The sequence below is a fragment of the Adiantum capillus-veneris genome, chromosome 19 (assembly GCF_014529385.1).
Source record: "Adiantum capillus-veneris isolate H3 chromosome 19, ASM1452938v2, whole genome shotgun sequence".
Classification (NCBI taxonomy): domain Eukaryota; kingdom Viridiplantae; phylum Streptophyta; class Polypodiopsida; order Polypodiales; family Pteridaceae; genus Adiantum; species Adiantum capillus-veneris.
The window spans coordinates 132,526,836-132,671,014 of NC_140949.1; the positions used below are offsets into that span (position 1 = coordinate 132,526,836).

The 144,179-nt window shown below is 43.4% G+C and overlaps 2 protein-coding genes across 3 annotated transcripts; one reads left to right on the forward strand and one right to left on the reverse strand.

Moving 5' to 3' along the window:
• The first annotated feature begins 39,157 nt into the window (after positions 1-39,157).
• MTR4 (RNA helicase, ATP-dependent, SK12/DOB1 protein) lies at positions 39,158-104,773 on the forward strand. Of its 2 annotated transcripts, none has more exons than XM_086491284.1 (14): positions 39,158-39,496; positions 39,792-39,992; positions 97,291-97,509; positions 98,856-99,185; positions 99,591-99,695; positions 100,003-100,113; positions 100,186-100,436; positions 101,486-101,624; positions 101,808-102,105; positions 102,198-102,352; positions 102,435-102,581; positions 102,875-103,107; positions 103,192-103,456; positions 103,766-104,773. In XM_086491284.1, exons 1-14 carry the CDS (start codon positions 39,242-39,244, stop codon positions 104,042-104,044), a joined length of 2,988 nt encoding a protein of 995 aa, XP_086347410.1. In that variant the 5' UTR covers positions 39,158-39,241; the 3' UTR covers positions 104,045-104,773. The 2 variants fall into 2 exon arrangements, with proteins under 2 accessions (XP_086347410.1, XP_086347411.1); XM_086491285.1 differs by having other exon boundaries at positions 101,501-101,624.
• Positions 92,319-95,336, reverse strand: LOC147434893 (uncharacterized). The gene is made up of 2 exons (XM_086490669.1): positions 93,960-95,336; positions 92,319-92,843 (listed from the first exon to the last, which is right to left on the reverse strand). The coding sequence occupies exons 1-2, from the start codon at positions 95,334-95,336 to the stop codon at positions 92,319-92,321; spliced, it is 1,902 nt and encodes a 633-aa protein (XP_086346795.1).
• Positions 104,774-144,179: the final 39,406 nt, after the last annotated feature.

Consider the following 144,179-nt stretch of genomic DNA (forward strand, 5'->3'; position numbering starts at 1 on the left):
GAGACAAAAAATGAGGATTGCAAGAGAAAGATTGGAACCTATCCAAACCCAACGGTGGAAATTGAACGAGTCCAACAACTGAGGGGTTTGGTGGAAGAAACTCAACGAACATTAGAACCTGAACCCAAACATATCCAGATGTCGGACATAGTGTTTCCCACACAAGTTCAACCTCACAAGAACTACAGGCTGTTAGCTATACCCAGTATCATTCGGGAAGAGAGTGAGGGTAGGACATCTGAAAGTGGACACACACCTTTCCTACTAGAGAGAATGTTTGGTGAGGGAATGCCCGACCCCCTTGAGGAAGTGGAGATTCCATCTTCACCATTCTCTTGTCAGGGTCCTACGTCCCACAAGATGCCATTAAATGTTGCCAAATTGCTGGATTTCTTGTCTTTAGAAGTTAGAACCACCATCATGTCCAAACTATATAAAGACCCCGAGCTAGTCTCAGCTCTTCGAGCCTTCCTCAATGGAGAATTACAGGCCGGATTACCACAGTTTGCACATATGAACAAACCTGACTCGGTAATGAATGATGAGGAACATTTAGCACCACCATCTGACCTAGCGGGACATGAATCTGTAATTGAAGTACCCGTTAACAAGTTGGGGCAATACTTTGAAGGTGATGAATCTAATGCTACTCTGCCAATCACTACTAAAGGATTAATTATAAAGGGAGTCCTTGACGGTGGTGCGGGAGTCAGCATGGTGACAAAGAGTTGTTGGGAGTCTATGGGGCGACCTCACCTTGAAGCCACAAGTGTAGTGGTAAAAATGGCTAATGGATCTATTGTTACGCCTATTGGAATGCTAAAGGATCTCATAATCAATGTCTTGGGACACAAGGTAAGGCAAACTTTCATTGTTATGGATTTTTCCAAGCATCCTATGTCATTTGAGATGATCTTAGGGCGTCCATTCATGAGGGAAGCAAAAATGGTGCATGACTGGCCCAAAAACCACGTCTACTTACAGTTCCAAGACTCTGTCATTCGAGTTGATCTTTTAAGTGGTCGAACGCATCCTCTAGGAAATAAATTCATCATTGATAATCGATCAGACACAACAATTCACTCAGCTCCATTACAGTATTGTTACACGTGTAACAAAGACACGGATATTGGGGAGAACTCTCCTTATATGGATATCCTACCCGGAATGGCTGAGTCAGACAATGTCGATTGGGTACACCTAGCGGCAACTATAGATACATGGGGAGCTAGAGGAACAACCTGGGTAACACCAGATGGGGAAGAGATACCACACATTGCACCAGTAAACATGTTAGGTGTAGCGCATGTAACATCATATGATAAGAAAGAGGCACACCTACCTGAGAGTGAAACCGATGATTCCTCAAAGGCTTCAGGCCAATACACATCAGAAACAGAATCTCAGGGAGAAATGGATTCAGAACCTGAGGAAACATCCAGTGAGCCAAGTATAGAAACTGAACACTCAAGGTCTAGTACGACCATCTATGGTAATTTATATGAGAGTGAAGAAGATACAAGCGAAGACCTATCAAGCGAGTCGAGTTCAAACATTTGCCAAAATCAAAACCTTAACAAGAAACAAAGGTCATATAAGAGACGACGATATCGAGCAAATGTGAGAGCTAGGATAAACAAGGAAAGATCTACTGCACAATGGCTTAGCTATCTAGGGGCATGTGATGCTCATCGAAAGCTAGTAGACAATTGGGGTAAACATCTCCAGAGTGTCATGTGGTGCAGCCCGCGACCCATTGACCTCGCTCAATTGGAGGTTACAGAGCCGAAATTGAGTCGAACTATAAGAAGACGTCAAAACCGAGAGTTAGCACAACAACAAAAGGAGGCAGAACTAAAAGAAAGGTCTCCGTCAGGAAAAGAGCCTGCTGACTTACATACGGCTCCTGAACATTTTAAATCTTATACCACAGGGGAGCGAAAGGTTGTGTATGCCAAAGCCCAACGAATACCTACCAGTGGAAGCAATGGAATCTATGATGGTCCAACGGTAGTTAAAGAGATAGAATTAGGAGAACCAGGTGAGGAGTCTAAACCAGTCTTTATTGCTCAAGACCTTACCGAAACTGAAGAGGCTGTACTTAAGGAGCTCCTCAAGGAATACAAGGATATCTTTGCTTGGACATATCATGACATGAAGGGCGTTCCACCTTCTGTGGTGCAACATACAATTCCCATGATCAACACTGCTAAACCCGTCCAGCAACGACCCTATCCAATGAATCCTAAGTACGCCAAAATTGTACAAGAGGAGATTGAAAAACTTATCCAATGTGGATTCATATACCCTATTGAGCACTCAGAATGGGTTTCTCCAATAGTCATTGTGCCAAAAAAGAATGGGAAACTAAGAGTGTGTGTGGACCTCAAGAAAGTTAATGCAGCCACTAGGAGAGATCATTATCCCTTGCCATATTCAGAACATGTGCTTGAAAGAGTTGCGGGCAAGGAAGCTTATAGCTTTTTAGATGGGTACTCTAGTTACAATCAAATCACAATTGCATTAGAGGACCAAGCTAAAACTGCTTTTATCACAGAGTTTGGAGTGTTTGCATTTCATGTTATGGCTTTTGGCTTAACGAATGCCCCTGCTACATTCCAACGATTAATAAACACTGCGTTTAAAGAATTTCTAAGGGAGTTTTGTGAAGCTTTCCTAGACGATCTTTGTGTTTATTCTTCTTGGGGGAAGCATTTGTTATATCTACGAAAAATATTTGAAAGGTGCAGATTTTATCGCATCTCATTGAACCCTTTCAAATGCCAATTTTGGGTTAAGCATGGAGTCATTCTAGGGCATATAGTGTCCAAGAACGGGATATCCATAGATGAGAGTAAGATTAAAGCCATTGCCGATTTGCCACCACCTACGAACTATAAAGGAGTTCAAAGATTTATGGGCCATGTTGGTTATTATCGAAGATTTATTTTAAACTTTGCCGAGATAGCGCGTCCATTGTACAAGCTTCTTATCGAGTTTCACTGGACGGAAGAATGTCATCAATCTTATGAGTTATTAAAGAAGGCCCTAACAAGTGCTCCAATCCTGCGAACACCTGATTGGAATGTACCTTTTCATGTGCATATTGATGCATCAAATTTTGCTATTGGGTGTGTTCTAACTCAACCAGGAGAACATAAATTGGACTACCCTTTTAGCTTTGCAAGTCGCCAATTAAATGATGCCGAGATGAACTACACTACTACAGAGCGCGAAGGTCTAGCTATGATTTACGCAGTAAAGAAATTTCGCTATTACCTTCTTGCTACCAAGTTTGTGTTTTATGTTGATCATCAAGCATTGCTATATTTGGTAAACAAGCCGTGTTCCACAGGTCGAATTACACGATGGTTGTTAATTCTTCTTGAGTTTGACTTCACCGTTGTTGTGAGGCCTGGGAGGAAACATGTCATGGCGGATCATTTATCTCGTATCCCTAATGGCGAAGCTCCTACGGGGGTTGATGATGAATTGCTTGATACTCCTTTGTTCATTGTTGAGACAATGCCTGAATGGAGTGAAAAGATTGTTAACTTCTTAGTTAATGGTTTTCCACCCAAAGAACTGCAAAAAGATATAGCTCGAAAATTAATCAAGGAATGCGAACCCTATTGCTTACTGGCTGGAACTCTCTATAAGAGAGGAAAAGATGATGTTCTTAGACGCTGTGCCCGCGAGGATGAGTATTTATATATTCTACAAGAGGCACACATGGGCATAGCTGGTGGTCACTTTTCAGGAAACTTGACTGCCCGAAAGATCTTACAGTCAGGCTATTGGTGGCCGACTCTGTTTAAGGATGCATCACTTTTTGCAAAGGGATGTGATGAATACCAATGCTTCAAGAAGCCACAAAGAAGTGATAGGATGCCTCTACATCCCATCAAGGTAACCCAACCATTTGAAAAGTGGGGCTTAGACTTTGTAGGACCGATTAGTCCGGCTGCACGTAACACGCAATCACGATATATCATTGTGGCTACAGACTATGTAACCAAATGGGCTGAAGCAAAAGCAACATGGAAGGCGGATGCAAAAACAACAGCTAAGTTCCTCTTTGAGAACATTATCACACGTTTTGGATGCCCCTTTGAACTTGTGAGTGACAATGGAACTCATTTTATAAATGAAGTAATAAAAGAACTCACATCAAACTTCATGATATCTCACCACAAGTCTACACCCTATTATCCCCAAGCAAATGGCCAAGCTGAGAGTACCAACAAAACTCTCATCTCCATTTTGACAAAGACAGTCGAGGCTCATCACACTGATTGGGACCTAAAGCTTACATCAGCTTTATGGGCTTATCGTACTGCGTATAAAGTTGCTATTAATTGCACACCGTTTAAGATGGTGTATGGCCAAGAAGCAGTTATGCCATGGGAGTTTGTCATTCCTAGTCTTCGAGTAGCTTCTCAAGAAGGTTGGGATGGTAACCCCTTAGTGGAGCGATTATATATCCTCGAAAGGCTAGATGAAGAAAGGCTATTAGCTGTGCAAAATGCTCTAGTGGAGAAGGATAGGAGAAAGAAGTGGTTTGATAGCCATTTAAAGGATAAAGACATCAAGGTTGGTGATAAAGTTCTTATGTACGGGGTACGTAATGAAAAGAAGAAATTGAAATATGCTGGTAAGGGACCATATCGAGTGTGTGAAATTACCCCGCAAGGTACCATTCATGTGGAGACTCTAGATGGAGTTGAAACCATTGGATTCCTTAATGGGAGTAAATTCAAAAGATATTATGATCCTCTAAGCCAGGAAGAGTTGCAAGCCATCCATCAAAAGAAGGCTGCCAAGGAACAAGCAGAGCTTTAAAAAATCCAAGCAAGAGTTGAGGCTCGAGAACGACAACAACGTCTTAGACGCCAACGAGAGGCTAATCTGGGAATCACGCAAGCATTTTTCGAGGACACAGATGACGACTCGTTAGAATCTGAGCCACCCCTATGATACCCAATTGAGCTAAATAGCCCCTATGGGAAAGTACTATACAATGCCTTATTAGATAGGGAGCTAAACACAATTTGTTATCCTATGGAGTTTGGTGTCAATTAGGCAAACCGACCCTATCCCCGAGTACGATGCAAGTCAAGGGCATTAATAAAAAGAAAACTGCTATTCTTGGAGTCCTTCAGACCCCTGTTGTCTATGACAATGGAAGCATACTGCAGAGGTTTCTAGTAATGCCCGCGGGAGCTATGGAAGGCAACGTAAACCTGGGATGCACGTGGATGTTGGCAACCAAATGCACTATTGATTGGGATACTGGTAGTGTCACGACGCGACCACCGACTCTTACCCCTATCATTCAAGCAAAGTCACCTACGTTGCAAACTCTAGCAAAGTTGAAGGATAACCAACATTCACAAGCCAAGGTGGTTAACTCGTCTTTGCCAGCTACCCATGAACCTAGCACTTCAACACTTGTAGTTGCAGCAAGCAGTAATATTGCAAGTACTCAACCTGCACAACCTAAGAGTACATATCAATGGGTCCCGAAGGCCTTACTTCCAACTACCTCAACCCTCCCATCCATTCCAAGAAAAAAATTCCTGGGAAAACCAAGAGCGCGCCCTAGGAGAGTCAAGACAAATTGCGATGGATTCCAAAACAACTATTAGAAGCCCAAGGCTACTATGATGGAAATGAGCAAATTTGGGTACCTAAACGTAAAATGTGTCCTTCCCTATCGACAACAAACCCATATGAGTCAAACAGTGTAACGCTAAAGCCAATGGCAGACCGTGGGAAGGGAAAGATCACAGAATGCTACACACCTAGTCCAGCGCTAGTTTGGGCTCCAAGGCAAAACCAATTTATTCCACCTAGCTCAGGAAGGGGGGAGTTCCATGAAGCTTCTAGCTCCTCATGTAATACATCCATAGAGATAAAAGCTTCTACACAACCTCCATCTATAGTAATGGACCTCCATGAAGCTACAAAAAAATCCACACCTCCCAGTGTTCAAGAATCACCTGATGAACCACTTCAAGTTCGATCCTGGGAGAGTACCTTACCACCCTTGCAACTTGACGGGGCACCTAGGGTAATAGAAAACTACTAGCAAAAATCCTCACCTATTACCAACTGGAACAATTGGTTTCAAAGGGTGACGACATCATTTCAAATGGTATGATCTACCCAAGGAAGGGGGGAGTGTTTGTGGACATCCATCATTCAATTGCTTCCCTCTCAACCTTTCTCCCTGACCTCTTAATCTCCGATCTTAGGGAATGTATATATAAAGCCTTATACTCACAAAAACAAGATAAAAAAGTAAAAGAGCAAGAGCCATAACACAAATCATAAAAACAAATTATGCACAAGAACACAACCCTTGTAATATTTGCACTCTAACCATCATCTATTTGCGTGTACAGATATGGCTAGTACGCTAGAGTCATCCACTCCTGCCTTGGGTGAGAGGTACCCTCGTTACTTTTCACAAATATTTCACATGGTCTTTCCAGTGCTTGCATGTGAATGGGATTTGATAGGTACGCTAGCATGTGAGAGGAATTATGAGGAGTTAGAATGGCTGATACGTCTCTTGACCACGTCTGATCCATACTTAGTAGAGAGCGTTTCTCCCATTGCACAAGCCTACCCTTTTGACCAAGATGACTATAGGCGTCTAGTGACCTTCTTAATAAACATGGGCACCTATGATGAGGAAGAAAATTTACACGACTACACGGATGGCACATATGGTCTCATGGATGATGACTTTGTTTATCTCAACGACGAGGATAGGGGTTTAGCCTTAGGGTTTCCCCCCAACCTCTACAATATCCTATTCCCTTGACTCTCTAGGGGGAGTGCAAATAATTAGGTTAGGTTTCCTTATGTTTTTTGTTGTGTTCAATAAGTGTTAGTACCTTTTTCCACTAATGTGCCTCTGGAGGTATTCCTTTTGTTTCCTAGTGGGTACAGGAGCGTGTTGCTATTAGTAGGATTTGGACCTTCATGGAATCTTTATCTCGACTCACTCTTCAAATCAAGCGCGACCATCGACACAAACAGGTGTTTCTTGTCCATTAGCATTGCCCCTTATCTTTTTTGCATCTATGATTGTCTGCTTTAATTGTGATTGGTAGCCTAATATTCACCGCATTTGCTTAGTATCAAACATTTAATTCAATGTAATTTTTTGTCATAATCAATTGTCTAGGTTTAAAAATCAAGCAGTCCGACTAAGCTAGTTTAACCAAGTTAGGTATTAGAAATCTTCTCTTAATACCATGGGGAATGCCTTCCTAATAATTAATGGTTACTTAGGTTCTTAATCCGATTTAGGCAGCATTGTGTGAAATGTACTAGGGCTTTCTAGTGGGCTTGACCCTATTGACCTTTAGCTTAAGTATTATAAAGGGAGTTTACTAGTGTGATGAGCCTGGGGAGGTGTATCAGTGTTATATGACCCCCCAAAGTTACAAAATTAAAATGTTGAAAATGAACAAACAAAAAATCAAAGTGCCACACTGTAAAATCTTAAGCTGGAAGAGAAATCTCAGCTTGCTTTGGTACTTCACTCACATGTATTGCCTATGGTACTAGAGTCCTAGAAGTTCCCAGTATGGGCGCTTTTACTTGAAAAGCAAAAAACCCAAGGCATACAAAATAAGCACACACATCAAAATTGAATCACTGTGAAAAGACTTTGGGGGGTCAAAGAAAAAGTAATCAGTCAGGCGATGATTTCATGAGAAATTCCTTTTATGGTAGCTTAACTACAAGGTCTTCTAGATATAGCCTCTAGTCAGCCCTCGAACATGAATACTTGGCTCTCGCGATTAAACAACTTAATTGACCACAGAAAATTAAGAAGCTTACCCATGGTATTAATATTCGATCTCTAGTGCCTTTCGACTGGCAAATTAGCGACCCCAGACTTGTTTAATTTTTTACCTTTACATCTGTTTATGCATTTAATTACATTGCAATTTAATGTTCATTGCTGACAAATTGTTTGAAATTCTTTTACCAATCAATTTGTCTACCTAAAACTGCATATGCTTTTTAATCACTTATGAGAATGCAATTACCGTGCCAATGTTGTTTGATTTTGCAGTGACTGAAGAAGGCTAAGGACATTCATCTCATGCTCTTCCACCTCGACGAACGAGCTTCAACTCAATAGCTTCCGAGGACGGAATCTACATCAGGAAGGGGGGCATGTTAACCCTCACGGCTCACGGACACCCTATCACCTACGACGGATGTGTATTATGTATTTGGTAGAGTCAGGTACCGGGCTTGTCGGACCAATAGGAAAAGGGTAAGAGTGATCGCCGATGAGAGGCGCACTCTAACTGGGACATTCAAGGGATTAGTTGGCTAAGCATGGGCACCCAAGTGTGAATGGGGTGAGCTCATATAAAAGCCAACTAAAGCTAAAATTCACTCATTCTCTCATTTGTGCAATAGAAGAGTGCTCTTGCTCCATCTCCATCTCCATCTCCATCTTCTTCTTCTTCACCTCCTTGTGTGTGTGTGTGTGTGTGTGTGTGTGTGTGTGTGTGTGTGTGTGTGTGTGTGTGTGTGTGTGTGTGTATGTGAGAGAGAGAGAGTGCGATCGAGCATTGCGGCGGCACGACAGCGGTGAAGCGGTTGAGCGCGACGTAGCGGCGTCTTCTTCTTCTTCGCGGCGAGGAATCCTCCACGGCAAGAGCATAGAACGGTGAGTGACACACCATTGCCCTCTTTTGAGCTTACTAGTTAAGCTAGTTGTGTGCTTGGAGCCGTCTATGGCTCGCACACGGTGTAACGGCAAGTCCCTTGCTTCGACAGTGCGGCAAGGAGCGCACATTTTTGGCGTCGAGTGCGGCAAGGAGCGCACACATTCCCCAGCAACGGCACCAAAAATGTGCGCGTATGTCGCACGTGTCAATGCAAGGGACTTGTCGATACACTGTGTGGGAGCCACAAATGGCTCCAAGCACACAACTAGCCTAAACTAGTAAGCTCAAAGATGGCGATGGTGTGTCACTCACCGCTCTATGCTTGCTGGAGGATTTCTCACCGCGAAGAAGAAGGAGCCACCGCTGCGCCGTGCTCAACCGTTTCGCCGCCACCGTGTCATCATTGCAATGATCGATCGCACTCTCTCTCTCTCTCTCATGCATACACACACACACACACACAAGGAGATGAAGAAGAAGAAGATAGAGATGGAGCAAGAGCACTCTTCAATTGCACAAATGAGAGAATGAGTGGATTTTAGGTTTAGTTGACTTTTATATGAGCTCGCCCCATTCACACTTGGGTGCCCATGCTTAGCCAACTAATCCCCTGAATGTTCCAGTTAGAGTGCGCCTCTCATCGTACCCTTTTCCTATTGGACCAACAAGCCCGGTACCTGACTCTACCAAATAAATAATACGGCGTCTCTCTTAGGTGATAGGAATGTGCATGAGGGTTAACAACACCAGTCACGTTTAATCGTCTATGGAGAAACAATTTAGACCCTACCGCTGTTGGGGTATAAAGGCCAATGTGGTCGCCCAGGTAAGTGGGCAGGCCGCCAGGTATGTACACATATTCTTTTGTAAAAACCTAATAAGAACTCACTATGCTCTACACATTACAGTAGAGCGAGTTCACCATATCGTCGTGCTCTTCTTCTCGCACTCTCTCTCGCGTCGCACTTTCGCTCGTACTCCTTCAACTGGTATCAGAGCTCAGATCGAGGCTCGGGGCAGCACTCAAGGAGGCTAGAGTCACCATCTCAGATTGGAGTGAAATTCGATAGGCAAAGACACGGCCCCAAATCTTGTGGGAGAGCTCGTACGGCTTGGTGTGCTCAGAATTTCATTCTGAGGTCATCTCGGTCACCGTTCGGCTTCAACAAAGATCTACGCAGGCCATTTTCGACTACGTGGTCTCGACGGGTGCAGATCCGACTCTGCAAATTTGGGGTTTTCGGCCTGCGACTGCAGGTGCTGAGGATATCGACACTCCCAGAGTGTTGATTTGTGGTTGTCTACACATCGAAGGACAGCTCACAGTTCTTGGAGGCGTGTCACATACGACACGGGCGCATCTACACACAGACCGTAGGCGACATCCACTAGTTCATCAGGTAGCTTGTGTTTGCTGCTTGATATTCCAGATTTCATCATGACATTGCAGGTACTTCCACATGGGATGTATTGTCAGAGATGATGTATGTCTGTTGAGGGTTTGCTGGCTGTGAGTCACGCAGCAAACAACCGCCGCAGCGGTTACAACATACAGTGGGAAATTTGTGGATGTATGACTTTGTGGGAAGTCTATGTACTGTCAGATTTACTGCAGCCTTTGTTGAGGGTCGAGTGAGGTTTTATTGAGTTGGGGGATTCTCGAATGTTGAGATCCTTTCGGTGATACAGGTCTTGGAGCGATCCCTCGAGCACCCTTAGATAGGCAGCTAGGATGTATTGACTGTGAGTTAGACAGTTGGGATTGCATCTTTGCTTTACTGCCGTTGAGGCATTGTCGCTGTCTATGCTTACAGGACAGTGACAGGATGTCAAAGACAGTACAGGTGCAGGACAGGTTTACCCGTAGCTTACAGTGTCAGAGAGACAGTGTTTTTTGAGCTGTTTTTTGGTCTGTTTTTTAGTACACCAGATCCATTTTACAAAGGAGACTCTGCCGAAATTTATGCAGAATCTGAAGCTTTCTTGGTTCATTTGACAGGTTGATATTGGTTCAGAGGTCAGTTTACAGGGGAAACTCTGCCGAATTTTTCCCAGAAAAGTAAACTACTGTGAAGCGTAGCTATGGCTGGATCACAGGATACTGCTCTTTCCAATATCAAGAAGCTGGATGGAACCAATTTCCCATTGTGGAAGAAGCAGATTTGGCACGTGTTGGTACAAAAGAAGCAGATAAAACCTATAAAGCTCAAGGGGATAAAACCAGAAGATATGGCTGAAGATGAATGGAGCGAAATGGATGAATTGGCACTTTCTACCATTATGCTGACTTTGGCAGAAAGCGTTTACTTCAATGTAGCAGACGAGATGTCGGCTTATCAAGCATGGTTAAAGCTGAGTGATCTTTATGAGAAGCAGAGTGCAGCTTCACAGGTATACTGGCTTAAGAAGCTTGTTGACTTGAAGATGAAAGAAGGGACACCTATGTCCAATCATCTGAATGAATTCAACACAATCTATAGTCAGTTGTCAGCTCAAGGTGTCAAGTTTGATGAACCTGTTAGAGCTATGTTCCTGTTGATCACATTGCCAGAAATTTGCGACACTTTTTGCACAGCTTTGAGTAATTCTGCACCTCCAGATGGTTTGAACATAGCAGGAGTAGAAGGAAGTCTGCTTACTGAAGAAACCAATAGAAAGACAATGGACAAAGGCAAAGGAACAACCTTAGTTGTCAGGGGAAGGACCAAAGAAAAGTACAAAGGTGGAAAGAGGAATCAGTCTCGTAGCAAGTCCCGCAGTGCTAAAGGCAAGAGTGACATAGAATGCTACCATTGTGGCAAGAAGGGTCACATGAAAAGAGACTGCAGAGAATGGAAAGCAGAAAAAGGCAAAGAGAAAGCTGAAGACCATGGTGAGAAGAACAAGTCCTCAGTGAAGATGCAAGAAATAAATGTGACAAACACTGTTGCAGAGGATGACAGTCTAGTGTACGGAGACATCTACTTCTTGAAGAATACAATGGACTCAGCTCTTCTTACAGCATCTGATGGAAATGCACTGAGTGACTGGATTATAGACTCAGGGGCATCACTTCATGTGTCTCCAAACAAGGAGTGGTTTATTTCTTATGTGACCACTAAAGATCATGTTCGGCTAGGCAATGGGCAGACATGTGAGATCTTAGGTGTTGGAGATGTTGAATTGAAGTTTCAGAATGGCTCTTCTTTCACGCTGAAGAATGTGAGACATGTTCCCGCAATTACAAAGAGCTTGATCAGCACAGGTTTACTTGATGATGCTGGCTACGTCACCATTTTTGGACAGAACATGTGGAAGATATCCAAGGGTTCTATGACAGTAGCACATGGAGTAAAGTCTGGAGGACTTTACATGATTTATGTATCAAATGTCTCTAAAAATGTAATCAATGTAACCGAGCAGCCGAACGTTTCTTTGTGGCATAGCCGGTTAGGACATATGTCCAAGAAGGGAATGGAAATCTTGTCTCATTCTGGTTATTTGCCTGGCTTTTCATTTAATGATTTTGAATTCTGTGAACATTGTCTGTATGGTAAGCAAACACAGCAGCCACATAAGCATAGAAGCAGTAGAAGAGATACACAGTTGGCACTTGTTCATAGTGATTTGTGTGGACCTATGCCTAACCTATCTCTAGGGGGAGCTTCTTACTTTATGACATTTATAGATGATTACTCGAGAAAAGTATGGGTTTACTTTCTCAAGCACAAGGATGAAGCGTTTAGTGTTTTCAAATTGTTTGTGACACTTGTGGAGAATCAGAGTGGCAAGAAGCTTAAATGCTTACGCACTGACAATGGTGGAGAGTATGTTTCAAAGGCCTTTCAGGACTTTTGTGAGTCAAAAGGTATAAAACGTGAACTTACTGCTCCTTACAATCCTCCTCAAAATGGTGTTGCTGAGAGGATGAATAGGACCATACAAGACAAGGTGAGAAGTATGTTGTCTAATGCACAGCTGCCAAATGGGTTTTGGACTGAAGCTGTATCAACAGCTCTTCGTCTTGTAAATAGATCTCCTAGCAAGGTTTTGCAGAAGGATTCAGTGCCAGAGATGGAATGGTCAGGCAAAATGCCCTCATACAAGCATCTCAGAGTCTTTGGCTGTGAGGCATATACTCACGTTCCAAAGGAATTTAGGAACAAACTTGAGCCAAAGAGTAGAAAGTGCATCTTTCTAGGCTATGGTAATTCTGGTGAGATGGGGTACAGACTTTGGGATCTCGAATCCAGAAAGGTTGTCCGCAGCAATGATGTTCACTTTAATGAATCCAAATATCATTTTAAACCAGAGAGGGTTGAGGAGATTAGAAGAGTTGTCTTCCAAGAAGATGGACCTGCACGTGCAAGACAAAATGTCAGGGCTCAAGAGGAGCAAGGACAGGATAGAGTGGAACCACAGGTTGTGGCTGAGCCTGAGCCACCTATTGTGCGTAGATCTGGAAGTGTCACGCGACCTCCTGATAGGTTTGTTCCATCTATGAATTATGTCATGTTGATTGATTGCAATGAGCCTTCATGTTACAAGGAAGTAGTGCAAATGAAGGACTCCGGGAATTGGCAATTGGCCATGCAGTCAGAGATGACAGCTATCCATAAAAACCAGACATGGAAGCTAGTTAAATTACCACGGGGCAAAAAGGCTCTACCCTGTAAATGGGTTTACAGGTATAAGATCACCGCTCATGATAGTCAGCCAAAGTACAAAGCAAGGCTTGTTGCCAAGGGCTGTAAGCAAGAACAGGGCATTGACTTTGAGGAAGTCTTCTCTCCGGTGGTCAAGATAACTACATTGAGATGCTTTCTTGCATTGGTTGCCATATTAGATTTGGTGTTGCACCAAATGGATGTCAAGACAGCGTTCTTGCACTGTGATTTAGATGTGGAAATTTACATGCAACAGCTAGAAGGGTTTGTTGAGAAAGGCAAGGAAGATTGGGTATGCCAGTTGTTAAAGAGTCTTTATGGCTTAAAACAATCACCGAGGGCATGGTACCATAAATTCCACAAGTTTATGCTTTCTCAAGGCTACAAACATAGTGAGTTCGATCAATGTCTATATACAAAGAAGGCTAAGGATGGTAGTTGGCTGATCCTTATTTTGTATGTGGATGACATGTTGATTGCTGGCAAGCACTTGGAAGAAATTTCAGCTTTGAAGTCAAAGATGGCAAAATCGTTTGACATGAAAGACATGGGTGAGGCAAGTCATATACTTGGTATGCGCATTGAGAGAGACAAATCAAAGAAGTTGATTTGGTTATCTCAAACAGAGTATGTTGACAAGGTTTTGCAACGTTTCAATATGGAGAAGGGAAAGGCACTGAGTGTTCCATTGCCACCATATGTGAAACTTAGCAAACAAGATTGTCCTGTGTCTGAGGAAGAACAGGCTGAAATGGATAAGATTCCATATGCGTCTGCAGTGGGTAGTTTGATGTATGTAATGATTGCTACTCGCCCAGACATTGCATTTGCGGTGGGAGTAGTAAGTCGATACATGTCAAACCCAGGCAAGAAACATTGGGAGGCGGTGAAAGGAATATTGAGATACCGCAAAGCTACAAAGAGTATGCGTATATGCTATGGGAGTCAGGAGCTAAGTGTAAAGGGTTTTACAAACTCAGATTATGCAAGTGACATAGACAACCGAAGGTCTACGTCAGGGTATGTCTTTACATTGGCTGGTGGAGCAGTATCATGGCGTTCTAGATTACAAGATTGTGTTACTCAGTCTACTACAGAGGCTGAATATGTTGCAGCATCAGAGGCATGCAAAGAATCAATTTGGCTTAATCGACTAGTAACAGATTTGGGAATCAAAGAAGAGATGCATGTGTTATATTGTGATAGTCAAAGTGCTATACAATTGGCTCGCAATCCAGTTTATCACTCAAAGACAAAGCATGTGGATGTGAAGTATCATTTCATCAGGGAAATGCTCGAGGATAAGCAACTTCAGCTTGTCAAAGTTCACACCATAGAAAATCCTGTTGATCTACTTACAAAAGGACTTCCCTCAGAGAGCTTTGCGCATTTTCGCAAGCAGTTAGGTGTAGGGTAGTACATCACTTCTCTACATCTCTTGTATATTAGCTTGTATAGTAGCTTCTCTCACACTTAAAGTACCACATTGGACTTTAAGTGGGAGGTTGTTGGGGTATAAAGCCCAATGTGGTCGCCCAGGTAAGTGGGCGGGCCGCCAGGTATGTACACATATTCTTTTGTAAAAACCTAATAAGAACTCACTATGCTCTACACATTACAGTAGAGCGAGTTCACCATATCGTCGTGCTCTTCTTCTCGCACTCTCCCTCGCGTCGCACTTCCGCTCGTACTCCTTCAACCGCAAACTTATTGATGATATAATCATCTGCTCCAAGTCTTTGGAGGAACATAAGCAGCATCTCCAAGTGATTTTTCAAGCATCGAGGGAGAACATGCATTTTTTCAACCAAAAGAAAAGCGAATTTTTCCTTCAAGAGATTCAATACTTAGGTCATATTATCTCTCAAGATGGTATCCGTATGGATCCATTGAAGTTAGAGGTAATAAAAGCATGGCCTAATCTAAGGAATGTACATGAGCGAAGAATATTTATTGGTATGTGTGCATACTATAGACGCTTCATAGCAAAATTTTCTCAGATAGGAGGACCATTACATGAAATAACAAAGAAGAACGTTAAGTATTCATGGAGTGCTAAAGAGCAAAAAGATTTTGAGAAGCTCAAAGAGAAGCTTACCTCTCAACCAGTCCTCATGCTTCCGGATCTCTCAAAGCCATTTGAGGTCCAATGTGATGCTTGTGGTGATTGCCTTGGAGCAGTCTTGCTTCAAGAAGGGCATGCCATAGCATATGAGATCTAAAGGCTCAAAAGAGATGAATGTGTCTTAGGCATTTATGAGAAAGAGCTTTTAGTTTTTCTACATGCCCTAGACACATGGAAGCATTATTTATTGGGGACTCCATTTATTCTACAAACCGACCACCAAAGTCTCAAGTATTTCATGACGCAAACGAGGCTTTCCGACAAACAAATGAGGTGGGGAAATTTTCTTTCGCAATTTAATTTCCATATTGCTCACATTGCTAGTGAGCACAATCAAGTGGCTGATGCAATTTCACGGTGACCAAAAGTTAATGCGGTGTCTATAGCTACTCACAATGATCTATCTTCTATGATAGATGAGTATGCTGCTGACCCTGACTTCAGAGACATAATGTCAGCCCTTACTTTGGGGAAGAAAGAGGAACCATTCACCTTGCAGGATGGTTATCTTCTCCACGGCAATAGGCTATGTGCTACCCATTCCCTTCGTAAGAAATTTATGTATGAATCCCATGCTCCTCCCTATTCGGGGCATAGAGGAATTCAACCTACTCTCCAAGGAGTAGAAACATACTTCTATTGGCCTACCATGAAAGTGGACATACAAGAGTATGTTTCAAAATGTGAAGTATGCAAAAAAACCAAGTATGAAAGAGGGAAGCAACCTGTATTACTCGAGCCATTGCCTATCCCAAATTCACCATGGGAGAGTATATCCATGGATTTTATCTTTGGATTACCTAAGTCTATCCATGGGAATACGGGAATATGGACAATAGCCGACAGGTTTAGCAAGCAAGTACACTTCATTCCTGTCAAAAAGACTATTAAGGCACACGAAATGGCAACTCTCTTCATATCACAGATTTTCAAACACCATGGATTGCCAACATCCATCATGTCAGATAGAGATCCTAGGATGACCAGTAATTTCTCGAAAGGTCTCTTTGCAAATCTAGGCACAAGATTCAATTTCTCTTCAGCCTATCACCCATAAACGGATGGCCAAAGTGCGATAGCCAATCTTACGGTACTCGATCTACTAAAGACTTATGTTACAGAAGTAGATCAACGCTCACAATGGGAAAAGTACTTACCTCTTGTAGAGTATGCCTACAATTATATTGTACATACTTCTATGGGAAAAGCACCTTTTGAGATCATCGAGGGAAGACCGAAAAGTCCCTTGCTACTTAAAGTACACTACGAGTGAAAGTGTTTGGATAGTTTATGATAGTTTCAAAAATAAGAATCATAAAGTCTTTGTTGAAAAAGCACGACAAGCACCTCAGGCACCTTAAGCTTGGGCCGCGTTCCCACCTCAAGCACAACCCTAGCTTACCTAAGGTCAAAGGACTTTTAACACTAACTATTGGAGGTCTTCAATGAAGCTAATCCTAAGGTCTTTAAGCTCCGTTGGTTAGCCTTGCTATTTGACATACCATCTCTCATTTGGGCCCCTTTACCATTGGTCCCGTGTTGAGATAGATCTATAAGCACATGTCTATATCCTAACCCTTGTTCCCATTTATTCTCCCACATTAAATGATCAGTTTAATATGAGAAAATCATTTGGGTTGGTTAGATATTAGATTTAATGACATTTCCTCTCTCTTGAAATCATAGTCGTCCTCGACTATGAGGTAGAAGAGATAAAGCCTTAGTCATTAGTCAATCTTGCTTAGCGGGTAGAGGATCCCTTTTTACCCTACGACATCTTTCCAAGATGGATGACTAATCCATTTGCTGCTTGGGAGACATAGCTGTTGCAAGCATGTCTGCTCTTTAGTCCATTTCATTCTCCCAAGTAAAGTGACAAATTCTACCTAGTGTTTGAGAGACGTCGTCATCACAAACATGATTCTAAGCATGCATACTATTTATATTTGTGCACAATAAAAAGAGAACTAGTATTATTAGACAAAAACATTGGTCATTTAAAAGAAATTTGTACATGTGCCTACTCCCCGCCTACTCTAATGTAGCATTGTAAGCAGTGGCAAGGTTCATACTATCCTTAAGTTGTATTCCTTGCATCCATCTAGCATCATTAAAAGGATAATTTTTGAACTTAATAAGATACCGTCATATAATCTTACCATATTGTAGTACCTTGTCTTCATGCCGAAGGATAACTTTGGGTTGTAGCACCTCTTCTTGGTCTTCAATAATTGGTTCACTTGGTAGCTCTCCTTTGTAGAGCTTAAGTAGGCTCACATGAAAAGCATTGTGTATGAGCCAATGGTTGTTACCATATACATGTGGTAGTGATGTGTGTGAACAACTAGGACCGTCGGGGCATTTTTTCCCTCTTTAGGAGGTTTTTCCCCCCGTGCATTGTATATATGCCATCACTCTAGGGCTATCTATCTTTCCATTGCATACTAAGTAACACACTCTCTATTGTGTGCCTTGAGCTTCCTTCGTCTTCTCCAAGCTGTGTGTGTCTCTCTGCAACCCTAATTCCAACAATTGGTATCAGAGCAGGTTGCGTCCTCCGGGGCTTAGTCGCCAGCTGCTCCAACACACGCCTGCTCACTTTCTCCAATTTTAGTGAGCTTTGGCAAGCATTCGTAGGTCTAACAAAAATTTCGGGTGAGCTCGAAGAGCATAGTCTGCTCAGATTTTTTATTCGAACTCATTTCGGCCTCCGTTTCCACTACAGGCAGGTTTGCACAGGCAATTTTGTCATTTTGTGCAGAAATTCTGTCAGTTTCCTTTTTTGCATAACATGTGCCTTATAGTCTTCTACGGTTTGTGCTATATAGCACATGTTGTTCCCATTCCGTTTCTCCTATTTTCGGGTAGTTTTCACATCAGGTGCATCATTTACCATGGCTGACAACAACAACATAGATGTGTTCAAGATGTTTGCTGCTAAGGACAGGTTGGATGGGGATAACTACCCTATGTGGGCTTATATGATGCAACATGTTCTTGTGTCAAAGGGCGTCTGGAACATTGTGCAGGGCATTGATGTACGTCTTGGTTCTGAGGATGTAGGCGATGTTGAGGATGTTGTAGGTCTTGCTGCAAGGATTGCAGCTGTTAGAGTTGTTTTGCCCACGGCAGAACAAGCTCATTGGGATGTTAAGGATGCGCAGGCTCATGCATTGATTGCGTTGTCTATGAAGCGCACCATTGTTCCTCACATCCGTTCAACAAAATCTGCAAAACAGGCTTGGGATATTCTAGCAGGTCTTTATGCAAGCCGCAATTGTTACGAGACTGGGCACCCTCCTGTTGTAGTGGTTAGCTGCAATTGGGATAGCTGGCGTAATGGCTAATTATGTGCTGTCTATTTATTTTACTAATTGAGTTGATGATGATTTTGTAGAGTGGAATGCGGGGAGTTGATGAAGAGGCGACGGCAATTACTCTTGGCCATTTTATATTTGCACAGTATCTTAGAATATCATTTCAATAAGCCACTATGGCTCTGTAAATAGTTGTAGTGGGAACTCCCCTTATGAGTCATGCAAGAACTAATGAGCTTCACTCATTTACAAAAGTGAAGTGGTTGTAAAAGAGGGGCCTCAATTTTTGGCACCTTAAACTCAAAAATAATATATTAAATACCAACTCCACAAGAGAGGTGCCGTGGAGTTTGGGGCTAGATTTAGGCCTTTATCTTGCAGATTCTCTTCTCTACTCTCTTAGGCTATGGTTATTTTGTTGTGTTCTCTCTAATCTAGTCTCCATCCCTTACACATCTCTACACTCTCTTACAAGCATGTCTATGTCAATTCTATGTTTACTGTGTGTGTGTGTGTGTGTGTGTGTGTGTGTGTGTCATAGTCTAGGTGTGAGTGTGTGTGCTTGGAAATTGGAAGAAGAGGTGGACAGGTTGATGGTGATGCTTGGGAGCTTTTGTTGAATAGTTTAAGCGGTCGATCCCCCCCTCTTCTCACAACAGTGGTATCAGAGCGAAGGTTCCGTTTACTTGGAGTAATTATGCGAACAAGAAGACTCCATTTCGTCAATCAAGAAGCTATGGTTGCAAAAGCCGAGGTACATTTTAGAAATTTGGGTGCAAATTCTCATTAAGGAATTGTAGACTTCGAGCAAGGATAAAGGAAAATCTATATCGACCACAATTCAAAAACCGGCGAAGCTTTGAAATCGGCAAAGCTTTGAAATATTGCCACGAAGACTCGAAGATTGAAGGAAAGCAAGAAGCGGCAAAGAAGAGAAGAGAAAATTTTACAGGTATTCGAGAGGATTCCAAGAGCTTTTAATCTGGGCAATTTCAAGGATTTTGATGGCACTAAAGATGCTAGCACGGTTCTAGCATGGGTTAGTCAACTAGATTACTATTTTCATGATGAAGACTTTCCCGAGCGTGAAATGGTAAAATGTGCATCAAATCATCTCACTAGCAGCGCTGCATTGTGGTGGAACGCCACCAAACAACATGGAAGAAGACCACACATCGGGCATGCATTTAAAAAAGTGTTTTTATCCCAATTTTTGCCCACACAGTACAAAGCTAAAGCACGACGTCAATGGGATTTAATTCGACAGGGTAGAAATGAAGATGTACATGGTTACACTGACCGTTTTTGGAATTGTTTAATTCAATTGCAAGCTATTGAACATGTTAGTCGTAGGAAATTGAAGCGAAAGTACATATCAGGCTTGGCACTACAAATTAGTGTTGAGGTAGATATGTTCGAACCAAATTCTCTGTCAAAGGCTATTAATTTGGCTCTCAATGCAGAAAAGAAGAAAGGTGGACATTCCTCTCACACAGATCAACCTGCTAACACTAACCGCAACAAGAGACCTCCTTTCTCTACTAACTTTGACAGAAACAAACACCAAAGCCGTACTTTTTTCAAAATACGTAGATTCGACAATTCTCCTACAACTGCTCAACCTCATACGAGCAACAACAACAACAACACCCAGCAACGAGGAAACCAAAATTCTTTCAGCCAACGTTCTCCTCCAAATTCTAATGGTAACAAAAAGGAGAAGTGTTTTAAATGCTTTCAATATGGTCACTATGCAGATAAGTGCCCAAATGGTCATGCTAAGGGCAATGGTCAATCCAATGACCATTCCAATGGAGTCAAGAAATTCAAGTCAAAAACCCTTCAACAACAACCGCCCCAACGGAGCTACTCTTAACCTCACCGAAGATGCTACACCCGACGACAATGAAGTGGAAGCTAACTACGATGAGGGATATGATCCTGATTATGATTACGATGACAACCCATCCTCAGGTACTCCTATATCTCTTCATACTTTGTTTAAAGTGCAAGGCACTGTTAAGGGTGAAAATGTCACCATCCTGCTAGATGATGGTAGTAGCCATGATTTCATTTCCACACGATTGCACAGAAACTATCACTCTCTGAAATCTCATCAACTCACAAGGTCAAAACTGTTTTTAATAATCAACGTTTTAATTGTAAAACTCAAGTCACTGTTGAAGTTTGCATTGGTGAATTCACACAAGCACGCACATTTTTGGTAGCGGTCTTGATATGATTTTGGGAATGCCATTTCGTCATGAATTTGACCCGTTGATTAATTATAAAACACGTACAATGTCTCTCACTCATAATAATAAAAATTTCTCCATCCAAGCAACACTGGCACATCAAAAATTTCCACTCCTCTCTCACACTCAAGCCAAACGAGCAATTCGAAAACAAGGGAAAACATATTTAGTATTGGTAAATCAGATTTCTGCTGAAACTGAAACTTCACGTAACTCCACACACGATGAATTTCTCTCACAATTTAAAGATTGTTTCATGCATGATCTTCCACCTAGAATTCCACCATCACACCCAGAAGACCACAAAATTGACATTATACCGGGTAGTGAACCTCCTTATAGAGCACCTTATCGTGTAAATCCAACCGCACACAGGGAGATACAAACTCAAATTATTGATTTACTTGACCGAGGCCTAATCCGACCTAGTAGTTCACCATACGAAGCTCCAATACTTCTTGTCAAGAAGAAAAATGGAACCTTTCGTATGTGTATCGACTACAGGGCTTTAAACAAGATCACCATTAAGAATAGATTTCCTATTCCTAGAGTGGATGATCTATTAGACAAACTGAAAGGGGCAAACATCTTTAGCAAAATTGACCTCAAATCAGGGTACCATCAAGTTAAAATGTTTGAACATGATGTCTACAAAACTGCTTTTAGAACACAAACTGGACACTATGAATTCCTTGTCATGCCATTTGGTTTTACAAATGCACCAGCCACCTTCACACGCATGATGAATAGAATTTTCCTTGACCATCAAGATTTTGTGATTGTATTTTTTGATGACATTTTGGTATTCAGTAAATCTGAAGAAGATCATAAACAACATTTAACACGTGTATTTGATCTGCTTGCACAAAATCAATTGTATTTGAATCCTGAAAAGAGTTCATTTTTCCAATCTGAAATTGAATATTTGGGACACATTGTATCAGGTAAGGGAATACATGTCGATCCAAAGAAAATTGAAGCCATTCAATCATGGCCAAGACCCAAAACCTGGAATGAGCTACGATCTTTTATTGGTCTTTGTAGCTATTACAGGAAATTTGTTCGTAATTTTGCTTACAAATCACATTATTTGACTCTCCTGTTGAAGCAAAACACGCCTTATGAATGGACTGATTTGCAAGAAAGCTCATTTAATGCACTTAAACATGCTTTGACTAATGCACCTGTATTGCAATTACCTGATTTTGAAAGACCATTCTTTGTGGTAGTCACTGATGCAAGTGGAAAAGGTATTGGTGCAATCCTTATGCAAGATAACCATCCAATTGCTTTCGAAAGTCGTAAATTCAAACCGTCTGAAGCAAAGTTCGGTACTTATGATAAAGAATTGACTGTTGTGGTACATGTATTGAAAATTTGGAAACACTGTGTAATGGGTACTGACTTGATCATTAAAACTGACCAACAAAGTATCAAATATTTACTTTCTCAGCCCTTAATAGATGATAGACATATTAAGTGGGCCGCTTTTATTCAAAATTTTCAGCCAAACATTCAATACCAACTTGGTAAAGAAAACGTTGTAGCTGATGCTTTGAGTAGAAGACCCTCACTTAATCATCTATCAACCATTACGGAAACTTCATTTGACACTATGCATGACACTTATGCACATGATGATAACTTCAAAACGACATGGTTGCACATGCTTGATAATTATGTACACACATTCCTCGAATACACTATTCAAGAAAACTTCCTTTATTTCAAACAAAAATTGTGTGTGACTAAACCTTTCCGTACATTAATTATTGAAGAATTGCACAAACCACCTTATGTTGGACATAGAGGATTTGCTGCAAATTTTCAAAATTTATGTCGTGATTTCTATTGGCCTACTATAAGAATGGATGTTAAACAGTATGTTTCAACTTGTTTGATTTGTCAAAAAATCAAAGCATCTACAGGTAAGAAATTGGGACTTTTACACCCTCTCCCCATTCCTGAAAGACCTTGGGAACATATTTCAATGGATTTTGTTACTGGTTTCCCACTCACAATGCACAAACATGACATGATATGGACTATTATCGACCGTTTCTCTAAACAAGCATATTTCATTCCTTGTAAGAAACACTCACATCACATCAAGCTGCACTTTTGTTTCTTAATACTGTTTTCCCACATCATGGTTTGCCTAAGTGATTATTTCTTATCGAGATTCAAAATTTTGTAGTGCTTTTTGGACTACTGTGTTTGAAAATCTTGGCACTACACTTGAATTCACTTCTGCATTTCATCCTGAATCTAATGGTCAAACCGAAGTCACCAACCGCACTATTATTGACTTGTTAAAGGCTTATGTTTCTTCTCAACCTAAGAAATGGGATGATTACTTACATATTTTGCAATTTGCATACAACAACACCGCTTACACTGCCATCGGTAAGTCTCCATTTGAAATTGTATATGGTCACTCTCTTCCTACTCCTGATTTCATTACTGAGTTTCATGATATTTATGCAAGTGTGCATTCTTCCATTAGACACTCCCAAGAACTTTACACCAAACATGCTAACAAGCACCGCAAGGCACACCAATTCAAAGAAGGTGATCATGTTTTACTTCGCATCGAAAAACGAAGGATCAAAAGTGTTAATACCAATGTCTTTGTTAAGCTTGCTCCTCGTTTTTATGGACCTTTCAAAATTTCAACTGTCATTAATGATGTTTCTTTCCGTTTAGAACTACCTGCACATTGGCACATTCACAATGCCTTTCACATTAATCTTTTACGCCCATTCCGAGGACCCCTACCTACACACCACATTTATGAAGACCCACCTTCACTTGTAGACCAAGAAGAGCAACTCATCCCTGATAAAATAGTTGATCATGAGACCACCACTACACGCACTGGAATGGTTTATAACCGTCACCTTTTGACTTTCAAGGGCCACCCTAGAGAGGATGCCAAATGGATGCCTGAAAAGTTTTTTCGCAACTGTCCCGACCTTCTTCACACTTTCCATCACTCAGCCTCCTATTGTAGTGGTTAGCTACAATTGGGATAGCTGGCATAATGGTTAATTATGTGCTGTCTATTTATTTTACTAATTGAGTTGATGATGATTTTGTAGAGTGGAATGCGGGTTGTTGATGAAGAGGCGACGGCAATTACTCTTGGCCATTTTATATTTGCACAATATCTTAGAATATCATTTCAATAAGCCACTATGGCTCTGTAAATAGTTGTAGTGGGAACTCCCCTTATGGGTCATGCAAGAACTAATGAGCTTCACTCATTTACAAAAGTGAAGTGGTTGTAAAAGAGGGGCCACAATTTTTGGCACCTTAAACTCAAAAATAATATATTAAATACCAACTCCACAAGAGAGGTTCCGTGGAGTTTGGGGTTAGATTTAGGCATTTCTCTTGCAGATTCTCTTCTCTACTCTCTTAGGCTATGGTTATTTTGTTGTGTACTCTCTAATCTAATCTCCATCCCTTACACATCTCTTACAAGCATGTTCATGTCAATTCTATGTTTACTCTGTGTGTGTGTGTGTGTGTGTGTGTGTGTGTGTGTGTGTGTGTGTGTGTTATAGTCTAGGTGTGAGTGTGTGTGCTTGGAAATTGGAAGAAGAGGTGGACAGGTTGATGGTGATGCTTGGGAGCTTTTGTTGAATAGTTTAAGCGGTCGATTCCCCCCTCTTCTCACAACAGCAATGAGGCTAAAATTGCTTTGCTGCGTAAAGAGCTGGAGTCGAAGATTATGCATGAGGAAGATGATATGGACACTTTCCTTGCTAGTGTCAAGGATATCAATGAACAACTTATTTCTGCAGGTGAAGTTAGTTCAGACAGTTCCCTTGTGCACACTATTCTTGATGCCTTACCAGATTCTTACTAGACTTTTGCTAGTACTTGGAGACTTATGACCCAAGGAAATCCAAAAGTTGTCAAGTTTGATGCATTATGCACATTGCTGTTGCAAGAGTCACTTTCCAGGAAAAACAGGACTAGACAGCATGCAGTTGAACATGCTTTTATTGCTTCTCAAAGAAAGGGTGGTAATACAGCAATGCAGCCACTTCTTATGGTTCTGCTGCGAGTGGAAAAATTCTGTTCCTAATGCTTCTGCTAGCAGCAATTCATCTGGAAATTCTGGTGATAAGGGCAAAAAGAAGATGCGTTGCCATTATTGTAAAGCCAATGATCACTTGATCAAGTCATGTCCTAAGTTGAAGGTCAAAGAGGCTAAGAAGAAAGAGGTGGTTCCACTGCAAATGCCGGTTCCACTACAAATGCAGTCATTGTTGAGTCTTCTGTGAGAGGAGACTGTGTTGCTGATGTTGATGCAGAATGGGCTTTTAGCGCAGAGTGCACTTACAATCCTGCTGTCCATGATGCATGCTTGTCAGTTTGCTACAGATTCACATGTGTGGTATTTCGACAGTGGTGCTACAAAGCACATTACCTCACATCGTGAATTGTTTACCTCTCTCGAGTCTGTCCCTCATGGGAATTCAGTCACTTGTGCCAACAACGCCTCTTATCCAGTTCAGGGAGTTGGAAAGATTGTGCTCACTGCTGCTAATGGCAGCTCCTTCACACTTGTTGATGCACTTTATGTACCTGGGATCAAGAAGAATCTCTTGTCTATATCCGCACTTGCTAAACTTGGACTTGTAGTCAAATTTGTGGATGACAGATGTACAGTTTATGATCTCAGTTTTGGTGATGAAATTGTTGCATCTGGGCTTTTGTGCCGTGGGCTATATAAGCTCACTTTGTATGACAAGTGTGGATAAAATTTTGCAAATGATGTTACAGATTCAAGGGCTATTTCAGATGCAAAACTTTGGCATGCACGTTTTGGTCATCTGAATTTTGCCAGTTTGCTGCGTTTGCAGAAATCTGATATGGTTGCTTCTTTGCCGCCTCTTGAAGCACCTGTCAAACATGTTTGTGAAGGCTGTATTTTAGGTAAGATGCAGTGTTCTAAATTTCCAAAGGATGGTTAAGTTCTTCGTGACTTTCATTGATGATTACTCCAGGCATGCATGGGTATTTCCGCTTAAAGCGAAGTCCGAAGTTTTTATGTGCTTCAAACAATTTCTGGCTATGGCTGAAAATGTCTCGAAATGTACTATGGGCACCCTCTGTTCCGATCGAGGGGGGGAGTATATCTCTCATGAATTTAATGCATTTCTGGCTAGTCGTGGGATAAAATACCAATGTACAGTGCCTTATACACCTCAGCAAAATGGTGTTGCTGAGAGGAAAAACAGGTCACTGACGGAAATGGCACGATGTATGGTCAAAAGTCAAGCTTTGCCGCATTCTTTTTGGCTTGAGGTCATCATGTGTGCCACTTATGTACTTAACAGGTATCCTACGAAAGCTTTGCAGTCTATTACTCCATATGAAGCATGGCATGATAGAAAGCCTTCTATTGAGCACATGCGTGTTTTTGGCTATTTGGCATATGCTTTGGTGCCACAAGTGCAGCGAAGAAAATTGAATGATAAGGCTGTCAAATGTATTTTTGTTGGTTATAGTGCTGAAAGCAAAGGTTACAGGTTGTATCATCCACAAACAAAAGGTATTCTGGTTTCTCGGGATGTAGTGTTTGTGGGAGATTCTGTTCAGCCCTTGCTGTCATGTACTAGAGATAGTAATGTAAGCTCACAGGACATTTATGACACTTTGTTGCCGCTTTTCAGTGGTGGAAATACGAATGTCAGTACCGATGAGGCAAATGTACAGCCTATGGGGGTTTCTGAAAATGTTTTAGATAAGCCTATTACTGATGCAGATGTACATGATGTACTTGATGAGGAAAGGGCTGAAAATTAGCAGGCTAGAGGTGTGTCAAAATGGCTGGTGCACACTTTGCGTGATAGTAAATTGGATACACCTTTGTGTGCATGTACATATAGAGGAGTTGAAGCAAAAAGAGGTCTAGAGTGAAGGGGACCTACAGTGTGTACAACAAAATCATTGCGATGTGACACAAAAGGAATCTTAAAGGTGTACAAAAGGAAAAGGTAGCCAAGTGATGTGGTTGGTTTTTGGATGAGGCCTAGGGTGGTCAAAATGTGGATGGCAATGTGGAAAGTGAAGTAACACAAAGACTCTTGGATATGGAGGTGGCTGTACACATTGGGGAAGATGATGGTCTAGAACCATAGGATCCCTCTCTTGTGCCACATCCATGGAGGGACCACTATGGCTTCGTCCTCAATCTTATCGAAGATGAGGCGAGCTCCTTCAATTAAACTACGACACAAAATTAAAGAAACTAGTACTTGACCATTGTAATATACATATCACACGCGTGTATATCATTAGCTGTACCGAACCCTTTTCTGCAGTGAACTGGACCATTCCCTATTAAGTAATCGTGGCACACTAGCCTCATGACTAATTGACACCCCACTTGTCAGGTGGGATCAATGGTCCCAAAGAGGCGTCGTGGGCAAGATCGGCGAGAGGTGCACCGTTTGATTTGGGATCAAACCACGTGATCCCATTTAAAAGCAAATTGCAAGTAAATTCCATGTGATCCCAAAGTGAACACTAAAGGAACCCGTAAATCTCAAAGTGAACATCAAGTGAATGTGTGAACACATTGTGAGCATGTGTCTTCTATGTGAACATCAAGTGAACCCAGGGATCTCCGATGAACTTCATGTAACCCAAATGTGATCACAAGTGAACTCCCCCTGCCATTTTTTCTCATATGAATCTTAGTTCTTGCAACCATTTCAACTAGAGCGTGATTGCTTAATGGTAAGATACATGGCTGTGAATGAGGTGTTGTGGGTTCACAACGAGGGCATTTTTTATTTCCCTTAAAATATTGACAGTCAACATCGATCGGAGATTGCACACCATGGATCCCACTTAAAAAAGAAGGGTGTCAACGATTAGTCCTGTGGGCAAACTAGTTTGAAAATCATGCAAGTAAGTAATACCCATTTCTACAAATATTTTTGAGTGAAATAAAGAGAAATTCCACTCAAAACGTAGGGCCCTACAACAATCAAAGAGAGAAATAGAGTGAGAGATAGAGGGGAGAAAGAGAGTGAGTCATGGCGAAAGATAGAGAGAGTGAGTTGCTACCTGTGTGTGTGTGTGTGTGTGTGCATGTTAACCCTCACGGCACACGGACACCCATCACCTACGATGGACGCGTATTATGTATTTGGTAGAGTCAGGTACCAGGCTTGTCGGACCAATAGGGAAAGGTAGAGTGATCGCCGATGAGAGGCGCACTTTAACTTGGACATTCAAGGGATTAGTTGGTTAAGCATGGGCGCCCAAGTGTGAATGGGGTGAGCTCCTATAAAAGCCAACTAAACCTAATTTTTACTCATTCTCTCATTTGTGCAATTGAAGAGTGCTCTTGCTCCATCTCCATCTTCTTCTTCTTCTTCACCTCCTTGTGTGTGTGTGTGTGAGAGAGAGAGAGAGGGAGAGTGTGTGTGCGATCGAGCATTGCGAAGGCACGACGGCGGCGAAGCGGTTGAGCGCGGCACGACTGCAGCTTCTTCTTCATCGCGGCGAGGAATCCACCACGAAGGCGAGCGTAGAGCGGTGAGTGACACACCCTTTGTTTTCTTGAGCTTGCTAGTTTAGGCTTGTTGTGTGCTTGGAGCCGTTTGTGGCTCGCATACGGTGTATTGGCAAGTCCCTTGCTTCGACAGTGCGGCAAGGAGCGCACATTTTTGGCGCCGCTGCCGGGGATATGCCCTACACTAAGCTCGGTTAGCACTTTACGCTTCCTTGTGGTGCAATTTCTATCATAGGAAAGGCAGGGAAGGGGTGTGTGGAGATTTCTGTTTTTTGCGTTTTCTACATTTGCTGTCAAGTTTCAATTTCTGCTATTGTCTGCGTTTTTCAATTTCTGCAATTTCAAGTTCGGCGTTTTCAATTTCTGTCAAGTTCTGCAATTTCCGCGTTTTTTCTGCATTTTCTGCATTTCCAGCAATTTCTGTGTATTTTCTGCATTTTTTTGCGGTTTTCCTGCATTTTCTGCATTTTTTTGCGTTTTTCTGTCAGTTTTCTGCAATTTCTGCAATTTCTGCTTTTTTGCGTTTTTCTGCATTTTTTTAATTGCTGCGTTTTTCTGCGTCAAAAAAAAAAAAATGAAAAAAAAAAGTTCAAAAGAAAAAATATTATTTTGGAAAAAAAAAATAAAATTTTAAAAGGAAAAATTTCGGAAATTAAAAACGCGAGAATAAAAAACGTGTCTCTTAAAACGGACGGGTTGGTTTGTATAAAAGATAGATCGGGATCATTTTCCCAAGCCCAAGCCCAAGCCCAAGCCCAAGCCCAAGCCCAGGCCTCAGTCCTCAGTCTTATGATATATACTAGACTCACTCTTATATATATACCCTACTCCCTCAAGAGAGAATGAGAGCATGTGGGACAAGTCCTCCACTCTCCTCCTTTCTCTTCCCACTTGCACCCTTAGACTTTCTAGTTTGGGCCTAGTTCCCTACTGGAAATTGACAGTTTTAGGGATTCCGAGGGCATAGAGTGACCAAACGGAGGGCTGTAAAGCACGGCACGACCCTCTGACCGATACGCTCGTTTTGAGCTATCACACGGCCCATTCCACGACACGCTCTAAAAAATCTAGCAAAAAAACAAACAAAAAACACGCTAAAAACTAGTCACAAGGCCTCCTAGAGCAGCTTTTTGACACCTTAGGGTATCAAAAGCACATGCACTTACGCTCTGGGCGGGTGCTAGAACACGAGCATATTGAGGGTGCCTCTGTTCATACGGACACCCATTACCCATCCACGATAAGCTCTAGACCCTCAGCGAGGATACAAGGTAGCACCACCCAAGACCCTAAACTAGCCGCTAGTGATTCCTCCTCCGACTCAGAAATCATGGAAGCATACCCTACCCAAAACACTGTGAGAGAAGGCCATGCACCTCCCGAAGCTCCACAGCCTAGTACTAGTATGTTTAGCCGTTTCATGGAAACATTAGGTAGAGCTACTCGCTCGGAACCTGATGCAAATGGAGCACACGAAGAGGATGGGTTGGACTCTGACACACCTCTACGATACCCCATTGAGTTAAATAGTGCCTATGGAAAAGTGCTATATAACGCCTTATTGGACACGGGTGCTAAATACAATCTGCTATCCTATGGGGTGTGGTGTCAGTTAGGGAAGCCACCTCTATCTGAGAGTATTATCCAAGTCAAGGGTGTCAACAAGAAAAAAACTGCGGTTTTTGGAATCTGGCACACTTCTGTCAGTTATGACAATGGGGTGGTAGCTCAAGACTTTTTGGTCATGCCTACTGGAACTATGGAGGGTAATATAAACCTAGGCCGCACGTGGATGATAGCCACCAAATGCACTATTGATTGGGGGACTGGGGGTGTTACAACGCAAAAACCAACTCTTAGCCCTACCACTCAAACCATAGTCCCTGAGATATTGCCCAAGGAAATAAAACCCAAGACATTGCATGTCCAGGAGGTTGAACCATACGTCCCCATAGCCCAACTCTCTAGAGCTTCAACTAATGTAGTTGAAAGAAAGCTTGAGACACACAAGAACCATCCTAATATAACAGAGAAAACATACAATTGGGTCCCTAAAACCTCTGTAGTGAGCATGGTTGATGCAAAAAAAACGGAAACCTAGTAAGAACCGTACCACTCGCTCCAAGAAAAGTAAGAAAATGTTGCGATGGATCCCTAAACGACTATTGGAAGCCCAAGGATACTATGAAGGAAATGATCAAATCTGGGTGCCCAAACGTAAAGTGTACTCTTACCTGTCACCTGGCCCATGTAAACCCAATCCTGTGGCTCCAAAACAAATTGAAAATCGCGGAAAGGAAAAAATCATGGAATGTTACACACCCGTTCTAGAGCTAGTTTGGGTACCAAAGAAAGAACGATTTGTTCCACCTAGCTCAGGAACAGGGAAATCAAATGACGCTTCTTGCTCTTCATGTAGTTCCTATATGCAAATAGAAGCTTCGACACAACCTCCACCTACCACTGTACATATCCATCCAAGCACGAAAGAGTTTGCACCTTCCGGGGTAAGTTCACCACCTACAACAACGTTGCAAATAAAATCCTGGGAGAGTACCTTACCACCCTTACAACTTGACGAGGCACCTAGGGTAATTGAAAACTACTGGCAAAAATCCTCACCTATTACCAACTGGAACAATTGGTTTCAAAGGGTGACACGCTCATTTCAAACGGTATGATCTACCCAAGGAAGGGGGGAGTGTTTGTGGACATCCATCATTCACTTGCTTCCCTCTCAACCTTTTTCCCTGACCTCTTAATCTCCGATCTTAGGGAATGTATATATATAGCCTTATACTCACAAAAAAAACAAAAATAGTAAAGAGCAAGAGCGCCTAGCAATGAGAGAGCACCCTATCAGATCTTACATATAAGTCCAAATTCACCGTGTCAAGTCAAGCAACACACAAAAACAACTCTTATGTTTTAAAGGCCTAACCAAATCTATCTGTCTTGTCAGAAATGGCTACTTCACCAGAGGCATGCACTTCTATTTTTGATGAAAGGTACCCCTTGTCTTTTCAACAAGTGTTCTACGTATGCTACCCTATACTTTCTTGCGAATGGGATTTGATAGAGAGCCTTGCATGTGAGAGAAATTTTGAGGAGTTAGAATGGCTGATACGTCTATGGCTAACTAGTGATCCCTACCCAGTGGCGAATGTGTCTCCAATGGCACATGCTTATTCTTTTGCACAAGATGAGTATCCACGCATCACGAGGTTCTTGATTAGCATGCTTGCACAAGAGGATGATGAAGAGGAACTAATAGAGACCGAGGAAGACTATGGCCTCACGGACAACGATTTTATTTATCTAGATGATGAGGATAGAGGCCTAGCCTTAGGGTGGCCACCCGGTTTATATAATATCCTCTTTCCTTGATTCTAAAAGGGGTGACAGATAGGTAGGTTAGGGGTCTAGATTGTGTTTTGAGTTTGTTTTTAGGAGTTTTAATTTTTCCCACTGATGTGCCTCCTGGAGGTATTCCTTTTGTTTCCTAGTGTGTACAGGAGCGTGTTGCTATTGATAGGATTTGGACCTTCATGGAACCTTTCTCTCGTTCACACTTCAAATCAAGCGCGACCATCAACACAAACAGGTGTTTCTTGTCCATTAGCATTGCCCTTATCTTTTTTGCATCCATGTTTGTCTGCTTTGATTGTCATTGGTAGCATACTATTCAGCGCATTGGCTTAGTATCCAACATTTAATTCAATGCAATCTTTTGTCATAATCACTTGTTTAGGTGTAAAAATCAAGCAGTCCGACTAAGCTAGTTTGACCAAGCTAGGTATTAGAAATCTTCTCTTAATACCATGGGGAATGCCTTCCTAATAAACAATGGTTACTTAGGTTCTTAATCCGATTTAGGCAACATTGTATGAAATGTACTAGGGCTTTCTAGTGGGCTTAACCCTATCGACCTTTAGCTTAAGTATTATAAAGGGAGTTTACTAATGTGATGAGCCTGGGGAGGGTAACAGTGTTATATGACCCCCCAAAGTTACAAAATTAAAATGATGAAAATGAACAAGTAAAAAATCAAAGTGCCACAATGTAAAATTTTAAGCTGGAAGAGAAATCTCAGCTTGATTTGGTACTTCACTCACATGTATTGCCTATGGTACTAGAGCCCTAGAGGTTCCTAGTGTGGGCGCTTTTCCTTGAAAAGCAAAAAACCCAAGGCATACAAAATAAGCACACACATCATAATTGAATCACTGTGAAAAGACCTTGGGGGGTCAAAGAAAAAGTAATCAGCCAGGCGATGATTTCATGAGAAATTCCTTTTATGGTAGCTTAACTACAAAGTTTTCTAGATATAGCCTCTAGTCAGCCCTTGAACATGAATACTTGGCTCTCGCGATTAAACAACTTAATTGACCACAGAAAGTTAAGAAGCTTACCCATGGTATTAATATTCGATCTCTAGTGCTTTTCGACCGTCAAATTAGCGACCCCAGACTTGTTTAATTTTTTACCTTTACATCTGTTTATGCATTTGATTACATTGCAATTTAATGTTCATTGCTAACAAATTGTTTGAAATTCTTTTACCAATCAATGTGTCTACCTAAAACTGCATATGCTTTTTAAGAGAATGCAATTACTGTGCCAATGTTGTTTGATTTTGCAGTGACTGAAGAAGGCTAAGGACATTCATCTCAAATGCTCTTCCACCTCGACGAACCAGCTTCAACTCAATAGCTTCCGAGGACGGAATCTACATCAGGAAGGGGGGCATGTTAACCCTCACGGCACACGGACACCCATCACCTACGATGGACGCGTATTATGTATTTGGTAGAGTCAGGTACCGGGCTTGTCGGACCAATAGGGAAAGGTAGAGTGATCGCCGATGAGAGGCGCACTTTAACTTGGACATTCAAGGGATTAGTTGGTTAAGCATGGGCGCCCAAGTGTGAATGGGGTGAGCTCCTATAAAAGCCAACTAAACCTAATTTTTACTCATTCTCTCATTTGTGCAATTGAAGAGTGCTCTTGCTCCATCTCCATCTTCTTCTTCTTCTTCACCTCCTTGTGTGTGTGTGTGTGAGAGAGAGAGAGAGGGAGAGTGTGTGTGCGATCGAGCATTGCGAAGGCACGACGGCGGCGAAGCGGTTGAGCGCGGCACGACTGCAGCTTCTTCTTCATCGCGGCGAGGAATCCACCACGAAGGCGAGCGTAGAGCGGTGAGTGACACACCCTTTGTTTTCTTGAGCTTGCTAGTTTAGGCTTGTTGTGTGCTTGGAGCCGTTTGTGGCTCGCATACGGTGTATTGGCAAGTCCCTTGCTTCGACAGTGCGGCAAGGAGCGCACAGTGCATTGTTATGCAAGGAGGATAGCTCTTAATAGACCTCTCTCTCTCTCTCTCTCTCTCTCTCTCTCTCTCTCTCTGCGACAACATCATAGGTGCTCCTTTGTTGTGGAGCAACACTAACAAAAGAAGGTCCATGTGACGGAGAGGGCAAGCAGAGAGGTGATTAGGAGGGAAAGCTGGACGGCAGAGGGCAGAGCGTAGCTAGCAGCGGTGGCGAAAGTTGGTTTTTTTTTGGGGGGGGGGGGGGGGGGGGGCGTTCTCTTGGGTAATTGGGGGTTTTAATTATTTTTAGATTTAGAGCCATTACATATATAATGGCTGTAATGGCTTGGATGATAATAAAATACATTAATTAGGTACCAAAAAAAAAAGTAAAGGTCCTTCCCCCTCTGCACCCTGCCTACACCGTCCTCTCCTCTGCACCCTGTTTGTGCCGTCCTCCCCCTTTGCACAATAGCCCTCGCTTTGCCATCACAGTCAGAGAGAGGTGCCTCCCTCTCGTTCCCATAACACTGCCCTCGCAGATACACCTGCTTCGTTCTTCCCCTCGGTCCCACCACACACACACACACATAGAGAGAGAGAGAGAGAGAGAGAGAGAGAGAGAGAGAGAGAGAGAGAGAGAGAGAGAGAGAGAGAGAGAGAGAGAGAGAGAGAGAGAGAGAGAGAGCCACATTCCTTCAAGGAGAGAGAGAGAGAGAGAGAGAGAGAGAGAGAGCAACTTCCAGAACAAGAGAGACAGAGAAAGCCCTCGCTAGCGTCTATTAATGTGTGTGTGTGTGTGTGTGTGTGAGAGAGAGAGAGAGAGAGAGAGAGAGAGAGGCGGGTCCAGAATAGAAAACGAGAGAGAAAAGAGGCAGACTTAACACTCTTAGCCTCCAATCGAGAGAGAGAGAGAGAGATGAGAATCTCGGATGAAATTTCCTATTTACTTGGTGAGCCAAAGGCCCTTTTCCTCCTATGTGATCGCACAAGCTACCGCGTGTCAGCTTTTCCCGCTAGCAAAAAGCTAAAAAAACCCGCTTAATAATTAAAATGCCTCAAGTATAGCACGTACACTACAATGTCGCAACTTCTCTAGAAGCAGTTCGCAGACAAATTAGACGTGCAACACAATCAGCTCGGATAGGCAATTCCAGTTCGCAATAGGTTTGGTGACTCGACTCCAGATTATGCCAACTGATCATCGATTGAAATCTGATATCTTCTGTTTCAGTAGCACTAGAATAGACCTCTTCCATGGCTTGATCGCACCATATATTTGATCTTTGAGAGTGCTCACCACGTCGGCAAGCATCCGAAGTACCTTCCAGGTTGATGGTTTGCAAACTATAACAAGTACCCAGGGTTTGCAAGGTCTTCGGCACTCCTTTCGAATTCTGCCCGATTTGCTGTTGCAATATGGTGCGCCAACGCAAAAAAGAACTGGTGTGAATCTTGAGAATTAGGCATGATGACCTACTGCATATCATTGCCATGAACATTGAAGGATGGCCGAGGGCACATGGTTGTTGAATCGACATGAGCTATACTTGGAGCGACATAATGCCGGCCGTAACTAGTTGCGCCTGCAGAAACGAGTTGATTAAGGTAGTTGAAGCTGGACATACTGTTCAGCTGGCCACTGGGTCTTGCTGCACACAAAAAGCTACTATGATCTCTACGAGGGAAGGCCCTGGTAGGCTTATAATTAGGTATCGAGGCTTCACTGCAAAAGAAGGCCGATTCCAATATGCCCATGGGGCAAACAATGACATTGTCTTGTTTTTCCTTGTGAGTGATTTTTAGGGTTTTTGGGTTATCTATGGCTTGTGAAAGATGGAACCGTTTCTTAGTCAACAACAATAAGTTGTGTTGAGAATGTGGGGCAAGTACAGTTTTGAACTAAGCTACAAAGACCATTGACACCACAGTAGGAAGGGAACTTACAGTAAGCATCATAGAAGACCCTGAAAAGCTGACGATCAAAGAGCAAGCCAGTGGAATCGGAGAGGCAGAAAGTGTCGAGGTCGCCTATTGGAAATACACGGAGGAAGACAACACCATTGCCTTCTTGAAGGCATTCTGGTGTGACATTGCTCTCTTGCTCCAAGGTAAGCCTGAGCCATCTTGTTTGTAGATGACGCTGGTGCAGTTAATGCATTTAGAATATAGAGAGCTGGCAATTGAAATCGTTACTTCTGATGTAGTTAAGGGTATAAAATTCAGAAGCCCAATTGCTGTTGTAGAGGCTGGAAGTAGTTGTATGGTTTGTGTGCAGGTGCTAGCCCGGTACAAGCACATATGTTGGCTCATCAAAGCTCTACCATTGTCATGAACACCACGGGAAATCTGTACATCCTCGGCACCAAGTTGAACTGAACGTAGCACTTGTCACTCAAGAGCTCTCTCTCTCTCTCTCTCTCTCTCTCTCTCTCTCTCTCTCTCTCGTCTTCTCCTCTTCGTGATTCTCCTCTTCTTTATGAAGATCGTGGAGACCAAGCTGAGATGAGAGAGCACGAGCACTCACTTGCAGATGACCATTTCTTACGATGAGGCAGCTAATAATTAGTAGTGACTAATAGATCCATTATATTATGATGGGTCGACAGTTGTATAACGTGGTGATTAAATCAGGACAACACTTACACAGTCAAATTGTCCAGATTGGCCGCCATCTAATGGGCAATTGGCATCCCCTGTTTAGGGTGGGTTCACATGATCCGTCGGTACAAGTTCGTGCTTTGAAAGCTTTTTCCTTCACTAGTTTAGACGGAGGTGGAGATAAAGCTCACAGAACTGCCTCAACAAATCAGGTTGTCTCAACAAATCAGGTTGCAACAACCAAAAACACGATCTTCGCACTTCACACTGAAAAGGGTATGGTAGTAGAAACTGTTCCAAGGCGGGCGGGGGGCGGGCACTAGCTCTGGCAACAAAGTTGATTGGTAAAGCTTAGTATGCATCTCCTCGTATGTTCACCCTTGCATGATTCTCGCCCTTAATTCCACTTATAGTTTCTGGATAGCACATGGTAGTGAATTCGATGTGCATGCAATAGAGTGAATATGGTTCCTTCTGCTATGGGGACATCGAACTCAAGACGCCCATTATCATGGACAATTAGAAAGGAGGATACATAACGCAGGCTAGTCAACATGGAGGCAAAAAAGACAAAATTGCTTACGGAAGTAGCTTACAACACACACACACACACACACACACACACACAGAGAGAGAAAGCGAGAAGCTAATATTGATCAAAGGACATAGAACATAAAGTTACATCTGCTTCTCTTTAAGCTTAATCAATATCCTACATCTTCTGTATTTGTCTTAATGTGTGTTTTGTGTATGGCAGGGAGGACATATATTCACAACATTGGACATTGTGATTGCAAGCGCGTCTCCAACTCGACCACACTACAAGGTCCGTTATTTGCATCCAATTTCCCATGCGCATGCGTTTGCTTGGCGCAACACATAAACGCTACGGGGCAGGGCACGGCTTCTGTTTCTTATAATGTTTTGGAGAGACCACAGTGCCAGCTCTCCACCATACTTTTGTATGGCACCTCTGCATGACGTGCACTATATATTTTGTACTTTCAGTTTGTGAGGTTTCATTATAAGACGATATGTTTAACTATTCACATTGCTTTTTTGTAGCTTGACTCAAATATTAGCCTATAGATTGGACAATTGAAAAGCACAAGTACAACATTGCAGGTCAGTAAAGCACCTCATTTCTTGTTGCAGTTCATTGATGCACTTGACTTTGTATCCTCCCATGAACACAATAAAAATTTTAAAATGTGCGTGCTTTTCTTTAAAACTCAACTAACTCTCTTAAAAATCACCCCTATAATCTCTATTAATTGACGCCACTTAACTGTCTCTAACCAAAAATATAATAATATTTCTAAATGTATTTCCTCTCAGGCAATGTCGTCGTTGTCGAGTTAGTCACAATCTTGTTTCTGTTAGTGCTAGATGGTAAATATCAACTTTCATATGTCCTGTTATATTCTATAGTTGTTATATCGCAAGGCCCACCAAGCAAGACTAGTTCACAATTGATTCAACACTGGCCTGACCGAGTTCTGTGCGTAGAGATATTGGCCCCAAAGACTGGCGCCCCTTTCGATATTTCTTTATGTATTAATATGTGTTCAAAGTACAAGAGTGCGGGCAGGCGTTCACACTCAGACTCTGTCTAGATGCTCTGAGTTGTGAGGCCCTGCCTGCTTATTTAAAGAATACAAAGGGATGCTAAAAGCAGAGCCCCGAAAAGCTGAAAATCAGAAACCCCCAAAAGCTTCAAGTTAAAAGCTCCTCGAAAAATAAAGCAAGAGACTCTTTCTCTCTCATTCTTGCTTAATGTAAAATAAAGCAGCTTTTAAAGATTGCGTGAGATTTCCAAAAAGCATGCCCAAAAAGCAAATCTGCCGCAATTTAGTCTTCGCAATTTTCGTTGGCGTCCGTATAACCTGCCACGTGGCAGCTCCGCGATCTTCGCCGAAATTTACGAGACCCTATCCGTACAACAGTGCCACATCAGCAATCAACTGAATTTTGGGTGTAGGCAGCAGAAAGCGTGTATGTGTGTTGTGGGCATGCCACGTCACAGTTTGTGACACTTCGTGTTGTCACAAGACCTTCCAACTCTCTCATGCGTTGACGTAGCAAATCCCACATTTCTTTCTCCTCTTTTGCTGCAGTTCCTTTGTTGTGTGTGGGGATGATGTTAGCCGCCTTTGTGACCATCGACACCCGATATCTTTCCAAATCCCTACAGGCACCTACAGAAAGAGGCTGAGAGCAAGAGTTACACTCACGATGCTCGTGCCACAGTCTGGAGTCTGGCTCGTTCTAAATTTTGGGTGAGCACTGAGTCACCCATTTCCCATTAGGTTAAGTTAGAACTTAGCAATAGCCATTGGCCCATTTCCCATTAGAATTTAGAAAATTACCAAATTATGAATGGCTTAACCACAGACCCGGATCCCCCTCATCTACTTTTAATTCCTGTTAATATGTAAAATGCAAATATCTCCACTCCTACCATTGGTGGGCCTTGACCTTAGTTAAACTCCACGAAGGGCTTTCCTAAGGGTTGCCCTTCTAATGACAAAAGAGTGGGATTAGGATCCTTCCATGAGGATGGGCAGATTTTTCCTTCTCCCTTAAAAACACCGGCGTTGCCTCAAAGTGGCCTTCATACGAAGGGCTCGAGAGTCAAAGAAGGGAAGAAGGGCTTCAGGGTAATGTAAATGCAGGTCGGCATGTTTTAGAAGGGCGCTTTTAAAGATTTATTACATGCGAAGCCTTGAAGGGCACTAATGCGAATGGCGGTAACTAGCAACAGCTCGCTTGCCAACAAAGAGCAGAGCAGCAGCGGTAAGAGCTCTATGGACGTCGACAGCTCAGAATACACTTGCCTTCACGAAGTGTCGTACCCACCAGAATATTACCCTGCATCTCCTGCACGGCGCTCTTCTTCTTCCTCCTGCAAGCCCGCTAAGGAGTACCCCTTCACTCTCGACCCCTTCCAGCAGGAGGCCATTCGCTGCCTTGAGTCCGGTGAATCCGTTTTGGTACTTCCTCGCGACTAAATTTTGTGCTTCCTCTTCGATTGCGAGAAGCTCTAGACAAAAGGAAAAGAGGAGCTTTTTGATGTAGTATGGATGGGTCGTACACATCCGATGACAGCACAGAGCCTGCTTGAATGTTCATGCTTTCGCAAGAGATTCATAATATTTTTCTCACTGGCCCTTGTTTGCACAATCAAGCATGCATTTGTCGAATATCAGAGCATGCTTATTTTTTGCTTTTCAACAAGTGTAGACTCGTCACTTTTAGCTCTTTTGATGTTTGTGCTTGTGCCTACAGGTGTCGGCTCATACATCAGCTGGCAAAACTGTCGTAGCGGAGTACGCCATTGCTTTATCACTGCGAGACAACCAGCGCGTGATTTATACCTCACCGATAAAGGCATTGAGCAATCAAAAGTTTCGAGAGTTGTCGGAAGAATTCTCTGATGTGGGACTGATGACTGGGGATGTTACAATCTCGGAGAATGCTTCGTGTTTGGTATGTGTCTTGTTTTATCCCATTTACATGTATCTTTTATTCTTGTATTGCCGTTATGTTTTTCCCCTCAGCTTTTCATCCACCTACATATCAGGAGGGTTCTTTTGACATTTGATGTATCTTGATATCTGGCTAATGACCGTATCCTGTAATGCCTTTTTTGTTGCTCTTATGTAATACAATGGGACAGGTAGACTTTTTTTTAGAGAGAGAGAGAGAGAGAGAGAGAGAGAGAGAGAGAGAGAGAGAGAGAGAGAGAGAGAGAGAGAGAGAGAGAGAGAGAGAGAGAGAGAGAGAGAGAGAGAGAGAGATGAAATGTTGTATTAACGTCTTCAAAAGGCCAGAGTGACCTATGAGACCAAACTGATACAAAAGTGGTGAATCTGTTACAATGTCTGAAAAGTGTGAAAGTGTGAAAATAAATGCGAAAAACTAAATACAGATAAACTTCTTAGGAGCATTCTAGGTGTCTGGCTAGAATGCTTCTAATCCTTTGTTGTAGTCTCCTCCGGTGAAGTGTGCTTCTGCATCTCGGTCGTGGTCGTCTCGATTTCCTAAGCTCGATCGCCCTGTCAATGAGGGTGCCTTTGGTATGAATGTGGGTACTCCTTTGTGCTCGCTGCTGGCCTCTTGCTTCTCCTTCCATTCCTGCTTCTCTCGATCCGAAGAAATCTGTGATCTGCCTCTGAGGCTGTAGTGCTCTTTGTCTTCTCATTAGATTATCCCTGTGCCGATGTAGTTCCAGTAGGTACAGGCCTAAGCACCTTTGATCTTGGTATTGCATGACTCTATCTAGAGGTCCAAAGCCTTCTTTAAATAGGCAATGGAAACGCCCACGTATCTCATAGTATACGGTGCAATGACATATGTAATGTAATTCTGTCTCCGGCTCCATTCCGCACAACTTGCAAATTCTGCTCTCAGGTGGGATTCCCCTAAATCTACCAAATTCAATTTCTAGCTGGTGTGAGGATGTACGAATCTGACCAATAGCACATCTCAAACCATGAGACAGGTGGGTATCCATGTAGCTTGGGCGAATCACAAAACCATCTTCAGATAGCTGTAGGAAGTTTTCTTTGTAGTCGGCCATCTTCGTGCCCAATTCTTGTGTAGGGTCTACCCATGTCCTCTTGGTGTCCAACCGTATAAGATCGTGGCGGATGATTTTATTAATCTCCGTTAGTGTGATTGCCAGTGATGGAGCCTCAAGAGAGTATGGAAAGGGGGGTAATCTTTCCATACTGAACCCATGTCTCTGAAACCACGAGGACAATTGCGCATACCAGCATGATGTATCTCCTTTCATTGCTAATTGTCGAGAGGATTCGAGGGCCAATCTAGTATATCGGCAATTATTTGTATCCCACAAACCATGTATAAAGGACACTGCTCTGGTAAGAGCTTCAATTCTATCGGAGGGGGCAGCTAGTTCCGCTCGAGTAATCGCGTGTGGTACGGAGGCCTTGGCTCTAATCATTTGGGAAATCATAGATACCGAAGGTCTCTCCATTGACTTCCAATTATCCTGATCCACAGATGGTCCCCAAATTTGGACCCCATAAAGCATAGCCGAAGCCACCACAGTATCAAAGAGCCAAAGTTTTGTTCGTGGTTCCTGAAACTGCACTTGTGAACACATCCTCTCCAACCCTCCCAAGGCCGCAGAGGCTCTGGACAATCTAGCATCCGCTGCTTTCTTAAGAGTAAACTTCGGTCCTGTAAATACCACACCAAGGTATGTGTATGCATCTATGTACTCTACTGTATCCTGGCCATAAGCAAATGTAGGTGCCGATCTCCTGACCCACTGTGGTGTGGTGTTAAACACCATAACTTTGGTTTTACCCAAGTTTACCGACAGTCCGCTGTCTTCCGCGAATTTATGTAATACATCTAACTGCCTCTGCATTCCATCTGGTGATTCTGCTATCAATACAATATCATCTGCATACAACAACAAAGGGATCCATGACCCTGCAAGTTGAGCACCTCTGTCACCCTCTCTATCAATGTAATCTGATACCTCATCTATATACATACCAAATAAAGTAGGGGACAGTGGGCATCCCTGCTTTACTCCAACAGTGGAATGAACAATGTCGGAATCCCCTTCTGGAGTACATACATAACCAGTTACTGACCCGTATAAGGCCATGATCCCCCATATAACCTCTTTGGGGACCCCTAACTCTTGCATTCTGCGCATCAATCTGGCCCTTGGTACTGTATCAAAAGCTTTCCGAAAATCCACAAAGCAACAATACATCCTCCTCCCGCTTGCTCTTCCTTCCTCAATAATGGCTCTGAGCGTAAGAATATGATCCAAAGTGGAATAACCCCTCCTGAATTCAGCTTGTCTTGTTGCCCTTATGCCCTCATTCTCTGCCCATCTACTCAATTTTTGTTCCAGAATGGATGCGTACAGTCGGGTCAATGTGTGACCCACCATAATGGTACGGTAGTTCCCGGGTATCATAGGATCCCCTGACTTGAAAATAGGTACGATAGTAGATAATTTCCAAGATTCAGGTAATCCTTCACACATGACCTGATTAAACAGACGAGCAAGGACTTCTGAAAGTAGATCCCTTGCATGGATTAGATGTTCTGCTACTAAACCCTCATGATCATATGCTCTTCTTGTTTTCATCTTATCAATGGCTTTTTCCACCATTTCCGTAGTAAAGAAAGTACTAGTAGCAGGGCATGGCTCTAGCGGATCTGGTAATGGAGGGTGTCCAGATACCGTATATAATGATGTTACATATTGACCCCAAATCTCAGGAGAAGTAATTGTCGGAGGCGATGAGTGCTCGTGAAATAAACGCCAGGCCTCATGTGAGTCCTGACTCAAGAAGAGCTCATGTGAGTCCTGACTCAAGAAGAGCTGATATAAATCCTTCTCCAGCTTGGCTAAAAATGCCCTTTTCTTGCGACGTACTATACGCTGAAGAGCAATCCGAGACTGCTTATATGTGATGATCGCAAATGTAAGTTCTTTCTGGTGCTGGGTTCTCGTCTCTTTGCATTCCTCGTCGTACCAACTGTTTTGAGGCATGTTCCCAGATCCTCTCTTCTGATCAAGCTGAGTATGTGGATATGCCTCTTGTGCTGCTTCATGTAGTATCTCTGTTAGCTGAGAAGTAATCTCCTCTACAATATATACTGGCTCAGCTGCCCACATCCTATTATAGATCTTTTCCACATAGACTGAGTCAGTCTCTGGCGTGAAAGTATATCTTGTGTGTGTCTTCTTCCTTTGTACTTGAGAGGCATTGTATTGGAAGGAGATTGATAAGGTCAAGAGAGCATGATCTACTGCAATCCCAACCGGTCTGGGTCCCACCTTAAAGTCCTCGATACTAGAAATAAAGCTTGGTGAAGTCATGACATAATCCACTGTACTGGCCCCATGCCTGTGCGGGAAGCATGTGAATCCCCCAGATAAAGGGAAATTCTCTAGACCATTAAGTATGGCCAAACCATGTGTAGTTGCCATCTCCATGAGATGTCTCCCATATTTAGTGTGTTCTTTATCCTGTGAGTTTCTAGTAAGCCCCTCCTGTGATAGATCCACTTCTCTGAGCATTTCCTCGGAAGTATCATAGAATACTGCTTGAGAGTTGGCCGTTCGAGCATTAAAGTCTCCTAAGAGAACGATGTCTCCATCTCTAGAGAACTCCCATATGTCATTATTCAATATGGAGAAAGGGGACTGTCCTTTAGGTGAGGAGTAGACCGATGTGCTTGGAGGGAAGTAGCATATAGCGATATATAGAAATCTACCTGTCTCGGCTCTCATTCTCACCCACATATACCTTGCTTGTTCATCTTTCCTGATAACCTGTAGTAGTGGTTTCAGCTCCTCCTTAAATAAGACTGCTACTCCTCTTGAACCCCGGCTACCTCGTAGAGATCTCGTCTGGTCGACCAGCTGTTTCCCATAAATACCCCTTCACATGTGGCATAAGTTGTCCCGGTATCTGGTGTGTCTCTGATTAGAAAACTATGTCTTTGTCCCTAAAGCTGTCTTCAAAGGCACCTACATCTAGCCTATATGATCCATTACAATTCCACGCCGCTATCCGGAGCGTCGCCCCATAGGTCTCGCACCGTCATGATGAGCGCTTTTCCATAATATTACTTTCCCTCCTCTATAAAAGGCGGTATGGGAGGAACTTTCTTGCCACCTTCAACTATCTCACAAGGTGCCTTGCCAGCTGATGAATGCACTGTATTATTGTATGCATACTCCACCAATGGCAAATACTGCTTCCACTTTCCTTTATGCTTTGACACATAGCACTTCAGCAGATCTAACACAGTAGAATTTGCCTCTTCTGACTGCCCATCTGTTTGAGGATGAAATGACGAAGAGAATTTGAGCGTTGTGTCCATATTCAAACAAGCCTCTTCAGAACAAACTTGTCATGTGTGGATCACGATCGCTAACAATCGATTGTGGCATGCCATGATACTTGAAAATATTGCTCATAAACAAGCGTGCCATCTGATCTGGCTTTATCTTCTTCCTGACAGGAATAAAATGAGCCTGCTTGCTGAATTTGCAAATGATGGTCCAAATACCATCGTTTCCTGTCTGTGTTCTCGGAAGATCAAAGATAAAATCCATAGCAATACTTTCCCATGGTTTATCTGGAATAGGTAGTGGTTGCAATAACCCTGGTGCCTTTTGCCTGTCAAACTTGACCTTCTGGCATATTAGGCATTCTCGCACAAAGGCATCCACATCTCTTCTCAATGTAGGCCAATAGAAGAATGTCTCAACCGCTTTAACTGTAGCATCGATACCACGATGCCCTGCATATGGTGGGGCATGACTCTCTTCCATAACTTTGCGTCGCAATGGCTTTGGGACACACAATCTGCCATGCATCATCATGAACCCATCTTTGAGAAGATAGTGTTCATGACGTTGTCCATCCATTAGCTGCTTGAAGACCCTTGCAAAATCTTCATCATTTGCATACTGTTCCCTCATATCATCAAGCTCATGATGATAAGGAATTGACACAGTTGAAATTTGTGGCTTCCTTGACAAGGCATCAGCCACAACGTTCTTCTTGCCTTCCACATGCACAATCTGAAAATGGAACATGGACAAGATATTTGCCCATCTCATATGCTTCTCAGATAACTTTGCCTGTGTCAAGAAGTATCGCAAGGTCTGATGATCCGTTTGGACAACGAAATCTGCACCTAGCAGGTAGTGTTTCCAACTTAAGAGCGCATGAATCACGGCCTGCAGTTCTTTTTCATAGACTTGCATAGTCTTTTCTGGCCCTTGCAAGATTCTACTCTCATAGGCTACTACCCTGCCATCTTGCATTAGCACTGCACCAATGCTACTACCACATGCGTCACACTAGACCACAAATGACTTCCCAAGATCTGGCAACACAATGACTGGATCTGAAGTTATCTTTTCCTTTAAGAGATTAAAAGCTGAAATCTCTTTGTGTCCATCTAAAGGTGACTGCCTTCTTTTGAAGAGCATGTAAAGGTGAAGCAATCTCAGCGAAATTTCGGATAAACCTTCTGTAATAGGAGCATAGTCCCAAGAAGCTTCGGACATCGTGCACCGTCTTCAAATCCGGCCATGACTTGATTGCTTCAACTTTAGCAGGATCCATTCTGACACCATCCTTTGAGACAATGTGTCTTAGAAAGTGAATCTCTTCCAGGAAAAATTCACTTTTCTTTGCAGTGATGAGCAACCTATGGCTGCGTAGCTCTTTGAACACAATGGCCAAGTGATGCCTATGCTCCTCTTCATTCTTTGAGTTGACTATCATGTCGTCAAAGAATGTACCAACAAACTGCTTGTGTGGACGGAAAATTCTGTCCATCATCCTATTGAACGTACCAGGAGCATTTGTGAGACCAAAGGGCATCACTAAAAATTCATAAAGGCCAAACGTCGTTCTAAAAGCAGTCTTGTGCACATCCTCTGATCTAATGCGGATCTGATGGTACCCACTCTTTAGATCTATCCTGCTAAACATAGCTGCTCCTTCTAATTTGTCCAAAATATCATCAATTCTAGGTATAGGGAACCTATTCTTGATGGTATTCTTGTTCAGTGCTCGGTAGTTGATGCACATACGCCATGAGCCATCCTTTTTCTACACCAACAACACTGGAGAACAGAATGGAGATGAACTGGGCTGAATCAGCCCCTTTTCTAACAGCTCCTGTACTTGGCTCATTATCTCTTTCTGCTGAGCCGCACTGACCCTGTACGGAGGCTTATTTGGTGGGCTACTGCCTGGCACCAAATCTATCGCATGGTCCTCGGGTCTCTCTGGCGGTAATTGAGACGGTAATGAATCGGAAAAACAGTCACTATACTGTTGTAAAAACATTGACCTTTCTTTGTCTAACACAGATAAATTTGATTCATCACAATCTGACACTTCACGTGCAAAAACCAAGTACGCAGAAAGATGCTTTTTCATTACAGAAGTAATAGCAGAAGCTGATACAGTGGGAATAGACTCCCCTTTAAGCTTTACATCTAGAATGTGAGTCTTTCCTTGCTCTGTACAGTGATCTTTTTGTTGTAGGCATCCATGATTCCCTGTACACGAAACAACCAAGGAATACCTAGCAACACATCACATCCGTCCAGTGGTATGATGTAAAATTCTTCAGCATCTACATAGGACTGGATATGTAGGCGCAACTTTTCGATGATGGGTGTCACAGCCTCTGTATGGCCAGGACATGCCAAACCTGCCTCTGCTGTGTACCCCATATCTTCAGGTCTGATTCCCAACTTTGAAGCCAATTCTGGGGAAATGAAGTTGGCTTTGGCACCTGGATCAAAGAAGATAAGCACTGTTTGATCCCTAACCTTTCCCCATTCTCTGCAAAGCTCACTTGCATCTGATTTTGGCTTGTCGCCCACCATATCTGGCACTAGACCAGCCATGGGCCTCTTTCCTTTCCTGTCCTCCTTGTCTTCAGAATCAGCTTGCCTTTTCTTTTGAGGACAATTGTAAGCAATGTGGCCAGGCTGCTCATAGATAAAGCATTTGTTCTCTGACCTCATGACCTTCTTTTGCTCTTCCGACTTGCGAGGAAAACGTCTTTTCCATTTCTTTGCTGGTCCCTTTTTTGATTCAGCCGTAGCTTTGCGTTTCCCTGCGTTGGCTGGCTCCTGAGTCCCTTTAGGAACCTTATTGGGAACGTACTTCTTCGTTGAATTTTTCTTGGCTGATCCTTCCTTGACGCCAGTATTAAATTCACAATCTTCTCCCTTGAGCAAACCATTGCCAGTGTTTGCTACCTCGATGAGCTGCGTCAAAGTAGTGACTTTGGTCTTCGTGTAGTACTTTCTCAATCCTTTGGGTAGGCCACAACAATATTTTTCAATCTGTTCTGTCAATGGCACAAACCTATAGGAAGTTACTGGAAGTAGAGCTTTCTAAAACTTCTGATTGTAGTCATCCAGATTCTTGCAAGTGGCAGCATTAAGCTGGTGCCATTCTGTCATGACATCTGCTTCAAAGTCATCAGATAACCATGCTGCTACAAAAATCTGCTTGAAGTAAATCCATGTGGACGGAGCTTGCCCTTGAAGCAATAAAGTTGTCCACCATTGTCCTGCATTCCCTGTCAAGAAAGTGGCTGCCTTGCGGACCTTTGAAGCCTCTGTAAAGTTTCCCCATGCATAGGCCTTGTCAAACTGTTGGAGGAATGAGAGAGCCTTCTTCCTGTCATCAAACCCTGTAAAGGCCGTGAATGCCACACCTTTGCCACCTTCTTTGTACGGAGCTGGCTTCTCCAGCGGTGCTAAGTTGTCATATGGAAGTGACTGAAACATGGGAACACTGTTAGGGTTCATCTGTGTTCCTTGGCCGCTATTAAGTTGACCTGGAAATGCCATATTTGGCTGTTGATTTGTAATTCCAGCCATACCAAAATTGCATGTGGCATCCCAAATTGGCCCTGAGTGCTTTGAAACCCTGGTTGCATACCCATGACACTATACATGGGGTTAGACATCATTGTTTGAGCACCCCCGAACACTGTTCCTGGTGCGTAAAATTGATTTCCAGGTGCATGACCAGCCATGCTTTGGAATACCGATCCACCTCCAAAATAGCCAGGATGTAGTGAAGGTGGTGGGAAGACTTGTTGCATAGCCTGTAGGTTGCTTCTCTGCCCATTAGAACCAGCTATAGGCTGTTGAAAGGTGGCTGGCTGAACTGGTACAGCTTGAAAGACTGGCATTTCAGCCACCTGTTCTTGCAACTTAGGCACAGGTTGTGGAGATTGCATGTTCTCCCTCAAGTGTACAGGTGTTTCCATTGACCCTGCAGTATGAATCACCGGTGCTTGAGCCTTAACAGGCTTTTGAATATGATCCAGTGACCCAACTTGCTGAGACGGAAGAGGAGGTTGCAGAAAGGCTAAAAACCTCGGGTTCTGCATTACTTGTGTGAACATAGCCACAGCAGTAGCCAACTGGGTCCTGAATATATCATCATCCGTCTGTGGTGGTCTTGAAGACTCACCCACTTCATGTGTCTGTTGACCCTACGAAGAGGAAACCTCTTCAGTCACATCATCTGGTCTGTCAGCCATAATTGCAATTTCTTGTGTCTGGTCTATATGATCCCGTGTGTCTTCAAGCCCAAACAGACCAAGGCTTACTTCTATAGGAAAAAGTGATTTAATCCCTCTGCGGCGATGGAACCATGAAACCGGCCTGTACTTTCAAAAAGGGTGGTAGACCTTAGACTTAAACCTTATTTGCTTTCACCCATTTAATTTGTCGCCCACTTTACCTGTACTTTCAAGACACAACAAAAGGGGAAAGGGATACAGGGTGCTAGATTGCACCTGTATGAGAAGACCTACACCAGATTGGCCCCTAAATAGGTGCCCCTTTCGGTATTTCTTTATTCTTTAATAGAGGGAATAAAAGTTGTGGTTCCCTACAAGCTGCCCCACACAATCTTGGCTGAATTTCAACTGTTCTAGCCTGATTTCGGCAGCATAACTGTACTAGGACCCTTCATAGTCAGTATTCCCACGCATTGGATGACTTTCCCGACGCATACGGGCACTTTGCAAAACCTGGCGAGAATCTGCAGCACGCTGAATTCTCTGTTTTCTGCCCCGAAAATGCGCCAGATCACCTGTACAGCGGTCCCCTTGCGTCCCCGAACTTCCTGGGGGTATTAGGGTCCGTTTAGGGCCAAAACCCTAAACCTGCAAAAATACACAGCAGGTTGTAATTCACTGTTTCGGGCTCCGTTTTGTGTGCCGGTCGCATCTGTAGCAAGTCCTTGAGCTCCCGCACCTGTAGGGCTACTTGCCCTTTGACCGGACGAGATTTCGCACGTGAAACCTCCCGAATCACCTGTACTTGCGGAGGATTAGCCGCTAGCTAATCCAGTACTTGTGCAAGAGGCTCTTGCCTCGGCAATCGCGCATGAACCCACACAACTGTACATTGGTCAATTGAAAAGCCCACTAGAGGGGCATAACATACTGCCATAGAGGGGAGAGAGGGTAGTGCGTAGCGTGCAGGGCATCACTCCTGGCACCGCACTGTACATAAGAGGGAAAGGAAGCACTCCATAGCTCTCAACCTATGATAGAAACTGAAAATGAGCCTCCCTTCTCCTAAAATCAGCGTCACTTCTTCCTGCATGAGGAAAGTGCATAGAAATGTGCCACTTGGCACATTTACAGGCTATTTTCCGTTTCGGGGTTGCCGCCTAAAAATCTCCCGACTGGTTGCCGAGTTGACTTCACGGCAGAGTAATAAAATGTTTCCCTAGTCATTCCGGAGGTAATGACGTGAACACATTTTCATGTCCCAAAATAGCAGTTCCCTAAATTTTAGGAGATGCTGCCATTGTATCTTTCTAGGTCATTTGACCCTCTTTGTACAGTGCAACCACACCAAGAACTGAAATGTAGCCTCTGTAGCAAAGGATTCCACTTTGGCTAGTCAATGATCCCACTTTGGCTAACCATAGTCCTTGTCCAACCTTAGTGCTCTCTTGCCCTCGGGCCTGGACTCCCTCTGAACAGTTCCACACTACCTATGCAATGGAGGGCAGTTAGATTTCCAAAGGGGTGTTTCCAAAAAGTGAAAGTGAATAAATAATAAGAAAGAAATCAACGAAAAGGATAGATAGTAGTCACATGCTGGTGACAGGGAGTGAATTATTGATAGTGCTCAAGATGAGTGCTCCGAATTGTGCTCAAGGGTTAAAAATAATAAGTGAAAAATATCAAAAATAGGGAAAATAGGTCTATGCAGTGTAAAAATGCTCCTGATGGGTTCTGATGGAAATCTGATGATCATGCTGTGTGCAACCAGAGGATATGCATCTACTCTAAGTGTCCGGACATGCACGGTCTGCGAACAGACTCACAAAAGTGCTAGATGACTTCCTAATCTAACTGAACTGAACCCATGTCGTGAAGTAGCTTGTCCACGTACACATAGGGTTAGATGTGCAGGTGACATCCCCTTCTTTTCAAAGTGAGGTACTGGTACCGAACTGTATGGCGTCGAGGGAGATCGCCAACAGCGTCTGTAATCTTGGAAAGGACTCTTCGCCGGCCCACTCTGATGCATGGGTCTTGCGATACTTGAACTTCATAAAGGTCTACAACGCTCGCTTCTTTGGGCCGCGCCGAAAGCGAGACAAAGTCATCTGTGGCTCCTTCAATGCTTCAACTTCGTCTGTAGTCATGTGTCTACCTTCTTCAAGAATCTTCGAGGCTGAAAATTCTTGAAACCACTTGCAACACAAAAACATGAACATACCCATTACATGTAAAGTGACTAGAAAAATTCTAGTCTTCCTAAAAGACTGTGCATGCAATGTAGATGAACATATAGACGGAGTGCCAAACCTTCATCAAACACACGCAAACAATGGAACCGACACTTGTCTTTCTGATCTAAATCAATCAACTGTGGCAAATCGCAATGGAAATGCTGATGCTTGATGCTCAATCCTTCTTGTGCTCTTTGGGATACCGTGTCATGCCAAGGAAGAGACATGGAATGTGAATTCCTTGAATGCAAACATTTCATCTTTTCATGAATCATCCGAATACATCCGTGCTTATTCATGAGTGAATCGTGCTCATCGTACAATATGTCATGCCTTTGAAAAGGGATCACATAAGGACGGTGACTAAAATACAGGAAAGCATCACGAATGAAACACTCGAACAGTGCGTGCTGACTAATCATCCGTAACACATAATACTTCCTGTGAGGGTTCTTTGGACCTAGGCTCGAGAGCCAATATCGGTTCTTCGTGATCGATCGAATCTGTAATGAGGTTAGCTTCACTAGAGAAAGTATCAACTAACACATCATCCTTGTGAACAATCACATCATCTTTCTGCAAATCATCATGCCTGTGAGAAATCACATCTTGATCATGCAAATCATCATGCTTATCCTTATCATTCAAATCATCATGCAATTCTTCATTTGTGTCATGCTTTGGAGAAGAAGAGACGTAGATAGTCTCCCTCTCCTGATTCTGTTCAAACTGTGCGTGCACAATAGAAAAGAGTGGCAAGAACTCTTTCATGTGTTGGTCGCTCTTTTCTTTTCTTGCTTTGTTCTCGCGATCAAATTCTAATTGTCTTGCTTTGTTCTCGCGATCAAATTCTGCTCGTCTTTCTTTGGCTTCCAAGCATGCTTGCTCATACTTACGCTCGATGGTTGCCAATCTTTCTTCACGTTCACGAGCTATGGCTGCCATTCGTTCTTCGTATGTACGCTCTATGGCTGCCATTCCTTCGTCGTTTTCTAGCTCCCTGTCCATTATCATCTTGTCGAAAGCCTCCATAGGAGTTAGTGCAATCCTTGGCGTAGATGGGGAAGGGGGAGGGTTGGAAAAACCTCCTGGTGGGGGTCTTCTTCACCACTCCTATGCTCACCAGCTTCATGCGAAGTATCCATTCTGCTTCGGGTGATGACCATCCACTGAAGTCTTGGGTTCTGAAGTTTACGAGGAAACTTGGGTTCTTGTGGGTCTTGGGTTCTTGAGGTTCTTGAGGGTCTTGAGGTTCTGGAGTCTTGAGGTTCTTGAGGGTCTTGAGGTTCTTCTTTAGCTTGCAATCTGTGTTAGAGAAGGATCTTCTCTTCACCTAGGCTCTACTCTTTTCCGCGGGCGCACCCTTTGGCGGCCTTGCGCTCACACCAAGGTTTCTTTTTCCCCACCTCACGTCGATTGGCCGGCCGCTAAGTGCACGGTCCACTCTCAATGAGTGAAAAGAGGCACAAGGGGAGGTTGGACAAGCCCTTCTTTCTTGGGTTTCTTGTCACTCTTCAAAAACACGATTAGGAATCGACACGCCCAAGAGGACTTGAGTTACGTGCGACCGCAACAAGCAAAAAAAATTTCTGTGGTTCCTTCCTTGAGTGATACGGAACACTGCCAAAGCTCTGATACCAATGTAAGGTGCTGCGGAAGTGAATGTTGAACTTTGCTCAAGATGAGTGCTCCTGTCACGTGACACATCCAACCCTATGTGTGCATGGACAAGCTACAACATGATCAGGGTTCAGTTCAGTCAAGTCAGTCTAGAATAGGGAGTGATCTGGCACTTTTGTGAGTCTGTTCGCAGACCGTGCATGACCAGTCACTTCACTTAGATTAGATGCATATCCTCCGGTTGCACACAACATGATCATCAGTATTCCCATCAGAATCCATCAGAATCCATTAGGGGAATTTTCTAGTGCATTTAACCTATTTTCCCTATTTTTGACATTTTTCACTTATTATTTTCAGTGACTTTTGTTGGAAAGTAGATAGCGCAATTTTGCTAAGTTTGTATACAAGCAAACCAAAGCTAGGGCTTTCTGGCAGAAGAGGCAGCAAGAGCATTGCTCAACATGCAACTTCTCAGCAAGATCAATCCCTAGCAAGGCCTAGCGTTTTTGCCTCAGAGCAGCTACACTAGCGTTTTTGCATCAGTAGACCAGCCCTGACGTTTTGTTCAACAAATCAGCCCGGCGTCATCACGACACAGCAAATCCCCTAGCGTTAGCAGTTTCCATAGTAGGAAGACAGTTTTCAGCCTAGCGTTTTTGGAGCAGCATAGACACTCAAGCGTTTTTGCAGTTCCGGCGTGACAAGACCATCAGGAACCCCAGCGTTTTCAGTTTTCAGCATTCAGTACCCGCAGTAGAACCCCCAAACCTCGCAGATTTCACCTTCCCGCAGCTGTTCCTCGCCGCACGGTGAGATCCATCGAAGTTTGCAGTTTCAGCCCAGAAAACGCAGATTTCAGCATCTGCGTTTTCAGCGCGTTGTCGTCGCACAGTCGCCATCGACATCGTCCCCGACATAGAGTCAGAATTCAGCAGATAAAGATTTGCAGATTTCAGCCCTTAGCATTTTCAGTTTTCAGCCCGTCTCGTCGTCGTCCTCATCGTCGGCAAGTCCAAGCATTGTAGAGATTTGTGCAATCATAAGTAGACCGCTCTCGCCATAGAGAGTGGGGCCTTCGGAGGAGGGTTTTACGTCTTTGGCGTCGTATTCTCTTCTCTATCTCTCAGTTTGCAGGAGGGTTTTACAACGTCTCTGGTGTCGTATTCTCTTCTCTATCTCTCAGTCTCATGCACTTTCATTCACAGTGTCTATTCACTTTGTTTGTGTCCATTGCACTCTCTCACTAAAGGAACGGAAGGCTCTCCCTTCCATAAGTAAAAGGAATCCTTGAGCACAGTTCGGAGCACTCATCTTGAGCAAAGTTCAACATTCATTTCCGTTGCACCTTATAGCTCCGAACCGTGCTCAAGGTTCCTTTTACTTAGGGAAGGGAGAGCCTTCCGTTCATTTAGTGAGAGAGTGCAATGGACACAAACAAAGTGGATGAACACTGTGAATGAAAGTGCATGAGACTGAGAGATAGAGAGAGAAGAATACGACACCAGAATGTTGTCAAAACCCTCCTCCGAAGGCCCCACTCTCTATGGCGAGAGCGGTCTACTATTGATTGCACAAATCTCTACAATGCTTGGACTTGCCGACGATGTCGACGACTATGAGGACGACGACTAGACGGGTTGAAATCTGAAAAAGCTAAGGCTGAAATCTGCAAATCTTTATCTGCTGAAGTCTGACTCTATGTCGGTGACGATGTCGATGGCGACGATACGACGACGACGCACTGAAAACGCAGATTCTGAAATCTGCGTTTTCAGGGCTGAATCTGCAAACTGCGCGGATACTGACCATGCGGCGAGGATCTGCTGCGGGAAGGTGAGATCTCCGAGGTTCGGGGCTTCTACTGTGATGTTTGATTGCTGAAAACTGAAAACGTTGGTCTACTTGTTGGTTCTGTCACAAAGATCTGCAAAAACGTTGGTTGGTCTTGCTGACCCAAAAACGCTAGGCTGAATTCTGTGCTTGCGGTGGAAATCTGCTAACGCTAGGTCTGATCTGCTGTCATGCTGTGGAATCTGCTAACGCTAGGGGTGATCTGCTGCGTCTTGTTGTCACTGGGCCGATCTGCTGTGCAAAACGCTGAAGTATTTGCAATGTCGAAAAACGCTAGGCTTGGTCCGTGGCTGAAAACGCTAGGTTTACCGCCGGTGGGGGGTCTTGTTGAGAAGGTGCACGTTGAATAAGTTGTTCCTGCCGCCTCTTCTGCCAGAATCTACTAGCGCTAGGGTTTTCGTATGTTCTTGGCTAGTCAAATTGCCCTACCCAGTTTCCAACAAAAGTCACTTAAAAATATTAAGTGAAAAATGTTAAAAATAGGGAAAATAGGTCTATGCAGTGTAAAAATGCTCCTGATGGGTTCTGATGGAAATTTGATGATCATGCTGTGTGCAACTAGAGGATATGTTTCTGCTCTAAGTGTCCGGACACGCAAGGTCTGCGAAGAGACTCACAAAAGTGTCAGATCACTTCCTAATCTAACTGAATTGAATCCATGTCATGAAGTAGCTTGTCCACGTACACGTAGGGTTAGATGTGCACGTGACATTTACACACTCAAAAATCTCATCCAACGATTGACTTTCAGCATTGGCATCATGCAATGACTGACCAAGCGAGTCAAAAGTGACTGGAACGGACGGCCAAATGCTACCTCATACGGAGTTCTACCAATGGGAGAGGAATAAGAGTCGTTCAAAATTAATGGGAGATAGAGCTCCCAATGAGACTGTCGATCATGCACATATGACTTTAAAACATCAAAAGCCAACTGATTGTAAATTTCTGTTTGACCATCTAACTGTGGATGAAAAGCGGATGAAAAATTTAACTTTGTGCCAAAATTTTCAAAGAGAGCTCGCCAAAAATTTGACGTGAACTTTCTGAAATGATTGGTTTTGGCAAACCACATAGGGGATACTAATGCTTAATGAACAACCCTGCTACATCTTGTGCAGTGACTGTGGCCTTACAGGGAATCAACATGCAAAATTTGCTGAAACGGTCAACAATTGTCAAACATTGAGTGTTCCTTGAATTCAAACTAGGTGGAAGGCTAGTCACAAAATCCATAGAAATGTTTTGAAATGGCCCATTGGGATTAGGCAACGGTAGCAAGAGGCCTTGTTGCTTATTGAGGAGCTTTACTTTTTGACAAATGGTGCATTGTGTGACATAATGAAACACATCTTTTCGCACTTTAGGCCAATAAAAAAATCTTTCTATTTTTTCCAAAGTGGTGTTCATTTCCTTGTGCCCACCCGTGAGAGAGTCATGAGCATCGTGCAATATGGTTGTCCTGAGAGAGGGTAACACACATAGACGGTGACGAAAATACAACAAACCTTCACGAATGAGATAGTTGCTGGGCCCTTGGGAAGGAAGAGCCTGAAACCATTGCTTACCAAACTCGGAATTTGCATACTGATTCTTCATGTTGTCGAAAGAGACACCCTGAATAGAAACTGTGGATCTTGACTCAAGAGCCAGGATCTGTCCTTTGTGACTCAATGTATTTGCAATGAGGTTAGCTTTACCAGGCACATACTCAGTCAAACCACCAAATTGCTCAAAAAATTGTGATGTCACAAGACCATAGTTGCCAAGAAACACGTTTCTTCACTCATGAAACGTATGAAACGTTTCTTCACTCATGAAACGTACGAAACGTTTCAGAAACGTTTCTGTATGAGTTTGGACGTTTCAAAGGTAAAGTCAAGGTTTGTAAGTTTTCGCACGTCAGACTGTAGCATTGATATTTTTATCGTTTAAAAAAGTTCTGTATTTTGTTTTGCGTGGCTCAGTTTGTTGTGTTTTGTTTTGCGTGGCCCAGTTTGTTGTATTCTGTTTGTTGTATCTCAGCTTATACCACTTAAAGTTACGTACATTTCTTTAGTTTGCATGAAACTTCTGTTTTGGCGTTTCTTTCTTGGACGAAACCGTTTCAAAACTTTTGAAACTCGTTTCAAACGAAACGTTTCGAAACTCCGTGGCAACTATGCACAAGACAGGCACCACGTGCCAATAGAAAAGAACAGACTGAACAGACATTTAGCACTTCAATAACACTTGAACTAAAAGAGAGACACGACAGGCGACACGGAGTGGCAGAATTCCACCCAGAGAGTATTGGTCGCAAACCTTGGCACCCCTTTCGGTGTTTCTTTATATTGCATCAACACAGTACAAGCCGGTAGTCCAGACTCTGCACCTTCTCCATAAGCATGCCGGAGAATGAGCCCTAGCCTCGTATTTAAAGGCCCTTGGCCTGAAAAGCAGTTACAATGAAAAGCCTTCAAACTCAAAAGCATTTGGTCGAAAAGCAATGCCTGAAAAGCTGTCAGCGTAAATCACGGAATTCCGTACAATTGCCAAGTTAGCAGTGTCAGCGCAGAACGCAAAAATCTGCACAGTGCCACGTCATCATGTCAGTGAAAAATCCGGAGCGTCCGTACAAGTCTGCCATGTCATCAACCGGCTGCGCAAGCCTTCGTGTGTGTGTGTGTATGTATGGGTCTTGCTTTATTTTAATTCCTTTATGCCTCTTGGGTCCCATCGGATGGGGTCCCATAAGTTGGTAGGACTTCTTCTTCTGTTGTTGCTTGCTCTTCTTAGGGTTTAGGCCCCTCGGCCGTGATCTGCAAGTTGGCTCCATTCTTCAGAGCTTGACACGTCAACAGTTTGTGACATGTGACCACCGTGCTTGGTGATCACTCCAATGTGCACTAGGCATAGATTGGAGCCACCTGAGGGCTTGATGATCTGTCGAACTGTGAACCCTCTACCATAAAGAAAATGCTTTCAATGCTTGAGAGAGTGAATAACAAACATAAGTTCTTTGTCATAAGCTGAATAATTCTTTTCGGCATTATTTAACTTCCGACTGAGAAATGCAACTGGACGGCCATGCTGCTGAAGCATAGCAACTATGGCGACATTGCTCGCATCCGTCCATACTTCAAAGGGGTCGTTCCAAGTGGCAAGGTTGAGACACGACACAACGCTTCTGTCACCGCAACCTTGAGAGCCGAGAAAGCCTCAACGACTGCTTCAGGCAAAGCAACGCATTGTCGGTGAGTTTTCACTCCTTTCAAAACATCTGTCGTGGGTATGCGGGCAAGTCTCAATTACGAACCTGTTCTACCTTTGCGAGATCAAGCTTGACACATTTTGCAGAAATGATATAACCCAGATAAGTAACTTCAGTGAGAAAAAACTCAGACTTCTTAGTTGAATGTACAACTGACACTTATCCAAATGGGCTAAAACCTTCTCTACATCCTTTTCATGTTGTTCCCACGATGCAGAGAAAATGAGAATATTATCAAGAAAGATAAACACACACACGTCAATCATATCTCTAAAACGGCCTACCATGAGACGAATGTACCCACGACACTTGTCAATCCAAAAGGCATAACCACATACTCCCATTGCCCACGCTCTGTGCGAAAGGCGGTCTTGTAGATATCGCCTTTGAATACCCTTACATGATGGTATCCAATTTTGAGATCAACCTTGCTCAAAACCTTTGCCCCATTGAGCCTATCGAGGATATACTCAATGCGAGGCGTTGGAAACTTGTTTTTGACGGTCATCTTGTTCAAAGCCCTATAATCAGTACACAAACAAGACGAACCATCCTTCTTGCGGACAAATAAAATAGGAGCAGCAAAAGGACTTACACTAGGGCGTATGAATCCTCTGGCCACTAACTTCGTGAGTTGCCGCTCTAATTCTTCTTCTTGGGTTTTGTTCAAACGGTAGGGAGCCTTACTGACTGGCTGTGCCCCCTCTGTGAGTTTGATGCGATGGTTCTCCAGCCACTCGAGAGGGAGACGGGGTGGAAGATCATCCTGCAAAAAGAGGTTCTTATACTTGGTAAACAAACGTGAATACCTTTCTGGAGCCTTGAGGATCTGAGTGACTGGAGAGGCATAAATGAATGCCGCTTGTGCTTCTCTTCGTAATTCGCGCTTTGCTTGCACATGTGAAATGAGAGGTAAAGAATATAGACCCTCCTCCCTACGAATGATCACGGGAGGGTCACTTTTGGCATTTAGAGTGAGCGTATTGTCTGCCCAATCAATGAGAGGGTTATGCTTACGAAACCATCTAATGCCCAAAATCATGTCACATCCTGAGAGAGGAGACACAACAAATTTTATACGGAAGGAAGCTTGCTGAACAATGAAGAACACGTCAAGGCACTCTTATGTAATGAGAGAGTCGATACCGAGAGCGAAGCTTGACACCTCGAGAGAAGTTGTCTGGCTAACCTCTCGGCGGGCTCTTTCTACAAGAGAGTCACCAATCACATTATGCATTTTGCTTGAATCAAACAATATGACAAAACGTTGACCCTTCACATGACCATAATATCTAAAGAGAGACTCATCAATGTGTGTGTCAGAGACATGTGGAGGATCAGATTGGTTCACTAAAGTTCTTGTGGTAGCTGTTGGTGCTTTGGGTTCTTTAGGTGGTGCTGTTTTAGGACATGCCTTCTTTATATGACCCTGACGTGACATTGATAACATCGACCTTCCTTTGCATAAATGATTTGTTCTTCTGGTGTTATGATCCTCCTATAATTCTTTGTGGAGCTTTTTCATATGGGGTTAGCTTAGGTTTAGCAGGTGTTTTAGCTTTCCCCTTAGATTCATTTTGAGAGTTCTTTTTCGAAGGAGGAGAGGAATATGGGCTATTACGTTCATACCGTTGTATGGGTTCTGAGGAGTCTGAGAGGTAATGTGAGAAGACTTGTTCTCCTTAGGCTTTCCTTTGTTGTGCTTCATCTCCTGCGCGAGAGCAATCGCTACCCCCTTGTTGAGATCTATTGGGTGGAAGATTTCGACATCGAACTTGATGTACTCGTCCAACCCGAAAGGAATGCCTCTTAGCGCTCATCATCCGATTTGCGTAATTGGGTGCCGAGTTGCAAAACACGGTTAGAGAAAGACATAACTGGCATACCATTTTGCTTGAGATTGCGTCAATCTTCTTTCAACAGCGCTAAGTACTGAGGTGGCATAAACCACGCCTTGAGCTCGTCTTGGAAGTCGGCCCAATTGAAAGAAAGGGGCACGCCTTCCTTGGCTTCCTCTAGGTGCGCGGCCAACTGTGCCTCTTGCCATGCGTGATACCAATTAATGGCATCATCGGCAAGATACATGGCTGACGTCAAAACTTTGCTATTCCCTATTTCTTAGTTGTTGCAAAGTAAGCATTAAATTGGTGCAACCAAGAATGAATACCATTAGCATCCATCTTACTGTCATACTTACTGAACGTCAACTTCTCAGTGATTGGGCTGTTAGAATCTGCATCTCTACTTGTGCTACTTGATGAATTGCCATCGTCCTTGAGTGGCTCGGACTTCGAGGTGAGTACTTGTAGGACCAACTCTTGCATGCGTTGGTCTCTCTGTGCCTCTCGCTCTAATTCCATAGCCGCTCGCTTTTCTTCGGCCGCTATGCGTAGAGCTTCACGCGCTTGCTCACGCTCAAGCTCCATAGTTGCCTATCTGTCTTTTGCTGCTAGGCGTTGAGCTTCCCACGCTTGCTCGCGCTCAAGCTCCATAGCTGCCTTTCTTTCTTCGGCCGCTATGCGTTGACTTCGCGCGCTTGCTCGCGCTCAAGCTCCATAGCTGCTCTTCGTTCTCCACGGTCGCGATCCATGGCGGCGCGTTGTGCCTCTTGTTGTAGCATCATGTCCATCATCGACTTGACCAAAGCCTCCATAGGATTTGGTGCAATCCGTGGTGTAGATGGGGATGGGGGAGGATTGGGGAACAATCCTCCTGGTGTAGAAACTTCTTCTTCTCCGACTCTACTCTCATCACATTCATGCAAAGTATCCATTCCGCTTCGGGTGATGACCATACATTGAGATTTTTGGTACTTGGGTTCTTGAGGTTTTTGGGTTCTTAGCTTGCAATTGGTGTTTGAGAAGGCTTTTCTCTTACGCGAGCTCGACTCTTCCCTGCGGGCTTACCCCTAGGTGGCCTTGCGCTCACACCAAAGTTGCTTTTTCCCACCTCACGTCGATTGGCCGGCCGCTAAGTGCACGGTCCGCTCTCAATGAGTGAAAAGAGGAACAAGGGGAGGCTGGACAAGCCCTTTTTTCTTGGGTTACTTACCACTCTTCAAAAACATAATTAGGAATCGACAAATGCCCGAGTGGACTTGGGTTACGTGCGACTGCAGCAAGAATTTTTTTTTCTGTGGTTCTTTTCTTGAGTGATATAGAACACTGCCAAAGAGCTCTGATACCAATGTAAGGCGCAGCGGAAGTGAATTGTTGATAGTGCTCAGGATGAGTGCTTCGAACTGTGCTCAAGGTTCCTTTTACTTACGGAAGGGAGAGCCTTCCGTTCTTAGAGAGAGAGTGCAAGTGCAATGATCACAAACAAAGTGAACGCTACTGTGAATGAAAGTGCTGAGAGAGAGAGAGAGAGAGAGAGAGAGAGAGAGAGAGAGAGAGAGAGAGAGAGAGAGAGAGAGAGAGAGAGAGAGAGAGAGAGAGAGAGACGACACTAGACGGTTCTTAAACCGTCCTCCAAGGGTCCCCCTTTCTATGGCGAGAGAGGTCTATGCTATAGATTTCTCAAATCTGGTACAACGGTTTGATGCAATGGTCTTGATGCTACGATGCTAGATGAGGCTAAGTCGATGACGATGCCGCCTCTGAGGATGATGAGGTGCCGACGACGATGCCATGGCTTAAACTGAAGGGGAATAAAGGTGCGGGCTGATCCGACCCGAATCTGCAACTGCCGGGCTGATCCGGTACGGCTAGCTCCGAGACTTAAGGGCTGAAATCTGAGAGTCAAAGCTGCTGCTGTCCTGTTGGAAATGCTGATGATGGTCTGCTGAAAACGCTGATGATTTCTTGCTGAAAGCGCTCGTGATGTCTTGTTGAAAACGTTGGTGATGTGTTGCTGAGGAGGGAACGCTAGAGTGCCTGTTGCATCTGGTGCCTGTGCTCTCTTCAGTTCTCCTGCCTTTTCCATGCGCTAGGCCCATGCCTATATAGCTCTCCAATGGTGGGTCGATCAATTCCCTTCAGCCCACAATTTGGTTTATTGTCAATAAGTGCAAAAGTCACTTATTCAATTATAAGAGGTGGTTCACATGCTGTTAAAAATGGATGCTCATGTGGTGGGTTATGCACATGCTGGGTACTGGGTAATCATGCTAATGATCATGGTTGTGCAATCAGAGGACATGCAATTACTCTTAAGTGCCTGGACATGCACGGCGTGCGCACAGGCTCACAAGGGTGCCAGAACACCTCCTAGGCTAACCTGGACCCTAGACCTGAGATAGCTTGTCCACATGCACATAGGGTTAGTTGTGCACGTGACACGAAGATCCCCCAAATCATCTATGTGGGCACCCCAATGTCTGTAGTCTGCATATAAGTTTGGCTCTCGGCACTGTATCAAAAAGCTTTGCGGAAATCCACAAAGCTATAGTAGATCCTCCTGCCATGGTGTCTATGTCATAAGACGGGCACCACGTGCCAATAGAAAAGAACAGACTGAACAGACTTTTAACACTTCAATAACAGTTGAATTGAAAGAGAGAGATGACACGCGACACGAAGTGGCGGAATTCCACCCCAGAGAGTATTGGCCCCAAACCTTGGCGCCCCTTTCGGTATTTCTTTATATTGCATCAACACAGTACAAGTCGGTACTCCAGACTCTGCACCTTCTTCAGGAAGCATGCCAGAGAATGAGCCCTAACCTCATATTTAAAGGCCCTTGGCCTGAAAAGCAGTTATAGTAAAAAGCCTTTAAAACTCAAAAGCTTCTGGTCCAAAAGCAAAGCCAAAAAGTTGCCGCTTTTCGTAAATCGCATTGGTGTCCGTACAGCAGGCCACATGTCAGTCCGCCACGTCAGCAAATCAGGGTTAGGGTTAGGGTTTTTGATTTTAGGGTTTTGGGATTAGGGTTTTTGATTTTAGGGTTAGGTTTTCAGCAAATTAGGGTTTTGGGTAGAATTAGGGTTTTTGATTTTAGGGTTAGGGTTTGAACAAAATTAGGGTTTCAGACAGAATTAGGGTTTTTGATTTTAGGGTTAGGGTTTCAACAGAATTAGGATTTTGACACGTCAGCAGTTTGTTACATCTCCCCTTCTTGAAAGTGAGTGATCGTCCGTGATTATAGCATATCTGCAAAACAACTCAAGTTAGCTCAAAAATTTCTGAGGGTCATTCCGAGGGACATTCCAAGGGACACTCAGTTTGCTCTTTTTATTAAGGAGTTAGCTTCTCCTCTCCGCTGTTTTGATCAAGGAGTTAGCTTCTCCTATCGTCCTGATCGGAACTCTTGATATTCTGGCGTAGTAAATTAGCCATCACACCCAGACCGTACTGATCTTCCAAGGGTATCTTGATGCACTAAAATTACATACCCAGGCAATCTCATCCAATTAGGAATATTCAGTAATTGGCACATCACAATGCAACACAAATGCTTACATATGCATGTTACAAGACACAACAAATAGCGCCGTTGAGCACTCCCTCGAGACAAACGGTCTGTGGTATGAAGCTACTCAACGACTACCTCGTCACTCCCCCCGCAAATAACCTAAAAAGGTCCGGGCCATGAGCTTAGAGGACTGTGCAACCAAACGCTCCCCAGACCGCAGTCTGCGTTGCTTGGAGGTTCAAGCATACAACCAAACGCTCCCTAGGCATTGGCCTGCGTCGTTCGGAGGTTTTCTAGCATACAACGGAACGCTCCCCAAGCATCGGCCTGCGTTGTTCCGAAGTTTTCAAACATACAACGAAACGCTCCCTAGGCATCGGCCTGCGTCTTTCCGAGGTTCAAACAATACCAAAACAATATTTCTCACTTCTCCACCCGGGAGTAAAATCACCATCATTGAAACCAGTATCAAACCAGAGTCAAACAATTCAAATTGGCACCAAAACAGGTTCAAAACAGATACCATCCATTTCAAACAAATCCCAAACAGGATCACCAAACAAGATCAAACAGAACTCAAACTTAAAAACAATCTCGACATCAGTTGAGCTCGAAAAGTCGACTGACTTTCCATCTTGAAACCTGCACCAAAAGTTAGGGTTAGGTTCCTTCCATGAGGTCGTAGCCGAGCACAACATGGTCCATTAGCTCTTCGATAGACAGTGCTTCTTTGGCGGCGATGGTAGTCCAATCACACCGAACCTCCAAGGTCATTTGCTCGTGAAGAGACATCTACTGAGAGATGTCGAGAAATTTCAAGCTATAATTTGCTAGGGTTCCCATGGCAAGCATTTCAGGATACCCCACTTTGCCAGAAGTTGCACTCCGAAGGAAGATGTCAGAAACCATACAACTTCGGACAAAAATTTTCTTGAAAGCTTGCCAAGTCCTTGAAAGTGTGTGGCTTGGTAGCTATAGACATCAACATCTGCATGGCACTGCTTATGAGAAAAACAGTGACTCGAAACAAATCTGGATCCTTCCCTTTTAAGTGATCTTTATGGCTTATGGCTTGTAAGACATGAGCGCTGAAGACGGGAGGGCGCCCGATGCGCGATGAAGTAAGGGTGGGAGTGCCTAATGAGTCCGGGTCGGAAGGCGAAGATACCTCGAATAAGCTCTGTCTGCTCTTTTGTAGGACCGGTATGCTTTCAGAAAGCACACGCCTGATGCTTTGATTCCATTATCACAAGGCGGGCACCACGTGCCAATAGAAAAGAACAGACTGAACAGAGTTTTAGCACTTCAATAACAGTTGAATTGAAACAGAGAGACGACACGCGGCACGGAGTGGCGGAATTCCACCTGAGAGAGTATTGGCCCCAAACGTTGGCGCCCCTTTCGGGATTTCTTTATATTGCATCAACATAGTACAAGCCGGTACTCCAGACTCTGCACCTTCTCCAGGAAGCATGCCAGAGAATGAGCCCTAACCTCATATTTAAAGGCCCTTGGCCTGAAAAGCAGTTACAATAAAAAGCCTTTAAAACTCAAAAGCTTTTGGTCCAAAAGTTGGTGTCCGTACAGTAGGCCACATGTCAGCCCGCCACGATAGCAAATCAGGGTTAGGGTTAGGGTTAGGGTTTTTGATTTTAGGGTTAGGGTTTTGGGCAGAATTAGGGTTTTTGATTTTAAGGTTAGGGTTTTGGGCAGAATTAGGGTTTTTGATTTTAGGGTTAGGGTTTCAGCAAAATTAGGGTTTTGGGCAGAAGTAGGCTTCCTGATTTTAGGGTTAGGGTTTCAGCAGAATTAGGGTTTCTGATTTTAGGGTTAGGGTTTCAGCAGAATTAGGGTTTTGATATGTCAACAGTTTGTTACAGTCTAGACTCTACCCTTCTCAATCATAGCTCTGAGTGTCAAAATCTGGTCGAGAGTGGAGAAGCCTCTCCTAAATTATGCTTGCCCTGATGCTCGTGCCCTCTCTCTCGACCCATTTACTCAGTTCCCTCTCAAGAATAGATGCATACAGCCTAGCCAAATGTGTGACCAACCCTTGGATCTCCTGATTTGAAAATAGGTACAATCGTGGACACCTCATACATGGCTCGATTAAACATCATAGCCTTTGCAAGCATATCTTTGGCATGGATGAAGTGCTCTAAGAGAGAGAGAGAGAGAGAGAGAGAGAGAGAGAGAGAGAGAGAGGGGAAATGAAATGATATAATAACATCTTCAAAAGGCCAAAATGACCTATGAGACCAATCTGTTACGTACTGGTGAATCTGATACCACGTCTGATTACAAAAAAAGATACTAAATTGAATTTATATATATATATATATATATATATATATATATATATATATATATATATATATATATATATATATATATAAATAAAGAAAGAAAGAAAGGGAGGAAGGGAGGAGGGATGGAAGGATGAAATGAAATGAAATGTTATATTAATGTCTTCAAAAGGCCAAAATGACCTATGAGACCAAAAAGTTACAACGCGGTAAATGTGATACAATGTCTGAGTACCAAAAAGTACCAAAAATAAATCCTAAACTGCTAGATGCAAGCTAAGCAGCTAGTTGGAATTGTGTAGGATATGTGAGAGAGAGAGAGAGAGAGAGAGAGAGAGAGAGAGAGAGAGAGAGAGAGAGAGAGAGAGAGAGAGAGAGAGAGAGAGAGAGAGAGAGAGAGAGAGAGAGAGAGAGAGAGACGAAATGAAATGATATATTAACGTCTTTTAAAGGCCAAAATGACCTATGAGACCAATCTGTTCCATACTAGTGAATCTGATACCATGTCTGAGTTAAAAAAAAGAGATACTAAATTGAATCTAGAAGTGTTACTAGCTGGAGCCCGGAACTGTGTGGGGTATGTGTGAGCACCGATAAAATGAGTGCCCAATACAAGAGAGAGATAATGGGTGATGAATCCATCCTCATCTGTACTCTAGATGTCGAGATAGTATGGCTTGAATCCTTTGTTGTAGTCTTCGTCGATCCTGTGAAGCTCCTCTCCTCAATCGTGGGCGTCTCGATCTCCCGTGCTTGAATGCTCGGTCAATGAGAGTACCGCGGGTGTGAGTATGAGCTGAGCTTTGCAATGGTGGCTGCTCCTCTATCTGTCTAGTGTTTGGTGTGAGGAAATCAGTATTTGTCTCTGGGATTGCCTCTCTCTAGATCTCCTCAGTAAACTATCTTTGTGTCTGTGTAACTCAAGTAGATATAGTCCAAGACATCTCTGGTCCTGATAGCTCATGACTCTTGAGAAGGTTCGAAGCCTTCTCTGAGTAGAGAGTGGAAGCGACCCTGTATCTTGTAATACACTGTGCAGTGACATATATAATGCATCTCCGTCTCTGGCTCTGTATGGCATAGGCGGCATATCCTGTTAGCTGCTAGTATCCCTCTGAATCTACCTGTCTCAATCTCAAGCTGGTGTGAAGATGTCCGTATGTTACCAATGGCACACCGTAACCCATGAGATAGATGTGTATCCATGTTAGATTTACACCACTCTGCTGCTTTCACACAGGTTAAGGCTGGCCACCCATAACATAGGTTGTACCTTGTCTGACCACCCGAGTCTGGGGCCGATCACCCACTTGAGTTGGGCGCCCACCTTGGGCACTCATACATATGGGCCAGGAGGGGTACACATTTCATTATCATTAGGTCATAGTGTATTGGGTCTTTTGCTCATGGTAGTTATGGGGGGCTGATCGCCCCCTCTTCCACCATACCTTGCGTTTTTCTCTCTCTCTCTCTCTCTCTCTCTCCCGCTTCTGCACACGCACTCTCACATGGTATTAGCAGCTTCAGGCTCTCTCCTCTCTCACGCTTCCGCACACACACACTCACATGGTATTAGTCGCCAACAAGTGAAGACCATTGCGATCTCAGCAACCAAGGCTAGGGCTAGCAATTCTGCACAATTTCGTCACGGGAATACTGCAAATTGCCTAGCGTTTTCAGAAACCATCAGTGTTTTTACACCTCAGCCTTGCGTTTTTACATCTACAGACATGGATCTGCTGCTCTCTCTCTTGGCACCCCCTGCTTGCAAAGAAACGCACCCAAGAAGGACCAGATCAGCCTTGCGTTTTTCAAGGCAAAACCTGCATTTTTTGGGACAGTTTGCGTTTTCAGCAAACGCTAAGCCATCTTGCACACACGGGAGCAGCCAAAAACTCCACGGGAGATTTTTCTACCGCTTGGCACCATCGGATACTCTCCCCACGCTTAGGTACCTACATGAGATGGGCATTTTTTGGCATCTTTTACTTGCTGTTTTTCTCTGTTTTCAGCCCTCTGACGGCTGAGAACTGCGAGAACCCCCTCCTTTGAACCTCTGCGACACTCCCGTACCGATCGGTGGTGTATGGCACGCTGATATCTCTGTTACAACAGCGTTTTCAGCACCCTTTGCAGCGTTTTTTGGGCGGGCAGCAGGCTGACTTTTTGCCTATTGTGTGGTCGATCACTCCATTGCTCGTCAGGACACCATCCGGTGGTTGTTTGAGCGGTTATCTTGGACTGCTACAGCATTGGAGATGGTACCTTCTTTGGTGACTTGAGATCTTATCCATCGATCCTTGGGAGATCCATTCATTCCAGCCATCATTCGGCGGTTGCACACTCCAGAGGGGGTGGTGACTTGTGTTTGCTATGGACACACCTATGCACTCATCAGAGGAGTTCACACGAGATATGGCCATGCGGTGCTGATCTCCTGATCCACTGTGGTGTAGTGTTAAACACCATAACCTTGGTTTTACCAAGGTTCACAGACAATCCACTATCCTACGCAAAGTTTTGTGATGCATCCAAATGTCGTTGCATACCCTCCGGTGAGTTAGAGATTAGCACAATATCATCAGCATATAACAACAATGGAATCCATGTCCTTGCCAGCTGGGCACCTCTGTCACCCTCTCTGTCAATGTAGTTAGAAACTTCTATCTATATATATACCAAATAGAGAAGGAGACAATGGTCATCTTTGTTACACTCCAATAGTGGAGTGAACTAAATCAGATATCCCTTTTGGAGTGCGTACATGTCCCACCACTAATCTGTAGAGATCCATGATCCCCCAAATCAACTCAATGGGCACTCCCATCTCTCGTAGTCTATGCATCAATATGGCTCTGGGCACCATGTCAAATGCTTTGCGAAAATCCACAAAGCTACAATATATCCGTCTCCCATGTGCCCTACCCTCCTCAATGATGGCTTTGAGTGTCAGAATATGGTCAAGTGGAGAAGCCTCTCCTAAAACCGGCTTGTCGCGTTGCCCGTATGTCCTCTCTCTCTGTCCATTTACTCAACTGCTGCTCAAGGATAGATGCATACAACCGTGCCAATGTGTGTCCATTCATAATAGTACGGTAGTTTCCTGGCTCCGTAGGATCACTTGCCTTGAAGATAGGCACAATAGTAGACAATCTCCAAGTCTCAGGTTGACCTTCGCACACGACACGATTGAATAGAATTGCAAGAACCTTTGCAAGCTAGCATGTATAAAGTGCTCTGCTACTAGACCATCGTGGTCATATGCCATCCTGGTCCTCATCCTGTCAATGGCCGTTTTTACGTGTCTGTCCAAGGACTGTATATAGGGATGTTGCATACTGACCCCACACCTCAAGAGAAGTAATCACTGGGGGAGGGGAGTGCTCATGAAAGAAACGCCATGCCTTTCCTGAGCCTACTCTCAAGAACAACTGGTATAAATCTTGTTCCATTTGAGCTAGGAATTCTCGTTTCTTCCATTGCACAAGGTGCCTGAAGGCTATCCGAGCATAGTAACAGGGAATGGCCGTTTTCAGGTCTCTGTTCCCCGTTCCCATTCCAAGTTCCCGTTCCGAATCCCCGTTCCGTGTTTCAAACATGAGTACCCGTAACAGGGAATGGCATTTTGTTTCGCGATCCCGTTCCACGTTCCCGTTTCGGTTTCCCGTTCCTAGTAACTATGTATCCGAGACTGTCTATGATTGATGACCCCTAGGAGAAGATCCCTCTAAAGCTGTGCTCTCGTCTCTCTACACTCCTCGTCATACCAACTGTTCTGAATCATGGTCCCAGAACGGCGTCTTTGATTAGGCTGAGTGTGTGGGTAAGCCTCTGCTGCTGCATCATGCAATGTCTCAGTTAGTAAAGTATCTCCTTCACCGAGAGTCTTGGCCTGGCTGTTGTACATAGACAACTATAGATCTCCTCTGTATAAACACAGTCAGTCTCTTGTGTAAATGTATAGCGCCTCCCTCCTGACACCTTGGCTGTACTGTACTGAAAGGAGACGAAAAGTACTGTTCTGTATTGAAAGGAGACGGAAAGTATCAAGGGAGCATTATCCATTGCTACACCCACTGGTCTTAGTCCTACTGTGAAATGCTAAATGCAGGGGACGAAGCTCGGATGTGCCATGACATAGTCTAGTTTTGTTGGCCCCATGCCTGTGTGGAAAGCATGTGAAACCGGCCGCTCTAGGAAAACGTTGTAGGCCATTAAGTATAGCCAGACCATGTGTAGTTTCCATCTCCGTGAGATGTCTCCCATACTCTGTCTGCTCTCTGAGAGAGAGAGAGAGAGAGAGAGAGAGAGAGAGAGAGAGAGAGAGAGAGAGAGAGAGAGAGAGAGAGAGAGAGAGAGAGAGAGAGAGAGAGAGAGATAAATGAATGGAATGAAAAGAAATGTTATATTAACGTCTTCAAAAGGCCAAAGTGACCTATGAGACCAGAAAGTTACAATGTGTGTGTGTGAGAGAGAGAGAGAGAGAGAGAGAGAGAGAGAGAGAGAGAGAGAGAGAGAGAGAGAGAGAGAGAGAGAGAGAGAGAGAGAGAGAGAGAGAGAGAGAGATGAATGAATGGAATGAAATGAAATGTTAAATTAACGTCTACAAAAGGCCAAAGTGACCTATGAGACCAGAAAGTTACAATGTGGTGGATCTGATACAAAGTCAAGAGTAACAAGATGACAAAATGACAAAATAAAATACTATGGAATCCTAGATTGCTGGGTGTGGACTAAGCAGCTAAAACTGCTAGCTGGGATAGCTAGATCACAGGAGATCCAGCATCGGTCTTCGCTGGCGGATCTCTTCAACCTCCTCCATTGTCAGTAGTCTGATCGGGCGTCGTGCATGTCGAGCCAAAGTGACTCGGATCCTCTGATGCAACCTTTGCCGATGCTGTGTAGTCCTCCGCAGTCGTGGGCGTTGGATCTCCCTAGCTCAGTCACTCGGTCGATCAATATGCCTCTGGTGTAAAGCGACGAGCTCTGCTATGGTAGTAACTCCTTCGGGTGTCTAGTGGAAGCTCTAAAGAAGTCTATGATCTGTCTCTGAGACTGGCTAGTCTTTCCTCTCATCAAGCTCTCTCTGTGTCTGCGCAGCTCGAGCAAAAACAAACCGAGGCATCTCTGATCCTCGTACGGCATGACTCTAGAGAATGGTCCAAAGCCCTCTCTGAACAAGCAATGGAAGCGGCCTCGTATCTCGTAGTAGACGGGGCAGTGGCATGTGTAGTGCAACTTTGTCTCAGGCTCGATGTCACACAGGGGGCATGTCCTGGCCTCTGCTGGTACTCCGCTGTATCTCCCAGTCTCGATCCGCAGTTGGTGTGAAGATGTGCGTATCTGGCCAATAGCACATCGTATCCCATGAGATAGGTGAGTGTTCATGTATTTGGGCCTCGTCACAAAACCATCCTCCGTAAGGTGGAGGAGATGCTCTCTGTAGAAAGCCATCTTCGTGCCTAGCTCCTATACTGGCTGTATCCATGTCCTCTTGGTGTCTAGCTGAGTGAAGTCCTGGCGAATGAGCCTGGTGACCTCGAACTGTGTAAGAGTCAGAGAGGGCGCATCCAGTGAGTATTGGAAAGGAGGCAATCTGTCTATGCTGAACCCATGCGCTCGAAACCATGACGTCATCTCCCCATACCAGCATGTTGTATCTCCTTGCATGGCTAACTGTCGAGAGGACTCAAGTGCAAGGTGTGCATATCTGTCTTAGGGAAGTTCCCACATGCGGTGTATGAAGGAGACAGATCTGGTGAGCGCCTCAACCACCAGTGGGGGGGCAGCTAGCTCTGCTCGTATAATAGCACGTGGTATTGAAGCCTTGGCCCTAATGAGCCGCGAGATCATAGAGACCAGAGGCTTCTCCATGTCCCCCCATCCATCACTGCGGCCTGTCCTCCCGTGATGGTCCAGTGAAGGTCCCCAAATCTCAGCTCCATAGAGCAATACAGAAGCCACCAAAGTGTCAAAGAGCTAGAGCTTCGTTCGAGGCTCCTGAAACTGAACCTGTGAACACATCCTTTCCAATTTACCCAATGCTGCATGGGCTTTGGTCAATCTAGTCTCTGCTGCCCTCCTCAATGAAAATGCTGGCCCACTAAAAACCACTCCAAGGTAAGTGTAAGCATTTGTATACTCCACCTTCTCTTGACCGTATGTGAACGTGAAATCTAGGCACAAACCCACAAGGACTATCTTACAATCTAGGCACAAACCTGCAAGGACTGTCTTGCAATCTGGGAAAAATCCAGCAAGATATGTGCACCCATATGCATTGCTTTAGCGTTCATGAGTTGGCACTAGTGAAGTAGCTGTGATAAGGCAAAAAAATTCACAACGGAGGATGTGCCACCAGATTTTCCATGCTCTAGACAAGGTTAGAATATTTTAATTAAGTATTGCATGCATTGCATAGATGATACATCTCAAATGGGACTAAACCCATTGGAAACTACAATATATGTTTTCATACTTTTCTTTTGTAGGAAAGGATTGTTTGAAAAAAAGAATGTTTGGTTGTAAGAAAGAACTATTTTCTTAGTAGGAAAACTCTCAAGCCTTCTTCATTTACAATTCTATACTGATATAATAAACAATCCCTATGATATCCAAGGAGGAAGGCTTAGAGGAGTGAACGCGGGCGCTGACCTCCTGATCCACTGTGGGGTTGTATTAAATACCATGACCTTGGTTTTACCAATGTTGACGGACAAACCACTTTCTTGGGCAAACCTATGCAAAGCATCCAGGTGACGTTGCATCCCCTCCGGAGAGTCAGAGATCAAAACAATATCATCAACATAAATAGTGGAATCCATGTCCCTGCCAGCTATTCACCTCTATCACCATCTCTCTCAATGTAGTCAGAAACCTCATCTACATACATGCCAAATAGAGTAGGAGAGAGCGGGCAGCGTTGCTTCACCCCAATAGTGGAGTAAACCGGTGTGGATAGACCCTTTGGGGTGCGTACATGCCCCACTACTGACCTGTATAATGCCATGACCGCCCAAATGAGCTCTGTGGGTACTCCCATCTGCTGTAATCTGCGCATCAATCTAGCTCTGGGCACTGTGTCAAATGCTTTATGGAAATCCACAAAGCTGCAATAGATCCGTCTCCCACGCGATCTGCCCTCCTCAATGATGGCTCTGAGTGTCAAGATATGGTCAAGGGTAGAAAAACCCCTCCTGAAACCTGCCTGCCCGGCTGCGCGCATCCCCTCCCTCTCTGCCCATCTACTCAGCTGTTGCTCAAGAATAGATGCGTACAACCGTGCCAATGTGTGCCCAATCATGATAGTGCGATGGTTCCGAGGCTCCATAGGGTCTCCCGACTTGAAGATAGGTACAATAGTAGATAGGCTCCAGGTATTAGGTAAGCCCTCACACATGGCACGGTTAAACATAACTGCTAGAAGCTCTGCTAGTAAATCTCTGGCATGCATGAAATGCTCAGCCACTAAGCCATCATTATCATATGCTCTCCCAGTCCTCATGTTGTCAATGGCCTTCCTCACCATCTCAACGGTGAAAAAAACATGTGTGTGGGCATGGATCGGGGGGGTCGGGAAGGGGGGGCTGCTCAGGAACTGTGTACAAAGATGATGCATACTGGCCCCAAGCCTCTGTAGAAGTGATGGCAGGGGGGGGGGGGGGGAGTGCTCATGAAAGAGCCTCCACGCCTCACGTGAGTCCTGACTCAAGAATAGCTGGTATAGATCCTGCTCTAGGCGAGCCAAAAATGCCCTCTTCTTCCTCCGCACTAGGCGTCGGAAGTCAATCTGTGAACTGCCTATGAGTGATGTCCCCCAAAAGCACCTCCCTTTGAAGTCTAGCTCTAGTGTCCCGGCATTCCTCATCATACCAACTGTTCTAGGGCATGCTCCCCGAACGGCGTCTCTGCTCAGGTTGGGTATGTGGGTATGCCTTTGCTGCTGCATCATGTAGTGTCTGTGTCAGTATAGTAGTAAGCTCCTCCAGAGGTCGCCCTGGCTCCTCTGTGCACAGGCGTCTGTAGATCCCTTCTATGTATACAAAGTTTGTCTCCCACGTGAAGGTGTAGCGAGTAGGGGCTGCTGCCCGTAGCCTGTGTGCTACACTAAACTGAAAACAAATGGTCAGCGATACAAGAGCATGATCCACTGCCACACCAACAGGTCTGTGTCCAACCGTGAGGTCCTGGATACTAGAGACGAGGCTCGGTTGTGCCATGACATAGTCCAATGTGTTGGCTCCATGTCTTTGTGGGAAGCATGTGAAGCCTCCCGAAGCAGGAAACCTCTATAGGCCATTCAAGATGGCCAGTCCATGTGCGGTGCCCATGTCTATCAGGTGTCGCCCATACTCAGTATATTCCGCATCGTGTGATAGTCTGGACAGGCCCGTCTCTACAACATCTAGCTCTCTCAGCGTCTCCTCTGAAGTATCATAAAACACTGTCTGGTGATGGGTAGTCCTAGCATTGAAGTCCCCTAGAATGATGATGTCACCATAGCTAGAGAACTCCCATATGTCATCATCCAAAATAGAAAAGAGGGACTGTCCTCTGGGTGATGCATAGACCGACGTACTCGGGGGAAAGTAGCAAATAGCAATGTAGAGATATCTGCCTGTCTCTGCTTTCAATCTCACCCACATGTACCTAGCCTGCTCATCCCTACGGGCTATATGTACCAATGGCTGCAAATCCTCTTGAAATAACACTGCCACTCCCCCCGAGCCCTGTCCTCTGTGCACTGAGCGTGTTTCCTGTCTGTAAGTGTTTCCTGTCTGTAAGCTCTCCCCCATCTGTATCCGCTGATGTGGGGCATGGATTGCCCAGGGGCCTGGTGTGTCTCAGAGTTTCCAGTAAAGCTATCCTCAAAAGCACCCACACCAAGACGCATGGATCCATTACAGTTCCGGGCCACTTTGAGTGTGATCCCATAAGTCTCGCACCGTCATGTGGAGCGTCGCTCCAGTATTACTACTCTTCCATCTCGGTAAAAGGTAATCTTGCCTTTTCCCCTTGCCGCTCTAATCTCCGGCATTACTTCCTGCATATGAGCGATCTGCGAGAGGGTAAGATCATCCCCCACAGAGAGAGAGAGAGAGAGAGAGAGAGAGAGAGAGAGAGAGAGAGAGAGAGAGAGAGAGAGAGAGAGAGAGAGAGAGAGAGAGAGAGAGAGAGAGAGAGAGAGAGAGAGAGAGAGAGAGAGAGAGAGAGATGAAATGAAATATTAACGTCTTCAAAAGGCTAGAATGACCTATGAGACCAAACTGATACAAAATTGGTGAATTTGTTACAATGTTTGGGTACCTTAGTACTAAAGTACTAAGTGTGAAAATAGATGTAAATAACTGTGAAAAAACTAAATACAAAGTATTAAATAAACTTCTTAGGAGAATTCTGGGTGTCTGGTTAGAATGCTTCTAATCCTTTGTTGTAGTCTCCTCCGGTGAAGTGTGCTTCTGCATCTCGGTCGTGGTTGTCTCGATTTCCTAAGCTCAATCGCCCTGTCAATGAGGGTGCCTTTGGTATAAATGTGGGTACTCCTTTGTGTTGGCTGCTGGCCTCTTGCTTTTCCTTCCACTCCTGCTTCTCTCGATCCAAAGAAATCTGTGATCTGCCTCTGAGGCTGTAGTGCTCTTTGTCTTCTCATTAGATTATCCCTGTGTCAATGTAGTTCCAGCAGGTACAAGCCTAAGCATCTTTGATCTTGGTATTGCACGACTCTATCTAGAGGTCCAAAGCCTTCTTTAAATAGGCAATGGAAACGCCCACGTATCTCATAGTATACGGTGCAATGGCATATGTAGTGTAATTCTGTCTCAGGCTCCATTCCACATAACTTGCAAATTCTGCTCTCAAGTGGGATTCCCCTGAATCTACCAAATTCGATTTCCAGCTGATGTGAGGATGTACGAATCTGACCAATAGCACATCTCAAACCATGAGATAGGTGGGTATCCATGTAGCTTGGGCGAATCACAAATCCATCATCAGATAGCTGTAGGAAGTTTTCTTTGTAGTCGGCCATCTTCGTGCCCAATTCTTGTGTAGGGTCTACCCATGTCCTCTTAGTATCTAATTGTATAAGATCCTGACGGATGATTTTATTAATGTCCGTTCGTGTAATTGCGAGTGATGGAGCCACAAGAGAGTATTGGAAGGGGGGTAATCTTTCCATACTGAACCCGTGTCTTTGAAACCACGAGGACAGTTCGCATACCAGCATGATTATCCCCATTCATTGCTAATTGTCGAGAAGATTCAAGGGCCAGTCTAGTATGTCGGCAATTATTTGTATCCCACAAACCATGTATAAAGGACACTGATCTGGTAAGAGCTTCAATTTCTATCGGAGGGGCAGCTAGTTTTGCTCGGGTAATCGCGTGTGGTACGGAGGCCTTGGCTCTAATCATGCGGGAAATCATAGATACCAAAGGTCTCTCCATTGACTTCCAATTATCCTGATCCACAGATGGTCCCCAAATTTGGACCCCATAAAGCATAGCCGAAGCCACCACAGTATCAAAGAGCCAAAGTTTTGTTCGTGGTTCCTGAAACTGCACTTGTGAACACATCCTCTCCAACCCTCCCAAGGCCGGAGAGGCTCTGGCCAATCTAGCATCCGCCGCTTTCTTAAGAGTAAACTTCGGTCCTGTAAATACCACACCAAGGTATGTGTATGCATCTGTGTACTCTACTGTATCCTGGCCATATGCAAATGTGGGTGCCGATCTCCTAACCCACTGCGGTGTGGTGTTAAACACCATAACTTTGGTTTTACCCAAGTTTACCGACAGTCCACTGTCCTCTCCGAATTTATGTAATGCATCTAGCTGCCTCTGCATTCCCTCTGGTGATTCTGCTATCAATACAATATCATCTGCATACAACAACAAAGGGATCCATGACCCTGCAAGTTGAGCACCTCTGTCACCCTCTCTATCAATGTAATCTGATACCTCATCTATGTACATACCAAATAAAGTAGGGGACAGTGGGCATCCCTGCTTTACTCCAACGGTGGAATGAACAATGTCGGAATCCCCTTTTGGAGTACGTACATAACCAGTTACTCACCCGTATATGGCCATGATCCCCCAAATAATCTCTTTGGGGACCCCTAAATCTTGCATCCTGCGCATCAATTTGGCCCTTGGTACTGTATCAAAAGCTTTCCGAAAATCCACAAAGCAACAGTACATCCTTCTCCCGCTTGCTCTTCCTTCCTCAATAATGGCTCTGAGCGTAAGAATATGATCTAAAGTGGAATAACCCCTCCTGAATCCAGCTTGTTCTGTTGCTCATATGCCGTCATTCTCTGCCCATCTACTCAGTTTTTGTTCAAGAATGGATGCGTACAGTCGGGTTAATGTGTGACCTACCATAATGGTACGGTAGTTCCCGGGTATCATACGATGTCCTGACTTGAAAATAGGTACGATAGTAGATAACTTCCAAGATTCAGGTAATCCCTCACACATGACCCGATTAAACAGACGAGCAAGGATTTCTGAAAGTAGATCCCTGGCATGGATCAGATGTTCTGCTACTAAACCATCATGATCATGTGCTCTTCTTGTCTTCATCTTATCAATGGCTTTTTTCACCATTTCCGTAGTAAAGAAAGTACTAGTAGCAGGGCATGGCTCTAGCGGATCTGGTAATGGAGGCTGTCCAGATACCATATATAATGATGTTACATAATGTCCGCAAGTCTCAGGAGAAGTATTCGTCGGAGGCGGTGAGTGCTCGTGAAATAAACGCCAGGCCTCATGTGAGTCCTGACTCAAGAAGAGCTGTTATAAATCCTTCTCCAGTTTGGCTAAAAATGCCCTTTTCTTGCGACGTACTATACGCCAAAGAGCAATCCCAGATTGCTTATATGTGATGATCCCAAGTGCCAGCTCTTTCTGGACCTGGGTTCTCGTCTCTCTGCATTCCTCGTCATACCAACTGTTTTGAGGCATGTTCTGAGATCCTCTCTTCTGATCAGGTTGAGTGTCACAAAGTGATGACGTGGCAGACAGCAGAAACCCTAATTTCTGCCAGAAACCCTAAAATTCCTGCAAACCCTAATTTCTGCCAGAAACCCTAATTTCCGAAAATCGCGGAGGCGGTTTATTATTATTATTATTATTATTTTTTGGGGAAATTTTGAGCGACGCAAATCTCAGCTTTTCGCTTTGATTTGGGAGAAAGGAAGAGAAAAAGAGAACTTGCTTTTTATTGACTCTCATTGAGAGAGAGAGAGAATCTGCTTTTGTTTTCAAGCTTTTGGGGCTCTGCTTTTGGGCATCCCTTGTAACCTTTAAATAAGTGGTGAGGGCTTCACTTCTCAGAGCATCTGGACGCAGAGTTTGAGAGTGAAACCCTAACCGCTCTCTTGTACTTTGTTGATTGATTAATACAAAAAGAAATACTGAAAGGGGCGCCAGTGTTTAGGGCCAATATCTCTAGGCACGGAACTCCGCCGGGCCAGTGCAAATCTATTGTGATCTGTGAATTGTTTTGAAGTGGTTATTTGGTGCTGTCGCGGTTGATTCTTGATTTGGAGTGTCCAAGTCTGTTACAATGGTATCAGAGCACGGCCGATTTCTCTTCTACGGGAAATCCGATCCCCGATTTTTTTTTTCCGCGGCACCTATGGCTTTAGGCAATGCTCAGTCGACTCCCTCTGCATCTGGAGATGCGGGCTGGGATCACAACGAAGATTTTGGCAGAGAGTATGGCCCGCCTCGGTCTACACAAACGGAGCAAAGAGAGATGGAACGTCGTCAATTGATTGGCGATGCAACAAAGATGATGCTCAATTTTGCCAAGGACCCGAAGATGGCAAAATATATGAACCAGACCTCTTTGGAAGAGGTATAGATGGAGTGGCAAAGAACCACAACACCACTCCCGAAACCCGCTCTCAAGAAATCTTCTGCCTCCAAGAAATATACGAAGAAGGAACTGGAGAACGTGGTTGATGCATGGATTGCTCAGCTTTTCGACGTGCAAAAGAAAGGCAAAAAGCACGGGAGAAAGCAGAAGAAAGGCACCGACTTCCCGGGATATTTGGGTCGTCGGTCGGCATTTGACAAGGCAAAGAAACAGAAGAAGCGTGTTCGATTTGAAGGAGTACCCAGTTCTTCTTCTTCTTCTTCTTCTGACAGTTCTTCTAGCTCTTCAGATTCGAGCGAAGAAGACAGAAAAGGTAAAAAGCGAAGCAAGAAACAAAGCTTCGGAAAGGGCAAGAAGAAGGCTACATCTCGCCCAGAGACCGACAGTTCAACTGAGGACTCGTCTACAGACAACTCAGATTCCGATGACGGAAAGTTTTATGCAAACAAGAAGAATTTTTACAAAGCCAACCAGAATGACTTTCTCGAAGATAAAAGCAAGAAAGTCCGAGAGTTTAAGGAAGGTGGCCACTCGATCAAGTTTGATACTTTTCAGGATACTCAGATGCTTCGAAGGCTTTGTCATTTATACAGCAGTTTGACATCACTTTCGCGGGAGGACGCTATTCAGAGCACTCCAAGATTCGGAGAGCTACCTCTTACCTTAAGGGGAATGCTCGTACTTGGTGGTCCACGCTTCTTTTAAACAAGACTGCGCCAGTTAAATGATTGAAATTTAAGAAGCTTTTTATTTCTTCTTGGTTGACGCAAGAATATGAACGAGATGTACGAGCTGCTTGGAAACATCTTCGGATGACCAAGAAAGATACAATCAATGCTTGTTGTGAAAGATTCTGGAGCTCCTTTCTACCCGCCTCTTCATTCAAGAAGATCTCATTCAGAGAACAGATTGAGCGGTTTACCTTGGGTCTACCTACAGAGATCCGAGACCACTGCTTGGAACAGAAGTCAGCTTCTATTCAGGAGTTGATGAGTCATGCGAAGTGGGGCTTTGCAATTCACTATGGCAGTCCGACCTACCCCACAGATGAGGCCATGACACAACGAGCCGAACAGACTCATGGGAATGAAAGTAGAAAGAAAAAGAGCAACCCAGAGAAAAAAAAAAGCACGACCCAAGCTTACTCCTGAGGAGAGAGCTCGCTTCATCAGAGAAGGGAAGTGCTTTGGATGCGGGGAACATGGACATATCTCCGCGAAGTGTCCTAAAAGGCACAGAAAGAACAGAATGATAAAGACGACGACAGGTCTGAGAGTTCGAGAGCAGCTGAGGAATGTGGCAGAAAAGGCAGATAGAAAAGCAGAACTGGTACAACATGGCGTGGGACCTGTACCGAATCTAATGAATGAAAGTACAAACTTTGCCGCTTTTATGGCAAAGTGAAGGATGAGGAAGCTCTTTTGAAGGAGCCAAGGCCAACTTCTTTTCACTTGGAATTGGCGGCTCGATTTGGAATTACGCCCGACAAACTGACGCCACAGGCGGAGGTAGTTCGAGTGGCACCCGGATGGGATGTTGCCATTACACCGAGCATTGGCAAACTTTCTTTGCAATGACAGGGGTGTTCAGGCCACGCGAGTGACGTTCTACTCAGGAATCCTTGGTATCACAAGAACTACGCCGTGGTTGACTATCGGGCCGAGAAAGCGACTTTGATAAATGAAGGGCTTAGAGATTGTACTTGATGAACTTCAGTTTTCTTACTCATTCTTTTGGAAGAGAATTGAACGTTGGATAAAGGTTAAATATGTTTTGACCCGATCAAAAGAACGCCAAGAGGGCCTGAAGATCAAACCATTGATCTAATACCTGGAAGCACGCCACGGAATCGGCCACCTTATCTTGTGAGCCGAGTACAGAATGAAAAGATTATGAGCCCAGTGAAAGACCTCTTGGAAAAGGGTCTTGTCCAGCCTAGTACTTCACCGTATTGCTCTCGAGTGTTGTTGGTTTTGAAGAAAGAGGGATCTTGGAGAATGTGCATCGATTATAGCATTCTCAACGAAATCACCATCAAGAACAGATTTTCGATTCCTAGGATCAATGATATACTCGACAGGTTACAGGGATCCTCGTGCTTTAGCAGGATTGACTTGAAGAGTGGATATTTTCAGATCAGGATAGCGCCAGGAGATGTCTACAAGACAGCTTTTCGGACGACTTTTGGGTTATTTGAGTTTCTGGTGATGCCTTTTGGCTTAACCAATGCTCCTGCGATATTTAACCGGATGATGGACAACATTTCTTTTTTTTTTCGAGAGTACAGGCTATTTGTTGGCACTTTCTTTGACGACATCATTGTTTTCTCCAAGAATGAGGCAGAACACAGAGATCATCTGCTTCAAGTCTTTCAGGCATTACGAGATCACACGTGAGTGATTAATGCAAAGAAAAGTGAATTTTTCCTACCAAAGATACACTTTTTGGGACACATTGTGTCAGGAGCAGCAGGAGTGCAAATGGACCCGGCCAAGATAGAGACTATCCGTGATTGGCCCGATTTGAGGAATGTCCATGAAGTTAGAAGCTTCTTGGGACTATGTTCGTACTATAGGCGGTTCATACGAAAGTTTGCAAAGGTTGCTTCCCCTTTGCCTACCTTGACACAAAAAGGAGTACCTTTTTTCGTGGGGACCCACAGAGGTGACTGCCTTTCGGACATTGAAAGAGAAATTGACTACGTGACCTATTTTGACTTTGCCGGACTTGCAGAAGTCATTTGAAGTATATTGTGATGCTTGTGGTCGTAGTCTGGGTGCGGTCTTGATGCAAGAAGGCCATGTCATAGCTTACGAGAGCCGTTTGTTCTCTAGGCCGGAGATGACAGCACAAATCTATGGGAAAGAGCTTTTGGCGGTTATCCATGCTCTTACTCAGTGGCGGCATTACCTACTCGGAGCAGATTTTACTGTCTTTAGAGACCATCAGAGTTTGCACTACTTCTTGTCACAGAAACAGCTTTCGGAAAAGCAGATGCGGTGGGTGAACATCTTGTCACAGTTCCACTTCGAGATTGTCCATGTGCAGGGACAGAAGAATGTGGTGGTAGATGCTTTGTCTCGAAAACCGTTGGTTCTGGCTATTTCCGCGATACATCATAGGAGCTTCGAGGATATGGTCGATCAGTATGCCACAAATACAGATTTTGCAGATATTTTCACACGGATACGGGATGGGGAGACAGTAGCTGGATACTCACTTCGGGAAGGCTACTTGATGAAAAAGACTATGTTGTGCGTTACACAGCCGTTGAGGGAAAAGGTTATGACTGAATGGCACTGTCCACCTTTTACGGGTCACCGCGGCATTGCTACCACCATGAAAGGGGTAGAGAGATATTTCTTTTGGCGGAGACTCAAGAAGGATGTGGAAGAGTTTGTGCGCAGTTGCTTGGTATGCCAGAGGTCAAGTTTGACAGGCATAAGGCAAAGGGATTGTTACAGCCTTTACCCATACCCACCCACCCCTGGGAAAGTATTGAAATGGATTTCATTTTTGATCTCCCGAGAATACAGAATGATCACGATGATTTTCCGATTACATGGCACGCCTGAGACGATTGTCTCCGACAGAGACTCCAGATTTATGAGTTTGTTTTGGAAGGCAATTTGGGAGAACATTGGCACGCGGTTGCAGTTCTCGTCATCGTTCCACTTGCAGACTGACGGGCAATCTGAGATTGCCAATTCAGTGATTTTAGATTTATTGAAGTCTTGTATCTCGCATCAAAAGACTCAATGGGAAAAGAACTTACCTTTGGTGGAATTTGCCTACAATAACACGATACACTCTTCGACGGGGAAGACGCCATGTGAGATTGTTGAAAGTGTTGCGAAGGTTCCATCCTTCGTGAGCACGAAAGATTAGAAATTTGAAGCGGATGAATATTCGCGAGACTTGGATACGGCTTTTGCCAAGGTTCGCGAGACTTTGCAGAAGTCTTAAGAACGACAGAAAAAGGCAGCGGATCGCCATCTTCGCGACTGGAAACTGAAGGAGGATGATTGGGTGCTCTTACTTTTGAGAAGGCACGCCTAAGAAAGAAAAAGGGAAAGGAGAGGCTTTTTCCAAAGCTTAGTATGTGATACTACGGACCTTTCCAGATCACTGACAAGATAAATGATGTCTCCTTCCGATTGAAACTGCCAGATACTTGGAGGATTCACAATGCATTGCATGTGAGTCTCTTGAAACCTGTTAAGGGTGATGTGCCTGATGATGGGGAGCCTGATGAGCAACCCAAAGTGGAAGAAAACGAGGAGATCCTTGTTCCTGAACAGATTTTGGCACATAATGATACGAAGAAAGGTAAAGTCTGAAGGCGGTTCTTGGTTAAGTTCAAGAACTTTCGTGCATTTGATGCGAAGTGGATGGAGGAGGAGGACCTAGCAGATACTCCTCGGATTGTGAAACTTTACCTCGATGTTTTGGTTTAGCATAGTCTACTCCAAACGGAACCCAGAAACTCAGCTTGGCCGAAGATCTGGTGCAGTGGGATGCACAAGAGGGGAGTTACTCCACTCCTTTGTCAACAGATGCCTCGATTTTGATACTAAAGTCACTGATGTCTCTTTGAGCTTCAGGGATACTAAGAGCTGACAGTATTCTACTGGATGACTTTATAAAATGGAATTCCTGATTATGATACTGATTTGTTCTTGACTTCTTGTGAGTGCAGGAACTGATAGCCGAAATGACTGCAGCATTTTGGTCTGATTGATCTCGAATAGACATGGTTGCAATAGGGGTTAGTCAATCGGACATCGATGAGGTCCCGATTGGACCTAGATGTGATTGCTAGCTACATTGCCAATAAATCATGGTCTAAGATCCGAATGAATGTTGAATATCATGTGATGTCCTGTGATGTCTGGTGATGTCCTGTGATGTCGTGTGATGTGACTGTCGATTTTGTACATGTGCTAGATGTGTGTTCCTAGTACGTAGGTACTAACAGTCAGTGTCTGCTAAGACGGTTTATGGCTTTTGTCGGTTTTGCAGGTGTAATCGCGGTCGATTACAATGCTTTCAAGAGGGGGGTATGTCACAAAGTGATGACGTGGCGCACAACAGAAACCCTAATTTTTGCCAAAAACCCTAATTTCCGAAAATCGCGGAGGCGGATTATTATTATTATTATTATTATTATTTTTTTTTGGGGGAAATTTTGAGCGACGCAAATCTCAGCTTTTTGCTTTGATTTGGGAGAAAGAAAGAGAAAAAGAGAACTTGCTTTTTACTGACTCTCATTCAGAGAGAGAGAGAGAATCTGCTTTTGCTTTCAAGCTTTTGGGGCTCTGCTTTTGGGCATCCCTTGTAACCTTTAAGTAAGTGGTGAGGGCTTCACTTCTTAGAGCATCTGGACGCAGCGTCTGAGAGTGAAACCCTAACCGCTCTCTTGTACTTTGATGATTGATTAATACAAAAAGAAATACCGAAAGGGGTGCCAGTCTTTGGGGCCAATATCTCTAGGCACGGAACTCCGCCGGGCCAATGCTAATTTCTGCCAGAAACCCCAATTTCCGAAAATCGCGGAGGCGGATTATTAAAAAAAAAAATACTTTTTTTTTTTTGGGGAATTTTTGAGCGACGCAAATCTCAGCTTTTCGCTTTGATTTGGGAGAAAGAGAGAGAAAAAGAGAACTTGCTTTTTACTGACTCTCATTGAGAGAGAGAGAGAATCTGCTTTTGCTTTCAAGCTTTTGGGGCTTTGCTTTTGGGCATCCCTTGTAACCTTTAAATAAGTGGTGAGGGCTTCACTTCTCAGAGCATCTGGACGCAGAGTCTGAGAGTAAAAACCCTAACCGCTCTCTTGTACTTTGATGATTGATTAATACAAAAAGAAATACCGAAAGGGGCGCCAGTCTTTGGGGCCAATATCTCTAGGCACGGAACTCCGCCGGGCCAGTGCAAATCTATTGTGATCTGTGAATTGTTTTGAAGTGGTTATTTGGTGCTGTCGCGGTTGATTCTTGACTTGGAGTGTCCAAGTCTGTTACATTGAGTATGTGGGTATGCCTCTTGTGTTGCTCCATGTAGTATCTCTGTTAACTGAGAAGTAATCTCCTCTACAATATATACTGGTTCGGCTGCCCACATCCTATCATAGATCTTTTCCACATAGACTGAATCAGTCTCTGGCGTGAAAGTATATCTTGTGTGTGTCTTCTTCCTATGTACTTGAGAGGCATTGTATTGGAAGGAGATTGATAAGGTCAAGAGAGCATGATCCACTGCAATCCCAACCGGTCTGGGTCCCACCTTAAAGTCCTCGATACTAGAAATAAAGCTTGGTGAAGTCATGACATAATCCACTGTACTGGCCCCATGCCTGTGTGGGAAGCATGTGAATCCCCCAGATAAAGGCAAATTCTTTAGACCATTAAGTATGGCCAAACCATGTATAGTTGCCATCTCCATGAGATGTCTCCCATATTCAGTGTGTTCTTTATCCTGTGAGGTTCTAGTAAGCCCCCTCTGTGATAAATCCACTTCTCTGAGCATTTCCTCAGAAGTATCATAGAATATTGCTTGAGAGTTGGCCGTTCTGGCATTAAAGTCTCCTAAGAGAACGATGTCTCCATCTCTAGAGAACTCCCATATGTCACTATTCAATATGGAGAAAGGGGACTGTTTTTTAGGTGAGGAGTAGACTGATGTACTTGGAGGGAAGTAGCATATAGCGATTTATAGAAATCTACCTGTCTCGGCTCTCATTCTCACCCACATATACCTTGCTTGCTCATCTTTCCTGATAATCTGTAGTAGTGGTTTCAGCTCCTCTTTAAATAAGACTGCTACTACTCCTGAACCCCGGCTACCCCGTAGAGATCTCTTGTCTGGTCGACCAGCTGTTTCCCATAAATAACCCTTCACATGCGGCATAAGCTGTCCCGGTATCTGGTGCGTCTCTGAGTAGAAAACTATGTCTCTGTCCCTAAAGCTGTCTTCAAAGGCACCTACATCTAGCCTATATGATCCATTACAATTCCACGTCGCTATCCAGAGTGTCGCCCCATAGGTCTCGCACCGTCATGATGAGCGCTTTTCCAGAACCTCTACTTTCCCTCCTCTATAAAAGGCGATTTTCCCCTTTTCTCTTGCTGCCTTGATCTCTGGCATCAACTCTTGCATGTGTGCCACTTGTGCCAATGTAAGGTCATCTCCCAGGAAAATACCGGTTTTCTTAAGAGTTAGCCTCTTCTTTAGAAATTCTTTCCTTATTTCTATATTCGGGAAGCGGAGAATAAGTGCCCTATCCTTTACGTTTCCTTTCTCGTCGACTCCTTTCTTGCCCACTCTCCATGCACTTGTGTGAGTAGGCTCTGTGATGCCCATGCGTTGTAGCAATTCCCGCACTTCTTCATCTACATTCTGTTTGTCTTTGACTCCTGTGACCCGCACATGCAGAGCCCGATTCTTCCTTTTCTGCTCTTCCTCAATGGTCATATTAATAATGGTGGAGGTAGGTGTGGTCTCAGGCATCTCAGCCTCTCCTTCCCGTAGAGCTTTCATCTGATCCTTCATGTCCTCGAGCTCCTTCAGCACCGAAGGTTGGTCGTCTCCCTTCTCCTTAGTCGCAGATTTGCAAGCCGCAAGTTCTCTTTTTAGCTCCTCGATTATTGCATCTTTTTCCCCCATGTGCTTTTCTAGATTTGTTCTCCATGCTTCAAAACTTGCTACTGCCTCATCGAGTTTCTTTTGCATAACGCATTCTGTTACATTTACTTCGGCCTTGATTAGGTTTCGTAATTCCGTTTTCACGATCTGAATTTCCTCATTCTGTATCCCCCGGATCTCTCTCCTTAGTTCTCTCATCATGTCTCCATACATGGAGTTCCTGTAGCTCTCAGCGGTCGCGTGCATTTCCTTCCTGATGTCATCCCTCATATAGTTTAGCTCTAATTTGAGCATCACCTTGACCTTCTCCATCAGTAGCTCATCATGTATCCTAGAGGTTTTCCTGACTCGTAAGGATCCTGGTGATAGTACACTATCTCTGTTTCTCCGTTTGAAAGTAGCCGTCGTTTTTTTTGTGGTGGTGTAGCTATCTACACCCGGCCCTTCCCCTTCGGTAGGCGGATCCATCGAACCCGAGCCACAAATGTGGGGTAGGGTACTAGGGTGAGGGACTGAGAGTAAGGCAAACTTAAAAGTTTATTTTAAAAGCTTAAAAACCTTTAAACTTTAAAAGTTTATTTCAAAGCTTAAAGGCCTTTAAACTTTAACGTAGGAGATCTTTGTCTTGCTACGCGTAGATGAAGGAGGGGTGCTGGGGACGTGCTACGCGTAGGAAGTCCTTCTACGCGTAGAAGCAGAGGGCTTGTGTGCGAGCTGAGCTGGTAGGCACAGACGCAGGCACAGACCCACACGCACTGCAGTGCAAGAGTATTGCACCTGCTGTGTGCCACCTAAGGCTGTCTTCGCACGCTATTTCAAGCCAGTAACCACTGTGCGTGCTTGCCTCTTCACACTGCTGAAGACCGGCTGACCGTCGGTGCTGCGCTGCTGCCTTTGTCCCGCCACTCCAGAGTAAAGCAGGAGCTGCCGCGCCAGCGTTCTGCACGAGAGAGAGAGAGAGAGAGAGAGAGAGAGAGAGAGAGATGATATATTAACGTCTTCAAAAGGCGAAAATGGCCTATGAGACCAGCTGATACAAAGTGGTGAAACTAGTACAATGTCTGAATACAAAAGTACAAAGGTACTGAATGCAAAAAATAAAAGTGAGAAGTGAGTAGTGACAATGAAAATGAAGTGTAGAGTAAGTTCTCAATGACACTCCGGATGTCGTGCTAGGATGTCCCTGATCCTCTGCTGAAGTCTCCGTCGATGGAGTGTGCTCCTGTGTCTCGGTCGTGGTCGCCTCGATCTCCCAAGCTCAATCGCCCTGTCAATGAGGGTGCCTTTGGTATGCACGTGGGCACAACTCTGCGCTGGTGGCTGCTCTCCTGGCTTTCCCGATCCAAAGAAATCTGTGATCGGTCTCTGTGACTGTCGTGTCCCATGTTTCCTCAACAGACTATCCATATGCCGCTGTAGCTCAAGTGGATATAAGCCAAGGCATCTCTGATCCTCATACTTCATGACTCTATCTAGGGGTCCAAAGCCCTCCCTGAATAAGCAATGGAAGCGCCCTCGTATCTCATAATACACAGTGCAGTGGCATATGTAATGTAACTTTGTCTCTGGCTCTGTACCGCATAATTTACATATCCTGCTCTTTGGTGGTATCCCTCTGAATCTGCCCGTCTCAATCTCCAAATGGTGCGAGGATGTGCGGATGTGACCTATAGCGCATCGCAAACTATGAGACAGATGAGTGTCCATGTAGCTCGGACGAATCACAAACCCATCTCCCGAGAGTTGGAGAAGATGCTCCTTGTAGAAAGCCATCTTCGTGCCCAACTCCTGCACTGGCTCTACCCATGTCCTCTTGGTGTCCAACTGTATAAGATCCTGACGAATAAGTCTATTGATCTCCGTCTGTGCGACTGGTAGTGAAGGTGCATCCAGGGAATACTGAAAAGGAGGCAGTCTATCTAGGCTGAAACCATGCCGTTGAAACCAAGAGGTCATCTACGCATACCAACATAATGTGTCTCCTTGCGTCGCTAACTGTCTAGAAGACTCCAGAGCCAATCTAGCGTACCTGCCTCCACGTGTATCCCATAGGCTATGCAAAAAGGACACGGATCTAGTAATAGCCTCAATCTCTTTAGGAGGGGCTGCTAGCTCCGCTCGAATAATCGCATGTGGTACGGAGGACTTGGCTCTAATCATCCGAGAGATCATAGATACCAAGGGCCTCTCCATGTTCCTCCACCTGTCATGATCCACAGATGGTCCCCACACTTGTACCCCATAAAGCATAGCTGAAGTAACCAAAGTATCAAAAAGCCATAGCTTTGTTCGTGGTTCCTGAAACTGAACCTGCGAACACATTCTCTCTAGCCCTCCCAGTGCTGCATATGCTCTAGACAGTCTAGTCTCTACTGCTCTCCTCAGAGCAAACCTCGGTCCCGAGAATACCACCCCAAGATATGTATATGCATCTGTGTATTCCACAGTGTCCTGACCATATACGAGTGTAGGTGCCGATCTTCTGACCCATTGCGGAGTAGTGTTAAACACCATAACCTTGGTTTTACCAAGGTTCACAGACAATCTACTATCCTCCGCAAAGCTGTGTAATGCATCCAACTGTCTCTGCATGCCCTCTGGTGACTCTGATATCAACACAATATCATCAGCATATAGTAACAAAGGGATCCATGTCCCTGCTAGCTGAGCACCTCTGTCGCCTTCTCTGTCAATGTAGTCAGAAACCTCATCTACATACATACCAAATAGTGTAGGGGACAGAGGACACCCCTGCTTCACACCAATAGTGGAATGCACAATGTCAGAAATCCCCTCAGGAGTGCGTACGTGGCCAATCACTGAGCCGTATAAAGCCATGATCCCCCAAATGATCTCTCTGGGCACTCTCAACTCCTGTAACCTGCGCATCAATCTGGCTCTCGGTATTGTGTCGAATGCTTTGCGGAAATCCACAAAGCAACAATACATCCATCTCCCATGTGCCCTACCCTCCTCAATAATGGCTCTGAGTGTAAGAATATGGTCCAAGGTGGAGAAACCCCTCCTAAATCCAGCCTGTCCTGCTGCTCGTATGTCCTCATTTTCTGCCCATTTACTCAGTTGCTGCTCCAGGATAGACGCATACAACCGTGCTAATGTGTGCCCTACCATAATAGTACGGTAATTCCCTGGTACCTTGGGATCCCCTGCTTTAAAGAGAGGTACAATAGTAGATAAACTCCAAGACCTGGGCAGTCCCTCACACATGACCCGGTTAAACAACCGCGCAAGAACCTCTGACAATTAATCTCTAGCATGTATCAAGTGCTCTGCCACCAAACCATCATGATCATATGCTCTCCTAGTCTTCATCCTGTCAATGGCCTTCTTCACCATCTCAAGGGTAAAGAAGGTACTGGTGTCTGGGCATGGCTCTGGGGGGTCTGGTAGAGGCGGTTGCCCCGGTATTGTATATAATGATGCTGCATACTGACCCCAAATTTCGGGAGAAGTAATCACCGGAGGGGGGGAGTGCTCATGGAAGAAACGCTAGGCCTCCCCTGAATCTCGACTCAAAAAGAGCTGATACAAATCACGTTCCAACTGGGCTAAAAAGGCCCGCTTCTTCCGTCGTACTAGACGCCGAAGAGCAATCCGAGACTGTTTATATGTGATCACCCCAAGTACAAGCTCGCGCTGAATCTGAGCTCTCATCTCTCTGCACTCATCATCATACCAACTTTTTTGAGGTATGCTCCCAGAACGTCTTCTCTGATCTGGTCGAGTATGTGGGTATGCCTCTGTTGCTGCCCCATGCAAGATCTCAGTCAATAGAGTAGTAATCTCCTCCACATTATAAACTGGCTCGGCTGCCCACATCCGTCTGTAAATCTCCTCTACATACACCGAGTCGGTCTCTGGTGTAAAAGCATATCGTGTGTGTGCAATCATTTGTGGTGTCTGAGAAGCACTGTACTGGAAGGAGACTGAAAAAGTCAAAAGAGCATGGTCCACTGCTATTCCAAAAGGTCTAGATCCCACACTAAGATCCTGAATACTAGAAATGAAGCTCGGTGAAGTCATGACATAATCCACTGTACTAGCCCCATGTCTGTGCGGAAAGCATGTAAATCCCCCAGAGGAAGGAAAAATCTCTATTCCATTAAGTATGGCCAAACCATGCATAGCCGTCATCTCCATGAGATATCTCCCATACTCTGTATGCTCCCTATCTGTTGAGTGTCTGTCAAGCCCCATCTCCGAAATATCCACTTCTCTGAGTTATCTCCTCTGAGGTATCATAGAATACCGTTTGGGAGTTGGCCGTCCTGGCATTAAAGTCTCCCAGGAGAATGATATCTCCATCTCTAGAAAACTCCCATATGTCATCATCAAGTATAGAGAAAGGAGATTGTCCTCTGGGTGAGGCATAGACTGAAGTACTAGGGGGAAAGTAACATATAGCAATATATAGGAATCTGCCCATCTCAGCTCTTAGTCTCACCCACATGTATCTCGCCTGGTCATCTCTCGGAACTATCTGTAATAGCGGCTGCAATTCCTCCTTGAATAAGACAGCTACACCTCCTGAACCCCGGCTCCCGTGCTGGGATCTAGCATCTGGTCTACAAGGTGTTTCCCATAAATAACCAGTCACACGTGGCATCAACTGTCCAGGCATCAAATGCGTTTCTGAGTAAAAAACAATGTCTCTATCTCTGAAGCTATCCTCAAAAGCACTCACATCCAATCTATAAGATCCATTACAATTCCATGCCGCCATCCGGAGTGTGGTCCCATAGGTCTCGCACCGTCATGTTGTGCGCTTTTCCAAAACCACTACTTTCCCTCCTCTATAAAATGCAATTTTTCCTTTCTCCCTTGCTGCCTTAATCTCTGGCATCAACTCTTGCATATGTGTTATTTGCGCCAAAGTAAGGTCATCCCCCATAAATATCCCTCTGTTCTTAAGTGCTGGTCTCTTCTTTAGGAGTTCCTTCCTTGATTCCATAGTTGGGAATCGCAAAATAAGTGCTTTCTCTTTGACATTTCCCTTTCCATCAATTCCCTTCTTTCCTACTCTCCAAGCACCTGTATGCGTAGGTCCCGGGATGCCCATGCGTTGCAAGAGTTCCTTCACTTCATCCTCTACATTTCCAGTGTCTTTGATACCTGTAATACGCACATGTAGGGCTCTATTCTTCCTCTTCTGTTCCTCTTCAACAGTCATATTGATGATGGTAGAAGTCTGTACGGCTTCTAGCATCTGGGCCTTCCCTTTCTTTGCACCCGCAATCCATTTTTCTGCTTCGTCAACCTTCTCTTGTGTTTTAAAAAGGCGCTCCGCCCATAAAGAGGCCGCTTTCGAATTTTGCTCTTCCCCTTTGCGCAAAGTTTCCACTTGTTGCTTAATTTCCTCAAGCTCTTTCAACATTGAAGGCTGATTTTCCCTCTCCATTTTGGGCATAATCTTGCAAGCTGCAAGCTCCCCTTTAAGCTCTTCAATCACTGCATCCTTTTCCTTTATGCACTTTTCCACATTTGTTTTCCGGGCATCAAAGCTTGCAATTTCCTCATCTAATTTTTTTTGTATAATACATTCCATAACATTCACTTCTGCCCGCACTAAATTCTGCATCTCCTCTTTCAAGGATGCGTACATCTCATCATGTTTACCAAGCATCGCTTCATCCAATTCTTTCCTCATATCTGCATACATAGAATTCTTATAGTTATCCGCATTTGCATACATCTCTTTCCTAATATCATCTCTCATAAAGCTGAGCTCTGATTTAATCATTACTTGAATTCTTTCCATTAATACATCGTCCTTGACTCTGATGGTTTTCCCTGCCCGTAAAGAACCTGGCGAGAGTATACTTTCTCTGTTCCTCCGCTTGAAAGTCGCTTGCATTTTTTGTGGGGTGACGAAGCTACTTGTATCATCCAACTCATCTGGTTGGTCCATCCTCAGAGAGAGTTGCTCCTTCAGCTGTAGTCCCCTGCCTGCTCCTCCTCCCCCCGCTTCTGCTTCTTCCGCTCACACTCCTCCTTCCCCCTGCTTGCTTTTGCCTGTCGCGTCCTGGGTTGCGCGCATCAATTTCCTGCACTTCTCCCTGCTTCGCGTGCAGGCCTTGCTTGCCTCCCCTTCACCTTCGCGCTGTTCTACTCTGTGGCTGTGTGCATTCTGCACTCTTCAGCCCCTCTGCTGCGCAGGCTGATTGCTGTGCACACCTTCAACAGCCCTTGAGCTCGTGTAGGTGGCTGCCTCGCAGGTGCACACCAGCTGCCTCAGGTCGCGCTGCGAGAGAGAGAGAGAGAGAGAGAGAGAGAGAGAGAGAGAGAGAGAGAGAGAGAGAGAGAGAGAGAGAGAGAGAGAGAAATGAAATGTTATATTAACGTCTTCAAAAGGCCAAAATGACCTATGAGACCAATCAGTTACAAAATAGTGAATCTAATACCATGTCTGGGTACAAAAGAACTAGAAGTGGAACAAAATACTACTACTACTACTACAATCTAAAACTACGTGGGTGTAGCAGCTGATACAATAGGTACCCGGTAAACTGGATGTAACAGTGTGTGAAACAAAGATGGAAGAAATGGTGAGGATCCATCCTCATCTGCACTCTGGATGTCGAGAGAGTATGGCTCGAATCTTCTGTTGTAGTCTCCGTCGATGCTGTGTAGCTCCTCTCCTCAGTCGCGGTCGTCTGTATCTCTGTAGCTCCAATGCTCGGTCGATGAGAGTGCCAGTAGTGGTCGAATGAGTGTGGGACGAGCTCTGCAGTGGTGGCTGCTCCTCTGGCTGTCCCATATCTAGTGAAAAGAAATCTGTAATGTGTCTCTGGGACTGCCTCTCTCTAGCTCTCCCCAGTAAAGTGTCTCTATGCCTGTGTAACTCAAGTAGATATAGTCCAAGACATCTCTGATCCTCATAACTCATGACCCTAGATAGAGGACCAAAACCCTCTTTGAATAAGCAGTGGAAACGCCCCCGTATCTCATAGAACACTGTGCAATGACATATGTAGTGCAACTCTGTCTCTGGCTCTCTCTGGCATAATCGGCATATCTTGCTGTCTGTTGGTATCCCTCTGAATCTACCAGTCTCAATCTCGAGCTGATGTGAGGATGTGCGTATCTGACCAATGGCACAACGCAAACCATGAGACATATGTGTGTCCATGTAGCTGGGTCGAATCACAAACCCATCTCCTGTGAGGTGGAGAAGATGCTCTCTATAGAAAGCCATCTTCGTGCTCAACTCCTGAGGCGGCTCTATCCATGTCCTCTTGGTGTCGAGCTGGATCAGGTCCTGACGAATGAGTCTAGTGATCTCCACTCGTGTAAGAGACAGCGAGGGTGCCTGAAGAGAATACTGGAAAGGGGGCAACCTGTCCATGGTGAAGCCATGCGTCTGAAACCATGAAGTCATCTGTGCTTACCAGCATGAAGTGTCCCCCTGTAGAGCTAACTGTCTGGAAGACTCAAGGGCCAGTCTAGCATATCTGTCTCTAGTAGTATCCCATAGGCTGTGCACAAAGGACACTGATCTGGTAAGCGCCTCAATCTCCATGGGGGGGGCAGCTAGCTCTGCTCGAATGATCGCGTGAGGTACGGAGGCCTTGGCTCTAATCAATCGGGAGATCATAGATACCAAGGGCCTCTCCATACGTCTCCAACCATCTTGGCCTACAGAAGGTCCCCATACCTGTACCCCATACATCATAGCTGAGGCTACTAAAGTATCAAAGAGCCATAACTTTGTCCGAGGTTCCTGGAACTGAACCTGCGAACACATCCTCTCCAAGCCTCCCAAGGCCGCATAAGCTCTGGTCAGTCTAGTCTCTGCTGCTCTCCCCAAAGAAAACCTCGGCCCAGTGAAGACTATCCCAAGGTAAGTGTATGCATCTGTATACTCCACAATCTCTTGACCATACGTGAAGGTCGGTGCCGATCTCCTGATCCACTGCGGTGTGGTGTTAAACACCATGACCTTGGTTTTACCAAGGTTTATAGACAATCCACTATCCTCTGCAAAACTGTGTAATGCATCCAACTGTCGCTGCATACCCTCTGGTGAGTCAGAGATCAAGACAATATCATCAGCATATAACAACAATGGGATCCACGTCCCTGCCAGCTGGGCACCTCTATCACCCTCTCTGTCAATGTAATCAGACACCTCATCAACATACATACCAAATAGAGTAGGAGACAATGGGCAACCCTGTTTCACCCCGATAGTGGAGTGAACTAAGTCAGATATCCCCTCTGGGGTGCGTACATGTCCCATCACTGATCTGTATAAAGCCATAATCCCCCAAATCAACACTGTGGGCACCCCCATCTCCTGCAGTCTGCGCATCAGTCGAGCTCTCGGTACCATGTCAAATGCTTTGCGGAAATCCACAAAGCTACAATAAATCCGTCTCCCATGTGACCTGCCCTCCTCAATGATAGCTCTGAGTGTCAGAATATGGTCAAGAGTGGAGAAACCCCTCCTGAAACTTGCCTGTCCCTTTGCCCGTACACCCTCACCCTCTGCCCAGTTACTCAACTGCTGCTCAATAATGGATGCATACAATCGTGCCAGTGTGTGTCCAACCATAATAGTGCGGTAATTTCCAGGCTCTGTAGGATCACCTGCCTTGAATATAGGCACAATAGTAGACAACCTCCAAGTCTCAGGTAATCCCTCACACATGGCACGATTGAACAACACTGCAAGAACCTCCATCAGCATATCCCTAGCATGTATAAAGTGCTCCGCTACTAGACCGTCATGATCGTAAGCCCTCCTGGTCCTCATCCTGTCAATGGCTCTCTTTACCATCTCAGTGGTAAAGAAGGTGCTCGTAGGTGGACATGGCTCTGTAGGATCTGGAAGGGGATCCTGCCCAGGAACCGTATATAACGATGTCGCATACTGGCCCCACACATCAGGAGAAGTAATCACTGGGGGAGGGGAGTGCTCATGGAAGAGTCGCCATGCCTCGCCTGAGTCTCTACTCAAGAACAACTGATACAAGTCTCGCTCCATCTGGGCCAGGTAAGCTCGTTTCTTCTTTCGCACAAGGCGCCGGAAAGCAATCCGCGACTGTCTGTAGGTGATGACTCCTAAATGAAGATCCCTCTGAAGCTGGGCTCTCATCTCTCTGCACTCCTCATCATACCAACTATTCTGGGGCATGCTCCCAGAATGTCGCCTCCGATCCGGTTGAGTGTGTGGGTATGCCTCTGATGCTGCATCATGTAGTGTCTCAGTCAGTAAAGTAGTGCACTCCTCTACTGAGAGGCCTGGAGCAACTGTGCATAGACGATCCCAGATCGCCTCTGTATAAACCGAGTCAGTCTCTGGTGTAAATGTATAACGGGTGTGTGACCTGCCTCCTGATTTCTGGGCTGTACTAAACTGAAAAGATACGGACAATGTCAAGAGAGCATGATCCACTGCTACGCCCACTGGTCTGGCTCCCACTGTGAAATCCTGAATACAAGGAATAAAGCTCGGCTGTGTCATAACATAGTCCACTGTACTGGCCCCATGTCCGTGTGGAAAGCATGTGAAGCCTGCTGCTCCAGGAAACCGCTTTAAGCCATTAAGTATGGCTAGCCCATGTGTAGTCGTCATCTCCGTGAGGTATCTCCCATACTCAGTCTGCTCTCTGTCATGTGAGCATCTGTCAAACCCCAGCTCACCCACATCCAACTCTCTAAGCATCTCATCTGAAGTGTCGTAGAAGACTGTCTGACAGTTGCCCATTCGAGCATTGAAGTCTCCTAGGAGGATGATATCACCATCCCTAGAAAACTCCCATATATCATCATCTAGAATTGAGAAAGGCGATTGCCCTCTGGATACAGCATATACTGACGTACTGGGGGGGGAGTAACATATAGCAATATATAGAAATCGACATGTGTCAGCTCTCAGCCTCACCCACATGTATCTAGCCTGATCATCTCTCCGTACAATATGTAGTAGTGGCTGTAGCTCCTCCCTAAACAACACCGCTACTCCTCTTGAACCTCTACTTCCATGCTCAGATCTCGTGACTGTTCTGTGGGCTGTCTCCCATTTGTATCCCACCACATGTGGCAACAGTTGGCCAGGGGCCTGGTGAGTCTCTGAAAAGAAAACAATGTCCTTGTCTCTGAAACTGTCCTCAAAGGCACCAACATCCAACCTCATAGACCCAGTACAATTCCAAGTCGCCATCCTCAATGTGGTCCCATAGGTCTCGCACCGTCATGTAGAGCGCCTCTCTACAATCACCACCCGACCATCTCTGTAAAAGGCCATCTTCCCCTTCTCCCTTGCCGCTTGAATCTCGGGCATTACTTCTCTCATATGCGCAAGTTGTGAGAGAGTGAGGTCATCGCCTAAGAAAATACCTGTCTTCTTGAGAGTAGGTCTCTTCCTCAAGAATTCCTTCTTCTCTTCCAATGAAGGGAAGCGTAGTATGAGAGCTCTTTCCTTTGAAGATTCTCCGGGGCCCTCACTCTTCTTGCCCACTCTCCATGCCTTTGTGTGTGAAGGCTTCTCCACCCCCATCATTGATGTGAGGCTTGTGACCTCTTTTTCCACATTGTTTATGTCCTTGAGGCCGGTTACCCTCACATGTAGAGCCCGCATCCTCCTTCTTTGTTCCTCTTCGAGGGTCATGTTGATAAGAGTGGGTGTACAAGGAGCTTCCTTACCTTTCCCTTTCTTGGCAACCTCAATCCATTTTTCGGCCTCCTCTACTTTCTTTTGCGTTTCGGATATGACCGCGGCCCATGACTTCTTCTCCTCATTGATGTTGTCAATTTCTTCCCTCAAAGAGGGCTGAAATTCCCCCTCTTCAAGCCCATTTTTTGACCGTGTTTCCAACACTTCTTTGTGGAGGTCCAAAATGCTATTCTCCAACGTGGCGATCTTGTTGAGAAGATGATCCTTCTCGTCCTTCCACCTCTTCTCCTTTTCTTCATTTTCTCGGAGGAAAACGGTCTTCGCGTTCCTCCAATCTTCCATCTCTTTTCTCCATGCTTTCATTTCCAATTCAATGATGGAAATTCGTTTGGAGTGAAGCATATATTTGAGTTTGCTTGTTGGCATAGGTGAGGTTGGGGATGACATGAGAGAGAGAGAGAGAGAGAGAGAGAGAGAGAGAGAAGAGAGGATTGATGTTTCTAAAGTGCAGAAAATGCAGCAAACCCTAAAACGCAGATCTGTCCAACAACCCCCAAAAAAAAAAAAAAAGGTCGCGAACCCTAAAATACAGGTCGCGAGCCCTAAAAACAGGTCGCGAACCCTAAAATACAGCAGCAAACCCTAAACGAAAGCATGGTAAAGAGAGAGAGAGAGAGAGAGAGAGAGAGAGAGAGAGAGAGAGAGAGAGAGCTACGTATTCAAAGATGCAGGCACAGACCCACACCCACTGCAGTCACAGACCTACACCCGCTGCCTTCATTCCATGAGAGATAGATAGATAGATAGATATGAAATGAAATGCTATATTAACGTCTTTAAAAGGCCAAAATGACCTATGAGACCAAACTGTTACAAAATTGTGAATCTGATACCATGTCTGGGTATGTTTCAGGTGATGACAACTGAGATTCTTCGGGGCATGCAATATAGAGGATCAGAGGTTATGAGGGAGGTTGCGTGGATTATTTTCGATGAAGTTCACTACATGCGAGATCGCGAGAGAGGTGTAGTTTGGGAGGAGAGCATTGTCATGGCACCTAAAAATGCTCGTTTTGTCTTTTTGTCCGCCACAGTACCCAACGCAAGGGAATTTTCTGATTGGGTTGCCAAGGTATGCTGCATTTTACTCTTTTACAAGTGTTTGTATATGTCTATATTTTTTACTCTCTCAAGCTCTAAACTTGCATACATGTTTGTATATATGCTGGAAGAATGTTCGATGAACATTTGTGGATGGAAAAAGTGATTTATTAGAGTAAAGAATACAATCATTTGTTAACAGATTGTAAAATGAAAACTAAAGTGAATTTATTAATTAGTAAGAGATATTGGGGTACATGACCCTTTGGCAATAAATGCAGCAAAGGGTTCACGACCATCAGGCATTAAATGTAACAATGGGGAGTGTAACCACATCTTGTGAGTGGTTGGAAGAAAAGATAACGAATTGCCAAATGTGCAAGGCGTGTAACCATCTTCATTTAGATATTTGAGCAAAATGAATTGAAGGAGGGTGCTCAGTGTAGGAGATGGAACATGCTCCATTGGAAGAGAATAGGTGGCCCTGAACCGCCGGTGTGAGCGCCCCTGGTTGGGTATTTATTTATTGATTGAGTTTGAGTAGAACGGATTGTCAGTCCTCACATACTTGTGTGCTTTGACTTCATGCACCAAGAATAAACTTGTGTATGTAGGTATCTACGCGAGGAACCCTTATATAGGTTCTGTTGAATATTATACGTCCCAAAAGCTCCACTTTGGTGTTCTAAAAGCAAAACCAATTCTACAAAAGCAAGAGTTTTTAGGCAAGCTTGCTTTTTGAGGAAAAGCAAAAAGCAAGTGCTTTTTGAGGAATATGAAAAACGTTTTTCCAGACAAAAAGCGCGAGAAACGAATACTGTTTCAATTCCAGAGAGAGAAACCAGCTATGTGTTAGAGAGTAGTGTTGCTAAAATTTCTAGAGAGAAAACATGTAGTTCTAGAAAGAGCATCTGCTAGGAGAGAGCACAAATTCTAGAAGAGAATTTTGCTTTGTTGAAGAGAGAGAACTGTTTTAAAGATGGAAACGGTATGTACATGGCTGAGAGGTTCCGACACTTCTCCAACTGATATGCCTCTTATTCCTTTTAAAGAGAAGATGGATCGGTGATGCTTGTGATCATCCATGTGAATGAGCTAGTCAATACAGGTAGCCATGCCGAGTATGCACACTGGACTACGCGGATCTTGGCGAAGAAGTTGAGATGACTGACCTTGGCTTACTTCACTATTTTATTGAGCCTTTGTGTACGCTCATGCCCTGAGGACTTTTAGGATGAGTAAGGGAATTTGCTTAACAAGTTCCAGTTGTTTTTTTGGTAATAGTCTGTAGGGGATTGTACATGGGTTCAGTGCAGCTTCAAAGCTTTATCTAAGCTTTTCGATTTGAGGGTTGTCTTGGTGTTTTGGTGTATTCAGGTACATCAGCAGCCTTGTCATATCGTTTACACCGATTTTAGACCTACACCATTACAGCATTATGTGTTCCCAGCAGGAGGTGATGGTCTGTACCTGGTTGTGGACGAAAAAGGTAGCTTTCGAGAGGAAAGTTTTTATAAGGCAGTTAATGCAGTTTCCACGGGCATTGACAAAAAGAGTAAAGCTGCAAATGGAAAGCGCAAAAGGGATTTTGAGAATAGTGAGCAGAGTGACATTTTCAAGCTGGTTAAAATGATAATGGTGCGGCAGTTTGATCCAGTTATTGTGTTCAGCTTCAGTAAAAGGGAGTGTGAATTCTTGGCCAATCAGGTAAACAACTAGTGCTTTTCTCTCCTCTTTTAAATTCTTACTGGCCATCCATTTAGTGAATACTGGGGTGTCTTGTATATAACCACATTTGATCTTAGCCGTATTTAATTGGGCAGTAGAATATGTGCACACTTGCACAGATTATTGGTCATACATCATTGTGAGAAACATGAATCTGTTTTGAGGAATCGCTGTTTATGTGGATCTTGACCTGCGATTCATCGGGCGTGTCAACATCTTCGGTGAATTCAATTTGTGCTTCGTTATCATTGCTATTCAATTGTTGTGTACAAGCGTCACTTGTTTCAAGGGAATTTCTTCCTTTTTTATAGGGCGTTTTTGTTTGCTCTCTGGTTTTCTCATGCATAATGCATTCTATGTGCCTTCTGCTTCTGCCTTTTGCAGATGGCAAAGTTAGATCTAAATAATGAAGATGAGAAAAGTCTCGTGGATGGTGTTTTTTCCAATGCACTGGATTCGTTATCAGATGATGACAAGAAACTACCTCAGGTATGTCTATGCAATATCTGCCACCTGATCTGGGTCACAACCCTCCAAAAATGTTTCTGTTGTGAGACTGTTTAGAAGCAATAGAACAAAATTGGTTTCCCGAATTCAGCAACCTAATTGCATTCTATTAACACCACCTAATTTCTTATACAACTCTCACATGTATTGGGGTCGTGTAATTCTGGTCTTGATACTCTTTATCCCTGTCAATAGCAAGCAGTTGCCAAGGGAGTAGATTTTGTCGCGGAGTGTCTGGCTGTGTGAAGCTTGACGAAATGCTAAGGCTTTTCTGTTATTCTATTTCTAGGTTGGCCATCTTTTACCTTTGCTAAAGCGGGGGATCGGTGTGCATCATTCTGGACTGCTTCCAATCCTCAAAGAAGTGATTGAGATTCTTTTTCAAGAAGGTCTTATCAAAGTAAGTTTTTATTTCAATTTCTCCTGTATGTGAGTTCTTTTATTAATTCACTAAGTCTTGAATGCTATCTAGTGTCTCTTTGCAACAGAAACTTTTAGCATTGGTCTCAACATGCCTGCAAAAACTGTTGTGTTTACAAATGTGCGGAAGTTTGATGGGGATAAGTTCCGCTGGGTCACCAGTGGAGAATATATCCAGATGAGTGGACGTGCTGGACGTCGAGGATTGGATGATCGTGGTGTTTGCATTCTTATGCTGGATGAAAAACTCGAGCCAGCAATAGCCAAGTCAATGGTCAAGGGTTCACCTGATCCCCTTAACAGGTAAATTTGCTTTGGCTTCCAATCTATGAAGGGAGTGAGAAATGAGTCTTAGGAGGTGGCTTTTGCATGTGTTTGATGTTTGCAATTAGCGATATATCTGATCGATCAGACTTAAGGCTCTCTTTCAAAGCCTGGAATTGGTATCATATTTGGAGTTTGTTATAGCTTGGGGCCAGGGCTTCCCTTCCTGTTTGACAGGTAGTGCATGCTAGAGTGCAAAAGAGTAGATGGCAAAGTTCTTATGCAGACTTATCCTGCTGAGTGTTCAATAACCAATAAACCTTGTTTATGTGTTGGGCGTGAGCAGTCGTCGTGCCAAGAGCCCCTGTCTGCAATGGTGACAGTTTTCATTTGTAGGCTTGATGTCAGCCAACCCTTCCCTTTAAGAAGGGTTGTAACTTGAGCATGTCGACTAGATCAGAAAATTTGCTTCTCAGACTAGAAAACCATATTCATGCAATATGTTGGAGTCTGATTGCGCTACATGTTAGCCAAGGTGTGGTAGTGTCAGCACAAAGAGTTGATACCAGTTTTAACCTTGGAGTTTACCTAGGATGTCTTTAATCAATGTGAAATAAGCACGACAATAACCTAAGGAATACTTGATTGCACATATTTTACTCGAATTCTCTACTAAGGATGCCTGAACCCTTTAAAAGCGTGAGTTGGTATGGTGAATAGGATTTTAATACCGAATTCAGGAGAGAATAATTAGGGACCTTGCTTTGAGGGTTAACCGTGCTACAGGGGAGTGGAAATATGGTGATAAAGCCTACAACAAGGGAGGCAAAGTACATCAGTGTAAGCGTTCTGCAATAATAGCCCACGTGTTGAACCCTATTTAAGTATCAATTGCCGTGTCAGAAAAGATGTAATGATGTGGTGTAAGAGATTTTATTTCGGGGGAGAAGTGTGCACTTGTGGTGTGTATATCCCACTCCAGGGGTGTCTGGAAGTATTTTGGTCGCGGTACTGTCAATTGTATTTATGTAGTATGTGCTACTCTTGCTGCTGAAGAAGATTTAAAGCCTTACTCTAATATGGTCCAGGTATTTGTCATACAGTGCTTTTCATCTGAGCTATAATATGATACTTAATCAGATGAGATGTGAGGAGAGTGATCCCGAGACACTTCTTCGCAGTTCTTTCTATCAGTTTCAGTGTGACCGCGCTCTTCCGCAGCTGCAGGTTTGTCTTCTTCCAGTAAACCTTTCAATGTCTTTATAGGAAGGGGTGGGGCAAGCTACTTGCGCCACATTTTTGTAACAGATGCTGTGACTTAATGGGAACTCTGTTTTTATACGCTTTCTTATCTATGTTGCCAAACATTTGAAGTTTCTGTTTGGTGATCTTTTTTAAAATACTTTTCAGGACCGTGTTTTAAATCTAGAAAAAGAAAGAGATGCTATTCACATTGAGGGTGAAGATAATGTCAAGAACTACTATTCCCTATTGGAACAAAGCAGAAAGCTACGAGGTGAGATTCGGAAAATTGTTCTCTCCCCACAGCACTCTCTACCATTCCTTCAACCAGGAAGACTTGCTCGTGTTCTTATCTCTGGTATGCTTGAAAGTGAGGAGACTTATCTCCAACGTGAGGAGTTGACTGTGTGGGGAGTTATTGTCAATTTTGAGAAGGTCCAGAGTTCGTCACTCGCATCTGTTGATGGTGGGTAAAGTTCTTTGCCATGCTCTTCTGTGTCGTGTGGTGCTGGAAGCCTAATTGAAAAGATAACACGAATCTTTTGAAATGAAATGCAGAGACTGTAAAAGTCAAGGCACGTGAAGCGGGCTACATGGTTGACATTTTGGCAAACTGTGTGTCTAACAATGAGAAAAGTAAAGCTGGAACAGTGCGGCCTGTATCTTTGGATGAGCCTGGGGAACCTTTAGTGGCATCTTTCCCCCTTTCCCAGGTACATAAGAGTATAGACACATATTTTAATCGTTGGAATTGCAGCTCATGAAATTTGACATATTCTTGGTGATGCCTGTCAGGTAGAGCACCTGAGTGCAATTCGTGTCAATGTCGCCAAGGACCTTCGTGGCTTGGAGGCGCGCGAGTCCACTTTAAGCAAAGTATGTGAAATATTACGGCGGTTTCCAGAAGGTCTACCAATGCTAGATCCTGAAGATGACATGCAGGTTGCTCATCTCTAATATCTTTTCCTTAAAATCATGAGTGGTAGCTTATCTTCCTCTCTTTCCCTTATTCAGGCATGCTTTTTCACAGTTTTGCAAAGAGTTCAAAGATGAATTGAAAACAATTCACCATTTAGATTGCACTTTGTACTTTTTTATCTGTTGTTTTGCGGTGGGTGATTTTCTGTTTGCACGTTGAAACCATATAGAGGACTTGCTTGATTGTCTGGGAAACATTCATATGCTGATGGAAACAACCTTACCTGGTATTTCATATACTTGCCTTAAATGCTCAGGTGGATAGCAGTAGCTACAAGAAAGCAGTAAGGAGATTGGAAGGAATAGAAAGTCTTATAGAAAATCACACTATTGCATCTTCGTCAACGCTTGAGGACAGACTTAGAAGCTACCATAAAAAGGATGAACTTACACAATCGATACGGGCTGCTCGCCAAGATGTCCGAGCTGCTACTAATCTTGTTTTTAAAGATGAGTTAAAGTATCGGAGAAGGGTACTTCGGCGCTTGGGGTAAGAAAGCAGTTCTCTCCTGCTGAAAATGTAACAAAACACTTCTTGGTTAAAGCTACCTATCCTCTGAGGTGTTGCTTGCAGGTATGCTACATCTGATGACGTTGTAGAACTGAAAGGGAAGGTCGCATGTGAAATCTCTAGTGCAGACGAGCTCGTGCTATCAGAGCTAATTTTCAAGGGATTGCTGAAGGATGTATCCGCTGAGCAGATGGTAGCCTTGTTGTCGTGTTTTGTCTGGCAAGAGAAAGTGAAATCCGACCAAAAGCTCAGTGAAGATTTGTCCACACTTTACTCGCAGCTTCAAGAAACGGCAAGGCGAGTAGGGAAGGTTCAGCTGGAATGCAAGGTATGTATTATGACACCTATAAATCTTCTATGAAGTGTCTTGTGTACAATACACATTATTTATTTCTTGTTTCTGTGGTCCCTTATTCGTCTATGGCACACTCTGTTTGTTGTACATTATGGAGAGATATTACATGTATGTTTTCTCACTCTTAAATATGCTGCATGCATAGATGTAGTCCGTACCTGGCAGATTTAGCTGTGATTTTTGGTCTTGTTGCTTTTGAAGATATTTAATAGAGTTCGCTTGTTCTTTCATTCTCTCTGTGAAGGAAATCAGTTTATGTGTTTTATGTACTGGTTCTTGCAGTTGGGTGTAGATGTGGAGGACTATGTCAACAGTTTTAGACCTGACATTATGGAGATGGTTTTTGCATGGGCAAAAGGAGCCAAGTTTTTGGAAATTATGAAACTAGGGGCAGTTTTTGAGGGCAGTTTGATCAGAGCCATGAAACGCCTGGAAGAAGTTATACGGCAGCTCATATCAGCAGCAACAGCTATTGGAGAGCTGGAGCTTGAGGCCAAGTTTCAGCAGGGCTCAGCCTTGATAAAGAGGGATATTGTTTTTGCAGCATCTCTGTATCTTTAATTGCAGGTATTTGTGGCTGGTGATTGATTATTTGGGCATTTTGTTAAGTAGGAGCTCTTGCTGTGACAAGGGGCGGCCAAAACTCTTCAGAGCATGCTTGGCTGCCGAGGAAAGCACTAAAGATGGATTGTGGATGGGGTCACGTCCGATGGAATGCATAGGCTCGCTCATTCGGCATGATTTAGTGCAGTTACAGATGGTTGGTGTGCAAGTTTGGGGTTTGTGCTGTGAGGGTTGCATCATCCAGGGCAGGCACAACATGTATTCTCTGACATGGAACCACCGCACGACATCAAAGATCCATAATGTCCCCGCTTACTATGGTCAGAGTGTCAAACCCTGATACAAATGAAGCCTTTTCTCCTCTAGGAACATTTGCTTTTGTAGGCCATTCAATTAGAGCTGAGAAACTACTCACATGCCAATTTTGACATTATTATAGTTCTCTACTGAAAAGGTATACTTTGGAACTCCATGGCTCCTTTCCTCATTCAAATGCTTAGTTTTTAGTACTGATACACACTGTAGTGCAAGTGGCACTCATTGCTCTGTAACAGGCATTTGAGGTCAGAGACAAAAAGAAGAAAAATGTTGTAACAATAATCTCGAGGGACCAAGTTGATGTAAAAACGACAGGTTTGAACTCGAGATACTATTGAACCAAGTGGACTTCTGTCAATCTACTCTACTTGGCCTGGAGAATCTTTTTGGCCTCGGGTGGCTTTAGTATCTACTTTGAATGAGTGTCTTTGTTTTGTTTTTTAATGTACTACATCCATCTTCTTATATGAAATAAAGTATGAAAGCACAGTTTCGTAGTCCAGCAACAACCCTACAAGAAAATCGTGTCAGCTTACATTTCTACAGTTTCAAATAATTTACACCCAACTTGCACCATACCAAATCACGGTGCATGACCATAAGTGCATCTTGAAATTCCACCTATCGATTGCACCTCGCAAGCACATCTGATAAGCGCCCCTCACAAGCACATAGGTGATAAATACCTAGGTGTTAGCTCTGATTCCGAAGGAGATGGGCCGTTTGGCCCGTTTAATTAACCTTCGCAAAGTGTCGCATAAGTAGCGACTTGCATGAATAGTGTACACAGTAGGTCACTTTTTTGTTTTTTGAGGTTTCAAAACAAAAAAGGTTATGGATACAAGAGATGAAAAACCCAATACAAAAAGTCACCTTTCAATTTATCATGACCTGCAGTCTGCCAGAATCATTCGCTATTGTTCTATTGGTTTCCAAACGGATATATAGATTTGAAATCTCAAAGAATAAGAATAAAAAAATATTATACACCGTTATGCCTATCCATATAAGATAGAAGAAAAAGACAAAAAAAATTATTCGAAAGAAAAACAGAAAGTTATTCTTTAGAGATTACCGAGTACAAGTGCACATCTAGGCTATTAAGGACCCTATACTATTAAAGATATTCATATGGATTTAGACATAAAAGGGCTATTATCGATTTAGAAAAAACACTTTTCTTATTGAAGATTGTTTGTAATATGATTAAATCTATTATTCATAAAGGAGGCCATTTACTGTTAGTAAATACTGATCCTTTATGCAATGAAATAATAACAAAAATGGCAAAAAAACCAATTAAAATCATATTAATTTTAAATGGATTGGTGGTTTTTTAACTAATTGGGAACATATGAAACATGAGAAACGCTTAAAATCTTCATCCACTACAATATGATATAAGTATTCTTTTAAGTATAGTTATAGCATTAGTAGTATCATACGCATTGAATTATAAATCAATGTCAAATAACAAGTTACTAAGAAAAATCTTATTTCAAGTGTTGATAACATTTCTTTTTGTTTCTGATTACGTAAACTTATAAAAAAAGAATTGCCAGTTATCTCCGTTCAGAGTTCAGTAGCTACTTAATCCTACTCCCACTCCTAATTATTTGCCTGACTATTGGGCGTGAGAAGCACATTAGACGAGCAAATTTGACGGTGCAAAGCTAAAGACAACTGGCAAGCATGTGACATTAAGCGCAATTGCATAAGTGCACCTCGCAAGTTCAACCATAAGTGTACCTCGTAAGTGCCTCATCAGACAAGCGCACCTTGCAGACAGCTGAAAAGCTCATGATGCTTGTAAAAGCGTTGCACATACTGTTGATTTGCTTTGTGGCTACTGTGTAGCCATTAGGGTTTAGGCATATGTGCATTGCCAATGTGCATGCTATTTCACAATACCAATTTTTATGCTTTACAGCACCAAAACCAAAGCTCGTGCACATTTGGTAGTGTGCAGTTCTATGTCGAAACTTTGCATCACTACGCCATTTGAGGATTGAAAATTGTTGTATTTTTCTTGGTAAAAAGCACAAATTAAGGATTGTTAGGTTTTTGGAATTGTGAGTGTTGGTTGACACATTTTTGGAAAAAAACATAATGGAGGAAAACCCTAGACTCACTGGGCTAAGTATGGAAGGCGTGATCGCGAAAGATTTGTACAATGCCAACTTGCCTGAAGATTAGTGCATGATGGATTTCAAGAATAAATATCACTAGCATGCCAATATCTATTTGAGCCATGATCATGCTTGCCTAGTAGATGATTGCAGGCTGCTCTTCCACAAGGTCTATCGAGTCCCCTGCCTTGTGGTGAGATCACGACGAAGTTTGTGTACTCTGTGTGTGTGTGTGTGTGTGGGGGGGGGGGGGGGGGGGGGGGGTTGTGTGTGTGTGTGTGTGTGTGTGTGTGTGGGTGTGTTTTGGAATTTCAAAGTTGTAGATAATTCTCCCCAAAAAAAAAAAAACTACAACAAGGCCCTCGCTTCATTCGCTACTTGAAGGTTGCCATGCAGCTCGATCATTAGCAAGGTGTAAAGTCAAAAGAGAGCAAGTCCAAGACAGTATTAGAATGGTTACTTGGTTGTCCAAATTCAAGCTAGGCCATGTGGTGCAGGAACAGGAAAGCAGGGAAGGGGGGTTGGTGAGACGGGGGGCGGGGGATACAGAGCCAAGAAATCGATGGGGGGACCGTGAGCCGGGACGTCAACACGCCGTGGGTGGAGGGCCGAGGTGAAGAGGCAGCGAAGAGAGAGAAAGGAGGCAGCGGAGAGAGAGAGAGAGAGAGAGAGAGAGAGAGAGAGAGAGAGAGAGAGAGAGAGAGAGAGAGAGAATCAATGATTGCAATGGAGTGAGAGAGAGAGAGACTACAACTAGGTGCTCTGTTGATAAAAGGAAAAATTACCAAAATACCCTTCTAATTTGAGGAAATTCCCAAAACGCCCTTCAAATTTTCCAAAATTCCCAAAATACCCCTGGTTGTGAGACTAAATTTCTCGAAAAATAAATTTTTTTGTAGGTGTTCACAAGAAGAGTGATTGTCTATCGTACAAGATGCTAAAACTACAATTTGATCAGTTGGTTACGTAGGCTTTGGAGATGAATTGCTTCATTATTTTTAGACATAATTGCCTTTTTTGCGATGGTAACTGGTGACAAATTACATGCTGAGCACTCAAAAACGGATCTCAATTGTCAAAAACGAATGAAGATTAGAAAATCTTGAACATTCCAGCCAAAATAGATACAAGGGTATTTTGGGAATTTTTGAAATTTGAGGGGTATTTTGGGAATTTCCTCAAATTAGAGGGGTATTTTGGTAATTTTCCCAGAATTATTTTTTGAGAAATTTAGTCTCACAACCAGAGTTATTTTGGGAATTTTGGAAAATTTGAAGGGCATTTTGGGAATTTATGACAAAATATCAGGGGCATCTTGGGAATTTTTGAAATTTGAGGGGTATTTTGGGAATTTCCTCAAATTAGAGGGGTATTTTGGTAATTTTCCCTTGATAAAAGTAGAATCCCCCCCCCCCCGCCCGCCAGCCCGCCCGCCGGTCGGCCCCCCCTTTTCTCTCCCCTTTATTGTGGCTGCCATTATTGTGGCTGCCATGGTCTCCTTCGAGAGATAATAACCTTAATGCTGAGTTTGTTTACTCTTTCAAATCAAACGCGTTCTATTTCATGAGCACTCGGTCAACAGGCAAGCATATTTCATAGGTCAAAGAATGAGAGTATAGATCTCTCTCTCTCTCTCTCTCTCTCTCTCAAAACACACACACACACACACACACACACACAATCTCAACACAATTCGAGAATTCCAAGTCAGAATCATCGAGCAGTCTCAATGGGTTCTCATAGGATCCGAAGTCAAAGTCATTGAGGATTGAGGGCATAGGCAACTCAGAGGGAGCCAAGATTAAATATCGGATTGTGAAGATTGACTGAGCCAGTAGGCAGGTGAACATGCACAACAAGAGAACTACTCATTTAATTAGAAAAATGAATTAATCACTTGAGATGGTTAATCAGGCCCAAGTGTTCATCCCAGGGAGAGGTTGAACAACAGTGGCTCGCACGTACATGGTTTAGACCCTTGCGAGGGTGGAGGGAGCACACAACCTGTCACAAAGTGATGATGTGGCATGCTCAACTGGAAGAGAAATAGCTGAGTGGGTAAGAGAGACTGAACCGACCAACTTGAAGAACTTACGAGCATTGGCCATGGGGCCTAAAACCCTAAAAACTCAAAGCGTGTACTTTGAGAATAAATTTTGTAAAACACGCTAACATGCTGACATGGTGAACGGTATGGATGCTGACATGGTAATTGATGTACGCAATTTTTGTATTGTGCACTAAGGATGCCATGTGGTATGCTGTATGGATTTCTTCAAAAAGTTCTAGTTGTTTTTGGCAGATTTTAGCTCTATCTTTTGGAAGCAGATGCTTCTTAGGGTTTTGTGCTTTTGAGCTGATTACTTTTGGGCATCCCTTGTAATGTTTATAAGGACCCTTGGGGCCTCACTCTACAGATCATATGCATGCAGAGTCTAAGAGTAGAGGATCCTTAGGAATTGTACTTTGTTATGAAAATAATAAAGAAATACTGAAAGAGGCGCCAGTTGTTTAGGCTAGAGCATCTGGGCATAGAAATCCGTTGTGCGTGCCACACCTCTCTCTCTCTCTCTCTCTCTCTCCAGTAAAGTTCAATGATTTTGCAATTTTTGTTCATGTGTTGCTATTGATTTCTCGCATGGAGTGTCCCTATAACAGTGGTATCAGAGCTCATAAAGATTCTTCTTCTACGGAGGAGCCAATCCCTTCTGCACCATACAAAGGTTCTTGAGGAGAATTTGACAGAGTAGTCAAGATTTTGTTTGCCAAGTGTGCCCCTGCCCCGGACCTATTAGACACTCCCACCCTTAGTCCATTGTGCATCTGTCGCGCTCTCGTCTTCATTGCTCTGCCTTAAGGGGCATAAGCCGTAAAGAACCCAAGACCACACATGGGTTCTCATGGAGAATCTAACAGAGATAACACCTCTCAGGGGGAAGGCAAAGAAAAATTGAAACTTGTGTGTGTGTGTGTGTGTGTGTGTGTGTGTGTGTGTGTGTGTGTGAGAGAGAGAGAGAGAGAGAGAGAGAGAGAGAGAGAGAGAGAGAGAGAGAGAGAGAGAGAGAGAGAGAGAGACTTTTGGTCTACAACCTATTGATGATGACTAAAGTGATGAATTGATTTCTGCCTTATCTCTAGTGGCAACATGATTAAGTTATCCTATTTGTTTCTTGCAATTATATAAGTGGTATTCAATAAGTGGTTTTAACTTCTTATAAGTGGTATTCACATCTGATGACTTATTAACTTCACATCCGAACTTTTCAATCATTGCATGTTTTCTTGAGTTATAGAGATGGAAGGATAATTTAACCACATTGAAGCTCAAGCGATCTATAAAGAGAGAGTGGTATGGTAAGGAGAAAGACCTCACAGCTATTGCCATCATCGAAGAGGATAAGTCTTGGTTGCAAGGCGAGCCACTCATCCTCAAAGGGCAAGAAGATATGCCCAAACCACTTTGTACGTCAACAACTATTTTGAATCATCGGCCATGCAAAGGATTCATCTCTAGTAAAGCTATTAGATTTGCAACACAAAGGGCTGGCACGAGTAGTGCTCTGAAGATTCATACGAAGAGAAACAATCATGTCCAAAAATAACCAGATGGCACTTTACTTCATACCAGAGTGTTATGTTTATGAAATCCTAGGGAGAGGGATAGATTGGTCACATCGCCCAAATAATGCTAGTGTTGGCCATAGTCGCATTGCAGAAAGGTAGCATCAACCGACACCAATAAGCCAATGCCTGCATGCAAATGCCCTATAGTTCTACTTCCTAAAAATTAGAGACACTCATTGAATTAGCAAGCTAGGGGTAGGATCTTGCAAGCCAAGGAGAGACACTTGACATGTTGTACGACCGAATCCTTGAGCTTGAGATAGAGTTATCGGAGGCCCAAGAAAATCTACAATGATATGCCTCGCTATATGGACCTCTGCCAAACAAGGTTGGTCCTTCGCAACAATCTCCTGAGCCTAGAAGTGCCGAGTTCAACATAGATGAGCTACTGGATGAGCTGACACAATCATTGGCTTAAGCGCCCTCCCCCCCCCTTCACTTACCCTCTATCTATTTTCTCAAGAAGCCCATGTGTTGCATCACATTTTTTGTAATCTTAGAGAACTTAATCGCATTGTATCTAACTGTATTGTTGACTTCTACTGCAAAAGCAATTGTAATCTATTCCTTTTTGTAATCTAAAAAAGAAATCATATTGTATCTAACTCTAATTTTGACTCTTATTGCAAAGTAACTATAAAACTTACGAGAGAGAACGAGAGAGAGAGAGAGAGAGAGAGAGAGAGAGAGAGAGAGAGAGAGAGAGAGAGGAAATGGAGGATTTCCAATCAACGAGCAAAGAAAACCAAGCAAAGCTTATTTTCGAGCAATTATGAGCAACACCCTTGGCAAATTGATGCGATTGCAAGGTAATTTGAAGGCATGATGCACCCACATATTTTTAATGTTTCCTCCAAGTCGCATACTATTAAACAAGTCCACACCAATTCTAGGGTCCATTTTAGACATCTTGAAAGCATGAGGCTATTGGCCAGTATCAATTGACTAGGGAAAAGAACACTATGCAGGTAGGGATAACAACTCTTAGACTTGAGTTTTAATATTGGATCAAGATCCATAGATGTAATACCCTTTGCTTTTTTGACAATTTTCAAACTTAATTGCACTATAGATAGTGGAGTAACGGTATCAAGAAAACCAAAAACTCTTCATGTCCTAAGGGAGTGTTCACAAAAGAGCTAAAGCCTAAGACTCATGAGCTCACCCATCACTATATCTTTTGATATTGCCCTTTGGAATTTCTTAGCTCTTACCAAAGGTTGAAGAGCTACCCATTCAAGCAAAGCATCAGAGATCACCTTGTCATCAATTCTACTTTTACCCACAGCTATCGATGGATGTTTATGATAACCTAGATGAATTGAACATCTACTAATAAATTTTTTCTCTATTGGGATGCAGTAATAGATGATTGGTGCAGCACATGCACAAGTCACATATTCTATCCAAGAATGCCCATCTAATTGTTCTTCATTACCATTATTACATGCTTGAATTATCACATTGTGGGAGCATTTCTCAATGCTTTGTGTCTACCCATTTCGCTTAGCTTAAATTTTTCTAACTCGTCCACCTTAGAGCGCCTTCCCATAGACTTGTGAAAAGCCCTGCTCATGAGAACGTCCGCTCAGAAATACAGGCTCGCACAGCCAAGTGAATGCATTCCCATAGGCGTAGTTGCCAGTTCCATCCACCGATAACTAGTTGGGCAAAGCAAACGATGTGGATGTGAATTCAATTGGAAAAAACCCCGCCTTTTGCCATTGACATTCAAATGCTAGCTCCACTCAGCTGAGACACACACAAACCTTCCTCCACTCCTACTGTGTGTCCCTCCACGTCCCTCCTACCTATCCAACCCATATGGATGACGGATGCCACTTGGTGCTTCTCTAGGTATGTTGACTAGTGTATTCAGCATGCACGAATGTTCCTTGCAAGAAATAATATTCATATGCATGACGAAGAGACACAATAAGTTTGCTGTAAAGTCGATTCAATTGTATGAGGTGCCTCTTTGTGTATCAAGCCATGGAATACTCACGACTTCCTCCTGTGTAAACGAGTCTCTCTCTCTCTCTCTCTCTCTCTCTCTCTCTCTCTCTCTCTATATATATATATATATATATATTGGATCATGGCAAGCTCTTTCCTCTAGTGCTTATGGAATCCCTCTTCCGTGCTTTTGTCCTATACTTGCATCCTCATAACACCACCGTGACTGCCACTACACACAAATTTTCATGAAAATTGGATTCCTACTCTCTCTCTCTCTCTCTCTCTCTCTCTCTCTCTCTCTCTCTCTTTTGCCATTAGCAAAACCGTGATGCGTGAACTGCTCAACATCAAACGCCCACCAGTGAGGTGCTCGTTGATGTCGCCATAGAGAGAGTGTGGGAGCAGGGGAGGGGGCTTCGTGGATGGCTTCCAGGTAGGAGGAAGAGGACCTGGCATCCAGTTTCTTGGACCTAATTCCTTCTAATGAAATTTTTGTAGCAGCACCGGTTACTCTGCCTCTTGCCCGCCCTTAGCATCACCAAGTCTTGCACTCACTTTGGACCACTCAACACGCCCGCAATCATTGATGTGCTTCTTGTTCTTGGTCAGCCACCCACTCCCTAAACCTGCAACACCTTTTGCGTCGCTGCCAGTTGCACCTTTAATACGAATTTCCGCCAGCAAGATCAATGAAGGGAGAGAAAGAAGCCGAGTGTTAATAGGGCAATTCACTTCTAAATGGAGACCTCTTTGTACTCCCCCCAGAAGCTCACATGAGACCTGCAGTTCTCGAGCCTTGCTGTGAAACCTGTCGAAACCAGTCCGCACCGGCGCGGACTGGTTTGAGCAGGTTCATGAAACTAATGCATGCGAAGGTTTTTTATTTTTAGAAAACTATAATCTGCATAAGCAAACATTCCTATGACCATGAAACTACTCCAAATCACTCACCGACGAGGACCGGTTCCAATATGGGGTGGTAACAGTGCCACCGATGACGGATCCGGACTGTTACTCTACATTTTTTTAATATAAAATTAGTAAATCATTAAAACTTGATCAAATTTACATTGAAAAAAAGGCTCGCGAGCATGTTAGAGAAGTAGAATAGGTGTCGAAAAGGGTCCAACTTTTCCAACATGCCCGAGAGCCATTTTTTATATAATATAAATGTGATCAAGTATGTCTCTATTAGTTTCTTTAAATGTTTTCATCAATGGAATCTAGACAGATCCTCTCACGAGTCTCACTTCTTAATGGAGCCAATGTATTTAGATTTATTTGTATTCATCTCTATCTCTCTCTCTCTTCCCAATTCCTAGGTGTACGTGTGGCCTAGCTTCAAGCCCTATGCTGAGAGCCCTACGTAGCTCTTTTGGCAACACCATGTATCTCTCTCAATCTAGATATGCAATCATCTCCAAATATCACCTTCAAGGCTTATATGAGATGGAGATTGAGGATCCTAGAGTCTTATTGAATGATGAGTAGATTGAGGGTCCTAAGGGGGGAGGGCGGCATAGATTGAGGGTGTAGGAGGGTGTAGGAGCACTTGACATTAGAATGTAACTTTGTGAGCAGAGAGATAGCAATGCAAAGATAGTAGCCATCCAACCTTCTCTACAGGCATAGAGGAGCCACAACCTTCTTTGCAAGGACTTGTCAGTAGAATGTAGTTTTGTTTCTAGTGCATATGTGGGTCACTCTAACAAAAAAAAAAAAAAAAAACACTAAGGGGATGAATCTGAAGCTGATTCAGAATTGAAACGGGATAGAGGGGGGGGGGTTGGTGTGTTCAATGAAATTTCTCATCGGTCGTTGTCGAATCTCATCAACATCCTCCATGGTCATACTCTGGTTGAGCATGAATACACCCTACTATCCCCAATCAAATGGTTTCGTAGAAAAAGCTAATGGTGTAAGTTACAGGAATCATCCGAAAGATGGTGAAAAATAAGACAGAGTTGTGGGACAAATTCTTGGATGGAACATTGTGGGCATATCGAACCATATACAGGGAGGCCACATAGTTCATACCATTTCACTTGGTCTATGGTCAAGAGGCTTTGCAACCTATCGAGCTCAACATCCCAATAATGTGGATTTATAGAAAAGGCGCACAAGATGATCAAGAGGCATGGATGGATCAACTTCTTACATTAGTGGAGCTTGAGTGGAAGAGAGAAGCGGCTTATGAGTGCTACAAGAAGAAAGCTACACAAGCAAAGGAGAAGCTTGACAAGAAATTGAAGGACAAAGGCTGCAAGAAGCATGAGTGTGACAAGGAGCCACACAATGAAAATATTTTCAAGGGAAAAATATCATAGAGGACTCAAAACCACCCTCTTTGGGAAAGATGCTTTATGATGGTACATGAATATACCACCATCTAGGGGGGCTAATGATAGCCATTTTTTGACTCTTTGTATTTGCCATAGTGAGCCACCTCACCCAAGCAAAATCACTTTAATACTATGACTATCCTCACCTATTCATATATACATATGTGTGTGTGTGTTATGCGACCTATTATTCCATGGAGGAAACCTCAACTAGCTAGTTATCTAGTTAGGGAAAACAAAAAATATATAGATAAGTATTACGACCAATTTTGCACATAATATTTTACCCTAATTTTGGCCTAAATATAGTATGTATTAACATAACTATTTTATAAATTTGTATATATACCTATATTGAAGTGTGGGTTTTTAACGACCTTAGGTACGCCAATTTTAACCATTTTATCCTACATAATAATATACTATTTTTTCTTGTACATACATGTGTATACTTGTATGGAAATATTGTAAATAATAATATCAAAATGTCTATAACTTAGCTTTGGTAGAACTCCACCCCAACACAAATCACAAAAACTAGTTTTATTTGTGTGAGTATATTTTCACTAATGTGACTTTTCCCTTCCTACAATTATTCTCCTTTTTACTCTCATAAATTAAAACACCAAAAATATTCATCTTTTTATGGTAGCCTCATAATGAGAGGGATTTTAAAAAAAAGTTGACCTCTTTATATTTTTCTACTTATATTATTTTATTTTCATAATGTACATATTTTTAGACTCCTATTTGATTTCCTAAGTACTTATGTCATGAGCTCAACAATATCTTCACTTATAGATTCACAAAATAAGGTCAAGGATATGTCTTATGCATGCATGCATTATAGAGGGCTCACTCTTGGAGGCATTCAAAAGGATCATCCCAAGAGAGACTGGAAGAAGTCAGTCGGTTTTGAAGAAATTTTAGCGGCCATTTTCTCTCCAAATTTGGAAAAGTAATAAAGAAAATAATTGTAGCTCGTGAGCTGAACTTTTGCCTCAAATTTTTTCATAATGTTTGACTCTACGATCTGTGAGATATGATTTAATTGGTGGATCCCTGTCTGCTCATGTTATGTAGTCACATTCCCTCTTCCACTTTATCATTTTTCTCTTTCACATACAGTTCTCCACTTATCATCCCCATCTCTCTCACCTCTCCTCTTTGCACCATACTTACCTTCTCCTTAACTTTGAAGAATAAAAGAAACCATGGTGAACGCATGCCTCTCACCCACACTTCTATTTCAAAATTGACCTCCTAGTCTCATTTTTTCTCCTCCAAATTATTAATTTCTATAAAAAAAATCCACAAAATTCAGCCTCTTCTCTAAAAGAACAACATCATGGTGATGGCCTACTCATCTTCAATCACCTTGGCTCCCAAGAAAGGTCAAGAATGGAGAGCAACCATGCCATCAAAGTTAGTGGACCGTCAACAACCGTAAAAAATTGGCCTACTCAAGCTTCTTGGAGCATCAACATTGTAAGAAATCTATCTTTTCTTTCCTCTCAAGTATTTATCTTTCTTATTTGTATCCTATATGGATGCTCTCTTTGTAAATATCCAAATCCATTTGTAAATCAATAAAAAGTATCATAGTTCTACTAATCTACTAACACTAACCCTACTATGTAAAGTCCTATCACCTCCATTTATCTCCTCTCTCTTTATCTCTCTATCCCCACCACCTTTTTGATAATTCTAAGCAAGAAAATAGATAAAATGCTGAAAATCTAACCTAACCATGGTTAGAGGAGTAACCCTAACTAGTCCTCAAAACTGCTATAAAAAGAGGATGTAGCTAGCACAAAAAAGACAAGCCATAAGGAAAAGCACCATGCTATAGCTTTAGAAGCCAAGCTCAACCTCTTGAGAAGGAGCTCTTGAGTGAAATCTCATTAGCTTATGCACATGTATATGTTACACTTAGGGGTGTGATTAGCAAGAGACTTTTATGTCATTGTAAGAGAGATTCAAGAGAAATCTCATTAGCTTATGCACATGTATATGTTACACTTAGGGGTGTGATTAGCAAGAGACTTTTATGTCATTGTAAGAGAGATTCAATAGAGAGTAGGAAGCCTTTATTTCTCCTACCAATTGTAAGCACAATATTTTGTTGAATCAAGGAGGTGGATTTGGAGACTGCTTTGTCTTTGTTTCAACATGAAGTCATGGAGAACAATGATGTGTAAGTCTCTTGGTTTTTTTTATAACTTAAGTTCTTGATAGCTTGTTTGTGGTGTGTTGTTATTGATTTGACCATAAATCCCATATGTTGTAAGAGGGTGGCAGGGTGGAGAGGACTCCCTTGGCCTTAAGACAGTGATTGGGTGGATTTTCTTGTGAGGTGCTGTGGTGTATTTTACTCAAGCTATGTTAAACAAAATGCTAATCTCACTTTGTTTGGTCATGGCTGCCTCATGAGCAGGTATTAGTGTAACAAACACTCCCTCTTTCCCCCCCCCCCCCCCCCCCCCCCCCCCCCTCTCTCTCTCTCTCTCTCTCTCTCTCTCGTGTGTAATACCAAGTTTTCTTGATTATAGTCCTTACATTTCAAAGCAGGCCAAACACACACACTTTCTCTCTTTCTCTATTCGTCCTAGGTTGCATCCAAAACTAGGTGGTGCCCCAAATTTGGATAGGGTTTAGTTGTGGATTTGTGTGTGTTTGTTTGTTGTTTTTTCCAATCCCCAATCCAATTGAGAAGCACAGGAGCCTATAAGGATTCTTAGAAGCCACACTCCTTGTTGCCCACCCCGGACTGCACCACCATGTGTGTAAGAATGGTGGGTGTGTAAGAATAGTCAAAGGATGCACTTTCTTCACCCAAAAAGGGGGGTGCTCAACTTTATGATTTTTGGCCCTCCATAACTCCTACATACAATCTTTGATCTTAGCAAAGATTATAGATCTGTAATCTACACACCGATATCTTTCCATAAATATGTTACATGATACAATTTTGTTTGCTAAACTTTAAATTTCATTCTGGGAGGAAACTTTGAATTCAAGTAAAGTATCCATTTTTCCTGTTTGAATTCAAGAGCTATCCTTTGATTGATTTCTTAATACTAGAGTTTTGACTCCCTTAAACTGCTAAATAAAGAGTCCTTCGTTCTCTTCCTAATGTGCAAAGAAAGAAAGTGGACATAATTCTTACTTTTGATGTAAATGTGCCCAAGCTGTATGCTCCCATGTTTGCACGACGTGTAGATGTTGTTCTAGACATTGAGATTTGGCACAAACGTATTGGTCATGTAAATTTGCAGAGGCTGAAGATGATGCAAACTAAAGAGATGATTACAGGTTCGCCAACATTTAAATTTGTTGAGATGTAGAAAGTTTGTGAATCTTGTCAATTTGGAAAGCAAGCAAAAGAATCCTTTTCTCATGATAAGCATGTAGGCAAGAATGCATTGGATTTAGTGCATACAGATGTATGGGGTCTGGTAAAGACTGCATCTATGGGTGGATGTAGATACTGTGTGAGTTTCATTGATAACCATACAAGGAAGGCATGGGTTAGTATTTCATAAAGTAGAAAAGTGAGGTGTTTATGCACTTTCAGAATTCGAAAGTTATGATTGAAAAAGAGCCGGGGGGGAACATGTAAAGTGCTTGAGGTTAGATGGAAGGGGAGAATACTTCTCCAATGAATTCAATGGTTTTCTAAAAAAGCATGGAATTTAAAGGCAATTTTCATGCAGATATACTCCGCAAAAAAATGGTATTGTTGAGCGAAAGAACAAGCACATTACAGAGGTTTCTAGAGAATTGATGAATGAGAAGATGATGGCTCATTGTTATTGGGCTGAGGCTATTGCTACAAGTATTTACATTATGAATAGGCCCGTACTACTGTAGTACATGATATGATACATGAAGAGAAGTTCAATGGTGAAAACCGGATGCGTCAAATTTTAAAGTGTTCGAATGTATTGCTTATGTGCATGCTCCGACTGAGCTAAGAAGTAAGCTTGATCCGAAAGTAGAAAAATGCATGTTCATTGGTTATTTCCTTGAGCAAAAAGGATACAAGTGTTATAATGCTGTCACAAGTAAAGTGAGGGTGAGCAAGGATGTTGTTTTTGATGAAATGGAAAGTTGATATGCTGATATAAAAGATGATTTGGGGGCTGATGTGAGAGAGAATGTGGCTGCAAAAAATACAGTTGCACAGTCACAAGTTTTGAGTGGGTTGCAAGGGTCACTTAGTCCAGATCATGGTGAGAATCCATGGAGTGGTAGGTTACATGAAAGAGTGAGTCCTGCTAACTCTTCCAACGTATCAAGGAAAGGGAAGAAAAAAGTTGATGATGCCAAGAACTTGCCAAATTTGAGTGCCGATCATGATGATGGTGATAGTAGTGGATGTGAGTAGAGTTTGGGTGAAGAGTTTGGCATTCTCTCTGTGAAAACTCCGGGTGCAAAAAGAATGCAAGTAGGGACTAAATCACTTGGAAGTGATCATGAACCACACAAGTCAGATAGAGTAAGAAATCCTATGCAGAGATTGACTTATGATAGTTATGTGGCTCATCATTGTGCATACATGGCAAAGATTACAGAGGAGGTAGAACCCACATGTTTTGAGGATGCTGTCAAAGATGAAAAATGGCGGAAAGCTATGGATGAAGAAATGGTTGCACTTGATGCAAATGGAACATGAAAATTGGTGCCATTACCAAAAGGTAAAAAGGCAATTGGATGTAAGTGGGTTTAAAAAATAAAGCATAATACTGATAGCAGCGTGAGTAAGTACAAGTCACGTCTTGTAGACAAAGATTATGCACAGACTTATGGGATTGATTATGAGGAGACATTCAACCCCCTAGCCAAGATGGCTACCATTTTTGTGTTTATGCCGTGCTAAAGTGGGTGTTGAAGAAAATGGATGTAAAGAATGCATTTTTGAATGGAAACCTGGAGGAAATTGTGTATATGGAGCAACCACAAGGTTATGAAAATATGAGGCCATGTGACCTTGTATACATGTTAAAGAAAGTGTGTATGGGCTGAAGCCAACACCTAGAGCTTGGCATGAGAGAATTGTGGCATTCCTTATTTCATTAGGCTTTGAGATGTCTGTTGATGTAGATCATTCATTGTATGCGAGAAAAAACGAGGCAAGAATTGTGGTGATATGCATGTATATGGATGACTTAATTGTTGGAGGTGATAATGTAGCTAAAGTAGGGGACGTACATGCTCTACTTATGCAAGAGTTTGAGATAAAAGGCTTAGGAGACTTGCAATATTTTTTTGGTTATTGGAACTATTTGCACAAAAGAGGGTGTATGGATATCACAAAGACAATATGCTTTGGATGTGTTGAAAGAGTATGATATGGCTGATTGTGAGCCAATTGCAATGCCCTTAGATGAGAATTTGAAGTTGGGGAATGATGTAGGTTAAGTACTTGAGAATGCTACCATGTATAGGAATATTGTGGGTAGCTTGATTTACTTGACTATCTCACATCCAACTTGAGCTACACAATTGGATCGGTGAGCTAGTTTATGTAGTCTCCCAGGAAACCACACTTGGATGCGGTGAGGTGCACTTTGCACTATGTGAGTGCTCCTTTGGATTATGCACTCTTTTATAGGGCTGATGTGAAGTTGCAACTTTGTGACTACATATATGTGGATTGGGTTGGTAGTACATACAATGGTAGGTCTACCAACGGCTTCATGTTTTCACTTGGGAGCAGCAAGAAGCAACCTACGGTTTCTGTTTTTAGTATAGAGACAGAGTGCAGGGATGGTGGTGGCATTGTGATGTAGCATGGCTAGGATTTCTACTTCAAGACTTTGGAGTACTGGTATAGAGTTTGGTTGTCATCTTTTATGACAACCTCAACATCATACACTTGGCACAAAATCTAGTGTTTCATGTAAGGACAAAGAACATTGAGGTTCACTGCCACTTCATTAAAGAGAGGGTCTTGATAGGCAACATCAACCTTGAGTACATTGCGATCAATTGAGCAGGCTGCAGATATCTTCACAAAGGCCCTTAGAGAAGAGAAGCTATGACAATTTTGAGTGATGCTTGGCATATGGGAGATGACATTGAGCTTGAGGGGAGTGTTGAGATGTCAAGTTCAACATATATGACTCTTGGATGACTACCGCCAATAGTCATAATCTTTGGTGCACCTTGGTGGATACACATATATTTGCCAGTGATACTACAACTGTACTACACTGATCTGGTCTACCTACCAAAGTGATGATGCACTTATCTACTCACCTCACTCACTAGCAGTTTACACTAGACTGTTGTACTTGTTCCATTTTTTATGTTGTATTTTCCCGTATGTTTTGTGGACCTCTTATCTTGAGTTAGTGAAGAAGTACATTCTTTTGCCTCCATCTTTGTGTGTGTGTGTGTGTGTGTGTGTGTGTGTGTGTGTGTATGCTTGCAAGAGCTCAAGCTCTCTCCTTCTCTATCTCTTGACATCCAACTCCTTTGGTGCAATCATGGATTTCCAAAAGTGATGCCCTTGGTGCTCATAAAACATAAGTCTTGACCCTCATACTCGATGCTTGCAAACTTTGTTTTGGTGGTGCTACTACTTATCACTGACATCCTACAACACTCATTGACCGCCTTCTCCAAAATCACTATTTGTAGCATATGAGGTTCAAAACACTATGACCGGTAGTCCCTTGTAACTAACCTAAAAAAATATCCCTTAGTTTGGTGCTCAAGCTCATAGCTCAATGGGCCTCCTTGGCCCCACATCCCCATCTATGTACTACAAATTGATGCCTCATCTTGGGATCTACTTGTCCTCACCAGAAGCTGATACCACATCCTGGGCCTTGCTTGTCGTTACCACAAGCTCTCTTAATACCTAAATCTATGAATGGTCCTTATGACTGCCTTCTTTTCCCATGATGGTAGAACTTCATGGACCCCTTCTCCTCTTATCAATAAGCATGAAATCAATTGCTCTCTTTCAACAGGGGCTCCCATTATGAAAAGGCATCTACTCATATAACATGTGCAGTTTCATTGCAATCTCGTTTGCAAGGTTGAGTTACCTTGTCTACTACAGAGGCTGAATATGTTGTAGCTTCAAAAGCTTGCAAGGAAGCTATGTGGCTTGATCGGCTGGTGTGAGACATGGCAATCAATGATGGGATGCCTATGTTACATTGTGATAGCCAAAGTGCTATAAAATTAGCAAAGAATCCAATGTTTCATGCAAAGACAAAGCATGTGGATGTGAAGTATCACTTCATTCGTGAGGTGATTGAGGACAAGCGATTGTAGCTTGCCAAGATTCACACCACTGGGAATCCTGCTGATCTTCTAACAAAGGGATAACCTTGAGAGCGGTTTGCACATTGTTGGGCACTCATGGGCATTGGGTAGATGATCATGGTCGTTGTCTACCTGTATTGTATGTACATATACATTGTCATCCCAGCTTAAAGGCACATTGTCCTTTAAGTGGGAGGTTGTTGGGGTGGTAAAGCCCAATGTGTTGTGCTTAAGTGTTGGATAGCTGGAACTAACACTGACCATTCATTCCACATAAAACAATAAGGACTCATAACTCTAATAACACTTTTGTATATTGGAGTCCACCCAAACCTGTGTCTCCTCTCTTGTTCTCTCTTCTCCATTGTTGCACACACACACACACACACGCTCTCACATGTGCACTTCAATTGGAAGGTGTGATTCCTAGTTACATTACATTCATATGTGGGTCCAAGGCTTGTGGCTCTCATGGACTCATCAATGGAAGCTTTCAATTAAATAATGGCATAATCCTTTTTGGCTTGGAAAGCGATTTTAGGGCACGTCAAGATGAGGAAGTATGGGGTTGTTTTTAAAGTATAATGCAATAGGGGGGTGTCTCCAGATTCTCTTACATATATCTATGTCTTGTAGGCATGTGGTGATCCTGGGGCATTTGAAAATGCCAAGAAATACATGTTGAGATTGCAAAAATGGGCTTGAGTCAAGTTTCCAATAGCTTGGTGGTGCTTTACTCCAAATGCAACATACTCTCTGAAGCAAAAACAATTTCTTGTAGCCAAGAAATGCATTTGGAAATCTCAAAGAAAGGCTATGAGAAATATTCCTTCATTTGTAGCTATGTGGTGGATATGTATTCCAACTATGGTGTAATGGAAATGGTCTATGAACATTGAGAATATCATATTTAAAGATTTAAAGTGAGCATTTTTGTGAAACTACTTTGAGAACATAGAGGGTGAACTTAATTAGCGGTAGCAACATAACCATAGAACTTAATTAACTTGGCATGAACAATACTTTTGCAAGAGGGAGAGTTTAGAGAACTTGAGAACAGTTGAGGACTAGATTTATGTGGAGCCGGTCCCCCCTCCACGGTCCCCCCTCCAATAGGCTTTTATATTATAGATTCTCCCATCAAGAGAGACTTGGCACAATACAATCTTTGTGCTCCTTGTGACCTAGGCGATGTAATGAAGATGGAAAGCTTCATGCCTCACGAGCATAACATAGACTTTGTAAAAAACATTAACCATCCCCGGCCTCGGTCCCACTACAACACAACATGGAGATATCGACGCACGTATATCGACGAAATTAACGGGCGTCGATATACGCGTCACAATGTGCGTCGATATACACGTGGAAAGGCTTTACTTCCCACGGGTATATCGAGGCGTATAGCGATGCAAAAAAATTTGGGGAAAAAAAGCGAAACCCGCGAGCAACAGGGGCCATTTTCGCCTGCGCTCTGCTCAAATCTTGGCCTCCACCTGCTGCGCAAGTATTATGCCCCCCCCCCCCCCCCCCCCCCCCCCACCCCTCTCTCTCTCTCTCTACATCGTGTGTGTGTGTGTGTGTAGGGAAGAGAGAGAGAGAGAGAGAGAGAGAGCGGTGTGTGTGTGTAGGAAAGAGAGAGAGAGAGAGAGGTGTGTGTGTGTGTAGGAAATAGAGAGAGAGAGAGAGAGAGAGAGAGAGAGAGCGGTGTGTGTGTGTAGGAAAGAGAGAGAGAGAGAGAGGTGTGTGTGTGTGTAGGAAATAGAGAGAGAGAGAGAGAGAGAGAGAGAGAGAGAGAGAGAGAGAGAGAAGTGTGTGTGTGTGTAGGAAAGAGAGAGAGAGAGAAAGAAATGTGTGTGTGTGTGTAGGTAATCAAAGAGAGAGAGAGAGAGAGAGAGAGAGAGAGAGAATTAATGTATGCTTAGGAAATTAAAATTGAAGAAAAATAATTAAAGAGAGAAATGAAATGAAATGTTATATTAACGTCTTCGAAAGGCCAAAGTGACCTATGAGACATGAGACAAGAAAGTCACAATGTGATGGATCTGATACAAAGTCAGAGTAAGAAGACGACAAAATAAAATATTATGGAATCCTAAACTGCTGGGTATGGACTAAACGGCTAAACCAGCTAGCTGGGATAGGTAGATCGTAGGAGGTTCAGCAGCTGTCGCTGGCGGATCTCATCAATCTCCTCCATGGTCAGTAGTCTGACCGGGCGTTATGCATGTCGAGCCAAAGTGACCTAGCTAGATCCTCTGATGCAGCCTTTGTCGATGTTGTGTAGTCCTCCGCAGTCGTGGACGTCTAGATCTCCCTAGCTCAGTCGCTCGTTCAATCAGTAGAGAGATAGGGAAGTAGAGAGAGAGAGAGAGAGAGAGGAAATAGAGAGATAGAGAAAGAGAGTATATATATATATATATATATATATATATATATATATATAGAGAGAGAGAGAGAGAGAGAGAGAGAGAGAGAGAGAGAGAGAGAGAGGGAGAGAGGTAGGGAAGTGAAGAGCGAGACAGAGAGAGAGATAGGAAACAGAGAGAGAAAGAGAGATAGCGAGAGCGAGATTGAGAGAGAGAGAGAGAGAGAGAGAAAGAGAGATAGCGAGAGTGAGATCGAGAGAGAAAGAGAGATCGAGATCGCTTTTTTGAGCAAGAACCATGCAAGGCTTCTGAATCTTTCTCAAGTTGCTCATCCATCTCCACATTATCTTCTGGCTTGAACATGGAGGCCCCGTCCGGTTTACAACCAGGTAGAAAACTTTCATTGGGCTGAGAACTTCCATGGCTTGTGCATGTGGTGAAAAAAACACCAGGATGGGCATAATATCCTTGGAAAAACCTGTGCAAAAAATTGCAAACAGACGGAACATTACAAAAATGACAAAAATGGTCATGCTTTAATATATGATTCATCAAGTGCGGCATTGGAAAGCTTTCTCTGACATGCTACCTCGGAATGGAGGCAGGTGGGTTCGTAGACAGAGAAGAAACAGAGTTCGTAGGCAGGTGGGTTCGTAGACAGAGTTCTGTATACTAAATTCAGCGCCGATGCAAAAATGGCTTGAAAGGTACGAAGAAGAGAAAGAGAGACGCAATCTAGAGCGACAGGATTTCAGGCGAAGTCGAACGACTAGAGGCTTACCCTTGCCAGACTATCTCGCTCCTCTACCTGAATTCCCTACAATGACATGGTTGGACAAGACAGTGAGAGCAGCTCGACAGATCGGAGAACCCATATCTCTAGAAGAGGAAGAGCTGGCTATTGGATGTGACTGGAAGTATCATACATACATGGCACTGTGGTCGCATGGAAATCATTTCAGAACACAACAAATTGACAGCAGAAGAAACACGTTTGACAGTGGAGTAATGGTTAGTTTCATGCAAAAGAGCAGGTTCAATGCTAGAGACACGAATGAGAGCACTAGCAACCTAGATTACTGTGGTCTGGTGTCAGATATCCTGAAAGTAAGCTTCAGGCGGTTTGAGATGTTTTTGTTGAATGTGAAGTGGTTCAAGGTGATTACTTCTGGTCGCAATGCAACGGTACGTAGAGATGGAAACAAACTTGTGCAAATAGATTCTACAAAGACTTGGACAGATGCGAGCGACACATTTGCTCTCCCCGAACATTGCGAGCAAGTGGTCTTTGTACCGGACCCTCGAGAGCGACAATGGTGGTTTGTGGTTCAGGTTGCTCCAAGAAATAAACAAGTATTTGAAGGGCAAGATCTCCTGGAGGAAAGTCAGTCAGACGACGTCCATACTACTGTGACATTAGATGAGATGGGCGAAGGTATGGCAGAGGAAGCTGACAGATATACGAGGGATGACGCAGACGAGCCAGAATTGACACTTGTAGATGAAGATGCAATGGATGAAGAAAATCTGCCAGAACGAGTTGGGGCAGAGTTATGTTTGCAATTAGAGATAGACGATGATACGGTGCAAGATCTTATCGATGATGCCTCACTCGTTGAGGCTTAGGCTTGTAAGTGTTTGTGTGAAGACTTTGATTTAAAATTAAGCTTAAAGTTAATTTAAACAACTATGTTCTGACGCTTTATTTTACTTCCTTTGTGCAGGACTTTAGTATGGCAGACGAGATTCCAGATCCCGCTTCCATGAGTGCAGATGCATTCATGGGCTTCGTTACACGGATGACGCCTGCTCAGATGGCAAAGGCTTCTCAGTACTAGGTAGCCAGAGGCACGGGTACTACGCCTCCGGGCTTCACACCCGAGGGACCGACGCCTAGGGGGGGGACGCCTACGGGGTTCAGGACGCCTATGGGTACGACGCCTTCTTCTCCCATCACGGCCGTTTCGACACCTAGGGGTGGGGCAGAGGCTGGTACGTCCTCATCTCCGCAGCACAGGCGCACTCGCCGATCTCGGCGATCGTCAGGTAGAGGTGGTGGTTGTTGTGGAGGAGGGTCCACAGATGCTTCGACCCCTCCTCGCTCATGACCCCCGTCTTACCCAGGCACACCTCTCGACACACCTCTTGGCACACCTCGGACACCTTGGGGGGCACACGATCCTAGTGCCTCCAAGCTCTATACTGTACGGGGAGATGGTTCTGTTGACATGGATAGAGTCGGGAGTGAGATGCGACAGTGGATTTGCCAGCTCGTGGAGCTGCAGTTTTCGACCAGCATTCTGACGTCTTGGGATCAGCAATAAAAGGAAAAAGTCACTTACATAGTGGAGACTATCCTGAGAGAGTACCAGCCTGCTCCGGGTTCTTCCGTTGTTTCAGCACGGTGGATCAAGGGTGTTGCACGGGACACCATCAAACATCGACGAGATGCAGCTCGGAAGGCTTTCAGGACCGGCTCGCCGAAGCCTTCGGGCATCCCACACGAGACGTGGCTGCAGATCAGGGAGGATGAGCGAACAGCGGCCACACGGTTCAGACAGTAGCGCGAGGCCACGCAGGTACGACAGATGACTAGGGGGACATCTCATCTTGGTAGCGGAGGCTTCGACACCTTTCGCTATGAGTTTGTGAGTTTCTAATCCAATCTTAACTATGGCGTTTTTAAAAATGCGATGAATCATGTATTCTTATTACTTTGATTTTTGTATAAACGCAGAATCTTGCGATGCATCGAGCTCCATCACGCGAGTAGGAGTCAGATGGATATCGCAGAGGTATCTATGAAGTACTGAATGATCTTGAAGCTTTAGGAGAGCCTGTAGACTAGGAGGCCTTACAGTCTCACTGATCGCTTGAGGTGAGACGTTAATATGTGTGAGTTGATTTAATTAAGTCAGTATATGTGAAGTAATATCAATACTAATTTTGTGAGTTGTCCTATGTGCAGGTTGCGACGCCTAGTCATTAGTGGACCAGATTTCATCTATATGCTTTGTGAGACACAGACACGCTTATGTGTCTCTTTTTTGTATAAACAGTTAGTGTTCAGACAATTATTGTTTCCCTTATGGTTATGATTATTGTCATTGTCATTATATAGACATTTATTGTTTCTCTTTCTGGTTATGCTTATGGTTATTGTTAATTTTGTTTATGGTTATGGTTATCTGCATTATGGTTTTGATCAAAGTGATTATAGCCGGTTATGGTTTTAAGTTATGGTTATGCTTTTCAGTTGGTACGGTTGTCTTTCATTGGCCTTAAATCTCATGTGAGATCCTACATGGATAGCATGTAGGAGGCGTATACATGATATGGTTTTTTTAAAAAAGTTTATGTAAAAACAAAGGAAACTCTGCCGAAATTTTTGCGCGCGGGAGCATGGTTGATATTTTGGTGCTGCTCGCTTTCTTGGGCAGAGGGCAGGAAGTCTGGCTGTGGCTGTGTCCATCTTTTAACTGGGCACAGGCCAGGCTACTTGCCCTCTGCCCAAGAAGTTTTTTTTCTGCTATGGTCGTCGCTATGCACGTCGCTATACGCGTCGCTAATAGCGACTGGTTTCACAGTGACGAGTATAGCGACGCTCATAGCGACGGGAAGCGTCGATATATGCGTCAATAACACCTTCTTTTGTTGTAGTGTCCCAAGGCCTCGAACACCTTCAAAGGTGGAGAGAGATAGCGGGGAATGAGGGTAGGTAAGAGGAAGAAGAAACATTCATAGGAGAAAGAAATAGTTCCTCACTTATCATCACTCTTCTTGCTAGTGTACATAATTGCATAGTAATGAAGATGGAGAAGATGGCAAGCGTAAGCATTGAAGCATAGATCTTGGTTGGATTTACATTTGATAGCCAAGAGTTTTGGTATAGGCTCTCAACTTCTCAACAAGCTTGGAGAAGGAGATGGAGTTCTTGCACTTTCACCAAGTAAGAATGTGTGAAATATGAGTGTGTGAGAGGGTGTATATCCCCCAAGCATACCCCTTGCTTGCTTTGGTCGAGACCCCTCCTTGTAGCTCAAGTTGGAAGCTCATTCGACTCCTCTAAGCCTAGCCAATCACATGCACAATGCATTTCAAGCAACATGGGTAGTCTTTGGACAAGTGTCCTCCTTACCCCTTTGAGAGAGAGAGCTTGTCAATATCTAGATATTTGTTGCATTGAACTAGAAGCTCATTGGACCCCTCTTTATCCGAGCCAATAGGATTCAAGCACACCATGTGGCTAAGCATAGGGAGAGCCTAACATGTGTCCATGTGCCCCTTGAGAAAGGGGGTGCCCTTTGGATGAGTGGGAGGTTAAGTCAAAGATTCCCCTAACTTTGGGGATTTCCCCCTCCTTTGTGGGGTCTCTTTTTAACTCAAGCCCCTCAATCACCTTACCCCCCCATGCATGGGAAGCTTCTCAAGCACCTTACTCATCAAGCATGACAAGTACCTCAAGCACCTTAGTCAGTAAGCACGAAAAGCACCTCAAGCACCTTAGTCAAACAAACACGACAAGCACCTCAAGCTCAAGCACACCCCTATCTTGCCTAAGGTGTAAGTAATTTTAACACTAACCTTTGGAGGTCTTTAATGAAGCTAACCCTAAGTTCTTTAAGCTCCATTAGATGCACGTTGCTCTTTGATAGACTATCTCCTTTTTTTGGACCCCTATTGAGATGTAACCATATCTCCTCTTGGTCCCCTTCTGAGATAAGTCTAGAAGCACTTATTTCACATTGCTCTTTGGTAGACCATCTCCTTTTGGACCCCTATTGAGATGCAACCATCTCTCCTTTTGGTCCCCTGCTGAGATAGGTCTAGAAGCACATGTCTCTATTCTAACTCTTGTTCCCGTTTATTCTCCCACATTAAATGATTAGTTTAATATGAGAAAATCATTTGGGTTAGCTAGATATTAGAGTTTATGACATATGGGTTCCTCAAAGAGGCACACAAATTGATGCTTCAACAAAATGTTCGGGATTTGATCTCATGAGCTGCACTTGTTTCAGGTGGAGCATGGTTCTTGTGAGGAAGTACTCTCATGTTTTGAACAATTGCAATGAAAGGTCTCTCTCCCGAGTCCTGATTTGGTTTTGTAGAATGCTGTAGTTTTGGCTCAAGCTCAAAAGGAGGATTTTGAGATAGCTTTTAGGTTCAAATGCAAGAGCAAGGGATATAAGCAGATAGTGCAATCTTTGCTAGCATTTTCAAAGCATGTGGTGATCCAACAACACTTCAAGTTTGGAGGAAACTTTATGTGATTCTCATGAATGTCGTCATTGATATGTATGGTGGCAGGTGTGGGAGCAGGATAGATGCTCAAGAAGTCTTCGATGACATGGCATTTAGGGACCTTGCATCATGGAATGCACTTTGATTATCGGCAAGGGGACTCACAACCTTGTGTTTTGCCTATATCACAGAAGGAGGCAAGATGGAATTCAACCAGATGGGTTGAGTTTCCTCAATCTTCTTACTATATGTAGCCATGCTGGTTTTGTGAATGAGGGTTGTGAATGCTCCAAAGCTATGATTGAGGAATTTGGCATCAGCCCAACAATCAAGCACATGCAAAGTGCGGGCCTCTATCTAGATGCAGTCACCTATGCATGCATCTTGAAGGCATGTGACTCTATACAAGATGCTGATATGGGCTTAAAAATTTACTCTGATATTGTTAGTTAGGGGCTATTGCAAAAAAATTGATGTGCTTAGCAATACCTTGGTCGATATGTATGCCGAATGTGGTGCTCCTATGCGGGATGTCGTTTCTTGGAATGCACCGATTGTAGGATATGCCCAAAGGGGCATGGGCAGGAAACCCGAGACTGTTTTCAATAGGTGCAAAGTGAGGGTCGAGTCTCCAAATGCTATCACCTACGTATGCATCTTGAAGGAATGTTGCTCTATGCAAGATGCTGTTGAAAAGAGATGTCGTGAGTAAGCTCCTCTTGGAATGCACTGATTGTGGGATACCCACAACAGGAGCAGGGACAAAAAGCTCTAGGTTTTTTTCAGTGAATGCAAAGTGATGCCTTTTTTCCAGATGAAATCACCTATGCATGCATCTTGAAGGCATGCAGGGCCAGGTAGCTTTGGGCTATTTTCAACAGATGCAAAGGGAGGGCATCTCTCCAAGTGCAATCACCCACAAGTGTAGTCTAGTTGAAATCACCTAACATGTGCATTTTGAAGGCATGCAGGGCTAGGTAGCTTTGGGCTATTTTTAGCAGATGCAAAGAGAGGGCATCTATCCAAATGCAATCACCTACATGTGTAGCTTGAAGGCATCTGGCAGCATGCAAGATGTTGGTATGGGAAAAAGAGTTCACTATAGTATGTTAGTTAGGGGCTGTTGACAAAAAAAGTCGTGCTTAGCACTGCCTTGTTCAACATGTATGCCAAATGTGGTGTACTTCATAAAGCACAAAAAGTACTTGAGGAGCTTTCAGTCCGAAATGTTGTCTCTTGCGGGATATGCCAACTGAGACAGGGTCAAGAAGCTCTGAGTTGTTTTCAGCAAATGCAAAGAGAGGGCAGCTCTCCAAATGCAATCATGTATGCTTGTATCTTGAACGCATGTGGAATTATGAAAGACACCATTATGGGCAAAAGAATTCACGATGATATTGCTAACCGAGGGATGTAGAAAAGAAACATTGTACATGGTGCTGCCTTGGTTGACATGTATGCCAGATGCGGTGTACTTCATAAACCACTCTTCATGTGTGTATTGTTAGTGAGAGGCTCTTGAAAAGTGAGGCAGTGCTTGGCATTGCCTTGGAACGCACTGATTACGGGATACGTGCAACCGGACCAGGGACAAAAAGTTGTAGGCTATTTTCAGCAGATGCAAAGCGAGTGTATCTCTCCAAATTCAGTCAAATATACTTCGTCTTGAAGGCATGTGGCATTATGCAAGACACTGGCATTCATGATGGGATGGGTTGTCCCAAATACTACGAGTTTGTGTGTGTGCACCTGTGCGCCTCTACAGATGGACACTATGGTAGATTCAACATACCATGAAACCAAGATCATCAGAAGTAGTATAGGTGATGGTAGGCATGATAGCAAAAGTGAATGCGATAGTCAACATGTTTGCAAATGTTGCAAAAAGGAGGACGATGTCAAAACGTATATTGGTGGCAAGGTGACATAATAATGTAAGGAAGATCTAGGAGCCGATGCATCCAATATTGTGCATTCATCCACACAACCAATACCAAAGGTAACGTATATTCTGTATTTTGATTTCCTCTTTGTGATCTGAAAAGTACTTAAATTACATCATGTACACATTTAAGAAACTAATTTACATCTATTATATTCATTAAAAAGATTGTAGATGAAGGTGACAAGGGCTGAAGAATTTTTGTCATGTCCAACAACGGGATACATAGACAATACACCACGGCATGGCAATGTGGAATGATACATCTTCATAAAACATTGGTAATAAGTTCTTCCTTGTATAGCTATAGTATTTTTACAATAAGAAAGTCCCTCAACACTGGAGGAGAAGCATAAGTCCCCCTTCAACACTACAGGGGATAAAAAGTGGCGGGGGAAGGGCACGTTCCCTATGGTATTATTATAAATGTGGAGAATGGTACTAACCCACTACCATACAACGTATGATTTTTTTTTTTTTTTTTGGGCACAAGCATTGCAATGCATGAAATGCATCTCTCTCCATCTTTATTATAATGTGTAAATTTTCATCTTCATACATCTATTAATGCAAATTCTTATTTGTGATGTGAGGTCATAGATTTTTTGGCAAAAGCTTCGAGGAGAGATGCTATGGTGCCATGATCACAAGCTATGCCATGCGGTAAAATTCACACCACTATCACTTTTTTACTTCTTACCATACACATACTGCAAATTTACCTCTTTTAATGCAAAATCTTATTTGCGATGCGAGGTCATGGAGCTTTCACATTTTTTGAGTTTTTGCAACCATCCTCATCAATCTAGGTTCTCCACCTATAACATCTCTCATTTCATAACCATTGATAGGTGTTCTGAAAAGGACTCATTCAGGCACCCTTCCCTCAGGTCTTATGTCTCAACTTTCAATTTTGAAATTCGACACCCTTGTTCTGAATATCGTGTCTGCAATTGCGCTTCCTCTATGGGTTGACATAGGAACACGAGAGTCCATGTCGACCTGCAGCCAAGCCTCACCATATTGATGTTGGCAAAATGAAGAAGTATATTGCAAGGTTGATGACTGTAATTGAGGATGTGCCTTCTTTTGAAGAATTTTTTGATCATGTGGCTAAGGATGAAGATGAAGTGAAGACTCCCTCATGTGGTTTACATGATCTCTTTTGTGCTGCTGATCATGAATGATCTAGCAGGCTGAGGTGTGGCAAACTATGTTGGACGCATTTCTAACACCTCATTTTTTGTAATTTGTACATACGAACATGATCAATGTCAAAAGTGTGTGTGGGCTTTATTTTTGTATAGTTTTTACTTGCTTTAGCAAGAATATGTACGTGCACTGCAATTTGCTAGTCTAGTGACAGCTGTCAGGCTACTGTAAGTGCCTGTGAGTGAGTTTTTTGAAGTGAGAATTTTATATAACTCAAACTCATGTACAAACTTTAAAAAATTCAGCCAAACTTCAGAAAATTGCAGGTTTGAGCTCGTTGTGCCTCCTTGATTTTTTTTGTTGCAGCTTTTGCCCTCGCCTTGCCTACTCTACGTGTAGTTGTGTTGGGACAGCTCCCTGTGCGCATCAATTTTTCATGTAGTGGCGTGTAGATTCAAATTTGGTCATCTTAAGATTTTGCGCCAGTAATTTTTCAAGCTGTCTCTCAAGATTTAAAGTGCCCCAATTGGAGTTGTGCTCTTCAGGTTACGACCAGTTCTCTGCAGGGTTATGGCTATGGCAACCTAGTGGCAAATTGTGTGCATACAGATTGGGAGGGCGTGTATCTATGAATTGTGGAATTGATGTTGAAGTTGTGGGTTTGTGATGTTCAATGGTGAAAGGGGAGGCCCTTGTATTCATATGCATTAATTGGTCGGCGTGTGCTGTAAATCCCTGCTTTGGTAGGGTTTTGCTTCTTTGTGACACAGTCTCTTGGGTGGGCGACGACCAGTAAATTCCCAAGGGGACTACTCTTGTTGTATTTGTGGTGTTTCAAAGGGGTTTTCCAAAGCTTTTGGTGTTCTTGTAGTGCTCTTTGAACACTCTTGGGTAACATCTCCATAGAGGTGTTCCAATTTGCTTCTTTTCCAACAACGTAAAGTCTAGCTATGAGCAAGCTGTGATAACAAAATAATAGCATATGTTGATTCTTACGAGGAGATGCCAAAGATGAAGTTGCATTATTATAGCAACAAAATCATTTGAGATTAGGACGCCTTTATGTCACAAACAAAATAATCTTAATCACACAATGCAACCACATGGCATTGTTTGAGCTAGTGGTTTTTTAATCATGAAGAACTAATCAATTTCAAAACGCCTCTAAATATTTCAAGAATATATATCTGCAATATCATTATAAAAGGAAATTTAAGTTTTTCCTTCCTTTCATAGACTCTATCTTCAAACTTACTTTACCTAAGGATAATAGCCATGTTCAATGTGATTACCAATTGCTAGCTATTTGGGATCTCTAAAAAGTTTTTAAGCCAGAAATACTATTGTCACTCTACTTATCAACAAAATCATCAAGAAAGAAGACAAGATGCTGCATTCATGACATCAAACATTCATAACATTAAAGAGAGAAATCTACTGAATGGAACAAAAAAAAGAGCCCCAGTACCTTCAAACATGGAACAAAAGAAATAGCGCCCGACTTGCCACAAGTGTGAGCGGATGATTGTCGAAACCATTCAGCGTTGGCATGGGACTGTTACAACAGAGCTGTCGATGCTTGCAACAAGTTGAGGGCATGCACCTACTGTCTGCTCTTCTAGTACTTTTCACTTTATTATCCACTTGGAATACATTTCCAGATATAGGTTGATCGGCAATATGTTCTTTTTTACTAGGATACACATGCCAAGTGCTTTTTCTTGTGGGCTGGCAATAGCAGTTGACATCGAGGGAACTTGGACGAGTAGTCAGATTCCCTCAACTCTTTATGGGCTTGCATATTGTAACATTGATGTACCTGTCCTACATGCAAATGCACCAAGTCTTCCACATCCTTTCAATATGCTGACTAGCAATGATCATGTTATGCATGTCCCTGATTATATTATGAGTGCAAATATTTGGCTACTTTTTGTGGGTGTCCTAGGTTGCAGCATCATTGTAGCATGTACAAGAAGTCACTTGTCTTGTTAACATTAAGACTAGTTTCTACAAAATGTGATCTTCAATTGTTTCTTCAAAGTAGCTTTGACTCATGTGCATACGAAATTGGACCCTTTGTTTTTGCAAATCAGTTCCTTGCCCTGCCTCTGCAATTTTTTGGATTGAACACATTCATTCAAATATCATTCCTTCAAATTTTTGGCACATTGACATGGGTCTTTTTTCTATCCAAGTACTTGTTCTCAACTCCATTTCCTTCTAGGTGTTTTGGATTCTTGTAGTTTTTTTGGCATGCACACTTTTCCCCATTGGCAGGACTGCAGGTGCCCTTGTTGGGGCTGTTCTCACATTTGTGTTTAAAGTGGAGACAACGACATAAGCATATGGGGTCATTAAAGACCTCGCCATATTGGGCCTCCTCTTTGGTATCGTGATAGTGAGTGTATATTATTTAGAAAAAGAAGAAATATTAACATTTTTGGCTCATGCTGTATCATAAGGTGGAAAGCACCTTCTGTGTAGAGTGTGCATATTTAGCTCCATCTCGAGTGCCTTATTCACTAACAACACATGCTATTAATTAGTGTTAGAGTTTGTGTTGAAGCTTTGCATGCATAAGAACTTAGAGTAAAAGCCTCTTCTATTGGCAACTAGTGCAATATAGGTTCTATAGTTGAAGCCCTTTCTGATTGCATTGGCAACTAGTGCAAGAAGGTTATGTTGCCGAAGCCTTTTTTGATGGCATTGGCAACCAATGCATTAAGGTTATTTTTCCAAAGTCTTTTTTGCTTGCTATCCTCTCACATTGTCACTTTCCCTTGTGATACATATCGAAACTAGTCCGCGCCGGTGAGGAACGACTCTAGCAGGTTTACAACATGCAATGCATAGTTTTGTTTTTTTATTAAATGATCTCCAGGAGTTGAAGTAGGCCGTTGCGCAGCTGCAACATTGTCGGCTCCAGCTCATTGGCCAGCCAAAAGAAGACGATTCAAGGTGGGCAATCTATCAAAGAAGAAAATTCAAGGCCCCCTACAACATAAAATTACAACAAAAAATAGAGAATACGAGTCAAGGTCCCACCACAACAAACCATCGGGGCAAAGAGAGAAAATACGGCGCCCTGCTAGAAACAGTCGCCATCGGAGTTTCAACATAAAGAATAATTCTTAGGGTGTTGAGATTGTGAGGATTGGGAGGCCCGTGCAGGCGAGTTCTGGAAGGTAAGCAGCATCAACACCCAACCATGCTAGATGAAGTTCATTGGGCGGACAGGCTACGTGCGACGGGCTGCGTGCGACTATCAAGGCAAGGGCTGCAAGGGCAACGTGCCCGAGGGAGGGAAAGGTGGTCGAATCTCAAGGGAGATGTCTGTATGGAGCTGATGCACGATGGTGACAAGCATAGGGAGTGCCAACCTCTGCGCACAGAGAAGCCAGGCCGGGTGTAAGCTAAGGCATAATTTTCTCAAACACTGGCGCCGCCGCCTTGAAGACCAAAGTAACACATTTTATTCAAAAAACCACCCTACCCTCATTCAAGAATTCCCCAATATTTTGTCATAAATTCCCAAAATGCCTGTCAAATTTTCCAAAATTCCCAAAATACCCCTAAATGTGAGATTAAATTTTTCCAAAGATAAAAAAATTTGTAGCTTTTCATAAGAAGATTGATTTTCTATCAATACAAGATGCTAAAACTAGAAACTGAGTTGGATATGTAGGCCTTGGCGATGAATTGCTTCGTTGTTTTTAGACATAACTAACTTTTTTTACGAGGTAATTTGTGACAAATTACATGCTAAGCACTCAAAAACGGATCTCAATTGTCAAAAAGGTCAAAATCTTCAACAATCTAACCAAAATAGATAAAAGACTATTTTGGGAAGTTTTGAAATTTTAGGGGTATTTTGGGAATTTCCACAAATTAGAGGGGTATTTTGGTAATTTTCTCTTAAAAAGAACGTCAAGCAGACCAGGGATTTGTTGTAGCATGTGGTGCCATAGGCAAAGAAAGCGGCACCACAGGCAGATATTTCAAGTGTGTGCCTCTTGGGCAAACAATGGCGAGGTGGCATGATGTTGAGGTGTTTACAACGGATGACAGTACAACGACACCTAAAATGTGGTTGCTAGCAATGGGAGGACTTTTTTTTGCCATGATTGAAGGGACTGGGGCATTGGATTGTAGCCATAGTTGTCAGTCAATGTATAGAAGAAACAACTATGCTCCTATGTTCGCCGCTCTTGTTCATGTGTTGCTGCAAAGGATCCTGGCAGGCTTTGGAAGCTTTAAATTGCCATTATGTGAGTGAGGCATGCCTCGATATCCTATGACCTTACTCACAGTGTAGGAGCTTTTAAGAAATTGTTGCTTCTTACCTCTGCATCCTGCAGGCAAATGCACCAGAGACTTAGGCCTTTTCCGTGCAAAAGAACTTGCATTTGACTCTGGGTCTTATCGCTTCTGTTTAATGATCATGATAGACTCATTAGGCAAGAAATTGTCCTCACAAAAAGTGATTCTAGAAGCAAAATAGTCAAATCAAGCAGCCTTTTGGAGGTCCCTGCAAGGCAGCTCTTCAAGCTTTATTTTATCCTTAAATTTACAATTAGAAGGTCTCAAAGAATTAAGAGGTATCTGAGAAGCCAATGTTGTACAAGTTGCCAAGGAACTTAAGCGAGATGAGAACTTTTTCTAACTAGTAAATTGGAGCTTGCCACAACCCTTTTACTACCTCTTATCAAAATACCTTGCCACTTTGCTTTTATGTTGGACTTCTCCCTTAAAATATTGTTTAAACAAATCCAAAAGACAACAATCAGATCCATGATAGCTAGACATATATTAACCTCTCAATCAATTTAACTTGCTTGTACAAGCACCTGCTAAACTCTCTTAGATGGTTTTTCGTTTTACTTAGAATTTCCACTATAACTATGATTCTATCAATTTCTCTCTCAAGCACAAAAATCCAGTTTTCTTCACAAGTATTACTTTCCAATGGAACGCTCTCAATGTGATGCAACCATTTTTAAAAGAGCTGACAACCTTCTATGCTTCCTTGGTTGATTTTTCCCCTTTCATGGTCTTGTCTATCCAAAGAAGCCCCAATTTGCAATATTGCAAGCTTCTATTAAAGAATATTGTTGTCTATAAATCTGTTTGAGTAAAGAAGACTTTAGAAATCAACTTTTGTCACAACTAAGCAAAGCAACAACTAAACACCTATCTGCTTCAAATGAGCCTGATAGAATGGGACCTTCTTTTGTGTTCTTAGCAGATCTTAACATGGATTAATTGTTAGTCAAGCATGGTAAAAGCAATAGAAAAATCACACCTCAAGAATCTAGTTGAGATGGTCATGAGGCAGTTGGGTATGCTTGAGCTCATCATGCATGCATTGGGCACATCACTTCATTATTGCCACTACATATGTCATCTATGTAGTTGCAGCGGGTGCATCCACAACTGACTTCTCTCATTTCCTCCACCATTTTGGTGTCAAGCTGGCAAGACGAAAGGGAGGGCCGCTTAAGGGTGCTACACTGTGTGTGTGTGTGTGTGTGTGTGTGTGTGTGTGTGTGTGTGTGTGTGTGTGTGTGTGTGTGTGAGAGAGAGAGAGAGAGAGAGAGAGAGAGTACACTTGTTCTTGCTTTCCTTAGCCCTTGTTTTGGCTTGTTTACAAAAGTGGAGTTGTTTCATGCTTTAGGAAGTTCTTGGATAGCATTGTAGTCTTATGAGTGTGTGTTGACTTTTTTGCAAAATCTATGTACCAAATTTTTTGCGAGCTATTTTTAAGAGGAGGCTAGGTATGCCACATGGAATTGAATTATATATGTTTTGAGTATGAAGAGATTGCTTGCTTGTGTCTTGAGTATTCAATTTTCATAATGGTTCTAAAATCTCATTTTTTGTCATTAAGTGTTAGATTTATGATAGTGAAAGTAATGTGCATGGCATAATTTTTTCTTTCTTGTATCAATTTGCTTGGATTTACCTTCGCTCGGTTTTTTTTGCTCAATAATTAGAAACCCCCCACCATACGAGAGAGACACGAAGAATCGAAGAAACAGTAGACTCACATTAAGTTGACTCTTCTGTAGCAAATGCTTACTCTCATTATCCAAAAACTTAGGATTTTAATTACAAAAGTTGGCTTTTATACCTTAGCCAAGGTTCAAAGAATGGATTCCTAGCTATTTGGGCTCAATACAAAGCTTAAAAACTGCATACGATTACAAACTTGGAGGCCCTCAACCCCTTTAGATTCGTTGGCAATCAATAATATTACAATGGCTTTGGACTTTGCGGGATTTCTCAGTAATGCAAACAAGTTTAATACAATCAATTGGCTTTAAAAAATGAGTGGCATCCCTTTTGATGCTCTTTCTTCGGCTCTTACTAGCTGAGCAACTAACAATGCCAAAATGTCGGTCGACTGCCAAGCCTCACCATATCAAGGCTAGCGAAGCGAGAACCACAAACATAAAAATTGCCAATCCGTGGGTCGTAGCTGACCCGGCCAGTGCGTGGAGGCTACAAGAGATAGCTAATCTCTCAAAAACCCAAGTTTAAACCATTCCTTCCTATCTCAGTCTCAAATGTGTTCAGACATTAAAAGCTACTTTCCTTACCGCAAGCTTGATCCGGTGATTTAACATAGCTACGAGTTTCCGAATGCAATGAAACTTTATGCCTAGTATGAGCAAAGTATCCTTAACCCTCTCATGTACTCAAATGTCATTTTTGACACTCAAACAAAATCATGCATAAGATAAACAACCTATTTTAGTTGAGTCATTTTTGGCACCCGAAGCACTCTACAACTTCCTCTAGACGTGCTCTACCTATTTTTAAGGTCAAAAACCAATTTTGGTGCGTGTATTGTACATAGCAAGCAAAATCAGCTCGTAAATTGTACGACTAAGAACACACTTTCATTGCAAGAAACTTACATTAAATGGAAGAGATTTCACCTACAAAGCATTGGTATGCTTGGAATTGCAATGCAACAGTGTACGAGAGACACAAGGAATCAAAGAAAAAGTAGACTCACATTGAGCTTCTGCAACAAATGCTTACTCTCATTATCCAAAAACGTAGGTTTTTAGTTACAAAGTTGGCTTTTATACCTTAGCCAAGGTTCAAAGGATAAATTCCTAGCTATTTGGGCTCAATACAAAGCTTAAAAATTGCATATGATTACAAACTTGGAGGCCCTCAACCCCTTTAGACTCGTTGGAAATCAATAATATTACAATGGATTTGGAATTTGCCGGATTTCTCAGTAATACAAAGGGGTTTAATGTTGGGACCTTTGGCTATGGGGGATGCAACCTTGGAGCCATGGCGAGGAGAAGGTGCAGCAGAAGAGGAGCCTGCAGAGAAACGAGAGCGAGAGAGGAGAGAGAGCAGGAGTCAACACCGCACAAAAATAATATCCTATATATTTTTTTGATTGATTAAGCTCTTTACATGTTTATAGCTTTAGGCAGCCATGCAAACTCAACTTTACTTGTGCATGCTTATGAGACTAGTTCCCACACGGGCTCGACCGAGACAACTGGGCTTGAAACCCAACAATCCCCCCCTCAAGCCCGAACTAGACATACCCTCTCATGATACCTCGAGTTTTTGGTATACTCGACAACCATGAGTTTTAGGTTATCTCAAAACCAAGGATTTTTGGTGTATCCATAAGCTGGTGCTAGGTCAATAACCCCCCCCCCCCCCCCTTAAACAGATAGGGTGTAGGGAAAATATTTAGCTACCAAAAATGGAGTTTTTAGTTCACTGCCAAACCTTGGGTTTAAGGTGTACCCAGTAACCTCATGAGAAGTGATTAAAAAAAAAGACCAAGAACTGAGAAAAAATGGGGAGGTCTTACCGCTCATATGTGGTGGCAGTGTCTATAACCCGTACAAAATTTGGACATGGCTGTAACTGACATTTGATAAGCTAAAAACAAGGCTTTTTACAGGAGATATGCTATGATTGAAGACAGATAATGATATTGACTGTAGAAAAAAACTGTAATAAAACTATGGCACTCGAGAGGTAACAACAATTTTGAAGTATTTTACCACATTTTTGAAGAAGATCTTCATGTTTTTATCACTGTGCCTCATTGCTAGCTGTATTCCAACTAGTGAATGCACGGATTTGGCATACATGTCTTTCTGCTGTTGTCAGGAATCATTCCCAGCTTTCCTAAGATCCTCCAACCTTTTGACAAGTTCAGTGATCACATCGGCTCTAAGATCTTCTATCTGTTCATTACCCAATAAACCTATTGGTGACTCCCTTCGTATTTGTTGGACCCTTTTCACCAAATCAACATGTTTTTTTTTTCCTTCTTCCAGATGTCCATTCAATTTGTGATTGTGGGTATTTTACTGAGAATGGCGCATGAAAGGAGCTTTGGAAGAGAGTAATGGTGGAGCTAGAGGACGCCGAGAAGAAGTAGCTAGGGTTGCCATTATGTCGCATATTCACACCAGTACCATGGCCATCTTGAAGGAGCATCGAGCTCGGCATCGGGGCTTGGGTGCGAGGAGTGATTGGTCGAAGAGATCAAGACTCAAAAGAGGTTGGCCACTTTAAAAAAAAGCGTGTGAAAGGCTACAAAAATTAGCAAATTTTTGTTGCAGAGAAGCGAGTAGCAGCGTCAAAAAATATTTTTGCATGTAGCGAACACGTCCTCAGCTCACCTGCACCGTCAAAATATGCACCCTCCTGGGCTCTGCGCCTTGAGACGTTATGCCCTGTGAATGTCAACAATCAACTGCCACCGTTTGTTATCCCTCTGTGGTGCCGCTTTGTGGAGCCATTTGAATGATACAGCCCCCGTCGGCTATCCAAAAGCCTTTTGTTCTCTTGTCTTCTTGCCCGCCTGAGAGCTTGTTGCTCTGTGTGCCTCCTGGAGAAGCACCTTGTGAAGGCTCTGAGTGGGTTCGCCAACCAACCTTGGAATTGCCGCTTGCAGTGCTACTGTGTGGCTTGACACCGCCTCAAGAGAGAACCACTCACTCTAATACTAGTTGTTGGGACCTTGGGCTATGGGGGATGCCACCTTGGAGCCATGGCGAGGAGAAGGTGCAGCAGAAGAGGAGCCTGCAGAGAAATGAGAGCGAAATAGGAGAGAGAGTAGGATTCGACACCGCACAAAAATAATACGCTATATATTTTTTTGATTGATTAAGCTCTTTACATGTTTATAGCTTTAGGCAGCCATGCAAACTCAACTTTACTTGTGCATGCTTATGAGACTAGTTCCCACTAGGGCTCGACCGAGACAACTGGGCTTGAAACCCAACATTTAATACAATCAATTGGATTTAAAAAATGAGTGGCATCCCTTTTGATGCGCTTTCTTTGGATTTTGTTAGCTGAGCAGCTAACATTCCCCCCTCCTTGCTTGTGTCATCCGCGACACAGCTAGTTAGGGTGCTAAGTAGTGGTGGAGCTTCCTTGCCGCTATCCTTTATGTGTGTTGCTCAAGACCTTGTTGGTATTTGAGGCGGATTTCTTTATCTTCAGTGGACATAAACTGCATGGTTAATTTAATTCTTTGCTCAACTGGGGAGTAATTTACAAAATCTTTCTCGCAGATTGGTGATGACGGGGCCAAAGATCTTGGACCGATAAGTGAAGAAGCCCATGTAGAATGCTTCTTTAAATGTCTGCATATAGTAGGATGGTAGAAACATCACCCTAGCATTGAATCCATGGAGAACTTCTTTCGAGGGCTGGCCCAATTAATAATAGCATAATCCTTTGTCGTCTTTGAGAAAGGACATCCATACTGCATCTGTTTGCTCTGCACAATGAAAAGTCTACAAGCAGGTTAGGAGCATTTTTGTAATCTTTACCAAACATGATGCATTTTTGTAATCTTTACCAACATGATGCATACCAAATCCAGAATTTTGCAAAACAACTGAATGGTTGAATAATGTTTCCACCATGTATGTTTTTGTGGGTTGGTTATTCAAGGGTGGTGGAAACCTGGGGTAGTTGAGCCAAGTAGGTCGCTTTTGTTGGAGGACATAATGTTGCTGCCAACTTCTGACTCTTGGTGCTGGGCACTGCACATGATCTTTTTTTATACAAAATACCTGGGGTGCCGATTCAGCCAGATGTCTCGCCATTTGGGATGTACCAGTGTTGGGTTGGCTTGGAAATCCTTGAGTAGTCTCTCTTTGATTTGGAGTACTCTAAACTTCATGAGGGGAAAGAGTAGAGCTTGTTGACGCCATGCCTCATTGATATTGGATGGTGTGAGGAGGTTGACATTGATGTAGTGCACTATCCACTCTTCCCACTGCACGGCATCCTTTCAGATGGTCTCGGTGTCCTCTTCCACTTGCTTCTTTAATGCCGCTTCTTCCTGAGCTGTTAAATGTTTGGTTGAGTGGAGGGTCCAGTTTCATCATGAGAAATATCTAGCTCTAGAAGACTAGCCTCTTTGGTGGCAGCTTCTTCAAAGTCCATAAATTTGCAGGGTGTCTTTATCTTGCATTGTAGAATCTATCTGTTCTTCCCTTGGTGTGGTGGCATGTGCAGTGGAAGTTGCTTAAGCTTTGCTCAATTTTGATTTAAGCTAGTCAATTTCTTGTTGATATCTCTCCTCCCATTGCATAAATCCAATGGAGAGTTCTCTTCTTTGCATTTGCTCTAGCTTTAGCTCCATCTCAAGGTCTTTAACCTTTTGTTCCACTGCTTTATAAGCCTCATTTGTGCCCTATAGTGTGGCTACTATTGGGTTGTCCGTGAGCTCGTTTAGCAATGTATTTTTCTCTTGGCATATAGCTTCTGACTGTGCCAACTAACTATTTGTGATGTTTAGCTGAATCTGTAGCTAGTTGATTGTGGAAGTAGATTCTTGTTGAGTAGAGGTAGCCGCTGTGACTTTTTGCTCTTGCTGTGATTCCTTGTTTGGAGAGCTTCCAAGTCCGCTATTGACTTGCAGTTAGTTCCACCAGTTCCTTGTATTTGAATTCCATGGCTTCTTTGTACGATTCGACACAAATGTTGGCCATGTCGAGCCTTTTATCTGAGAGCCACAGTCACTTATACAAACTATGGAGCTGTTGGTGGTGAGCATAGATCTTGTCTTTCATTTTTTCCACCACGTCATGTGCATACTAGGCATCTTCATCTATGTCTTCCAAACTCTCCAACCTTTTTCTTTTTCTTGCTTCAAGTTATCCGTTGGAGTTGTTGGTGGTGATCATAGATCTTGTCTTTCATTTTTTCCACCACGTCATGTGCATACTAGGCATCTTCATCTATGTCTTCCAAACTCTCCAACCTTTTTCTTTTTCTTGCTTCAAGTTATCCGTTGATGTGTCATGAGCCTTGATTGTGATTGGCTCATCTGGCTGGTTGGCTTGGGTACTTGGTGTCTCTGTTGGGATTGGACTAGTTCATCACTTGCTCATTGGTAGTTTCTTTGGGTGGTTCTAATTTTGTTTCCATATTGGTATTCTCTACTTGTGGTGCTATTTTGTCCTCTGGTTGTGGTGGTGCGCTTGGAGGAGATAAGTGTGGAACCTCTACAACAGGGTTGACTTTTTCTTTAGGTGAGTCCTCTCTAAGCGGTGTATCTTCTTTTTCTTATGCCTTGGTCTGCTCTCATTGATGTTCTTCTTGGTGATAGAGATATTCTAAGCCGGTTTGAGGATCATTCTTCATATCGAACATGGGGTGTTTGGTTCAAATTTTGATCATTTTAGGAGATGGTCTCCATTTCTCCTCAAAATCCCCTTTTAGTCCTCTCTCTAGCTCAAAAGCTGTCGT

Bases quoted from the DNA above. Each gene is read 5' to 3' on its own strand.
- MTR4 (XM_086491284.1), top strand. From the start codon at position 39,242: ATGCGAATGGCGGTAACTAGCAACAGCTCGCTTGCCAACAAAGAGCAG. The intron at 100,437-101,485 runs GTAAATTTGCTT...AATATGGTCCAG, and splicing joins TCACCTGATCCCCTTAACAG to GTATTTGTCATACAGTGCTT. The intron at 102,106-102,197 runs GTGGGTAAAGTT...AATGAAATGCAG, and splicing joins GTCACTCGCATCTGTTGATG to AGACTGTAAAAGTCAAGGCA.
- LOC147434893 (XM_086490669.1), bottom strand. From the start codon at position 95,336: ATGACGACTACACATGGGCTAGCCATACTTAATGGCTTAAAGCGGTTT. The intron at 92,844-93,959 runs GTTCACTCCACT...GCCATTGGTCAG, and splicing joins CAGAGGGGATATCTGACTTA to ATACGCACATCCTCACATCA.